Source organism: Cervus elaphus, chromosome 18, assembly GCF_910594005.1.
Source record: "Cervus elaphus chromosome 18, mCerEla1.1, whole genome shotgun sequence".
Classification (NCBI taxonomy): Eukaryota; Metazoa; Chordata; class Mammalia; order Artiodactyla; family Cervidae; genus Cervus; species Cervus elaphus.
This window is the reverse complement of record NC_057832.1, coordinates 124,456,350-124,599,896: the sequence shown is the minus strand read 5'-3', so window position 1 is coordinate 124,599,896 and position 143,547 is coordinate 124,456,350. Positions and strand designations below refer to the sequence as shown.

General features: G+C 48.9%; 1 protein-coding gene across 1 annotated transcript; it reads left to right on the top strand.

Moving 5' to 3' along the window:
• Window positions 1-71,367: 71,367 nt before the first annotated feature.
• VIPR2 (vasoactive intestinal peptide receptor 2) lies at window positions 71,368-138,325 on the top strand. Its single transcript, XM_043873035.1, has 13 exons — window positions 71,368-71,584; window positions 74,340-74,439; window positions 91,860-91,967; window positions 94,388-94,485; window positions 114,138-114,235; window positions 127,064-127,205; window positions 130,136-130,286; window positions 131,131-131,191; window positions 132,105-132,174; window positions 132,642-132,733; window positions 136,196-136,325; window positions 136,407-136,448; window positions 137,029-138,325. The coding sequence occupies exons 1-13, from the start codon at window positions 71,522-71,524 to the stop codon at window positions 137,200-137,202; spliced, it is 1,329 nt and encodes a 442-aa protein (XP_043728970.1). The 5' UTR covers window positions 71,368-71,521; the 3' UTR covers window positions 137,203-138,325.
• The last annotated feature ends 5,222 nt before the right edge of the window (window positions 138,326-143,547 follow it).

Below are 143,547 nucleotides of genomic sequence, written 5' to 3'. Positions count from 1 at the left end.
CAAACAGCATCAATGTTTTATGTTAATTAGCTTAAATTTATCCACTTTTTTCTTTAATCAGCCATGCTTTTGATATCATACCTAAGAACCTTAGATCAAACAAGATCTTTTGTTTATTTTTTTCTAGAAGTTATTTAGTTTAAAAGGTTTAAAATAATATTTCTTCCTGAAATATTTGATAGAAATCACCAAAAAAACAATCTGAGCTTGGTGGTTCCATTGTGAGAAGGTTTTGTTTGCTTGATCACTAAAAATTCAGTTTCATCAGTAGGTACATTATTCAGGATTGTTCAGGTAATCTACTTCTTTTTTGTCATCCAAAGAATTCACCCTTTGGGGGGAAATTTGTCCCTTTTATCTAAGATGTACAATTTATTGGCATAAAGTAATCCAAGATGCTCCCTTATTTTCCTTTTATTACCAGTACAATCCGTAGTAATGTCGCCTCTCTCATTCCCGATGCTGGTAGTTTGTATCTGCAGTCTTTTCTCTCGCTCCGTACGGCTAGTTTATCTACTCACTAAGGCGAGCAGTCAGCTCCATCTCCTGAACCCCGGGGGACGCCCTGCTTCTGCCTGGGTTTCCCCTCCCACCTCTCTGGTGGGTGAGCTGGGGCAACTTATGTTTGTTTCTCATCTTTCAGTGGTCACGGTCCTTCAGTGCTTGATTCCAGGGTCTTAAAATTATTGTTTCATACATTTTGGCTGCTTTTCAGTTGTTTCAGACTTAATGGTAAATATAATCTCTGTTATTTCATCTTGTCAAGAAGCAGGAGTCTCCTCTCATTTTTGAGACCCAGATAGGGTGAAAGGGCCTTTTGTAACCATTAATATTTAACTTGGTAAATTGTAGAAATCATATATTATATCTCTATTAATCAGGACAATTCCACTTGGGGAATGAAAGTCTCAGTGCCTATTATATATACATAAATATGATTAGGAAATAAGAGTTTTGTTCAACATGTGTAGTAAATTATTTTTTTTGAAACGTGACTACTGAAAAATAATTGTATGTCCAAAACACTGCAATTGTTGATACCCTGACTTTTACCACCTTGTCTAGTCCCTTTAAGAAATATAGGACAGTGGGAGGATCCACGTGGGTGCTGCTTGCTGCAGGGTTAGGGGAGTTGCCATGGTATCTTACCTGAAGAAGGAGAGCCGACAGCTGAAGCAGCAACTGGTAATATCAGTGATTCCATGGATTTTGTACTACTCAGCTTTGCAGAAATGAACAAGCTCTGGGTTTGAAAGCAGCATCAGTGACAGAACTGAGAAAAAGAAAAAAGAGAACAAGAAAGACAAGAACTGAGAATTTTAGCAGGAAGAAATTCGGTGTGCCTTAGTCAGCTGGAAGGTGTACATGTGGAATGTTACAGATTGTTTTGACCAGCATATTGGAGCAAGTGGTAAACTGCAGGGATGCTTTGGCTCAGGAATATCTTATGGAGTACATTATTCAGGTTTTTCCCTGAAGAATTCCACCTTCAAACTTTGAATCCTTTTCTTTGGGCTTGTGCTGAGTTACACCAATATGTAAATGTGAAAAAATAATCATTTCTTTAATTGCCAGATTAGCTTTATTTGCTCACCATGAAGATGGACCTGGAATCCCAACAGATATTAAACTTCTTGACATATATTCACAGTAGGTGGCTACAGTAACACAGTCTAGACAAGACATGCCTTCAGAGGATGTTGCATCTTTACAAGTCTCTCTCATTAATCTCAATATGAAGTGTTACCCTGATCTTGTGGACTATGTTGATAAAGTTCTAGAAGCAACAGTGGAAATATTTAATAAACTCAACCATGAATATATTGCTACCAGTAGTGCAGTTTCACCATAAACTCACCAGACTTTTGAAGATACCCGTTGACACAACAATATTTTAACAGTCTTGACGTTAAAATATTTTCACCCACTCTTTGCGAACTTTGACAATGAGTCCAGAAAGAGCATGAGTTGTTATGTGCTTAGTAATGTTCTGGATTATAACACCAAAATTGTCTCTCAAGAGCAGGTGGAATCTATAATGAATCTGACATCTACACTGATTCAGGATCAGCCAGATCAACCTGTAGAAGACCCTGACCCAGAGGGCTTTGCTGATGAGTAGAGCCTTGTAGAGAACATTTCATACAAAGTAGGGAATATTTCATGCAAAGATGAGCTCAATAAAGGACAGAAATGGTATGGACCTAACAGAAGCAGAAGATATCAAGAGGAGGTGGCAAGAATACACAGAAGAATTATACAAAAAAGATCTTCATGACCCAGATAATCACAATGGTGTGATCACTCACCTAGAGCCAGACATCCTGGAATGTGAAGTCAGGTGGGCCTTAGAAAGCATCACTGCGAGCAAAGCTAGTGGAGGTGATGGAATTCCAGCTGAGCTATTTCAAATCCTAAAAAACGATGCTGTGAAAGTGCTGCAGTCACTATGCCAGCAAATTTGGAAAACTTTGCAGTGGCCACAGGACTGGAAAAGGTCAGCTTTCATTCCAATCCCAAAGAAAGGCAATGCCAAAGAATGTCCAAACTACCACACAATTGTACTCATCTCACATGTTAGCAAAGTAATGCTCAAAATTCTCCAAGCCAGGCTTTAGCAATATATGAACCGTGAACTTCCAGATGTTCAAGCTGGATTTAGAAAAGGCAGAGGAACCAGAGATCAAATTCTCAACATCCACTGGATCATCGAAAAAGCACGAGAGTTCCACAAAAACATCTACTTTTGCTTTATTGACTACGCCAAAGGCTTTGACTGTGTGGATCACAACAAACTGGAAAATTCTTAAAGAAATTGGAATACCAGACCACCTGACCTTCCTCCTGAGAAATCTGTACACATAATGAGAAGCAGCAGTTAAAATCGGACATGGAACAACAAACTGTTTCCAAATTGGGAAAGGAGTACATCAAAGCTGTATATTGTCACCCTGCTTATTTAACTTATATGCAGAATACAACATGCGAAATGCCAGGCTGGATGAAGCACAAGCTGGAATCAAGATTTCTGGGAGAAATATCAGTAACCTCAGATATGCAAAACACCACCCTTAAAAGCTAAGAAGAGCTAAAGAGCCTCTTGATGAAAGTGAAAGAGGAGAGTGAAAAAGCTGGCTCAAAACTCAACATTCAAAAAACTAAGATCATGGCATCCAGTCCCATCATTTCATGGCAAATAGAGGGGAAAATAGTAGAAACAGTGACAGACTTTATTTTCCTGGGCTCCAAAATCACTGTGGATGGTGACTGCAGCCATGAAATTAGAAGACGCTTGCTCCTTGGAAGAAAAGTTATGACCAACCTAGACAGCATGTTAAAAAGCAGAGACATTACTTTGCCGATAAAGGTCAGTCTAGTCAAAGCTATGGTTTTTCCAGTGGTCATGTATGGATGTGAGAATTGGACCATAAAGAAAGCTGAGCGCTGAAGATTTGATGCTTTTGAACTGTGGTGTTGGAGAAGACTCTTGAGAGTCCCTGTACTTCAAGGAAATAAAACCAGTCAATCTTGAAAGAAATCAACCCTGAATATTCTTTGGAAGGACTGATGTTGGAGCTGAAATGCCAATACTTTTGCCACCTGATGCAAAGAGCCAACTCACTGGACAAGACCCTGATGCTGGAGAAGATAGACAGCAGGAGGAGAAAGGGGTGACAGAGGATGAGATGGTTGGATGGCATCACCGACTCGACGAACATGAGTTTGAGCAAGCTCCGGGACGTGGTGAAGGTCAGGGAAGCCTGGTGTGCTGCAGTCCACGGGGTCGCAAAGAGTTGGACAGGACTGAGACTGAACAACAATAGTTATGTTACTCACTGTTCTTTCAGGTGTGTAGTTAGTTTCATGTGTCAACTTGGCTCAGCCATCGTAACCACATATTTGGCCAAACATCAGCACAGATGTTGCTCTGAAGGTATTTTTAGATGAGATTAACATTTGAATCAGCAGACTTTAAGTAAAGTAGATTGCCCCCAGAATGTGGGTGGTCTCACTCACTCAGTTGAAAGTCTTAAGAGAAAGATACTCAGATTCTCCTGGGAAGAAATTCTGCCTCCAGACAGACTTGAGACTAACTGCAGCACCAGCTCGTCCCTGACCCTCCAGCCTGCTAGTGTGACCTGACCTGCAGAATCAGTCTTGACAGTACCACACTCTTGTCAGCCAGTTTCTTCCCTATCTGTCTGTCTATCACCTGTCTATCTTGGGTTTTTCCCTCTGGAGAACCCTGACTAATACAGGTGCTTTAGACTTTCTCTTCTCAGAATGTAAACTATTTAATTCAATGATCAGAATCATACCTTGTTAGTAGCATATTAGGTAATGTAAGCATGTGACAGTTCATTGAACGAAAGACTTTGGTCTATACACCTATGTGTTTAAGGTCTATCGCACTGTCTGACACTCTAAGTATTTGTTAAATGAATGAATATCTTATAATCAGATGGTTGATTAATAATGGTTGAGAGAAAATGTAAATTGAAATGTTTAAACCTGTTGAGAGATGACCAGATGAGCACAGCCATCCAGTCTATGTGCAACAAATTTAGTGTCGATGATCTATGAAGTTTTAAAAGAAACCCAACATGCATTTTGACTGAATATTCTTTCCAAAAATAAATATTTACATGAAGAAGATGAAGATATTAAAATTCAAAGTAGGTAGTTGTAAGGAAAATATTTTCTGTACACAAACTTAGTAAATCTATAATATTTCTTACTAATAAGAGATTTTAAATATAAAAATACAATTTCAATAAAGATATGAATAGATTTGTAAATTTTTTATTTCTTATTCAAAGTTATGACTATTTAGAACATACTATTAGCATTTTGAAACTGACGTGTAGAAAGTGTTCCCATTATTTTTCAGCAATAAAAAGTACAAGTAGAGACTGAATCCTAGGGGACTTTATTGTAGTTTAGTCACATATAGCACTCAGAATATAAAGAGTAAATCTCATAAGTGTATTCGTAAAAACCAAATGAACTCTTAAGTTGTATTTTGATGTGATACATTTTTTTACATTAACAGATTTTAACATGTAACTACAGCAAAGAGGAAACTCATCTCATTTGGTAGCTCAGGTACCCAACAGAAAGAGAAATAGGTTTTACAACTTACACCCATTACTGTGGAGAGAGAATTTGTTATGACTATCATATAAATTAAGATATATCAAGTTATGTTCAACTCTTACATAAAACTGGAAGTCTCTATATCATTTATATATGATTCTGTATCAGAAGTGCATAGAAAGCCCCTTGGAAGAAAAGCTGTGACAAACCTAGATGGTGTATTAAAAAGCAGAGACATTGCTTTGTCAACAAAGGTCCATATCAAAACTATGGTTTTTCCAGTAGTCATGTATGGATGTATGGAGTCACATATGGAGAAGGAAATGGCAACCCATTCCAGTATTCTTACCTGGAGAATCCCATGGACAGAGAAGCCTGGCTAACTACAGTCTATGGGGTTGCAAGAGTCAAACACGACTTAGCAACTAAACCACCACCACCACCATGTATGGACATGAGAGTCGAACCATACAGAAGGCTGAGCACCAAAGAATCGATGCTTTTGAACTGTGGTGCTGGAGAAGACTCTTCAGAGTCCCTTGGACTGCAAGGAGATCCAACCCGTCCATCCTAAAGGAGATTAGTTCTGAGTGTTCATTGAAAGGACTGATGCTAAAGCTGAAGCTCCAATACTTTGACCACCTGATGTGAAGAGCTGACTCATTGCAAAAGACCTCGATTCTGGGAAAGATTGAGGGCAGGAGGAGAAAGGGATGAGAGGATGAGATGGTTAGATGGCATCACCGACTCAATGGACATGAGTTTGAGCAAGCTCTGGGAGTTGGTGATGGACAGGGAAGCCTAGTGTGCTGCAGTTCATGGGGTCACAAAGAGTCGGACACGACTGAGTGACTGAACAGTAACAATAGTAAATGTGCTTCTTGAATCTCCATGGTTCTGGCTTATCTGCACATAAATTTACCTGATTATGTGCAAGCAACAATTCACTACATATTTGAATATTGTGCTAAAACTATTAAAGCTTATAAGAAGTAGCCTTTTTGTAGCTGTGACAACTTCTCTTTGATAGGATTTCTTTGTTTAAATTAAAAAATAGCAGGCATTGACTGTTATGCAGTTGTCAGTCTTAAAAACTGTCAGACTTAAAACTAAAATTACATATTGTGCATCAACTTAATTAGGAGGAAAAGCTGCCAGATATCTATAATTTCTCCATCCCTTACCAAGACTCATAATTCTGTAGTTCTTTCAGATTCAGAGGGAACAGGTAATTCTTAAATTCATAAATCTATAAAAGGAATGTAGAGGAGAATGTCTTACAATCTTTAAAAATGAAAAGTATAAATATTATACCAAGATCAAGTTATAATGGAAAAACTAATAAATATGACAAAGAAACTAGTGATTTGCACTTGATACAAGAAAAATATGAGAAAAAGTGCAGCCTAAATGACAGTCAAAGAGGTAAAATTAATAATTTAAGAAGAACCTTTACAAATGAGTAAAACAATATGATGAATAACATAAAAATGGCAGCAAATATGAATGAATAATTAGAAAAAGAAACACTGACCAGTGAACATGAAAAAATGTGCCACTTTATTTCAATCAAATAAGTTGCATTTGAGCTAATAATATATTATTTTATAACTTTCAGATTGGCAAAGACTAAAGAGTAAGACAATACCCAGAGCTGATGGTGATCTGATTAAATAGGTGCTCTATTAATGGGGTGTATATTTTACATTGATAGTCATTATGGAAGATATCAGTAACCTCAGATATGCAGATGACACCACACTAATGGCAGAAAGCGAAGGGGAACTAAAGAGCCTCTTGATGAAAGTGAAAGAGGAGAGTGAAAAAGTTGTCTTAAAGCTCAACATTCAAAAAACTAAGATCATGGTATCCGATCCCATCACTTCATGGCAAATAGATGGGGAAACAATGGAAACAGTGGCAGACTTTGTTTTCTTGGGCTCCAAAATCACTATGGACACTGATTCCAGGCATGAAATTAAAAAACACTTGCTCCTTGGAAGAAAGACTATGACAAACCTAGACAGTGTATTAAAAAGCAGAGACATTATTTTGCCAAAAAAGTTCAGTCTAGTCAAAGCTATAGCTTTTCCAGTAGTCATGTACAGATGTGAGACTTGGGCGATAAAGAAGGCTGAGCACCAAAGAACTGACACTTTCAAACTGTGGTGTTGCAGAAGACTCTTGAGAGTGCCTTGGACAGCAAAGAGATCAAACCAGTTAATCTTAAAGGAAATCAACCTTGTATATTCATTGAAATGACTGATGCTGAAGCCGAAGCTCCAATACTTTGGTCACCTGATGTGAAGAACTGACTCATTTGAAAAGACCCTGATGTTGGGAAAGATTGAAGGCAGGAGGAGAAGGGGATGACAGAGGATGAGATGGTTGGATGGACATGGGTCTGAACAAACTCCAGGAGATAGTGAAGGATAGGGAAGCCTGTCCTACTGCAGTCTGTGGGGTTGCAAAGAGTCAGACACAACTGAGCAACTGAATAACAATAGCATGGAAGATAAACTTGCAACATTCTTGTTTATCGAGATGTAATTATCATATAACGCTTACTATTTTATTTATTATCCTAAAATTTCTTATTGCTGGGAAACGAGATCCCCAGACTTGTTAAATGTTATGCAGAGTAGAAGTGAGGACTGCAAGCACACCTGATGAGCCAAGTCTGTGAGCTTGAGTGAGCATACTGAATGCTGTAGTTTGGCCTTTTTTCACTTGGCTCTCAGCTGTGTTCTGTATAGTTGAAGTTTTGGTCAAGAACTTAGATAAATTGTTCTTGATTTTCTACAGTTTATAGAGAAAGACAATATTTGTGTCTCCTTTGAATTATAGAATCTCAGGTCAGATATACTTTCCAGACTTAATTCTATTCTTAAAATCTAAAATTCACAATTTTAAAGTGTACAGTTCAATCAGCTTTGGTGTGTTTGCATGGTTTTCTAACCATCAGCACTTCTAATCAGGCAGGTCTTCATGCCCACCCTCAGAGAGATTCCTAACCCTCAGCACACACTCTCCACTCCCTCCCCACCCCCCAACTCCTGCAACCACTGTTCCGCTTTCTATCTCTGTGGATCTGCCTTTTCTGGACAAGGAAAATGGAATCACAGAATATGCGGTCCTTCCTGTCTGACTTCTCAGCATAAAGTTTTCACGGTTTGTCTGTGTAGTATGTCAGGACTTCCTTCTTTTGTCTAGCCCTATAAAAATTCCATTATATGAATAGACTGCATTTTGTTTATCCATTCATCTCTTGATGGAAATTTGAGTTGTTTTTACATTTTGGCAGTTGTGTAAGATCCCCTGGAGAAGGGAAAGGCTACCCACTCCAGTGTTCTGGCCTGGAGAATTCCAGTCCATGGGGTCACAAAGAGTCGGACACGACTGAGCAACTTTCACTTTCACTTCTGGAGCTATAAGGCTTCCCAGGTGACACTAGAGGTAAAGAACCTGCCTACTAACACGAGATGAAAGAGACCTGGTTCAGTCCCTGGGTCAGGAAGATTCCCTGGAGGAGGAAGTGGCAACCCACTCTGGTATTCTTGCCTGGAAGATTCCATGGGCAGAGGAGCCTGGTGGGCTACAGTCCATGATGTTGCAAACAGCTGGACACAACGGAAGCAGCTGAGCACAAAGAACTATAATGAACACACCTGCGCAAATCCTTGTCTGAATGCCTGTTTTTGACTCTTCAGAGTGTATCTTTCAGTGCTTTGAATATGTCGTCCCACCATTTTGTGATCAATGTGTTTTCTGATGAAAAATCAGCTTTACTATTATTGTAGATACATTGTTCACAATGAGTCTCTTCTCTCCTGCTGCTTCCAAGATTCTCTGTGACTTTTGATAGTTTTACGTTTTTAGGTGTAAATCACCTTGAATTTTTCTTTCTTGGAATTTGTGCTTTATAGATGTGTAGATTAATGTTTTTCATCAAATTTGGGAAGTTTGGGACATTACTTCCTTAAATTTTATCTCTACCTCTTTCTGTTTCTCCTCTCTTTGAGGCTTCTATCATGTGTATGTTGGGGTTTATTTTTCTTTCTTTCTGTTTCCTTTTTTTTCTCACTTGAGTAAATGAGACTAGATCGTCTCACTTGACTTATCTTCAAGTTCTCTGTCTCTTTCTTCCACCACCCCAAACTGTTGTTGTGCTCCTGCATGGAAGTTTTCCATTTTAGTCCTATTTCTCAACTTTAGAAGTTCTCTTTGGTACTATTTTAGAACTATCATCTGTTATTACATCTCTCTTATGCTCTTCCTTAGTTCTTTAGACTCCAAGCCAGGCATAATATTAGTTCCTAGACATAGTCACTATAACTAATTTAATGTCTTTGTCTGTTAAATTTAATGTCTCTGATTACTCACAGGGAATTTATATTGGCAATTCTTTTGTTGTGTGGGCCAAACTTTCCTGTTTTTGGATATCCCAAAATTTTTGTTGAAAACTGTTTTTGTTGCTTTTTTTCCTAACATAAAATATGGCAGTTCTGGAAGTGAGACCATTCCACTGCTCCAAAGGAGTCCTTGTTTTGTTTGTTGTTACTGCTGTTTTTGACTTTCCTAAATTCATCCATGTGGGCTTCCCCTGTGGCTCAGCTGGTGAAGAATCTGTCTGCAATATGAGTGACCTGAGTTCCATCCCTGAGTTGGGAAGATCCCCTGCTGAAGGGAACGGCTACCCTCTCTAGTATTCTGGCCTGGAGAATTCCCTGGACAAAGAAGCCTGGCAGGCTACAGTCCATGGGGTCGCAAAGAGTCAGACGCAACCAAGCGACTTTCACTTTCACTTTCAAATTCATCACATAAGTCTGTGTTCTCTGTTACATGTGTGCACTGACACCTCTGGTCACTTGCCTTGGTTGCTGCTAATGACAGAGCTGAAATCGCCCTGACAGCCTCGAGCAGCAGGTCTCCCGGCCTTTGCCATGGGCCTTGTGTGTGCTGTGTCGATGCTCTGGAGGGCGGATCACAACACGGGTTCACCCATCGCCTCCCGCTCTTGGAGGAGGAGGACATGCAGTGAGAGAACTGGGCCTTCCCGGGCCTTTCCTGGGCATTGTGTGGGTGACGTGCTTTAGTCCCAGGATGTGTTGAGCTTTCCAAAGCCCCTCTGGCCACATTACTCCTTAGACTTTCCTGCTGTTGTTTTGGTCATTTTCTTGTTTGCCCCAAATGCTATTGCTGCTCTGTGTGGCTGTTATATTAAGTAATTGCCACTGACTTTTTCCAACAAGCACCCCAAGGAAGGACTGTTTACACTGAGTAAGCTCTGAGTCAGGTCAAATAAAGACAAGTCCTTGAGTAGAGGTTTCCAGAGAACTGCCAGACTTGCCAAATAGTGCGCTGATCTGGGCACAGGGTCTGGGGAGCTTCAAAGACTTCTGGGCCCTCTGGTAGCTACACAGCTGCCCTCACTGTGAGGCTGGAGGTTTCAATGTCATGGCCAAGCTGGGGCAGGAGGGCCAGAACGGGGAAAGTTACAGCGCCACAAAGATTTCACCAAGACACAGCCATTGTTCTTGAAAAAACATTCCTTGTTGGTGCACTGGGATGACCCAGAGGGAGGGGATGGGGAGGGAGGTGTGGGAGGGGGTTCAGGATGGGGAACACATGGACACCCAAGGCTGACTCATGTCAATGTATGGCAAAAACCACTACAATATTGTAAAGTAATTCGCTTCCAATTAAAATAAATTTTTAATTTTAAAAAATTCCTTGCATTGTTGCAAGGCTCTGGTTAATTTCTAAACTATTGAAAAAGTTTATTTTGACAATTTTGCCAGTATTCTCATTGTTTTTATGGAAGAACAGATTTTCAAGGCCTTTACTCCATCGTTCTGGAAGCATTGTTTAATCCACACGTGTAAATTTTTAAATAATGCATACTTACCTAGTGAAAAGTGGTTAACTACTACAATGTGTGTAGTTAGGACCACTAAACTGGCAGAGAAGTAGCAAAAGCAGAAGTCCTGAAGAAGGAGGAAAGCAAAGAAGCTATCGACTAGTCAAACACCCGCTCCCCAAGCCGAGACTCATCACTCACATTGTAAGAGCATTTCCCAAGATGCGAACCAGGCGTGGACGACACACTGCCGAGGCCCACCTGCAACCGGCGCCAGAGGTGTGGGGAGCAGCACCTCCTGTTGGAAATGTTTACTAGCTTTGTTCGTGTGAGATATCATAGCTAAAGGTGCATTTAAAAGCAGAATTTGTTTTGGGAAAACATGAAAACTGAAATGCATTATCTCCCTATCAGGAGTCTGGTGATTTCAGAGGTGTGAAATTGTACCAACACTGGTATATTACCAGTCTCTTTGTCATCCTATTTTAATGTGGTTGCCTTTACCCTCCATCTAAAAATATGATGTGAGTTACTCTCTTCACTGAGGTGTAAGAGGGTAAAGTGATGTAAAAAGTGACTTTCTCATTGAGAAGTCACGGGCACAGCATCCCGCACTTCTCCCACGTGCAGAGGCCACTCGGCACCTCTGCATCTGCGGAAAGAGGGCTCAGTTTTGTTGGGGCTGGAGGTGAAGAGAAAGAGACGATTTAAAACTCCCACAGCTAACAGATGATCATGGGAAATGCACCTCTCTGTAGACTTCCAGGAGATTCTTTTCACCCTGGAAGTGGAATCAGAGACAGAGGCCCTGGTCACAGAGAAGCTGAAGCCCCAACCCCCTGAAACACGTGCTCACCTCAGAGGGGCCCCCACTTCTCGGGCTTTCCCAACCCCCAGGTGGCAGGGTTGGGCACATGGAGCACACTCTCTGTGAGGGCCTGCAGGCCCCCAACCAGCCTCCTGAGAGCGCAGATGATGGCTTGCTTGTGGTCCCTCCAGAACAATCAGCAGGCTTCCCAGTGCTGTTAGTCACCAGGAATATCACATGCCTGGCAGAGTGACTTCAAATGGGCCACGGATCATGAACTTTTTCTAAGGTTTAAAACCATTGATCTCCAGGAATGTCTTGATGATTAAATAGAAAATAGGATGTAGACGTCTATGGGCTTTCAGGTCCTCATCTTCTCCAAAGAAGGGTGAATCAGGGACAGGCCAAGGGTCCACACACAGCTATTCATGACTAAAGAAGCCTATTTGTCCCCCAGGACAGGACTATTCCAATAGCAACAGCCCAAACCAGTTTGGGGCTTCCAAGATAACACAGACCTGATACCACCTTGAGTGACAGAGCCTTCCTTCATCAACAGTTAGATTTCTGCAGACAGTGGGTCCACTCCTACCTTTGCATTTTGGACCAGGGACACTCTCTTAACTGCTGGTCCATCAGTACTGCTGCGCACGCAGACAGGAACCACTCCTCGGAAAGTGCAGGCTTGCAGGTTTGGAAAATGCAGCCTGCATTTCATCCCTGCTCACTTCAAAGATGAAAAGACCAGTGCAACACCTGGAGACCTTATGATGTTATATTTAGGTCTTTCATTTACATGGACATTCAAATCTCCATGGATAATAGTTCTGCAAAAAACCAATCTCCCCACTTAAAATTAGTCACGATGCAGGGATAATAGTTTTCCTTTTTTGTTCTTCAGAGAGAATAATTCTACCATTGGCCAGTTCAAGAGTAAAAATTTCCTCCAAAGATGTCAGCTATTAGCTTTTTGAGTCTAGATTGACTTTGAATTGAGCCTATCCTGAGACATACATCAACTTAGTATTAATAATAGAAAACACTTCTGAGTTCTTGTGCAATCATTGCTCCTGAGTTGTGTACCCAGGTCTACCTCACTAAGGACTACTGAATCCAAGGAAGATTACATCTTTTAAATCTCTGAAAAAGATTGTTAATGTCTTAACCATTGATAGTTACACTCAGCTTCCTTTGAAGCAAAGATACTGAATACAGAGAAGAAAAGTCGTACTTCAAGGTCAAACCATCTTTCTTGCTTTCTGTTAACTGGTTCAAGAAAGGGTCTCAAGGTCAACCTAATCTTTAGACTGAAAACAGACCCCTGGGGACAAAATGGCAATTTAAGTTGTATATTAAGTATTAAGCTTATGGTGGATCTGAGTCCCACATGGCACATGCCCTTGCGGATAGTAATTATGTCACAAACTGATACAAATCCTGTGTTGAAACCACTTTTTATCTGTACCCTGTCGATTCAAGGTCCCATGAAGTGTGGCCCGTTGCCACGTGGCTCCCTCTGGGCAGGTAAGTTCACTGGCTCCTGGAGGGTCCCCTCCAATCTTCCCGAGGAAGGGGGTCTCCAGCCCCACCATCTGGAGTCACTGCTTCTCCTTTCTGCACCCCTATTTCTAATTCTTAAAACTAGGCAATGGTGTTCAGCACAAGGATTTTAGGGTCTATTCTTCAAGGCTCATGTCGGTTCCAGCTTCATTTGAGTGAATGGGAAGAAAGCAGTTTTATCCAGTTTTCAAGGGTGTGGTTGGGGGTGAGAGGTGAAAATAGTGGGGGAGACCATTCAAAGAAAAACATGGAAACTGGGGATGGAGGCAGGTGTGAAGGACCTTCAAGTCCAGCAGGACCTCTGACCCCAGGCAGAACCTGTGAACCCAGGCATAACCTCCTAACTCAGCAGAACCTCAGCTCAATTTGGTCATTATTGGGCACATTCAGAGTTCTTGAGCAGGAGTGTGGCATGCAGATAGAATAATTCTTGATTTCTCAACTATGCAGCACGGATCCCTTACTTAACTAGACTGGAGCCGAGGGCCTGGGATGGCAAATTCAGAGGCCAGAACTAAGAAAGGCTAATGCACAACAAGAACATGGTCAGCGTGTTATGTTAGAAAACACTTGTTTAGAAAAGCTGCCTTTAACTGATGATTGCATGTCTCCATCCATGATTATTTTAGTTAAGAAATTAAGAACTTCTTTTGGTTCTGAGAGACATGAGAATACTTTGCTCAAAGCAGCTGTGAACTTTCTCTGTCTGCCTGTAGTTCCCTGGGTGACAGAGCAGTAACACCAGCTAAACTTGGATCATGTTGATCGTTACCCAGAGCAGCCGGAGTTAGACAGAGACCAACAGGGATACATGCTGTAGGCTGAGGAGTAGCCAAGGTTGACCTCAGAAGAGCATCGCCAGCCATCACGTCCAGGGGCCGCGGGACGTGTGAGTGGGGGAGCTTGGAGCCCAGACCCACGGCACGAGTGCAAAGCAGAACATACAGTCCAGACGCTTCTGCAGCAGATGATAGCGATCAAGCTAAATCCAGTTGACCAGAACTGAGCTTGGGAGGCACAGAGCTGACCAGTCTGGCAGCGTGAGAGATTGTGGGTGACGACGAAATCAAGACTCAGTCTCAGTTTGTCTCCCTTTCTCTTCTACTGTCTTAGCTCCGCCCTCAGCTCAGGCTCACATACGTTCTCTGAACACTTGTGGCAGAAACTAGGAGTGTCCCCTGGCCTGTGGGCTGCAACAGAGCCAGGAGGGAGGTCTCCCGGGTCCCCGAGCACCACATGCCCACAGCCAGGGGGATGCAACTCTTGAATGGCAAGAGATGGGTCCCCTCACTCCTGGAAAATGCAGAGAATAGATGTTTTCCCAAAGACAATCAGGGTCTGACACCCTTGAAAGGGATGGATGCTGGACAGTCAAAAATCAGAGAATGCCCACAACAGGAAAAGTGGTCCCTGTGGCGAATACAGTTACCAGTGGTGTCATCTCAGGCCTCAGGCAAAGAACCACATGCTCAAGGTCTAGAGGGTGTTGAGGATTTCAGAGAAGAGGGAGGTAATTGTTCTTCAGTGGTCTCCTGTAGACTGGAGGTAGAGGGCAAAGCCTCATGACAACCCGCCCCAGTCTCTTGTCCCTTCCAGCCCTCTGGTTTTTCCACCCAGGCCCATCTGTAAAAGAGATTTAAACCAAACTAGTCAAACTTTATCGGGGCCAAATTAATTAACCTTTTCTTCTGGAATTAACATCTGGAAACATGCAAACACTGGAAAGGTGGACTGTTAAAGTTCACTTGTAGCCCCTTTTGATGTCTTTTAAAACACATACTTAGAATAAAGTTTTTTCTATCAACAATGCTTTGCTGCCAAATCATAGTATACAGTTTATCTTAATATCACTTACATTCAGGATTATACACAAAGCTAATGACTTAATGACTTTTAATACTGGTTTATACAGTACTCTAATGTTTTTAAAATTTTTATTTGTACAACAAGCTATAGTATCTATGGGTATTTTTTCATAAATCTGAAAAAATAAGGAAACAAGCTTGGAAAATTTTTTCTGAGTGAGTCCAGAGTCACTGAGTTCTCTTAATACCATTCAAATTTTGGAGCGGAGGCCCTAATTTTCCTTCCTTTTGTTCATTATTTTATAGTAATCAAGTATTAAATGAGGAGCAGAGGCCCTAATTTTCCTTCCTTTTGTTCATTATTTTATAGTAATCAAATATTAAATGACATTTGGAGTTACACTTCCAGAAGCAGAAACAACACACATCTCCAGATAGAGGTTGGGAGTGTTAGCTTCGGGGTGAAGAAGCCAGTGAGACTCGGCAGGACATTGAGCTCTGGGTGCCCAGTGAGGGCACAGAATGGCCAGCAATAAAGGGAATTAGGGCATTAAAGGGAAGATGCAGGGAAATATGGTATTTGAATTTCCATAATGTGGAAGAAGGATTGTGTCTATTCTACAGGCCCCAGGGTTAAGTTAGGACCATGAAGAGAAAATGCAAGAAGGAATTTTGGCTCATTGAGAACTATCAAAGGTAGCCTGGGTTGCCTTTGGTTGAAATGCATCAGGTATTTCTCAGCACAGAAGTGTTCAAGAAGAACCTGGATGAGCACTGAGCAATTCTGATTCCTCTGCTGTGTGAAGCTGCTCTCCCCCTGTGCGGGGGATCCTGTCCTTCTAAAGGACTTACTTGGCCAACCAGCTCCAATCTGTTTCTCTATGAGCTCCCTCCCACCACGATTCAAGTTTCTCTCACCCTAAAAACAAACAGAAACCCAAACCCTGATGTTGCTCAGGCCTCGCATCTCCTCCAGCTGCTGATACTCCCACCAAGCATCACGGAACATCCTCCAGACTCAGTGTGCATTACAGCATCTTGAATGCACCTCCCGGACCAGTCGGCCTGGCCTGTGTTTGCACCCCTCCTTTGAGTCCGACCTCGCCAGGGTCGGGGAGGACGGTTTCACGCTGGCAAATCCAGTGGACACACTTCGGTCCCTGGGCTGAATGAACTCCTGACAGCTTCCACAGCCCCACACACTGCTGCTGGGCTCACCACTTGCCTGACCAGGACTCGGGGTCTTCACTGTCACCTCTTCCCCCTTTAGAGCAGAAAGACCAGCATCTTCACCAGCATAGATACTACCCATAGATACTATAGTTTGTTGTACAAACAAAAATTTTAAGGCATCAGGAATGCAGGACCCTCGGAGAAATGCCACCTCAAGCAGCACTGCCCGGCCTCTTTCCTGACCCCACTCCAGTGTCAGAGCGCCCTCACTGGTCCCCAGAATGGCAATTAGTCGCCACCTTCTGCTGTATGCAACCCCTGATGCTTCCCTCACCTAGCTGTTTCTTCCCACCCCTGATGGCACCATCTTCTCGCCAGGACGGCTGCGTGGTCCCATCTGGTACCCCTCCCCCAGGGCCCCTATTTCCTGCACAGAATCCACATTCTCGGTCTTGCCCACAGGCCCCTCCCGCCTTCTCCTCCTCACCCATGTCCCAGCATCATGGCTGCTTGCAGCTCTCAGATCCCCCTTCCTCCTCTGGGCTGCAGCAGGGTCCTTCTGCTGTCTGCAACAATCTTGTCTAAGTCCCTATCGTTGCTTGGGTCTCAACTTAATGCTGACTCTTCTAGAAGGCCTTCCCCAGACCCAGGTCCTGAGTTTGCTATTTATCCTCCTTGGTAAACTGCAAGCCCTTTGAGGATTTAGCTGGTGCCTGTATTCTCATGACAGAATTTGTAGTATAAATTCAAGTTTCAGAGGCTCTTTGGGGATCAAATATGGGAAAAACACAAATGTTTGTAATTGTCTGATGTGGCCTTGGGCAAGTGCATGTCTGTGTGGCTCCGTCCTTGTTCCACCCAGATACACAGACCATCAGATGACGTCTGGGTAGCCGGCAGCACCTGCAGGACTCCAGGCAACATTGAAAGGGCTGGGAGCACAAATCTCTTACTCTGGATTCCCTCAAGTCAGTGCATGTCAGAATTCCCGTAACCCTTAAAGAAAGAAATTAGTAAGAAAACAGACCTTAGAATTGAACCCAAAGTCTTTGGTAAAGTGGGCCCTCTGAGATGATGGTCTGGCTGGAAGTGCCTTAAAGACTCTCTTTAAGCAAGTCCCTTAAAGAGAGAAAATTTATCATAAACCCACAGGAGCAGTGGCCCGTGCCCAGCTCCCTGGAGCCTTCACTTTGCATCGTCTTTCTGTAAAACAGGCCAGGGATGCCAGCACCCCTAGCTGGACAGGCAAACCTCCGCAAGTGCCTTTGAGGTCTTTGTGTGCGAATGTGACCCGTCTGCTATCAGTGGAGCAGTCACACGAGACTCGCGGCCCTGAGAGCTGGGAGCCCCCGTGGCCTCCCCGTTAGCAGCTGTGAGCACAGCACACGTTTCCCAGCCTGTGGGCGGATGAGGACGCACACCACACACTTGTCCCCAGCCCTGGTTCCCAAGGACATCCAAGGAGAAGCATGCTGCTGGTCGAGCTCCTTACGAGAAGGGGCACTCAAAGAAGGGACATTCATAAACTTGCTGGAATGGGTGTGGGGGCTGCTTTCAAGCTGAAATTTTTAAAAACCAGACATCTAAACCAAAGCAGTTCAATGGAGAAAATGCTGGCCTGGCTGCTGGCCCCTGCTTTGACACAAGCTCTGTGACATTAGAAAGTTTCTTGGCCTCTCTGTGCCCCAAACCTGTGCAAGGAGGAGGCTTGCTCTCACCAGGGTGCCTCCCAGCTCTAAAAAAAGAGGCAGTTTTTCCCGCCTTCCATACACTGGAATTCTAGAACCATTCTTTTAAAACTTTTACATCAAATGTGCTTCTTTACCTTCCTTCTTGCCTGTCTCCTTCAAATACACATAAAAGCCAGATCCAAATCCTGACATTGCTGAAGGTCTAATTACAGATTCTTGTTCCAGTTTTGTAGTTCACTGCAAAACAAGCATTTAGGAGGGATAAAATAACCCTCAGATTGTCCCAGCTCCCTCCAGCCTCCCAGGCTTTCTTCCGGGGTGTGTTGGAAGGAGGATATGGAGCCAGTCTCCAGGGCACAACGAGGAGTTACAGGAGTTCTTAACCATGTGTTGCAACTGTAGCTGCCCCTGTCTTCAGCACAGATGCTTCTGTGTTTCCTTCTGTTGTATTTGATGAGCTTGTTTGCAGGACTAAATGATTGCCAGTTCTCTCAAAGGTCAGATTTATGAATAATATTACTTAATGCTTGTACGCAGATGACACCACCCTTATGGCAGAAAGTGAAGAAGAACTAAAGAGCCTCTTGATGAAAGTGAAAGAGGAGAGTGAAAAAGTTGGCTTAAAACTCAGCATTCAGAAAACTAAGATCATGGCATCCAGTCCCATCACTTCACGGTAAATAGATGGGGAAATAATGGAAACAGTGACAGACTTTATTTTCTTGGGCTCCAAAATCTCTGCAGATGGTGATTGCAGCCATGAAATTAAAAAATGGTTGCTCCTTGGAAGAAAAGCTATGACAAACTTAGACAGCATATTAAAAAGCAGAGACATCACTTTGCTGACAAAGGTCCGTCTAGTCAAGGCTGTGGTTTTTCCAGTAGTCATGAATGAATGTGAAAGATGGACTATAAAGAAAGCTGAGCATCAAAGAATTGATGCTTTTGAACTGTGGTGTTGGAGAAGACTCTTGAAGGTCCCTTGAACAGTAAGATCCAACCAGTCCATCCTAAAGGAAATCAGTCCTGACTATTCATTGGAAGGACTGATGCTGAAGCTGAAGCTCCAATACTTAGGTCACCTGATGTGAAGAGCCGACTCATTGGAAAAGACCCTGATACTGGGAAAGATTGAAGGTGGGAGGAGAAGGGGACGACAGAGGATGAGATGGTTGGAGGGCATCACCGACTCAACGGACATAAGTCTGGGTGATCTCCGGGAGTTTGTGATGGACAGGGAGGCCTGGCATGCTGCAGTCCATACGGTTGCAAAGACTTGACTTTGCGACATGACTGGGCGACTGAACTGACTGTATAATGTACACAGTGGTGTGAACTTGGAATTCACGTAGAATTTACGTCAATGGCGAAGGGGCTTCTCCCCCTCTCTCGCAGCCCTCTCTGGCCACCGGCATCCCTCCCGCCCCACCTGGCCCAGCCACTCCTCTGTGGCACAGGCTCTCTGCAGCCACTCTCGTCTGCCCCCTCTCCACCAGAGACCTGAGCGCTGCAACCTCGGCCCACATCCCCAGACAGGCCTCTCCTGCTGACCCTGAGGGGGCTGTGGCCACCCCAGCTGAGTCCTCTAGCCTCTGGCCTGTCAAGAAATATGCCGTGAAGTGTTTTAGCAAGGCTCCAGTCAGTCAATATAAGTCAGGTGCCTAAACTCTTCTTCTTACATCTCTGGTAATTCTCAGTGAGCAGTTTATTTCCATGTCATCTGCCTCTCTCTTAAAAGTCAGGTAAGCCCCATTCCTTTAAAAGAAAGTTCTGTGTGGTTGGACTCATAAGCTGAAGTTCCCTGAATTGTCTTATAGCTAAATTGCTAGATATTAGGCCTGGCTCCCTTATGGGCACCCAAAGGATATCTTCCAAGTCCTTAAGTCTTGCATCAAGAGGTCGATTGTGGACCTGCTCACCTCACAGGACTGTTGACCCAGATATGTGCTCAGGGCTCAGGGCTCACTGTGGGGACCCCAAAGTGCTTCCCAACCTACCTGTGGGAGACTTGATTATATTCCCAGTTTCCAAGCCATTCAGACCAACACTGTTATAAAAGACAATGAAAACAAATTATCAGAAAAAACAAAAGCAAGTCCAGGTTTTTAGTAGCTAGAAGAGGCAAAAAATAATACTTCAATCAATCTAATCAGAGAAAGTATAGTGTAGACAAGCTACCAAAAATACACAAGTAGTCCATTGCAAAGTGGACATACTTAAACACGTATAACTCGGTCATTCTGCAACCAGAGCTAAACAAAAATTTATGAAAAAGCAATTGTCCATGAGCATGCTTGGAAAGGATGCTGCAAACACCAACATTTAAAGCCTTTGACGTGAATAAAAAGGTTTCTTGCCTTGTTAATCTGACCTAAGCACGGAGGATGACAGGACACGAATGCGGGAAATGAACACCTAACTGCCGTCGAGCTTGGCCTTTGGAAACAGTTGAGCTGTCTGACAGGGGTGCTGGTGGTGCGGGAAGAGACACAGATCGTCCCAGCCGGCCTAGGCTGTTCCTTCTAACCTACCCGCAGCAAAGCAGGCCCCTCAGCAGCAGCAGCGGCCACACCCTCTGCAAACCTGCCACTCTCCACGCGGTCCAAACGAGGCTGAGAGGCCACGGGCTGGGGCGAGTTGAGGCCCTGCCGCTCAGAGCCGTGTGTCCCGGCCAGTCCCCACCTGGCCAAGGAGGCGGGCTGACTGAACCTGGGCAGAGACGGGGGGCCCGCGGCCGCGGGCTCTGAAGGCTTCGCCCCACTTCTGCCTTCCTCTGTCCACGCGACTTAGAGACTAAACCACCACCATTAGTGACAGAGGTCATTTCTCTGTAGAGTATTTGAGAGTGTCATGTTTAGACTAAAATTGTCACATGAAGTATTAATGGAAACCCATGTCTATATCAGAAGTGCTATGAGGGAGCAGGCTGTGTGAATTTTTCTACTGATTTTATGACCTTATGAAAGTTTCCAGAAAATACACTGTGAAAGTACCATTTCCTAGTCCCGTTAAAGGGAGTCCTGGGCAAGCAGCCAAGATGAAAACCTTAACCTCTTCAAGGATTTCATAGCCACCTGCACCCCAAGGTGCAAGGCAGAGAACACGTGTCTCTGCAGGGGAACCTGCAACTTTAAGTCCTCCCAAAAGGAGACAAAGTTGTTTAGAAAAACAGCTTCTCTGGAATTTGACCAGAGTGAGCATGTGTCTCAGGGCTGGTCCTCAGCAAAACATCATAGCCAAGTTTATACTCACCTCACACTGTCCTGCTTACACTTTTCTGTTTTTCACTGTTTTCCCACTTGTCAATGAACTTTCCCCTGCTTGACTACTTCAATCACATGGTCATCTTTTCCTGTTACTTTTTTTCCTTCTAATTGAAACTTCAATTTCTAACGTATTCTCATTATGGCTTATGCAATGCCTACTTTTTAAAATTAATCTACTTAAATAATTTAGCAAACATCCAGAAAAGTTTATTTATTTTCTGGTTGACATGAGTAAAGCAATGTGTGTGTTGTTTTTAGAATGGAAAGCTACCCAAAATAAAAATGAGGACCTTATAAAACTACTACCTCTGCCTTAACAGCCCCCAACCCACTCCTCCCCTTAGATATTATCTTGTGCTACTTGCCTTTCTGTCCATGTGTTTCTAGCCTATATGCATGTGGCTTTACTTGGAGAAGGAAATGGCAACCCACTCCAGTACTCTTGCCTGGAAAATCTCATGGACAGAAGAGCCTGGTAGGCTACAGTCCATGGGGTGGCAAAGAGTCAGACACGACTGAGCGACTTCACTTCACTTTGGTTTTACTTGTTTTTAATTCTTTGGGAATTTTCATTTAGCACTCAAAACCAAATTGCTGAAATTCATACATCTGCTTGCATAGATCTGTGGTTCCTAATTTCAGTTCAGTTCAATCACTCAGTTGTGTCCAACTCTGCAACCCCACGGACTGCAGCATGCCAGGCTTCTCTGTCCATCACCAACTCCCAAAGCTTGCTCAAACTCATATCCATCGAGTAGGTGATGCCATCCAACCATCTCATCCTCTGTCATCCCCTTCTCCTCCCACCTTCAATCTTTTCCAGCATCAGGGACTTTTCAAGTGAGTCAGTTCTTCATATCAGGGGGTCAAAAGATTGGAGCTTCAGCTTCAGCATCAGTCCTTCCAATGAATATTCAGGGTGGATTTTTAGAATTGACTGGCTTGATCTCCTTGCTGTCCCAGGGACTCTTAAGAGTCTTCTCCAACACCACAGCTCAAAAGCATCAATTCTTCAGCACTCAGCTTTTTTTATAGTCCAACTCTCATAACCATACATGAAAACTGGAAAAACCATAGCTTTGATCAGATGGACCTTTGTTGGCAAAGTAATGTCTCTGCTTTTTAATATGCTGTCCAGATTTGTCATAGCATTTCTTCCAAGGAGTAAGCACCTTTTAATTTCATGGTGGCAGTCACCATCTGCAGTGATTTTGGAGCCCAAGAAAACAAAGTCCGTCACTGTTTCCATTGTTTCCCCATCTATTTGTCATGAAGTGATAGGACCAGAGGCCATGATCTTTGTTTTTTGAATGTTGAGCTTTAAGCCAACTTTTTCTTTTTCACTCTCCTCCTTCACTTTCATCAAGAGGCTCTTCAGTTTCTCTTCACTTTCTGCCATTAGGGTGGTGTCATCTCTGTATCTGAGGTTATTGATATTTCTCCCCGCAATCTTGATTCCAGCTTGTGCTTCATCCAGCCCAGCATTTTGCCTAATTTGGGGTGCTAAAAATAATTCACTGTTTGGATGTATGACAATTTACCTTTTCTCCTGTTGGTGGTAATTCCAGATTTTTGCTATCACATTAAGCATTCCCCTTCATGTCTTTTGTGTACATTTCTGTGAAGTGCTGCTGCTTTTGGACATAACTAGTCCTTTTCTTATTGATTTAAAACAGTTCTTGGGGCCACTGGATTTCCATTTCTGAGAAAGGTCACTCCCTCTCTGGGTGTAGATGCAATTCCAAGGTATGGCTTCTCAGAGTTCTGCTCTTTGCTAGTGAGAAAACTCACAAGAGAAGGGAGAGGATAAAATGAAAAAAAAAAAAAAAAGTGGTTCTTGGAATTCTGCATACTAATCCTTTGCTGATTATATGATCCACATATCTGCTCCCATTCTGTGATGTTTTCAATTTCCTTAAGGTAACTTGAGTTGCTATTATCAACAACACCTTTGGGATTATTTAAGAACTCTTTTGCTGGATGTCCAGGATGACATTTCCAGATGTCCAGGTCTGGAAGATACTCATCTATATTTTCTGCTGGTGTCATCCTGCTTTTTCACTTCTTCTGTAGAACTGAACAGTACCATCACATGCACAATTTTCGTGATTTTTCAAGTTGTGCACAGAAGCAACTGCCATGTTAGCTTTGCCAAGTTCACTGGCTTTTAAAGCATTTTTCCTCAGTGTGGAATGAAAGGTCTGGATCAGATCATGTGGTTTGAGGTATCAAGTCTAGGGTGAGACTGTGTGTCAAGGGGCTCCTCACAACGCTCTTCTGCCTGCTTGGGGAATGAGACAGACCCTTAGAATGGACATCCTTGAAATGCACGGGAACTCAGGCTCCCTTGGTGTCTTGGGAACACTTGACATGGGCTTTGTTTCCCTTGTACTAGAAACCTTATTCTTAGAATTACCAAAACTGAATGATTTTGAACCATCCTACCCTCACTGCTAGTGTTCCAAAGTCAGTAAATTCCTTCCTGCTATGAAAAGCTTTCTAAAATATCAGAAACAAGGCATTATGTTGATTCATCCCAAGGCAAAATTACTCTACATAGATGCATACCCAAACTCTAATAATAAGTTTATTACAGCATGCAGGCAACTTGCCCTGTGATTTGAAAGGAATAATTTTGGTTTCAGTTAGCCAAAGCTTTCCATTCTAAAAACAACACACACATTGCTTTACTCATGTCAACCAGAAAATAAATAAATAAAGGAAGAGAGTCCAATTTAGCATCTGAATCACCCAAATTCAATGAGCGGAAAGTGAGAGCAGATGTGTTGCACCTGGGAAAAGTATTCCTCAACCAGCAACCCAGGAAATTCCAGGTTGTGTCTATATCCACAAGAGGTAAGCCGCAGTTCAAACAACCGTGCTTGCCAGATCTCAGAAACACTCCTCCTCTCCCAAATAATTTCACGTTGTTTGAAGTAGAACACAAATGGGAAAATGTACAAAACACAGATGTGCAGTCCAGGGAAGTCTCACCCACGTGGAAACCAGGCGGTTGCCTGATCCTTGCCCCCACGATGGCCCCAGCCCTGTTCCCGCAAGGCAGCTGCTCCCCGGTCCAAGAGCACCAGTCCAGCGTTGCCGGGCTTCTAACCTTGTGGGACGGACACCGTGCATTCCTTTGGGTCTGGCTTATTGGCTGGCTTGACGAGCGTCTGCTGTGATGATCCACTCAGATGTCTTTCCTGCTTTGATTCTCCCAGCCACTGGGAGTGCTGTTGGCAGAGGGCCCACAGCCATGATCTGTGCAGGGCTGGCCTGGCACACCCGGGGCACCTCACAACTCCTGATGGATCCAGATGGGGGTAAAAGTCTCTCACGAGGGGCCGCTGCAAACGGCCATCCCAGCCTCAGCATCTTCTGTGTGGTCAGCTGAGGCCTCTTGAGACTGTGTCCCAGCTCAGATTTGCCCTCTGCCCGCTTCTGCCGTAGGGGAGATGCAAACGCCGTAACTGCCTTAGAGATGGTGAAGGAGGGAGGGGTGGGCTCGGAGAGGTGGGCTTGCTCAACGGACAGGCGCCCAGAGGGCACCCCACCGACCAAAGGGCAGCAGAATTCGCCGGCAGAAGGAAGAGTGGTGGCCGTCTGAGCAGGCGGGGCTGACGGGAGCAGAGACACAACTGAACTGGGACAGAAGTGGGGTCACAGGACCCTGGACGGTGCAGGCCAGTGAAAGGTTGTTGCTGAACCAGGAAAGATGCCAGGATTCTTGGCCTCCAGAGGAGAAGAATTCAATCCGGGGCCAGAGACAAGGCTTATCACCCAGAGCTTTTGTGTAATAAAGTTTTACTAAAGTATAAAAGAGACAGAGAAAGCTTCTGACAAAGACATCAGAAGGAGGCAGAAAGCATGTCCCCCTGCTGGTGTTAGCGATGGAGTTATATACTTTTTAATTAGTTATTACAGTGAATCAAAAGAATGTCTGGAAGTTGTAAAGACCTCACTAGACCCACTCCCGTAATTTACATTTCAAGATAACAGGATTAGCCAGAAGGTTTTTTCCAGAAACTCCTCAAGCAGGATACATTATTGTTATATAATCCTAAGGAATGTAGAGGAAAAAAAAGTTTGTCCTCCCTCCTCCTTGAGAATTCCAGGCCCCTCTCTCCTTGGGGACCCCCGGACTTCTTATCAACCTGCCTAGGAATTGACTCTCTCACCAAGTGGCTTCACACCACCCCCAGGAGCGGAGGGCAGTGCTCGGGACCTGTGAGCTTGGGGGCAATCGTGGGGAGCCTGACTCACAGACGCTGCAGAGGGCGTGTGGCAGAGAAGGGTCCCCACGTACCAGATAGACGGACAGTCAACAAAAGCGCTAAGCAAGGGCACAGTGAGCTCAAATCAAGGATGTCCATGACCCCAGTGAACACTTATGAACCGCAGTTTGGGGACCCCAAACCCCACTATCTGAAGGAGTCACCAGTCCTCCAGCTGGACGGAATCAGATACATTGTCGCAAGAGAACATGGATCTGATTTCCTTAGTCCTGGCCTCAAAGGAGCTTCAGCCGGTTACGGAGGTAACCGTTCAGGAGGGAAGGATGAACAACACCAATACTTCGGACTGTTGAACGTGGCAGTCCAAGTTGACAGACTATCTGCTGTTTCTTGAATGAGCTTTGGTAGTTTGTACCTTTTAATAAACTGGTCTATTTAGCCTAATTGTCAAATTTATGGGCATAGAGATGTCTATAGTAGTCCCTTATTTTCCTTTTAATGTCTTTAGGTTCTTTAGTAATATCCTTTTATTAAGTTTTGATAATGATAATCTGTGTCTTTTCTTGTTATTTGTGGAACAGTCCAGCTAGAGGTTTATCTATTGCAATGACCTTTTGCAAAGTATAAGCTTTTTGAGTTCAGTGATTTTCTGTATTGTTTTTGTTTTCAATATTACTGATTTTTGCTTTCATATTTTTTCCTTTGTCTTCCTTTGTGTTTAAAGTTCTCTTTTCCTAGGTGAATTTTTTTCTATTTTTCTAATAAGATATTATATAGAGAGAGATATTTAATGCTAGAAATTTTCCCTCTAGCAATCAGTTTAGCCAGATCCCTTAAGTTTTTACATGTCTTATTTTTATTTTCATTTAGTCCAAAATATTTTCTAATTAACATATGTTAATTAGGCTTAGTTTATTAAACTATATTCTATTATTTTTAGGTTGCTTCTTCTATCAGGAACTGAGAGAGGTATTTGAGAACTTCCCAACATTATTACAGGTTTCAGGGCTTTTTCTTTTGTAGTTCTGTATAGTTTTCCCTTATATATTTTGAATCTATGTTATTTGGGGCATTCATATTTGTAATTACCAGAGTGAACCAGTGAACTGTACTTTTACTAAGATGTCTAGGGCTTCGCTGGTTGGCTCCGTGGTAAAGAGCCCACCTGCCAGCGCTGGAGACACGCGCTCCGTCCCAGATCCAGGAAGTCCCACACGGCACGGAGCAGCTGAGCCCATGGCCAGGGGTGCTGAACCTGCGCTCCGGAGCCCTGGGGCCGCAGCGGCTGAAACTCGTGGGCCCTGCAGCCCCGGTGCTCTGCTGCAAGGGAATCCACCAGACGCGAAGCCCGAGCACCGCGGTGAAGAGCAGCCCACCTCACTGCTACCGGAGAAAAGCCTGTGTAGCAACGAAGACCCAGCAGAGCCGCAAGTGAAGAAATGAATAAACAAATAAAATGATTAGAAAAAGAAGTCCATCTCTTTATCTCAAGTAACCCATTTTTCCATAAAGTCCGCTTTGATATACAGCTACATAATCTTTCTTTTGGTTTAGGCTTGCATCAAATTCTTTCCCGGCCTGTTACTTTCAACCTGCATTATCTTTACATTTTATATATGTCTCTTGGAAGAAGCATGTAAGTTTTGGATTTTAACTTTATTTTATAATTAAATATTTGTTCTATTTACATGTAATGTAATTATTGATATATTTTATTTGAAATCTACCAACTTATTAATTGCTTTCAACTTGTCACATATGATTTATATTCCTCTATTTCTCTATTCATGTTCCATAAGATTGATTATTTTTTTATTCTTTTCTTTTATCCTTTTAACTATTAGTAATTATAGATTCTATTACTATTCTCTTTCTGTAACTTGACACTACCACCAGCATCTTTTAGTTAGAAAATTCAAATTTAAATTAGTATATTTCCTCTTAAAATTTGAAGGAACTTTGAATAATTTTACTTCATTTGCCACCTCACAAATCAAATACTGTTCATATCATATATTTTTTTGAGATTCTCCATACATTATTGCTGTTGTTGTTATTTTTAAAATTATCTTCATACAGATTTACCATACATATACACTCTTTTTCACTATTCTTTATTCCTCCCTGAATTTCTGAGATGCTATTATCTAGTATCACTGCACTTCTACTTAAAATATTTAAGCAGACTGTATATATTTCCTTTAGAGAATTAGATCTTCTTGTAAAAAATCTCTCAAATTTGTTTGTCAAAGTTTTAATATTTAATTTTTATTTTAAATTAAATAAATTTAAAATTAGATTTATAATTTAACATTTAATTTTCTTTATTATTACATAATATTTTACTGAGTATAAAATTTCAGCTTTGTATTTTTATTTCTTTTTGCACTTAGCAATAGAATTCTATTTTGTTCTGGACTTTTTTTTTCCTGAGAGGTAGAGTATCTTCTAGCTATCATCCCATTTAATATTGTCTCAATAGTTTACTGCTTGAGAGACTTTCTGTTGTTGTCCTACCTCTGCTCATTGCTTCCAGCCCACCTCCCTTCATGTCCCTCATGCGTGTGTGCTCAGTCGTGTGACCCCAAGGACTGCGGCTGGCAGGCTCATCTGTCCATGAAATCTTCAAGGCAAGAATACTGGAGAGTTTCTTCTTAACATTAGTTTTGACAAGTTTTACTATAATATGTGTAAATGTGATTTTGTTTGGGATTTATAGTGAATCAAATTTAAGATTTCATGTCTTTTAACATATTTTGTTAAAATATGTTTAACATAGAGTTTTGCCAAGAGAACGCACTGGTCATAGCCAACACCCTCTTCCAACAACACAAGAGAAGACTCTGCACATGGACATCACCAGATGGTCAACACCGAAATCAGATTGATTATACTTTTTGCAGCCAAAAATGGAGAAGCTCTATACAGTCAGCAAAAACAAGACCGGGAGCTGACTCGCTCAAATCATGAACTCCTTATTGCCAAATTCATACTTAAATTGAAGAAAGTAGGGAAAACCACTAGAACATTCAGGTTTGACCTAAATCAAATCCTTTAGAATTACACAGTTGAAGTGACAAATACATTCAAGGGACTAGATCTGATAGACAGAGTGCCTGATGAACTATGGATGGAGGTTTGTGACATTCTACAGGAGACAGGAATCAAGACTATCCCCAAGAAAAAGGAATGCAAAAAAGCAAGATGGCTGTCTGAGGAGGCCTTACAAATAGCTGAGAAAAGAAGAGAAGTCAAAAGCAAAGCATAAAAGGAAAGATATACTCATTTGAATGCAGAGTTCCAAAGAATAGCAAGAAGAGATAAGAAAGCCTTCCTCAGAGATCAATGCAAAGAAATAGAGGAAAAAATAAAATGGAAAAGACTGGAGATCTCCTCAAGAAAATTAGAGATACCAAGGGAAAATTTCATGCAAAGATGGGCTCAATAAAGGACAGAAATGGTATGGGCCTAACAGAAGCAGAAGATATTAAGAAGAGGTGGCAAGAATATACAGAAGAACTGTACAAAAAGATCTTCACTATCCAGATAATCACAACGGTGTGATCACTCACCTAGAACCAGACATCCTGGAGTGTGAAGTCAAGTGGGCCTTAGGAAGCGTCACTATGAACAAAGCTAGTGGAGGTGATGGAATTCCAGCTGAGCTATTTCAAATCCTAAAAGATGATGCTGTGAAAGTGCTGCAATCACTATGCCAGCAAATTTGGAAAACTCAGCAGTGGCCACAGGACAGGAAAAGTTCCGCTTTCATTCCAATCCCAAAGAAAGACAATGCCAAAGAATGCTCAAACTACCACAAATTGCTCTCATCTCACATGCTAGTAAAGTAATGCTCAAAATTCTCCAAGCTAGGCTTCAACAATACATGAACCGTGAACTTCCATATGTTCAAGCTGGATTTAGAAAAGGCAGAGGAACCAGAGACCAAATTTTCAACATCCGTTGTATCACGATAAAGCAACAGAGTTCCAGAAAAACATCTATTTCTGCTTTATTGACTACGACAAAGCCTTTGACTGTGTGTATCACAACAACCTGTGGAAAATTCTGAAAGAGATGGGAATACCTGGCCACCCGACCTTCCTCCTAAGAAATCTGTATGCAGATCAGGAAGCAACAGTTAGAACTGGACATGGAACGACAGACTGGTTCCAAATAGGAAAAGGAATAAGTCAATGCTGTATATTGTCACCTTGCTTATTTAACTTATATGCAGAGTACATCATGAGAAACGCTGGGTTGGAGGAAGCACAAGCTGGAATCAAGATTGCCAGGAGATATATCAATGACCTCAGATGAGCAGATGACACCACCCTTATGGCAGAAAGTGAAGAACTAAAGAGCCTCTTGATGAAAATGAAAGAGGAGAGTTAAAAAGTTGGCTTAAAGCTCAACATTCAGAAGACTAAGATCATGACATCTGGTCTGATCACTTCATGGCAAATAGATGGGGAGACAGTGGAAACAGTGGCAGACTTTCTTTTTGGGGCTCCAAAATCACTGCAGATGGTGACTGCAGCCTTGAAATTAAAAGATGCTTGCTCCTTGGAAGAAAAGTTATGACCAACCTAGACAGCATATTAAAAAGCAGAGACATTACATTGCCAACAAATGTTCAACTAGTCAAAGCTATGGTTTTTCCAGTAGTCATGTATGGATGTGAGAGTTGGACCATAAAGAAAGCTGAGCACTGAAGAATTGATGATTTTGAACTGTGGTGTTGGAGAAGACTCTTGAGAGTCCCTTGGACTGCAAGGAGAGCCAACCAGTCCATCCTAAAGGAGATCAGACCTGGGTGTTCATTGGAAGGACTGATGCTGAAGCTAAAGCTCCAATACTTTGGGCACCTGATTTGAGGAACTGACTCATTTGAAAAGACCCTGATGCTGGGAAATATTGAAGACGGGAGGAGAAGGGGACGACAGAGGATGAGATGGTTGGATGGCATCACTGACTCAAGGGACATGAGTTTGAGTAAGCTCTGAGAGTTGGTGATGGACAGGGAGGCCTGGCATGCTGCAGTCCATGAGGTCACAAAGAGTTGGTCATGACTGAGAGACTGAACTAAATTGAACTGAACATATTTTGAAAATTCTTAGCAATATTTTTTAGGTTCTCTTTTTGCTTCATTCTCTCTCCACCCTCCTTCCACAATTACAATTGTAGCCATGCTAGATTTTTATTGTTGTTGTTATTTTCCTTATGACTCTTAATCTCTGTTTTCTATATTCCATATTTTTGTTTCTTCATTCTTTTATTTTTTCTAAATTAACTTTCAATTCCAGTAATTGTCTGTTTAGCTCAGTTTTGATTATTAATAATCTCATCCATTAATTTCTTAGTTTGGGTTGTAGTACTTTTTAATTCTAGAATTTCCATTTGGTTAAGTCTTATTTCCATTTCTCTGCCAAAATATCAACTTTGTCTTTAATTATCATTTTATTATGAGGTAGCTATTTTAAAGCCATGTGTCTCTAGTTATTGTGTATTACCTCTTTTATTTTTTCAATCACATTATTTGTCTCCTTGAGACAAGATTTTTTTTTTTTTTGAGACAAGTTTATTTTTTATGGATGTGTATTTTATATGGGAATAAAACAGAATGCTTAAGGCCTAGGATGAAATGTTTCTTGAGAGAATTTTTCTTTATTTTTAGCAATCAGCTAGACTAAGAGCTATAACAATTCCAGAGCACCTTAACTAAGGTATTTCTAAGGATTGAGAGGATTTGACTCTGTCTTCAGCCCTTTTTCTCTCATCTCCTTGGCAGACACTGTATTCCAATTTTCACCCCTCTTTCCCTTAAAGGCTCTGCTAAGCTTTGAAGTCTTTCATTTGCCTTTGCAGTCTCAGAATCAGGAAAGTGTTCCTATAGAAAAACATCACTGGATTACCTCCTTTTTCCCAGTCTTGGCTCCATATCTTTGGCTCTCTGAGGATTTCAAGCAAGTATTTTTTATCTTTGTCTGGCTTTTCTAGTTGTTGTCAGGAGGCTTTTTCTTATTACCTAGCCTACCACTAACAAAAGTGGAATTCCCCCAAAATAACTTTTAAATGTAACTTGGGAAACTTCCAAATGTATTGCATGGTGATTGTATTAGTTATAAGATTCTGCATTAGCCACATTGCAGTGCTGAAAAAATATAATTTTTGCCCTTTGGGACAGAGACAATAAATATTCACTTGCCCTTTAATTTCCATGAATAGAACATCTGTCTCTTTTGATGGGTATACGGCCACCTAAAATATAACCTAATTTTTCAAGTCTTTCTCAGAGGTAGGTGTGCTTGAGTAGTGTTTAGTCAATGGGATGTATGTGTGATTTCCAGGCAGTGTCCTGAATGGAAAGGACACACACTTTTCCATTTCTTCTCCCATGCTACTATCTAGAATGGAGACGCAATGGCTGGAGCTCTTTTCAGCCACCTTGGACACTAGAGTGACCTTGGCAGTGGAAGTCCTTCAGGACAACACAGCAGAATGAGAGGAGCCTGGCTCTGTGTCCCTGTAGACCATCATGCCAATGTTCAGTTGACCGCTTCTGGACTTCTGGGATGTTGCAGAGCAATAAAGACCTGTCTTACTTAAACCTCTCTTGCTTTCTGTAACTTGTGCCTAAAATGCCCCCAGGGAGGTTATCTACATGCATTAATTAAAAGAATACCTAACAAAAGATGGGACTTGGTGATTACCAAATAAGTGACATTAAATCGTAAGTAATATTAAAACTCACAGGAGGTAATTAGGGGGCCTATGAGTTACTTGAAGTTTTAGTGAGAGATGAAGAATTTCAGCTTCACCTTGAATGAGGGATAGGATTTACATATGCAAAAAAGAGGGAATGAAGCAATGAGCAGATTAAAGACATATTTATGACCAGGTAGCTGAACACACTGGTAGAACAAGCAGCAGGATTCTAGTTGAGGACCAGTGGGGGAATGTGGCTGGAAGACTTGGTTGGTGTGTGATTGAACAGGCCCTTGAAAACAAGGCAAAATGGCTGGATTCTATTTGCTGAAAACTTACAAAGAATGAACCTGATAAATACTTAATTATTCTGATAATTGAAGTCCGATAATTGAGTGGGTAGCCTTTCCCTTCTGCAAGGGATCTTCCTAACCCAGGAATCGAACCCAGGTCCCCCACATTGCAGGTGGATTCTTTACCAGCTGAGCCACAAGGGAATCCTGAGAATGCTGGAGTGGCTAGCCTATCCCTTCTCCAGTGGATCTTCCTGACCCAGGAATAGAACCAGGGTCTCCTGCATCGCAGGCAGATTCTTTACCAACTGAGCTATCAGAGAATACCCTACAAAGAATGATAAATATTTGATTATTCTGATAATTGAAGTCATCCAAGGACTGGTCCAAGCCATGAGTTGCCACCTGAGTCCCCTTATTCTGGCGTGCTCTGCATTAACACACTTGTCAAGAGTTTGAGAACTGAGATGGAGGATTTCCAGATCATGCTGTGGAAAACCACTCAAAAAATCCCTCAGAACTGGAAAACAACAAGGAAAGCAGTCAGTGGAATCTTTGCCATTGGGGAGTCAGAAACCAAACCAAAGTGTTTGATGCAGAGGAAAATTATGATGATTTAAACATTTTTTCTACCCTTCCAACAGGTTTTATCATTACATTGCCAGATGGGAAAAGTATTTGTTACAAAAGTTCACATTTTTTTCCAAGAAGGAAACTTCATGAAGGGAAACCTGGCTTGAGAGATGCAGGCAGAAAATGTTTTGCTTATAAATTTTACTTTGAAGCATAATCTCCCATTACTAGAGGTAACTGTGAAAACGGGGCCAGAAGAAAGCCAGCTCTCCATATAAAATATGCTGAAACTTATCCACAGAAAAGTTTCTTGCAGACACTTAAAAAAATTGAGTAGGAAAAAGTGGAATGTTTGTTGTCATAAAAAAATATGAAAAAAGGCTGGTATGTGTGAAATGGCCTATTTTGGGAATTATCACCACACAGACAATGCTATCATCTCAACTAATTAGCTTTTCCTCTTTCTCCTCCGTGACTGCCTTATGGTTGGTTATACACACAGACCTGCAGGGTTTGTGTGTCCTGGTATTTGTGTGAAGGAACAGAACAGACACAACAGTTATTTTCACGGAATTTTTGACAAGTATACAAAAATATGAAAATGCTCACTTGGGTGATGAAGTGAATGTAATTTTGAACTTTGTTATGGAAAGCACTGCATTTGTAGGTAAACATGAATACCCCATCTTAAATTGACTGTCAACTTCTTCAGTAACTCCAGCCAAAGTAACTTGAGACAGAGCCCATTTCCACCAGAACCCTCCCCTTCTCTTACTCCAGAGTTTAACTGAGCATGCAGCTGCCGAGTGAGCCTGCGCACTCAGCTGGGGCTGTTGGAGGGCCGCTGGCTGGTGCAAGTGAGCAGAGGTGATGCAGACACCTGGTCCTGGGGGGCTTCGTCCGCCCCGCCCCGCAGCCTGGGGCAGCTAGTCCAGCGGCTGCGGGAACAAAGGCTCCAGGCTTCCCCCTCTGAGCCCCTCCTCACTTAACTGCCATTTGCCTTCCAGGCTCTGGGGCCCTGGGAGCTTAGTGTGTGGGTGGGAGCAGGACTCCCCCACCCCTCATGGAAGGAGGCCCTGGGCTTAACCCAGAGCCCACCCTCCAGAAGCTGTAGCCTTTTCCCTAGATACATGGGAGTTTCCAGAGTTATAACAGGGGAGAGCCTGGAGACTGAAATGCAGAGGAGGGCTAAATCAGGCCTAACACAGTAGAAAATGGCTTCAGTTACTAAGAAGTGCTAATTTTAGTTATTTTCACAATCATTTTTCTCAATTGTAAGTACCTGCTATGCTCTAGGTCTGTGGTCCCCAACATTTTTGGCACCAGGAACTGGTTTTGAGGAAGACAATTTTTCCACAAACTGGGTTGGTAGGGGTGGCTGCAGGATGGTTTAAGGCCATTGCACTTACTATGCACTTTATTTCTGTTATTATTACATCAGCTCCAACTCAGATCATCGGGCATCAGGTCCCAGAGGTTGGGGGCTGCTGTTCTAGGTCTGATGTTGAACACTGAAGATAAAAAGATGATTTCTCTACAAATCTGACCTCAAAACAGTAACGAAGATGGTTCATTCCAAGGAAAGAACAGTTCAAGGAGAGGAGTGATCTAGTCTGTCTTGGGTGGGGTGAGCTCATGGACCCCTTCTCAGATTGTAGGCCTTAGTATATAGATTTCGAAGGATGAGGAGGTGTTTGCTTGGCAGGCGAGGAGCCCATTCCTGTTGTGTAAGTTGTGAATCCTGGGCTCGGCTAAGACTGGGGCTCAGAGAAAGGCAGGGTCCTCCCGTGTGGTGCTGAGTTTGGATTTTACCCTGCAGGTGATTAAAGCTGCTGTAGGATTTAAGCGGAGGAGAGGGAGGACAAGAGATTTGCTTTGGGAAGCACATCCAGAGTGGGGGTGGCTTAGAACCTGAAAACCAGGCAGGGAGCTCTGCTCTCAGAGTCCAGGGAGACAAGTCGAGGGTCCCTGTGGCAAGGCTGAGACCGTGAGGGCAGAGAGGTGGGACTGGCAACCCTCGTGCGTGATGGGAGACGGGCTGGGCAGGATGGGGTCCTGGTGCCCAGAGCGCAGGTGAGGACTCGGCCTTGGATGAGTTGGGGCTGAGACGCCCCAGGGAGAATCAGAGTAACACCAGGTGCCCAGCCAGCTGGTCCCTGCAGACTCCGCTCTGAGTGCTCCGCGTCCTTCAGCGGCACAGCCCTGCCCCACCCGCTGCTCTTACACCCCGATTTCAGCTCAGAACTGAGGTGGGGGGTGGGTCCTCACAGAACCGCAACCTGAATGTGGGCTCTGAGGTCGGTCTCGCCCTTGATCAGCACGCACATCACCTCTCTGTTGAGCAGCAGAGGGTTCAGTCTGCCGCCCCATGAGAAGTCTGAACTGCGGCGCAGAACTGGTGTGAAGAGCTGACTCATTGGAAAAGAACTTGATGTTGGGAAAGATTGAGGGAGGGAGGAGAAGGGGACAACAGAGGATGAGATGGATGGATGGCATCACAGACTCAATGGGCATGAGTTTGAACAAACTCTGAGAGATGGTGAAGGACAGGGAAGCCTGGTGTGCTGCAGGCCATGGAGTTGCAAAGACTCAGACATGATAACAACTGAACAACAATAACAATAGCCGATTAACATTGTTGTGGTAGCTTCAGGTGAACATCAAAGGGACTTAGCCATACACATATATGTATCCAGCCTCCCTCAAATCCCGCTCCCATCCACGCTGGCACATAACATTGAGTAGAGCTTCATGTGCTACACAATGGGTCCTTGTTGGTTATCCATTTTAAATATAGCAATGTGTACATGACCTTCCCAAACTTTCTAACTGTCTCTTCCCCTTGGCAATCATAAGTTCATTTTCTAAGTCTTCGCGACTTTCTGTTTTATAAGTAAGTTCATTTGTATCATTTTTTTTAGACTAGGTATACAAGGGATGTCAGATAATATTTCTCCTCTGTCTGACTTACTTCACTCAGTATGACACTCTCTAGGTCCATCCATGTTGCTGCAAATGAAATTATTTCGTCCTTGTTAATGGCTGACTAATATTCGATCATATATATACACCACATCTTCTTTATCCAGTCCTCTGTTGATGGACATCTAGGTGGCTTCCATGCCTTGGCTACTGTAAACAGTGCTGCAATGAACATTGGGGTTCAGGTATCCTTTCAGATCATGTTTTTCTCCAGATAGATGCCCAGGAGTTGAATTATAGCATCATATGGTAGCTCCACTTTTAACTTTTTAAGGAATCTCTATACTGTTCTGTAGCCATGTCACCCTGACTTAATTCTCACAAGCACACAGCATCATGAGAGACAGCGCAGGGAGAGCTCGTGAAAGACCAACTCCCTGGGAAATGCTGAGTGCAAACTCATTGAGAACTTATCTGGCATTCGGCAGCAGAGCTCAGCAAAGCAACAGGAAAGCTTTGAAGATAAGGGAGTTTGTTCTGTACGCAGAACATCTGCTGAGGCTAACGTGTCAGCCAAGGTATCTATCTTAAGAGCATGAGAAAGGGCAGATAAGGAAAGGGGAAGACAGAACAGTCCCCTTGAGAAAGTAGCAACTTTTATATTCCCACACCGTTCTCCAGAGTGGCTGTACCAATGTGCATTCTCACCAACCATGTGGGAGGGTTTCCTTCTCTCCATACCCTCTCCAGCATTTGCTGTTTGTGGATTTTTTTGATGATAGCCCTTCTGACAGGTGTGAGGTGATATCTCAGTGTAGTTTTGTTCTGCATTTCTCTAACAACTAGCAAGGTTGAACTTCTTTTCATGCGCCTATTGGCCATCTGTATGTTCTTTTGGAGAAAAGTCTTATTCAGGTCTTCTGCCTATTTTTCTTTTTCTACCAAGGTCTATATCCTGACTTCATTTTAAAGCTAGTTTTGCTGAACTATTTTTAGTTTACACACTTTGAATGTGTCATTTTGCCTCCTCTGGCCTCGACTGTTTCTGAAGAGATGTTAGCAGTATCTGAATGTTTTAGGGTGAGTAGACTTTCTCAGGCTGCTTTCAAGTTTGAGGCTGTCTTGGGCAACCCAACATTTTGGCTGTGATATAGCTACACGTGGATTTCTTGGTTTTTATCCTTTCTTTTCCTTTAATTTTTCTGATGGGTAGATCAATATTTTTGATCATGTTTGGGAAGTTGTCATTATCTCTCTGAACACTTATCTCACTTTCTTTCTCTTCTCCTCTGTTGGTTCCACTGCACATTTGCTATGCGCCTGATCAAGCCTCAATTCTCTCTTCATCCTCTCTCTGCGTGATTGCTCCTGGTCTTCCTTCTGCCAGTGCAGACCTACTGGTGAGCCTCTAGGGACATTCTTGTTTGGTTACTATCATTTTCATCACCAACATTTTCACTTTATTCTTTACAATGATTTCTCTTGAATCATATTCACTGTTTAATGAGACATTGTCATCCTGCTTGAGTTTCTTAGGCAGGGTTCCATTTGGTGCTTTGAACATCTTTACTGCAGCTGCATTGAAGTCTCTAAGTCTACACTCTGGGCCCCTCAGAGGCAGTTTCTCTTGCCTGCTTTTCTTCTCTTGCCCTGTGTATGGACCACACTTTCCCATTCGTTGCATATCTCAGAATTTTTGGTTGAAAACAGGATTTCAGATAATCTATTGTAGCAACTCTGAATACTGACTCACCTCTGGTGGTGTTTGCTTGGCTGTTTGCCTTGTTCTTGGCTGAACCAGTTCTCTAAAGTCTGTCTCCCCACCAGCTTGCCCCCGAACATCGAGTGCAACCACTAGTATCTCCAACCAGATTTCCTCCATCTTCTAGTCTGGCTACGGAAGTTTCACCTCTGGGTCAGCCCAGGTCACTTTTTGGTCGATGGCTGTGTTTAAGTCAGTGACATTTTTCACCCTTTAACACATTGCATGACTGGGGCTTGGAGGCAGCTAATGCAGTTCACTAAGTTCACCTTCTCTGCCTCCCGTTCATCCAGAGAGCAGCAGCCTGTGCTTTTCCTTGCTGACCTCTCCTGAGGGACACAGTGGGAGGCATGAATAGTCTTCCAGGCCACCAGGCCTGGCTTGCCATTCTTCACAGGCCCGGTTCCCTAGAAGTTCCCCTGGGTCAGAGCAACTTAGTCAGTTTTGGTCACAAGACCCTCATCCCAGTGTGACTCCTGCCCTGGTGATGGTCTATGTGTAGCCGGGAAACGCTTTCACGTCTGCTGCTCATGACACGTGCCAGGCTCAGCCACATCCAGCCTTGCTCCATTCCTCCGAGTCATCTGAGAAGCTTCTGGCAGCTCTGCCGCTTGCTCACACCGAGGAGCTACCAGCCCCGGGGTAGCTTCGCCCTGCCCAGACCCCCATAGTTACTGACTCCGCCTTTGACAAGGGGCCCTCCAGGCTCCTGTTCCCCGGGGGCGGGACTCCCCCACATCGTGACCTGCCTTCCTCCAGTCCCGCTGCACCAGCGCAGGGGTGGAGAGGGGACTTCTCTTCCTGCAGCAACACCCATGCTCTGCAAGTGGGAGCCTGGAGGGGAACGAGGGAGCTGGGGTGCGGACCCCGGGGTCAGCCTGACATGCCGGGGAAGGCTTCCCTCCTCCAGGTGGGAGCCGAGGGGGGAGAGGTTTCTGTGACGTGGAGCAGGAGGAGGATGCCGGGTGAGGGCAGCTCGTCCTCCCGGGGAGGAAAACACAGCCCTCCCTGAGAACTGGGGGAGGGCGCCTGTGTGCTCGGCTGCACCTGCCAAGGATGCAGCCTCTGCAAGACAGACCTGGGGGCCGAGAGTGATCTGCCTGGTCATGGTCCAAATGTCCTTCCGTCAACATGGTAAGAAGCGGGCAGAGAAACTGTAGGTCACTCTGCCCAGTGCCCACTGAGGCTCAATCAGAACCATGATAGTAAGTCACGACAGACACTTAAATCTCAACAGTGAGTGTTTTTGCAGGGCTTTAGTAGACTAGTCTGTTTCCTCAGTTTCCTCACCAGGAGCTTCCCTGGTGGCTCAGACGGTAAAATCATCTGCTTGCAATGCTGGAGACCGGAGTTCAATCCCTGGGTCAGGAAGATCCCCTGGAGAAGAAAACAGCAACCCACTTCAGCACTGTTGCCTGGAAAATTCCATGGATGGAGGAACCTCACAGGATATAGTCCCTGGGGCCACAGAGTCGGCCACGACTGAGCGGTTTTGCTTTCACTTTTTAGTAGTCTAGTAGTCCCAGTCTCCTCAATTTCCTAAGCAGGAGAGAGTTGTGATGGACCCCAAGAAATGAGAGGGCACATGCAGGGCAGGGTGGGCTTCTCCTGGGGACACCCTGAGGCCACAGGCAGTTCAGCCTGCACAGGGGTCCTGGGCAGCTCGGAGAAGAAAGGCTCAAGAGCCAGAAGTCATGATGACCTGCTCAGAATTGTGCCCATGACTGACTCCAATACATCAAGAGTCTCCTGCTTTCTTGGATGAAAAATCCGCAAATGTTGTGAAGCTAGAATTTCTTCTGTCTGGAAAATAAAATCATAAATCCTGGCTGTGTGTCAGTCCACCCAAAGGAAGTTCAGAAGCACTCTCTTTGGCTTGGTGTGTAGTGGTTTCTGGCTTAGACGAGGCTTCCAGCAATCCACTGCTTTTCAGGGAAGATGGAAACCAGCAGGGCCCAAGCCCCTTGCTCTGTTGGTGAGGCCTAAGGAGGTGAAATAATTTGCTGTGATCCTCCAGGCATGCGGGCCAGTTCCAGCTCTGTTCATTTTATCTGACAGACAAGGAGCCAGAGGGCACAGCGTCCCACAAGCACAACTGGGCCGACAGGCCTGAAAGCTGAGATAGCTGCCCTGCAGCAAAGACTGTGTCGAACTCAGCCGGGCTGGTAGGGAGGAAGTTTTCCAAGATCAGAGTGAAATCCTGAAGCTTAACACATGAGCAAGACTACCGTACTTTCCTCTTCTGGCTTTAAGATTTAAAACACACTGCTCTAGGTTATGGAGAAGGCAATGGCAATCCACTCCAGTACTCTTGCCTGGAAAATCCCATGGACAGAGAAGCCTGGTAGACTGCAGTCCATGGGGTAGCAAAGAGTCAGACACAACTCAGTGACTTCCCTTTCACTTCTCACTTTCATGCATTGGAGAAGGAAATGGCAACCCACTCCAGTGTTCCTGCCTGGAGAATCCCAGGGATGGGGGAGCCTGGTGGGCTGCCGTCTATGGGGTCGCACAGAGTTGGACACAACTGAAGCGACTTAGCAGCAGCAGCAGCGGCTCTAGGTTAAAGCCTTGGAAGCTGGTATTAAACTGTGACCACCATTAAGAGCTTGATGTTGAAGATTCTGTTGGATTGAAGCTTGCCCAGTTGAGGGATGTTTGGGAAAGGCTGAGCGTAAGGAAGATCCAGGCAGAAGTCCTGGAGCAGGTGGGGAGGATGCAGGTGGGGAAACAGAGCAGGTCTATTAGCAGAAGCTAGACCCCTGTCTGCAACTGCTGACTCCGCCGGTCCTTGCTCTGTGCCATTCTTACTTAGGCTTCATTTTATTTGACCTTCACAGCAGCCTATGTCAATGATATTATTACTGTCTTTCATTTTGCAGCCGAGGACCGCTGCCTTGTACATGGCAACACACAGGGACCAGATAGTATTGGATAAACTCAGGTTATGTTCTGGGTCAAAAGGCATGCTCCACTCCATTGCCAAAGCAGGCAAATGCAATGATTCTCCCCAATGCCAACTCCTCAGACTATTGTCTCCCAGGGGAAAATCTTTTAAATGACTCTCAATGACTCTGAAAGTCACAGCCAATGCCATAAGAAAGGCCATGTGCAAATCCATCTCCATCGCTAGAAAAATAGACTTAAGTACCAGGGTTAGCCTCAGATCCTTGGTTTCATTTTAGAGGATGGAAGGGAGCTTTATGTGCTGCCTCTAAGTTTACCCCAGGACGTGACAATGTCAGTTTGGGAACAGGCAGCAGTGCCAACAGCTGCATCACTGCAGTTTCCAGCCACGCAGACATCTTCTGGAAACTGGCCTGAGAGATAAACTTGAGCAGCAGCTTGTACTTCTGGCCATTGCCCTTGGTCCAGGTCCTGCCAGACTTCCTGCAGTGGGGGCCATGTTCTACACACGGCAGGTGCACGCAGCCTGAACTGAGTTCTGGTTGTAAGAGCAAACAGAAAAAAATTCTTTTTAATTTTCAAAATGTTTCCCTCTCCTGGAAGTAAATAAAACTTGAGCCTGGGAGAAGGTCTTCACTGAGTCCTAATGGTTTCACCTTGCTGGGCGAGGCACTGGGAACTCTGAGTGGAAGGGAGGCCCGGAGTGGGGAGAAGAGGCGGACACCCCACTGCCCCCAGTAAGTGAGATGTCCAGGAAAGGCCTGCATTTGCTCCAAACTCTCTTTCTTTTTTACATCAGGGGTAGAGAAATATTGCCTGAAATATCTGAGTAACTATCTCTACTTCATTTCAGTTTCAAACACCTAATCTGTGACTATAGAAAAAGTGATGAAGAGAAAGGGGTCAATCTGGATGATCAGCTGGTGTCTGAACACAGGTGCATCGGAAGTGCTCCTGTGACCTCAGCGCCTCTCCCCGGATACGCCGCCCCCTGCCCCCAGGCAACTCCAAGCCTCCACCTGGGACCTCAAGGCAGCCCCTGGCACAGGAGAACTGAAGGATGAAGGCCTTGGCGTTCATGCCCCTGGGACAGGGCAATTCTGGGGCACACCCCAGGTGTTCACCGCAATGATCTGCTTATTAATGACCTTCTCTTCCCCGTGTCTCCTCTGCATGACCCCATCAACTCCAGGGCCACCTCCTGAACAAACTAGCGGCTCAGTTAGCTGCAGTTATTTGTGACAGAGAGAAAAAGTTGTAATCTCCTCCTGATGGAACCAAGAAGGGTGTTGTTAAGAAACATTGCCTGCTATTTTCTTCAAGGACTGTTCTTTGGTTTGTTGTTTTTTTTTTAACCCAAAGCTTTTAATTTTTTAAAAACTTATTTTTAATTGGAGGATAATTGCTCTACAATACTGTGTTGGCTTCTGCCGTACAACAACGTGAATGACCGTGAGTATATATGTCCCCTCCCTTTTGAGCCTCCCCCACCTTCGCGCCTCTAGGCTGTCACAGAGCACTTGAGTTCTGTGTCCACAGAGCAGCCTCCCGCCGGCCGTGTATTTCACACGTGGGAGTGTGTAGATGTCAATGCTACGCTCACAGTGCGGCCCTCCCTCTCCTCCTGCCAGTCTGTGCTCTATGCCTGTGTCTCTATTCCTGCCCTACAAATAGCTTCATCAGTACCGACTATTTTTTGATTGGCTTTTGGAGCATTTTCACTGTCACTCAAAGCCATGTGAAGATATAAGAATATATAAAACATACACATATTTTAAAAATCCAATTAACTGACTGAAAAGTGTTCCAAAAGTTAAATGTTAGAGTTCTCAGTCCTTCTCCAGGTGGCCTTGAGCAGACCCCATGGCCTGGGAGATGAAGCCTCTTTTGTGTGGCAATAAAAAAAAAATCCCTGCTTCAAACTTATGGGGAAACACTGATGCACATAAGTTGAGCGAATCTTAAGTACATGACTCAATGAATTTTACACACACACATCCCCCTGGATCCAATTACCAGATCAACACACAGAACCTTTCTGACACCCCCGACCTTCAAAGGACCTGGACTCTGACCCCTGTCACCACAGTGAGCATCGTCTGTCTTCGCGCCTGGTGCCTCCAGGCTCATCCTTCGGGGACAGTCTTGGGTCTCCTTTCCTCCCCGTTTGTCTCATCACGTACGTCAGTTCTCTTTGTTGCTGTAGATTATCCCAGGGCACAGCAATAGCACAGGTTACCTATCTCTCCTATTACTGATGAATATGAGATTGCTTTTAATTTAGGGATGCTATTAAAAGACCACCAAGAGTATTGTACATGCGCTGCAGTGGACACACACACACACACACATTCATCTTGGGTGTCATCATGGATGGAGCCAGTGGGTTACCCACAGACATAGGTTTGGTCTTTGGTAGCTACTCCAAATGGTTTTCCAAAGGGCTTGTACCAACTTACACTCTTACCAACAAACAATGTGAGTTGCCTACCCCACCTCCTTGCTAAGACTCGGTTCTGTTGGTGTTTTTAATTTCAGCCATTTCTTTGAGTATATAGAACTTTTCTTTGATAATAATGATGAGTACGTAATTTAATCACACTTCCATATGCTCATTAGCCACTTAGGTATCCTCTTTTGAAAGCAAGTGAAGAACACATGGTTTTAATTCTAAATAAAATAGTATCATATAACATTAAGCTGTTGTTCAGTCACTAAGTCGTGTCTGACTCTTTGTGACCCCATGGACTGTGGCAGGCCAGGCTTGCATGTCCTTTACCATCTCCCAGATTTTGCTCAAACTCATGTCCATCTTGTCTCAGATCACATCACGAAATTAAAAGCTGCTTGTTTCTTGGAAGAAAAGCTACGACAAACTGCACAGTGCATTAAAAAGCAGAAGCATCACTTTGCCAACAAAGATATGGTTTTTCCAGTAGTCTAGGTTTGTCAAAGCTTTTCTTCTGAGGAGCAAGCATCTTTTAATTTCATGGCTGCAGTCACTGTCTGCATTGATTTTAAAGCCCAAGAAAATGAAATCTGACACCATTTTCACTTTTTCCCCATCTATTTGCCATGAAGTGATGGGACTGGATGGCATGGTCTTAGTTTTTTGGATGTTGAGTTTTAAGCCAGTTTTTCCACTCTCCTCTTTCACCTTCAACAGACTCTTTAGTTCCTCTTCACGTTCTGCCTTTAAAGTGGTATCATTATGCCTTCAACAAAAACGGTCTATGAAAAATAATAGATGTCAAGCACATCTCATTTTCAAAAATTACCTGAAAGTTTCGAAATGAATTTCCTTGCTCAAGAATGTCACCCTGAAAATTCTTAAGGTAAAAAGCTGACAATGAGCCGTCCTGTGTCCAAATGATCATAAATGCTGAACCGCTGAAACCCACCCTTGAGAGCTTGCTTGGAAACAGCCCGGCCTGGTCTGACAGCACAGAGCCTCTGCCCCGGTCATCTGCGGTCCTGTCGGCGTGTGACTGTGGCAGATCACGTGGGCGTGCTGGGCGCAGAGTCTCTCTGTGTAGGAGTTCACAGCTCGTGGCTACCGCACTTGACTTATAGACACGGGGCCTCTGCTTCCCTCCCACCTCACCTGTCTCTCAGAAAACAGCTTTTGTTCCAATTTCCAGAGCACCTTGCTGTCCAAACACAACCTCCCTGTGACCCAGCATATTCCCGCGGTGACCTCTGGGACTGGTGCCAAGCCTGACATGGATTATCCCCTTGGTGAAACAAAGAGATATGAAGAGCAGGCTCCTGGCCGACATGAACCTGAGGGGCATGCATCATGGGCTGTAGAAAGGGCCACGCAAATCTAACTCCAGCAGCTTCTGCGGGGGAAGCATCTTGGCCTCCCTCCTCTCTGCCCCAGGCAGCACCAGGTGGACCCATTCCTCCGGGCAAGACTCAGCACCGCCCACCCCCCAGCTCAGGGGCTTGAAGAGGCCATGGGCAGGAGAGGCCCCAAGAGAGACAGACCCCAAGAGAGACAGAGAGGCCAGACACTCGGGTGAGAAGCAGTGTTAGTGGTGGCTCCTCTGGCCTTAGCCAAGAGGGTCAGACAGCAGCCTTGTCCTCTCTGCACATCTGACCCGGAGCCATGTGCAAGAGAAAACAGCTGTGTTAATGCCCTAACTTTTGTGGTAGTTTGTTACAGAGCAGTAAATAACCAGAACACGCTCTGGTGGGGTGGGGCGCTGTCCACCCACGTGCTTTTCTGAGTGCAGAATATGGCAGGGAACAGACACCTAACCACTGGTTTCATCTCCGAAGAGGCATTAAGATCTCTGCCTGGGGCTCAGTGACATCCTGCCATCTGCACTCCTCCTGCGATAAGTGACATAAGCCTCAGGAGTGGGCATTGTGGGAGCTGAGCAGGGCCTCCAGTCAGACAGCTGTGGGCTCCGTCAGCTCCTCCAGCAAAGCGAAGACCGAGGTTCTCAGCTCCCCTCTTAGAGACCATGATACACGGGTGCAGTGAAGGCCTTGATCAATGACACCCTGGCAACCAATGGCTCTAGTTACAAGCGAGTCTTCTTTTTAACGACTTCTAGCTTGAGGCATGAGGGTGACATCTTCAGGGCTGCATCTGGACCAGAGGCTGACCCAGAGGCTGATCTGAAGAAGGTGCTGGTTTGCGCTCCCTGCTCCCCTGCAGGCTCTGTGTTTGTGGCCCTAGCAGGACTCCTCCCTGAAGGTCGGGGGAGGAAAGGCATCATCCGTCAAGTTTCTTTGCAGCTGCAAGATGTTCAACATCACTAAAATTTAGCTACTTTTGCAGAAGGAATTGCTTCAAACCTTAGGGGCTTCAAACAAGCACTTGATGTTGCTTTTACACAAAACTGAGGGGCAGGAATTTGGTAGGAACATGGCTGTGCACCTCTCCCTTAGGGTCTTTAATGTATTTATGCTCCATTGGCAGCTGAGGCCACAGTTGTTTGAGGGCCTGTCGCAATGAAAAGGAAAAAAGAGGAATGAGTTTTTCTTTTCCCTTTCCCGAGAACAAAGAATATAAAGAGAACAGTGAGTAGGCCTGAACTCTCCTACTTTTTTACTTTAACTGCTCCTAACTCTGCATGTCTATAACTAAATTTGCTTTTCTGCCGCCTAACTCTGCAGGAGCGACACTTCGCACCTATTTTCCTTTGACTCTATGCTAAGTACATCCCCTATCTGGTGTTTACCCTTACAACACTCTTCCCCTTGTAGTTCCACATCAGAAAGAAGGCTGCAGAGCCCCCAAACTGCCAGACTCAATTACTGGCTTCCTGGCTCAGTTACTGGGTTACTACTGACAGTTTATGACTGTCTTTGAAGCAATGCAAGAGGGAGAAATAAACATACAATCCCCTTTGTTCCTCATCTCTGACTTCTGCCTGCGAGCCCTGCCTTCTCTAAGCCCCTGGACTCCTCATGGCAGGGCACAGTTCTTGAGGCACGAGCCTGCTGGGTTCCCCTCTTAGTCCGCTGAGAACTAAAGCCACCTTTCTATTTCCTCCAAACTCGGTCTCCATATTTTTCATTCTCGTTCAGTGGGCAGAGAAGGCCAACTTTGGCCACCGACAGGCCCTGGAGCCAGATGCCCATGGTGGGAGCTTACTCCTGGGGTTTCTCTGGGTGTGGAACAGAGGCCCAAATCACTGCGGATGGCTCAGGATAACTCCTCACATGGCCTCCCTCGCTGGCTCCCCAGTGGAGTGTCCCAGGAGAACCAGGTGGAAACCATAGTAACCCAGATCTTAAACAGTAAAAAAAAAGTCACATTTGACTTTTAAGGACAAATTGGCAGACGATATAAAAATACAGTGAATAAAAATTTAAAGAGCAAAATTATTTCATGAACTTTCCATTCAGTTCAGTCACTCAGTTGTGTCTGACTTTTTGCGACCCCATGGACTGCAGCACACCAGACTTCCCTGCTGTCTGCGCTCCTTCTGTGATACGTGACATAAGCCTCAGGAGTGTCCATCGTCCACTCCCAGAGTTTACTCAAACTGATGTCCATTGAGTCGGTGATGCCCTCCAACCACCTCATCCTCTGTCATCCTCTTCTCCTCCCGCCTTCAATCTTTCCCAGCATCAGGGTCTTTTCACATGAGTCAGCTCTTCACATCATGTCGCCACATCAGTATTAGAACTTCAGCATTAGCATCAGTTCTTCCAATGAATATTCAGGACTGATTTCCTTTAGGATGGACTAGTTTGATCTCCTTGCAGTCCAAGGGACTCTCAAGAGTCTTCTCCAACAGCACAGCTCAAAAGCATCAATTCTTTGGCACTCAGTTTTCTTTATGGTCCAATTCTCACATCCATACATGACTATTGGAAAAAACATAGCTTTAAGTAGCCAGACCTTTGTTGGTAAAACAATGTCTCTGCTTTTTAACATGCTTTCTAGTTTGGTCATAGCTTTTCTTCCAAGGAGCAAGCAACTTTTAATTTCATGGCTACAACCACCATCTGCAGTGATTTTAGAGCCCCCAAAAATAAAGTCTGTCACTATTTTCATTGTTTCCCCATCTATTTGCCATGAAGTGATCGGACCAGATGCCATGATCTTAGTTTTTTTAATGTTGAGTTTTAAGCCTGCTTTTTCACTCTCTTCTTTCACTTTCACCAAGAGGCTCGTCAGTTCCTCTTTACTTTCTGACATAAGGGTGGTGTCATCTGCGTATCTGAGGTTATTGATATTTCCAGTCTTGATTCCAGCTTGTGCTTCACCCAGTCTGGGATTTCACATGATGTACTCTGCATAGAAGTTAAATAAGCAGGGTGACAATATACAGCCTTGACATACTCCTTTCCCAATGTGGAACCAGTCCGTTGTTCCATGTCCAGTTCTAACTGTTGCTTCTTGACCTGCATACAGATTTCTCAGGAGGCAGGTAAAGCAGTCTTGTATTCCCATCTCTTGAAAAATTTTCCACAGTTTGTTGTGATCCACACAGTTAAAGGGTTTAGTGTAGTCAATGAAGCAGAAGTAAATATTTTTCTGGAACACTCTTGCTTTTTCTATGCTCCAACAGATGTTGGTAATTTGATCTTTTGCTCCTCTGCCTTTTCTAAATCCAGCTTGAACATCTGGAAGTTCTCGGTTCACATACTGTTGAAGCCTAGCTTGGAGAATTTTCAGGATTATTTTGTTAGTGTGTGAGATGAGTGCAATTGTGTGGTAGTTTGAGCATTCTTTGGCATTGCCTTTTTTGGGGATTTGAAAAAAAACTGACCTTTTCCAGTCCTGTGGCCACTGCTGAATTTTCCAAATTTGCTGGCATATTGAGTGCAGCACTGTCACAGCATCATCTTTTAGGATTTAAAATAGCTCAGTGGGAATTCCATCACCTCCACTAGCTTTGTTCATAGTGATGCTTCCTAAGGCCCACTTGACTTAACATTCCAGGATGTCTGACTCTAGGTGACACCATTGTGGTTATCTGGGTCATGAAAAGCTTTTTTTTGTACAGTTCTTCTGTGTATTCTTGCCACCTCTTCTGCTTCTGTTAGGTTCATACCATTTCTGTCCTTCATTGTGCCCATATTTGCATGAAAAGTTCCCTTGGTATCTCTAATTTTCTTGAAGAGATCCCTAGTCTTTCCCATTCTATTATTTTCCTCTATTTCTTTGCATTGATCAGTTACAAAATCTATCTTATCTCTCCTTGCTATTCGTTGGAACTTGGTATTCAGATGGATGTGTATTTCCTTTTCTCCTTTGTCTTTCACTTCTCTTACTTTCTCAGCTATTTGTAAGGCCTCCTCAGGCAGCTATTTTGCCTTTTTGTGTTTCTTTTTCTCAGAGGTGGTTTTGATCATGGCCTCCTGTACAATGTTATGAACTTTCATTCATGGTTCTTCAGGCACTCTATTTATCAGATCTAATCCCTTGAGTCTATTTGTCACTTCCACTGTATAATCATAAGGGATTTGATTTAGGTCATGCCTGAATGGTCTAGTGGTTTTCTCTACTTTCTTCAATATAAGTCTGAATTTTGCAATAAGGAGTTCAAGATCTGAGCCAGAGTCAGCTCCTGGTCTTGTTTTGCTGACTGTGTAGAGCTTCTCCATCTTTGGCTGCAAAGAATACAATCAATCTGATTTTGGTGTTGATCATCTGATGATGTCCATGTGTAGAGTTGTCTCTGGTGTTGTTGGAAGAGGGTGTTAGCTATGACCAGTACATTCTCTTGGCAAAATTCTGTTAGCCTTTGCCCTGCTTCATTTTGTACTCCAAGGCCAAACTTGTTTGTTACTCTACGTATCTCGTCTTCCTACTTTTTCATTTCAGTCCCCTATGATGAAGAGGACATCTTTTTTTGGTGTTAGTTCTAGAAGGTGTTGTAGGTCTTCATAGAACCATTCAACTTCAACCTTTTCTGCATTAGTGGTTGGTTGGGGCATAGATTTGGATTACCGTGGTATTGAATGGTTTGCCTTGGAAACAAACAGAGATCATTCTGTCATTTTTGAGATTGCACAGAAGTACTGCATTTTGGACTCTTTTGTTGACTATGAAGGCTACTCCATTTCTTCTAAGGGATTCTTGCCCATAGTAGTAGATATAATGGTCATCCGATTTAAATTCGCCAATTCTGGTCCATTTTAGTTCACTGATTCCTAAAATGTCAATGTTCACTCTTGCCATCTCCTGCTTGAACACTTTCAATTTGCCTTGATTCATGGACCTACCTACCATTCCAGGTTCCTATGCAATATTGCTCTTTACAGCATCAGACTTTACTTCCATCACCAGTCATGTTCATGACTGGGCGTTGTTTTCTCTTTGGCTCTGTCTCTTCATTCTTTCTGGAGCTATTTCTCCACTCTTCTCCAGTAGCATATTGGCACCTACTGACCTGGGAAGTTCATCTTTCAGCGTCATATCTTGCCTTTTCATACTGTTCATAGTGTTCTCAAGGCAGGAATACTGAAGTGGTTTGCCATTCCCTTCTGCAGTGGACCAACATTTGGTAGAACTCTCCACAATGACCCGTCCACCTTGGGTGGCCCTACATGGCCTGGCTCATAGTTTCATTGAGTTAGACAAGGCTGTGATCCACATGATCAGTTTGGTTAGTTTTCTGTGACTGTGTTTTTCATTCTGTCTGCCCTCTGATGGATAAGAAAAAGAGGCTTCTGGAAACTTCCTGATGGGAGGGACTGGCTGTAGGGGAATCTGGGTCTTGCTCTGATGGGTGGGGCCATGCTTAGTAAATCTTTAATCCAATTTTCTGTTGAAGGGTGGGGCTGTGTTCCTTTGGCCTGAGGCCAAACTATGGTAGGGGTAATGGTGGTAATGGTGACATCCTTCAAAACGCCTTATGCCAGCATGCCCCGTGGCGCCCAGGACTGCTGTAGGCCACCGCAGCAGGTCACTGTTGGCCCACGCCTCTGCCAGAGTCTCCTGGACACTCACAGGCAAGTCTGGCTCAGTCTCTTCTGGGGTCATGGCGCCTTTCTCCTGGGTCTAGTTCACACATGGTTTTGTTTGTACCTCCAAGAGTCTGTTTCCCCAGTCCTATGGAAATTCTGTAATCAAATCCCACTGACCTTCAAAGTCAAATTCCCTGGGGAGTCTCAGCCCCTCTGCCAATCCCCAGGTTGGGGAATCTGTTGCCGGCCCTAGAAGTTTGCAACAGTGTAAGAATTTCTTCGATATCCTTGTTCTCCAGTTTGTGGGTTGTCTGCTCGGTTGTTCTATGGTGGGGCTAATGGCGACCTTCTCCAAGAGGGTTTATGCCATATGACACAGTTCCCAGGTCTGCTGCAGCCAGAGCCACTGTCCCTGCAGCAGACCACAGCTGATCTGTGCCTCCACAGGAGACACTCAAACACTCAAAGGCAGGTCTGGCATAGTCTCTTGTGGGGTCTCTGGGTCCTGGTGTGCACAAGGTTTTATTTGAGTCCTCCAAGTGTCTCTGGTGGGTATGCAGTTTGATCCTAAATGCAGTTTTGCCCCTCCTACTGTCTCCTTGGGGCTTCTCCTTTGCCCTTGGGTGTGGAGTACCTTTTTTTGGTGGGATCCAAGATTCTCCTGTCGATGCATGTTCAGCAGCTAGCTGCAGTTGTGGAGTTCTTGCAGAAGATGAGCACAAGTACTTCTACTCTGCCATCTTATAACTGTGTCATGAACTTTAACTTCAAAAATAAGTTACAATTTCATTGGTTTCTAAATTTACTGCTAAATTATTTCTTATTTCATGGAGCTTTACCAAGCTCATTCAGACCTGGCTTAATGGTCACTTCTCTGGGCTATAGGTGTCTGGGACAAGAGCAGAAGTGACTGCCAGGTGGGCTTGTTCATGATGGGGTGGTCTTGAGTATTACTAAGGAAGGGACAGTGAGGAAGGAATCCCAGTATGGGAAATGTCTCCAGAGAGTTGTGGGAATACACTACTTTTATTTGGACTGAGCAAAGTGTTTGAGTGGGAAGGCAACAAAAACGTGTAGTTTGGTGGAGAAGCTAGAAGAGAAAAGAAGGCAGCTCTTGGTGCTGAGGGACGCTGCCTTGAGTAAACACCTGAGGAAGAGCCAGCAGGGCTCCCCGGTCCCTGTTGCTTCGTCTTCACCACACCCATCTCCTGAGTCCCCAGTCTTGGTCTCCAACCGGAGATGCAGCACTTTATTTTTCTATCTTTTTAGGAATTAAATTCTAAGAAGATGGCATTAAAATTGCATTATCAAAAAAGCATTTCATAAACAGAACTGTAAGTAAAATGGGAAAATTAAAAGGAACATTTTTTATATTATTCAAAGGGAAGAAAATGTGAGCCCTGCCTGAGGTGCAGAGTGGGGCTGCAAGCAGCTGGTGGGGCAAGCACCTGGTGGAGCTGCAGATTCCCAGGGACCGTGCCCAGGTGAGGGCGTCAGACGTCATGACACCTGCCGGCCCACGTGTTCTGGCCACAGCCGCCCACATACAGCGCCGACCCCAACCCTGTGCGGAGGCCGGCAGGCTGACCACGCTGCCCAGGCCGAGCCTCCGTTTCCTCTTCCGGTTTCCTCTCCCACTCCTATTCCGGTTCCGGCTCCTCAGGTCTCGTGTTTTACAAGCTGCAGGGAGAGCTGCCCGCGCAGAGAATCCAAGCAGGAAGTGAGTGTTTGGGAGATGAACACCGTACAGGTATCAGCGAAGTGCTCTCGGTTACAACCAGGCACAGCCTCAGAATGCACGTGGGCCTGAGGGAGCTTCCTCTTCTGCAGTCACATCGCCTCCAACTCCACGTGTTTACTTTATGTTGACTCATAAAGGCGTTTGAGCTAAAGCTCACTGTTTATTTCATGTGTGTTTATTTCTGTGCGTTCTCTGTGATCAGCCGGCTGAGTTTACCAGAACAAAGCACTGATGACAACTCAGCTTTTCCTGTCATCGCCGAGGCGGTCTCCCTGCGGGCGGTGAACTCTGGAGGCCGGGGCAAGTCTCTGGTCCTCAAAGGTCCAGCACTGCCCCCCACACCCTGGATGTTGACTGGTGACTAACCGTGGTGGACCGCTGAACATGTGGTTTAAAACAGTTCTTTATTTTGTTTTACTTTAAACTTGTTCATTCTCTTCTCCCTAAAAAAAAAATAATAATATTGGGAACAAGACATTGAAAAGGCAGCACCTCTTTCAGAGCCTCTGCGTGTGGTGTCTGTCCATGCCACTGGTCAGGGCTGCCTTGTGAAAGAAACACCAGATGGGAGCCTTCTCAAAACCGGCAATGGGGCTCAGCAGATACTGTCCCTCCGCCCTGGGCCTTCCACATCAGTCCCCCATCCCTGCTCCATGCTCCACCAGGGGGTTCAGGCCCAGCCCCAGCCCCTAGGCCTCTGCATCTCTGTCCTCTGGCTCACTCCATTCTTCCCCCCTCCCCACCCCCGCTTCTCCTCCTCTCTGAACCGGTCACCCCCTCAGTGTCCTCTGGGCACCCCAGCCTGCCTCCCCCACCAGCCAGCTCTGAGGGAAGGACCCTGGTCTTGCAAGAATTGGGTGCATGACAACCGCAAGACTGGGTCTACTTTGGAGGAGGACCTGAGGGAGCAAGGAGCATCCTACCCCACCTCCCTCCTTCCCCACTGCCCCTCCCCCCCAGGCCCACCGCAGGGCACGCTCTGCCCAGGCTTTTCTCAAAGATGAAGGATCTGAGTTACCAGTTCGTGTTAAATGTGCATGATTTAACACCTGTCACCTGCACCCCAAAGCTGGGGCCTGGTTTAGAAGACCAGCTTGTCCTGCTGAGAGCTGCTGGCTTTGTTTCTGCTGGTTCCGCCTGGCCTGGAGAGGGAGCCCTAGCCCCCAGGCTGCTCTCCCCGGGGCCTCCTCAAGCCCAGCTCCTGGCTCTGTTGGGTGAGAACCCCTGCCTGGCCTGGCACTAAACTCTGCTTAGATGGGTGGAGGGGCTCCATGTTTCCCTCGGCAAGGAAAACAAGATGCTTCCCGAGGTGGGCTGAAGGTGAGAGTGTCCAGCCTGGGCTTGTAGAACCTCAAGCTGTCCAGTTGGGAGCGACAGCAAGTTTTGCTCACTGCAGACTCAGGCAAGTGGTGAGAGAAGGGATAGGAGGGGTCAGATCACCTGTGGCCTCAAGTGTAGGGTGACCATGGAATAGTTCCAAACCAGGACAGTTCTGAGAATGCAAGTGAAAGTGAAAGTTGCTCAGTCGTGTCTGACTCTTTGCCACCCCATGGACTATACAGTCCATGGAATTCTCCAGAATACTGGAGTGGGTATCCTTTCCCTTCTCCAGGAGATCTACCCAACCCAGGGATCAAACTCAGGTCTCCCACATTGCAGGCGGGTTCTTTACCAGCTGAGCCACCAGGAAAGCCCAAGAATACTGGAGTGGGTAGCCCATCCCTTCTCCAGGGAATCTTCCCGACCCAGGAATGGAACTGGGGTCACCTGCATTGCAGGTGGAATGCAAGGGGCACTGGTGATAGCCATGCTGGGGTGGTGGGTGAAGCAGATGGCGGACTCAGTGTGATGCTGAAAGGCGTATAAATGGCAGCTATAGGAGGGCTCTGGGCAGAGAGGTGTCATAGTCACTGCGTTTTAAAAGTGGGTTTGGTGTTTGTTCAGCAGAACCTGTATCTGTGACATCCCCCGACCCTCCACCTCTGTCACTGCAAGGAACTCATCATCAGGGCTGTCCTTGAGCTCTGCGGGGACTTTGGGCTCATCCCACACTCCTGTTCATGCCCCTGACCACTGGTGTACCCTGCATGATGCCTTCCTCAGGCCACAGCGTCAGTCCCCTACATCTCACAATGGTGTCGGGGAAAATCCTCATGTGACTAGATCTCACCTTTCTAAGCTGATTGTGAGGTTGCACCTAAGGCTGTGCCTCTCCGGTGGCTTTGTTGAGAGGTCTGGAGGGCAGATCTTTATGGTGAGGAACAGCTGCCTACATCTCGGGATGCTGTGCAGCTGGCCTCACTGATGCTCACAAGCCCCTTCCCCTGCTCCACAAACCCCGGGAGGGCTGGCTCCACCTGAGACAGCTGGTGGTCTGGGGCCTGTTTCACGCCCCCCACACTCAGTCAGTTGGTGATGGAGGCAGCCAGTAGGAAGCAGAGTCTGCCTCCCAGGGTGAACCCTTGAGCTGGAGGTGTCCGGGAAGGGTAGGTGTGCAGGAGAAGCTCCGCCTGTAAGGACATCAGCATCCCAAAGGCTGGTCCTGCCCCCTGGACCCAGCATCCTGAGCAGAAGCAGCCCTGAATCCTGGCTGGCTGCTTTTGTACCTTTGTGTGTGTGTGTGTGTGTGTGTGTGTGTGTGTGTGTGTGTGTGTGTGTGTGTGCGCACGCGTGCTCAGTCCCAGAGACAGAAATACCTGTGACTTGGGCATCAAAAACACTCGGTGTTACTGGTGAGGTTTTTGAAAGAAAAGCTGAGGAGATTCTAGCTCAGTGGGGAAGCAGCTGCGTTGTGTGGCCAGGACCTGGGAGGCAGGAGCAGGAAAGGCCTTCTGAGCTCCCAGGCTCCTGCTCGAGGCTCCCCAGCCTGATGTCAGCTCAGGCCATGCAGGCGTCTGCAGCGGGCAGTCACAGCACCCACCGTGCAGGGATGGTTTCAAAGAGGCAAGTAGAGCATGTCAGATTGCAGAGCACAGGTCAGGGAGCCAACAGAGTTAGGTGTGTTGGAAGGTTTGCTCTGTTCTCCCCCTTCCCCTCTTTTGGGAATGAGGATTCAACCCATTCCATCAAGGTCATTACACTCTCCAGGCTGATAATCTCCAGCTTTTTGCTTCGAGTATATCAACTCTGGAAAGTCAGCCTGCCATGTGAAACATTAAAGCTACAACTACAAGGCTTTCCTGATCTTCAAAAAGTACAGAAAATCCTGTTTTATCACTTATCTGCTGATCGGTTAATCATTTGATCTGTTTTCCCTGGACTTTACCAAAAAACGTTGAGTAAATGTTGGCGTCTATCTGATTTATACTCTGACAAGTCCTTTAAAAAGTAATCCAGTATATTTACAGAAGTATCATGTTATTCTACCCCACCCTTGACTTCCCTTAGGCATCCAGTTACTAATTCAGGACATGGGGAGCTTGGAAGCCATCAGTCTTGTCTTCACAGCAAGAAAAAGCTGAACAACCTGGAGATCAAAAACTCACTTAGACATATCAGAAAATTGAGCTCAGAGGGCAAACCATTGCCCCCAAACTGGAGAGACAGACAATTGTTCCAGAGAACCACAGCTTTCCAGACAAAAGACCAGGAGCCGAGACCATTTTGGGAACCAGGCCTAGGGCTAAAAAACCTAATTTGTAATTATTAATTGATGGAGGTTCATTGTGGACAAATTCAAGAGTTAAAAACTCCGAGGGGGACCCAGAGGTCTTCATATTTTCATGACTTTTACCTCCAGTAGTGACCAGGTTCTCATAGTGAAAATCCCTTTGTACTTCCAGCAGGGGTGGAGAGAAAAAAATCATTTTTAAATACTCCAGAGTGCTCTGTTCCTATTAAGGCCTGCCTCTGGGGGATCTGATTAACAGTCGCCTGACCTACTGGGGGCAGGGAAATACTCAACTCCAGCACCCCCAGCCATCCGTCTGCTTAAGGGGAAGAAGAAACTGGGAAGCACTTGTAAAGTTCAGTCCAAGGACACAGGCCTCAAGGCTGAGGCCTCTTACAGCTTATAAAACCCCCTCCCCTCACCCCCTCTGCCACATCAGTAGGGCTCTTGGACACAACAGGAAAATAAACTGAAAGGCCTGCACACCTCAAAGCTTTAAAGAAGAAAAGAGGTCATCTCTAGAGAAAACCAGAGACAATAGAGGAGGGAAAACCAAGAACATGAGAAATTTTAGCTTCCAATATCCAAGGCTTTCTCAGACAAGTAAAACTGGGGGCATTTGTTGCAAATAGTTCTGCCTTGCAAGAAATGTTAAAATAAATTCTTCAGAAAAGAGAAATATGCATAGGTTAGAAATTTGAATCTCTATAAAGAAGAGTGTTAAAGAAGGTATAACTGAAGGTAAAATAAAGTTTTTTATTTTTATTTCTAACTGATCTAACACATGACACTTTGTTCAAAATAGTAAAAGAAATGGTACATTTTTTATAGCTGATGGATGAATAAATTGAATGGCATAAAGAACATTAGGATTTATTTAGGGTACTCTGTTATAAGGTACTTGTGTTACTAGTCGTTTAGTGTTGGTTTTGTTATTTTTTTTTAACTTTGCAAAATAAAACTTACTCAGAAGGACACTTTTATACTTCAACATATTCCCCTAAAGACTTGTTAAAATTTCAGTGTTAGAAAAAGAGTCAGGCTTGAGAGACTGTCTCAGCCAGCTTTCCCATTTTACAGATTAAGATGCCAAGGCCTGAGCAGAAGGGACCCGAATGCCAGTCTTCCATTTGGATGCAAGCCCAGAGCTCTTGACTTCATTGCTTTCTTTTTCCTTGTGTCCTGCCTGTCTTGTGGTTACATCTATGCAGGGAGGTGTCCTTTGAAAGTGGACATGAATTGGTCTTAAATGTATATTACAAACTCAAGGGCTACCACTAAAAAAAGTCATTTTAAATAAGTACAATTAATATGCTTAGAGATGATAAAATTAATCACATAAAAAGATAAACTAAAACCAGAGAAAAAAGACGAGCTTGGAAGATGAAAAAATCAAACAAATAAGAAAAAAATACCCATAAAGGGCAATGAATAGAAAACAGTAACAAAAATTGTAGACTAATCCAATTATATCAGTAACCACTTTAAATATCAATGATCTTAATATACACCAGGTATAAGCCGAAGACTGTCAGAGTTGATCAGGAACGAGGCCTAGCTATATGATGTCTACAAGAAACTCACCTTATAAAGACACGGCTAGATTAAAGGTGAAGGAAAGAAGAAAGATATGTCAGCCTAACAGGAATCAAGAGAAATTTTGAGTACTTAGTTTAATTTCAGACAATGCAGACTTTATAACATGGAAAATTATCAAGAATAAAGAGGTGCACTGCATAATCATTAAATGGTACATTCTCAAAACTATATAACAGTCATGACTATGTATGTGCATAGCAGCAACGCCCCAAAATGCATCAGGCAAAAGCTGACAGAACTGCGAGGAGAAATAGCCTGAATCTGCTATTTCTGTTGGACTTCAGCACTCCTCAATGAGCAGTTGGCAGATCTACCAGGCAGGTAATTAGCAGAGACACCTGAGCTGAATAGCACCATCCATCAACTGGATCTAATTGACATTTATAGACTGTGCCATTCAACAACAGCAGAATACACATCCTTCTCAGGCTTACCAGGAACATTCACCAAGACAGATCACATTCTGGGCCATGAAGCACACTCTAACAGATTTAAAATAATGGAAATCATACATAGTGTGCTCTCAACTCACAGGGAAAGCAAACTAGAGATCTGTAACAAGAAGGTAGTTGGAAAACCCCCAAATCCTGGGAGACTAAACAACATGATTCTAAATAACGTGTGGGTCTAACAGAAGTCTTGTGAGAAATGTAAAAATATTTTTACCTAAATCAACATAAAATCCAACTAAACAAATTTTCAAGATACAGGGAAAATGGTACTTAAGTGAAATTTATAGCATTGAATGCATACATTAGAAAAGAAGAAAAATCTGAAACCAGTCATCCAAGCTTCCACTTAGGAAACAGGAAAAAGAAGAGCAGATTAAATCCAAAATAAGACCAAGAAAAAAATATAAAAATTAGAGCAAAAATCTTCTGTGTACAGTTCTTTTGTCTCCTTAGGTAAGTTTATTCCTAGATATTTAATTCTTTTTGTTGCAATGGTGAATGGGATTGATTCCTTAATTTCTCTTTCTGATTTTTCATTGTTAGTATGTAGAAATGCAAGTGATTTCTGTGTATTGATTTTGTATCCTGCAACTTTGCTAAATTCACTGATTAGCTCTAGTAATTTTCTGATACTATCTTTAGGATTTTCTATGTACAGTATCTTGTCATCTGCAAACAGTGAGAACTTTACTTCTTCTTTTCTGATCTGGATTCCTTTTATTTCTTTTTCTTCTCTGATTGCTGTAGCTAGGACTTCCAGAACTATGTTGACTAATAAGAGTGAAAGTGGACACCCTTGTCTTGTTCCTGATCTTAGGGGGAATGCTTTCAGGTTTTTGCCATTGAGAACAATGTTTGCTGAAGGCTTATCATATAAGGTCTTTACTATGTTGAGGCAGGTTCCTTCTATGCTCATTTTTTTGAAGAGTTTTAATCATAAATGGGTGTTGAATTTTGTCAATGGCTTTTTCTGCTTCTATTATTATATGGTTTTTGTCTTTCAATGTGTTAATATAGTGTATCATATTGATTGATTTGTGTACATTGAAGAATCCTTGCATCCCTGGAATAAACCCAGTGTGATCATGGTGTGTGAGCTTTTTGATGTGTTGCTGAATTCTGTTTGCTAAAATTTTGTTGAGGATTTTTGCATCTATGTTCATCAGTGATATTGGCCTGTAGCTTTCTTTTTTTTGTGTTTTCTCTGTCTGGTTTTGATATCAGGGTGATGGTGGCCTTGTAGAATGAATTTGGAAGTGTTCCTTCCTCTGCAATTTTTTGGAAGAGTTTTAGAAGGATAGGCATTAGCTCTCCTCTAAATGTTTGATAGAATTCTCCTGTGAAGCCATCTGGTCCTGGGCTTTTGTTTTTGGGGGGAGATTTTTCTTATCACAGCTTCCATTTCAGTGCTTGTAATTGGGTTGTTCATAATTTCTATTTCTTCCTGGTTCAGTCTTGGAAGATTGAGCTTTTCTAAAAATCTGTCCATTTCTTCCAGGTTATCTATTTGATTGCCATATAGCTGTTCATGATAGTCTCTTATAATCCTTTGTATTTCTGCATTGTCTGTGGTAATCTGTCCTTTTTCATTTCTAATTTTGTTGATTTGATTCTTCTCTCTTTTTTTCTTGACGAGTCTGGCTAAAGCTTTGTCAATTTTGTTTATCTTCTCAAAGAACCAACTTTTAGTTTTATTAATCTTTACTATTGTTTCTTTCATTTCTTTTTCATTAATTTCTGCTTGGATCATTATGATTTCTTTCCTTCTACTAATTTGCGGGGGGGGGGGGGGGGTTGTTCTTTATCCAGTTGTGTTAGGTGCAAAGTTAGGTTGTCTATTCAATGTTTTTATTGTTTTTTGAGGTAGGATTGTATTGCTATAAACTTCCCTCTTAGAACTGCTTTTGCTGCATCCCATAGGTTTTGAGTTGTCATGTGTTCATTTTCATTTGTTTCTAGAAATTTTTCGATTTTCCTTTTGATTTTTTCAGTAACCTGTTGGTTATTTAGAAACAGCTTGTTTGTTTGGTCTCCATGTGTTTGTGTTTCTTACAGTTTTTTCCTTGTAATTGATACCTAGTCTCATAGCATTGTGATCAGAGAAGATGCTTGATATGATTTCAATTTTCTTAAATTTTCTGAGGTTTGATTTGTGACCCAAGATGTGGTCTATCGTGGAGAATGTTCCTTGTGCACTTGAGAAGAAGGTGTATTCTTCTGCATTTGGATGGAATGTCCTGAAGATATCAATGAGATCCATCTCATCTAAGGTATCATTTAAGACATGTGTTTCCTTACTAAGTTTCCATCTTGATGGTCTGTCCATTGGTGTGAGTGGGGTGTTAAAGTCTCCTACTATTATTGTGTTACTATCAATTTCTCCTTATATGTCTGCTGTGAAAGAAGTCAAAACATAAACAGATGGAGAGATATTCCATATTCCTGGGTAGGAAGAATCAATACTGTGAAAATGACTATACTACCAAGTGCAATCTACAGATTTAATGTGATCCCTATCAAATTACCAATGGCATTTTTCACAAACTAGAACAATAAATTTCACAATTCATATGAAAACACAAAAGACCCCAAATAGTCAAAGCTATGAGAAAAGAAGAATGGAGCTGGAGGAATCAACCTTCCTGACTTTAGGTTATACCACAAAGCTACAGTCACCAAGACAGTATGGTACCGGCACAAAACCAGAAATATAGACCAATGGAACAAGATAGAAAGCCCAGAAATAAACCCATGCACCTATGGCTATCTTATTTTTGACAAAGGAGGCAAAAATATACAATGGGGCAAAGACAGCCTCTTCAATAAATGGTGCTAGGAAAACTGGATAGCTACATGTAAAAGAATGAAATTAGAACACTTTCTAACACCATTCACAAAGATAAATTCAAAGTGGTTTAAAGACCTAAATGTAAGACCAGAAACTATAAAACTCTTAAAGGAAAACATAGGCAGAACACTTGATGACATAAATCAAAGCAAGATCCTCTATAATCCACCTCCTAGAGTAATGAAAATAAGAACAAAAGTAAACAAGTGGGACTTGATTAAACTTAAAAGCTTTTGCACAGCAAAGGAAACTATAAGCAAGGTGTAAAGACAACCCTCAGAATGGGAGAAAATAACAGCAAATGAAACAACTGACAAAGGATTAATTTCCAAAATATACAAGCAACTCATACAACTCAATACCAGAAAAACAAACAACCCAATCAGAAAGTGGGGGAAAGACCTAAACAGACATTTCTCCAAAGAAGACATACATTAAAAATAATACATTTGAATCAGTTCTAATGAGATGGATAAAACTGGAGCCCATTATACAGAGTGAAGTAAGCCAGAAAGATAAACACCAATACAGTATACTAACACATATATATGAAATTTAGAAAGATGGTAATGATAACCCTATATGCAAGACAGAAAAAGAGACACATAGGTATAGAACAGACTTTTGTACTCTATAGGAGAAGGTGAGGGTGGGATGAGCTGAGAGAATAGCATCAAAAAATGTATATTATAAAGTGTGGAACAGATCACCAGTACAGGTTGGATGCATGAGATAAGTGCTCAGGGCTGGTGCACTAGGATGACCTAGAGGGATGGGATGGGGAGGGAGGTGGGAGGGGGATTCAGGATGGGGAACACATGTAAATCCATGGCTGGTTAATGTCAATGTATGGCAAAAACCACTACAATATTATAAAGTAGTTAGCCTCCAACTAATAAAAATAAATTTAAAAAAAAAACAAAGAAGACATACAGATGGCTAACAAACACATGAAAAGATGCTCAACATCACTCATTATTAGAGAAATTCAAATCAAAACTATAATGAGATATCACTTCACACCAGTCAGAATGGCCCCCATCAAAAAGTCTACAAATAATAAACGCTGGAGAGGGTATGGAGAAAAGGGAACACTCTTGCGCTGTTGGTGGGAATGTAAATTGATACAGCCACTATGGAAGACAGTATGGAGATTCCTTTAAAAACTAGGAATAAAACCAACATATGACCCAGCAATCCCACTCCTAGACATATACCCTGAGGAAACCAAATTTGAAAGAGACACATGGATCCCATCGTTCATTGCAGCATTATTTACAATGGCTAGAACATGGAAGCAACCTAGATGTCCATCAACAGATGAATGGATAAAGAAGTGGTGGTACATATACACAATGGAATATTACTCAGCCACAAAAAGGAACACATTTGAGTCAGTTCTAATGAGGTGGATGAACCTAGAACCTATTCTGCAGAGTGAAGTGAGTCAGAAAGAGAAAGATAAATCCTGTATTCTAATGCATATATACAGAATCTAGAAAAATGGTACTGAAGAATTTATTTCCAGGGCAACAATGAAGAAACAGACATAGAGAATAGACTTATGGAAATAGGGAGAGGGGAGGAGAGGGTGAGATGTATGGAAAGAATACCATGGAAACTTACATTACTGTATGTAAAATAGATAGCTAATGGGAATTTGTCATGTGGCTCAGGAAACTAAAACAGGGGCTCTGTATCAGCTGAGAGGGGTGGGATGGGAGGGAGACGAAAGGGAGGTTCAGAAGGGAGGGGACGTATGTATACCTAAATGGCTGATTCACGTTGAGGTGTGACAGAAAACAGCAAAATTCTGTAAAGCAATTATCCTTCAATAAAAATTAATTTTTAAAAATCAGAGCAAAAATCAATGAAATGGAAAACAAAAAATTAATAAAAAAAAGAAAAATCAAAGAACCCCCAAAGCTGTTTTTTTTTTTTTGCAAAAGTCAATAAAATTGATAAACTTCAGGGCAAGTTAACTCTCAGACTTAACTAAAGAGAAAAAACACAAATGACTAATATCAGAAGTGAAAGAGGGGACATCACTATTAATTTCATGGACATTAAAAGGATAACAAATACGAGGAGCAATTCTGTGCCCACAAGTCTGATAGTTTAGATGAGATGAACCAATTTCTTGAAACACACAATCTATCAAAACTCACATAAAGGGAAACATATAATCTAAATAGGCCTATATCTGTTAAATAAACTGAATCAATAATTAATACTCTTCTAATACAAAAAAGTGCCAGGTCCAAATGGGTTGCCCACTAAATTCTATCATTTGAGAAAGAAAGTGTACAAATTCTCTACAATCTCTTCCAGAAAATAGAAGTAAATATTCCTAACTCATTTATTTCCTTAATACCAAAACTAGATAAAGACACTGTAAGTAAAGAAAATTAGACTAAGATCACTCATGAACACAGATGTAGAAATATTCAACAAAATATTAGCAAATGAAAGTCAACAGTATATAAAAAGATTATGCACTTCAAAAAAGTGAGATTTATTCCAGGTATACAAAGCTTGTTCAACATTTGAAAATCAGTTAATATAACTTATCACATCAAGGGGCTTCCCCGGTGACTCAGCGGCAAAAGTCCACCTGTTGTGCAGGAGACGTGGGTTCAGCCCCTGGGTTGGGAAGATCCCCTGGAGAAGGAAATGGCAACCCACTCTAGTACTCTTGCCTGGGAAACCCTATGGGTGGAGGAGCCTGGCAGCCTACAGCCCACGGAGTCACAAAAGATTTGGACACAACTTAGCAACTAAACAATAACAACAAATCACATCAACAGGCTGAAGAAGAAAAATTACATTCTCACATAGAGTAGATGCAGAAAAAGTATTTAATAAAACCCAACTCCCATTCATGATAAAAACTCTCAACAAAGTAGGAATGCAGGAGACCTTCCTAATTTAATAAAGAAAACCTAGGGGGGAAGAAACCTACAGCCAGTATTATACTTAATGGTCAGAAACTAGATGCTATCCTGCTAAGATCAGAAACAAGGTAAGGATGCCAGCTCTCACCACTCCTATCTAACATCATACTGGAAGTCCTAGCTAATGCAACAAGATGAGGAACGAAAAGGAACACAGACTCAGAATGAAAAAATGAAGCTTTTTCACAAGTGACATCATTGCCTATGTAGAAAACCCCAAAGAATCAACAACAACAAAAGATCTCTTGAAAGCAATAAGCGATTATAACCAAGTTACAGGAAGCAAGCTTAGTATACAAAACTCAATTGTTTTTTTATACACCAGTAACAAACAATTGAGACTGAAAAATGAAAACACAAAATACCACTAACATTAGCACAAAAAAACCATGAACTACTAGATGTAAATCTATAAATCAAAACAAAATATGTACAAGATCTGTATGAGGAAAGCTACTGAATTCTGATGAATGAAACCAAAGGAGAACTAAATAAATGGAGAGATCTCCTATGTCCATGGATAGGAAAACTTGATAAAGTCAAGATGTCAGTTCTTTCCCAATTAATCTATGGATTCACTGCAATCCCAATTTAAATCCCAGCAAGTTATTATCTGGATGTGGACAAATTGATTCTAAGATCTATATATGGAGAAACAAAAGACTCAGAATAGCCAACACAATATTGAAAAAGAAGAACCAGATTAGAGAACTAATACCACCAGACTTCACAACTTACTAGAGATCTATAGTAATCAAGACCACATAATATTGGCAAAGAAACAGACTAATAGATCAGTGAAACAAAATAGAGAACACAGAAATAAACTCTTATATAGTCAACTGATCTTTGACAGTTGAGGAGCAAAAGCAAATCATATTAGTCTTTTCAACAAATGTTGCTGAGACAACTGAATATCCACAGGCAAAAAAGTGAGTCTGGACACTAATCTTACACCTTTCACAAAAATTAACTCAAAATGGATCATAGACGTAAATGAAAAATGCAAAACTATAAAACTCCTAAGAAATAAATAGGAGAAAATCTTGGTAACCTTCAGTTTAGACATAACACCAAAAGCATAAGTCAAGAAAGGAAAATTTTGATAAGTGAGTCTTTATTAAAATTAAAAACTTCTGCTCTGAGAAAGACACTGTTAAGAAAATGAGAAGATAGGAAAATGAGAAGACTGGGAGACAATATTTGCAAACCACTTATCTGATAAAAGACTAGAATCTAAAATTTACAAAAGATTCTTAAAGTTCACCATAAGAAAACAAATGAAGCAATTTTTAAAAAGCAATAAAAGGTCAGAATAAGCATGTCAGCAAGTTTAATTAGACAGATAACAAATAAGCATGTGAAAAAATATTTCACCTCTTATGTCATCAGGGAAATGCAAATTAAAAGAACAAGATTATTGCTGTTCAGTCTCTAAGTCATGTCAGACCTTTTGTGACCCCATGGATTGCAGTACACCAGGCTCCCCTGTCCTCCACTATCTCCCAGAGTTTGCTCAGATTCATGTCCATTGAGTTAGTAATGCTATGTCACCATCTCATACTCTCCTACCCCTTTCTCCTCCTGCCCTCAAACTTTCCCAGTATCAAGGTCTTTCCCAATAAGTCATCTCTTCACACCAGGTGGCCAAAGTATTGGAGCTTCAGCTTCAGCATCAGTCCTTCCAATGAATATTCAGGGTTGATTTTCTGTAGGATTGACTGGTTTGATCTCCTTGCAGTCCAAGGGACTCTCAAGAGTCTTATCCAGCACCACAATTTGAAAGTATCAATTATTCGGTACTCAGCCTTCTTTATGGTCCAACTCTCATATCCATAGCTCAAACCACAGCTTTGACGATATGGACCTTTGTCAGCAAAGTGATGTCCCTGCTTTTTAATGCACTGTCTAGGTTTGTCATAGCTTTTCTTCCAGGAGCAAGCGTCTTTTAATTTTGTGGCTGCAGTCACCACCTGCAGTGATTTTGAAGCCCAAGAAGATAAAATCTGCCACTGTTTCCACTTTTTCTCCTTCCATTTGCCAGGAAGTGATGGGACCAGATGTCATGATCTTAGTTTTTTTTAAAGTTGAGTTTCAAGCCAATTTTTTCATTCTCCTTTTTCACCCTGATTTAATCAAGAGGCTCTTTAGTTCCTCTTCACTTTCTGCCATTAGAGTCGTATCATCTGCATATCTGAAGCTGTTGATAGTTCTCCTGGCAATCTTGATTCCAGCTTGTGATTCATCCAGCCCAGCATGTCACATGGTGTACCCTGTATAGAAGTTAAATAAGCAGGGTGACAATATACAGCTTTGTTTTATTTCTTTCCCAATTTTGAACCAGTCAGTTGTTCCATGTTCTAATTGTTGCTTCTTGACCTGCATATAGATTTCTCAGGAGGCAGGTAACATGGTCTGGTATTTGCATCTCTTTGAGAATTTTCCACAGTTTGTTGTGATCTACACAGTCAAAGGCTTTAGCATAGTCAATGAAGCAGAAGTAGATGTTTCCCTGGAATTACCTTGCTTTCTCTATGATCCACGAATGTTGGCAATTTGATATCTGGTTCTTCTTCTGCCTTTTTAAATCCAATTTGTACATCTGGAAGTTCTCAGTTCACATACTGCTAAAACCTAGCTTGAAGGATTTTGAGCATAACCTTATGAGCATGTCAAATGAGTGCAATCATATGGTAGTTTCAACATTCTTTAATATTGCTCTTCTTTGGGACTGGAATGAAAACTGACCTTTTCCTGTCCTGTGGCCACTGCTGAGCTTTCCAAATTTGCTGGCATGTTGAGTGCAGCACTTCAACAGCACCATCTTTTAGGATTTTAAATAGCTCAGCTGAAAATCCATCACCTCCACTAGCTTTGTTCATTTAAAAAAAATGAGATACTACTATATAAACATTGTTGTTGTTTAATCACTGTGTCTGACTCTAGTGACCTGATAGACTGTAGCCCACCACGCTCCTCTGTCCACAGGGTTTTTTTTTTCCATTTATTTTTATTTGTTGGAGGCTAATTACTTTACAATATTGTAGTGGTTTTTGCCATACATTGACATGAATCAGCCATGGATTTACATGTGTTCCCCATCCCGATCCCCCCTCCTGCCTCCCTCCCCATCCCATCCCTCTGGGTCTTCCCAGTGCACCAGCCCTGAGCACCCATCTCATGCATCCAACCTGGGTTGGTGATCTGTTTCACCCTTGATAGTATACTTGTTTCAATGCTGTTCTCTCTGAACATCCCACCCTCGCCTTCTCCCACAGAGTCTAAAAGTCTGTTCTGTACATCTGTGTCTCTTTTTTGTCCACAGGGTTTTCCAGGCAAGAATACTGGAGTGGGTAGCCATTTCCTTCTCCAGGGGATCTTCCCAACCCAGGCATCAAACCTACATCTTCTGCATAAGCAGGCAGATTCTTTACCTCTGAGCCATTTGGGAAGCCCATTCAATTGTTCGAATGTTCAATATCCAGAGCACTGGCCTCACTGAATGTTGGCGAGGACGTGAAGCAGCGGAAACTCTGGTTCACTGATGGCAAGAATGCAGCGTGGTGCAGCCACTTCTTATAGAAGCAAATATAGAGTTACCATACAATTCAGCAGCCACCCCTCTCAGAAGTTATCCAAATCAGGGGAAAACTTATGTCCACATAAAAACATGCTCAGCAACGTTTTTAGCAGTTTTACTCTATTTTTTATTGCAGTATAGTTAATTACATTGTTGTATTAGTTTCTGGTGTTCAGCAAAATGATTCAGTTATACATACATATATATATCCTTCTTCATATCTTTCTCGTTATAATTTATTACAAGATATTGATTATAGTTTCCTGTGCTACACAGTTGGACTGTGTTGTTTTAGCAGCTTTATTCACCATGGGAAGAAACTTGGATGTCCTTCAGTAGGTAAGTGGAGAAATAAACTGTGGTACATACAGATGCTGGGAAATTATTCAGCTCTAAAAATAAATGAGTTGTCAAGCCTCCAAAAGACAGGGAGGAACCTTACGTGCCTGTTTTTAAGTGAAAGTAGCCAATCTGAAGAGGCTGAAAACTATTTGAGTCAACTTCATGCCATTCTGGGAAAGGCGAAACTATGGTGACAGTGAGCCATGAAGCTCAGCGAGTAATAACATTGGCTCATCGGTGTTAACAATGTGCCCCTGGGGAACAAGATGTTAATACAGGGAAGTGTGTGTGGAGGGGTGATGGATAGGGCAACTCTGTATGTCCCACTCAGCTTTCCTATGAACACGCACTGCTCTGAAAAATAAAGTCTGTTTACAAGACCACAACCTTGCAGGGGGTCCTGCACAGCGCGCCTCCCTTCCTCTCCCCTTGGGAAGCCCTGAGGGCAGGTCTCTCCCCAGACGTTTCTGAAGGCCCCCTGGCGGCAGGACTGAGAGCGATGTCAGACAACGGAGGCAGCTCAGCTCATCGTGTCAGTGTCTGAGCCCAAAGACCAACACAGCTGTGATCAAGTCCCCTTGTTTAAATTGAGGGGCTGGACCATCCACAGAGTGTGTGACCCCGGGGCCCCTAAGTCCCAGCTCCGGGCCCACCTGCGGGCTGAGCCGCAGTAGGGCCCGAGGGAGGCATTCTCAGGGGCGAGGGGCCCGGGTCTCCGCACTCACTTCTCCAGGACGGAGCGGGGAGCGCTTCCGCACCGCAAACCCAGTGGAGCTCAGCCCGCGTCCTCCGCAGGGGCAGGCCGGCTCTGAGTCTGGCCGCCCGCCCGCCCGCAGAGTCCCGGGAGGACGCTGTCCTGGCAGCCGCTGCTTCCCCGTTTGGCAAAGCGCAGGATGGGCTTGTGTCCTCATTAGCCTGAGGAGGACCATCTGAGAGTCTCCTCCCCGAGAGGACCGTCTGGGGAGGGAGGCTGATCCCATCCAAAGGACCGCCTCTGGGAGCAGCAGGAGTCCTGAGAGGCTCCTTCCGTGCCCGTGCCGAGGGGGGCGCCGGTCAGGAGGGGCTTCAGCTCTGCCAGGAAGTGGGACTGCCTGACCCTCCTCCCGCCCTCTGAGCCTGGGGGACCCCCAAGCCTCGAAAAGGGCAGAGGTGAAGCCGGAAAGGAAAGACGCCCCGGCCCTACCCGCTGCTGCCCAGCGCTCTGTCTGCAGTCGGGCCCTCCTCGGACTCATCCTCCCTGCCGCCCGACCTTAGGCTCAGAGCTGCCGGAGAGACCTTTGAACCTGAGGGAAGTGGGGCGCTTTGCCATCCGAGTGCTGGGCTTCTTCATGGCTGGAAAGGAGAGCATCACCAGCAGAAGGCCCAGGACTGCTGGCCGCGTGCAGGGCTGCAGTTAAGGGAGCTTTGCCCTAATTCATCCCCCTCATGGGGCAGGTCACTTATGGTTGAAAATAGGAGAGGCTGGAAACCACCCGGGGCAAATGAGCAGGTCAAGCAGGTCCCTGACCTGTCCTGAGGCCCAAGCGCAGACTGCCCACATTGGCCTGGGCGGCACAGAGCCCAGAGTGGGGTCGCAGGGGCACTCCCCCAGGGCAGCACGTCTCGTCTGTATACTTGAAAAATGTCTGTGAAAGCTTTCCAGGGCTGGTATTTGGTTTTATCTTCACCATCATTTTCAGAAGTAGGCTGAGCACATCTTAGGAATTCCACCACAAAGTCTGGGAATCTAACTCAATCTGACGTTAGAAGCACTTGTGGGGCACCCACTCTGTGCCGCATGGCAGCCAGGGTGCTATGGCACCCAGGGGCCAGGATGCTCTGCGCCTACAGGAACCTGCTTCCAGGAAACCAGGAGGCATGCGCCAGGGTCCAAGCTTCGGAGGGTGCTCCCTGCCACCTCAATCCCCCAGTCACAGAGACTTCCAGTGACAGCATCTTTGACTCCCCCGGCTTTTTTAGCAGGAGGAAGAAGTAAACTTTTTACTGAAGTCTAGTCTCCCAGCTTTCAAAGGACGCAAAAAGAGGGACACAGGTGACCGCTACGTTTCTTTGTAGGTTCGAGTTAAACGTGCACCTGGGGGTGGGGGCATGTCCCCTCCCCCCATGCAGATCTAGAGGGAACAGAAGGACCGGGCGGCCTCAGAGTCACGTGGTTGCGAAGCTTCTATCCCCCTTTGAACACAGTGTAAGGTAACAGCATGGCATGTATTTCTGAAACAATTTCACTTGCTCCTGATTGCAAAGGCCTGCAGCTTCCCTCACTGAATAAATAGGTTTCCAGGCTTCTGGCATGCGGGGCCAGCACACCAGGAGCCAGCCAGCTTCCACCAACGGACAAAGCTCAGCCTGGACACCCAGGGATGCAGCAGAGTGGGAGTGGTGACAGGCAGGGAGGCAGGAGGGCAGGGAAGGCAACTGAAAAGTGTCTCACCAGCTCGGCTCCTCCTGGGGCCTCGGAACTCAGGTGAGCAGGTGCCAGGGCGCACGTGGTCCCGGTCAGGAGAAGCCCAGGAGCGGGAGGCATGGGTTAGGTCCTGGAGACCAGGGCTGGAGCAGGGACCCAGGCTTCTGCAGGCATCAACACAACTGTGCCAGGGGGCTGCCACGCCTTGGGGCGCCAGTGCCAGGGCTCTAGAGCCGGGACCACCCACCCCACCGCATCAGACACCCACAGAGGAGCCCCTCTCCCCACCAGCCGCCAGGACACACAGATCCTCCCTGCAAGGGGAAGTGGAAAAATTCCTGAAAGAAGGGACATTCACCCAGAAGAAACAGAGTAACCTTCAACTGACACATATAAGTACCACCCATCCCAACATCAATTTTGAATAACAGCCAGTCAGAATATAAAGAAACTTGTGCTGTGCATTCGCAATGTGTTAACATTTTCAGTCCTGTATGAATCAGGAGTGAAGACTGTTCTTCAGGCCCTCAGGCCTCCCACGGTGACCCTCTTCCTTACACAACCCTGGCCCTCAGGCTTCTGCCCAGGCGCTCCAGTGGAGATGCCTGCCCCACCATCCTGTCTCTCACTCTCTTTCATTTACACATTCACTTCTCTGGGCCCCTCCTCCTCCCATTTGTCTGCATCTTGTGCTTATCACAGCTTTTCTCCACATCACATTCCCCCGTCTCTGGACCACAAACTCCTACAGAGGGAGACGCTGTCTTGCCTGCACCTGAGGCAGCTAATGTTTACAGCATGGTATTTACATTCGGATAAATGGTCTACATTCTCGGCAACCCTCCAGGTGAGGGGCTGGTGTCAGCTTTCTCATTTACAAGGGCACTTGGCCCAAAGTTCACGGCTTGTCCAGCTTCAAATAGTGAGTAAAAGAAATGTCTGTCAAATTGGATCCAGAATGGTTAAGTTTCCAGATCCCAAGCTGCATACCCCGAGTCCAGAGCCTGTCTCTACTACTGATCCCCCCAGACAGAAGAACAGATGGTAGGTGATAATGACCAACAGACGACAGACTGAGAGATCCATAGATGATAGGCCGAGGACAGAAATACAGATGAAAATTCCCGGCTTCATTTTTCATTTCTAGCGCTTTTCCATTTGCTGAGTAACAACCAGCTCTTAGTCTCGGCTGCTCCTTGCAAAGTTCTGAGGCAGGTGCGGGGTCTCAGGCCCGGGCAGCCCCTGCCCAGCGCCCAGCTCTGCTGCCCGGAGCAGCTGCGCGGTGTGGGGGGAGACAATGACCTGCCCAGCTTGACGCGGGTCTGCCCCCATCGGGATGCCCTCCAAGTGCCTTCGGATTTTTCAGTTGCCCCAACCGACCCACTTGCCCTTTCTGCCAATTTCTCGGGGGTCTTTAGTTTAACACGGAGGACACAGTAGGTGCAAAGGCCGGGAGCCCGGGTCTCCGATAAGGTGGGTCGCTCCAGAGTCGCTCTCCCCTGGCGTTCCCGCTGGCAGCTGGGCCGCGCAGGGAGCCCACTTGTGCGCACCCGTCACCCGCGGCTTGAAGGCGGGGGAGGGAGCGAAGGATGGGGGTCGCCAGGGAGGGACCAGGGGCGCGGGGAAGGGGGTACAAGCGGCTGGAGGCGGACCGCCGAAGGGAGTGATGGTGGCGGGGGGCAGTTGCGGGACGTGGGGCGGAGACCCAGGCGGCGAAGCCAGCGCGAGGGGAGGGAAGAGACGGAGAGGCGGGGGCGGGGGGCGCGGGGTGGGGACGGAGTCGGGGGAGGGCGCGGGGGCGGAGCCGGGGCGCAGTGCTCAACCTCCGCCGACCGCCGACCCGGAGACGGCTGCCGGGCTCCGCGCACCGACCTCGGAGCTGGGAGCCGACCCCGGGGCCGCGTCGCTGCGCACGGGCGGCCCGGCCCATGTCCGCGCAGCGGAGCCGGGATGAGGGCGCCCGCGCTGCTGCCGCCCGCGCTGCTGACCTGCTGCGGCTGGCTGCTCGCCCCGGTGAGTGCGCTCGGACCCGCGCCCTCACGACCTGCGGCGCCGACCCTCCCTGGAGGGAGCGCCCCGGGCTCCCGGCTTGACTGCGCCTCCGGGTCCCGCGCGGGGCTGGGCCGAGGCGCGGGGATCTGGGCTGGTCCCGGGGCGCGGGGATCGGGGCTGGTCCCGGGGCTCCACCCGCCCTCCGAGCTCGCTGGACGGAGCAGGCCTGCCGGGGACTCTGGACTCACCCGCAGAGCGCGAAGAACCGAAGCCCCACCCCGGCCCGGTGTAAGACCCGGCCGGGAAGGTGCGTTCGCTCGGTCTGCCCCGCCGTCCCGGGTTTGCTGGGAACAGACCCCAGTGCCTTGCTCGACGTCCTTCCTGGCGGAGCAGGCACGGGGCCGTGGCGCCCCCTCTGGAGTTGGGGACTGGGCTGCGGTCACCTGCGCAGGCTTCTCCCTTCAGAGGGAAATTGGAGTTTGCCTTATTAAATACTTCCCTTTCCACCTGCTAGTTCCGGTTACGTTTTTTGTTTGTTTTAGTGTGTGTCAGGGAGACGTGATGTGGCTAAACAAAGTTTCCTTTTGGAAATAGCCTGCTTTGATTTTGTTACCATTATTTAAGCGCACCGGAGGAGGTCATATGCTGAGTGGAAGTTTGTTGAATGAATGCATTTATAGATTATTTAACTCTCGACAATTCTTCCTCTTATGTGAAGACCCTTAAACCGTAAGCCCGGTTTCCTGCTTCCCTCCCGCAGCCTGGAGCCAGTTTGGGTGTGCGCCCTTACGCACTTTACACCGCGGCCAGATCACCGTCTCTATTGACTCATAGCCCCTCTTAAGGTTGCGAAGCCAGGGATGGAGCTATTTAGGGAAAGTCGTCCGTGCTGAGGGTGTTTCCCCTATGCACCTAGCCCACACCTCAGCGGCGCCAACCCCTCCTCAGAGTGAAGGCGAACTGTGCTTTCCTCCCTCAGAGGAATGCTGTGGGGATGAGAGCCTGCCTGCTAATTTCAGTGCGTGAAAGACCTACAGGAATTGTTAAGCTTAATGCTGCTTTAACTTATAGGGTATCCCAAAATAAGGCATCACTGTGCATATTCCAAGAATGTCTGGTATTATGATGTCTTTTAGTACTTTATCAAAAATCCATTTTTTAAGTCAATACAATTTTCCTAATTCTGACATTTAAGTTATTGACTTGTTAATGTATGAAAAATACAACCTGGTTGAAACCAGGAGCTTGTACAGTGGTGGTTGCCCTGTGATGAGCCATGGGAGAAAAAAAAAAAAGACCAAACTTCACATCTTTTTTTTTTAATGAGGGTAAATGTGGCAAAAGCATTCAGCATTAAGTTTCTGCTCTTAACACTGTTGTGTACATGCTCAGCTGTGTCCCACTCTTTGTGGCTCTGTGGACTCTAGACCACCAGGCTCCTCTGTCCCTGGGGTTTCCCAGGCATTCTTGGAAACCTGGGATGGGAGTGGGTTGCCGCTTCCTCCTTCAGGGGATCTTCCAAACCCAGGGATGGAACCCGAGTCTCCTGCATCTCCTGCCTTGGCAGGCAGATTCTTTGCCACTGAGCCACCTGGGAAGCCCCTTAACACTGTTGGGAAATGTTATTTCTGGTTAGAATTCTATTGACTTATTTCAGTGGTAGGATAACTAAACATGTGAGCATGTATGCTAAGTCGTTCAGTCATGTCTGACTCTGCAGCCCTATTGACTGCAGCCCGCCAGGCTCCTCTGTCCATGGGGATTCTCCAGGCAAGAATACTGGAGTGGGTTGCCATACCCTCCTCCAGAGGATCTTCCTGACCCAGAGACCAAACCTGTCTCCTGCATTGCAGGCAGAGTCTTTACTCCTCAGCCACCAGGGAAGCCCAATTAAATATAGATGGCCATAATATATGCAAGAGCATGATTCTTTTCAGTAAAAACAAAGTTTTGTTCAGACATGAGAGTGGGGGACACAGCTCCAGCCTACCATGTGAGTACTTATCAGGGGTTGGAGATGGTAATAAAGAAAAGAGAATGCTCGGCCTTTGTGAAAATATAGACCAGAGAATATTACCTTCCAAGACTCAAGCGTATTCAGCTTTGTCTTTTGCACACATTGACAGACAGTGTTAATCATATCTTCGTTTCCATCATCAAGCCTGACGCGAAGTCCCCGCTGCCTCGGGGCTGTGACTGCCCCAGGCCTCTCCCTGCTCACCACTCGTCTTTTTGAAAAGTTCGTTCATACCAGATTCCAAAGTTCAGTTTTAAATGTGACCTGCAGCCTCTAAAAATAAAGTTATTTTATTAGGGCTTTCCAGTGAATGCGGAGGCTGGCCTTAGATGAAGCATGCTGGCGTCTGGGGTTGTGTGCAGCCATTAAGAATGGGCTGATGAGTAAACATGTATTTACTTTGATTAAATCAAGGGCTATGAAATGGAGGACTCGAATATTGAAAGATTATTGGATTAAAGAGCTTTATTGCCGCCAAATTAGTACTGACAACATATGATGTATTGTGTTAGTCAGTTTGCTTTCCTGCCCAGAAAAAAAATTATATCAAGTTTCTTATTTGTTTATTAATTCCTTTACAAAGTAAATAGTGAAGCTTTTAAAAAAAAATAACCATGCCAAAATATGAAGGCTATTGCTTTTAAATAAGTGTTAGTTTGGAAGCAGTTTAGAACTGTGAGGTTTAGGGGCTTTTATGTAGAGTTTTTGCTTGCCTTTCCTATTACAGTGGAATTTTCCCTTTCTTTTAACCATGACCAGGTGAGCAGTATTCACCCAGAATGCCGATTTCATCTGGAAATTCAGGAGGAAGAAATGAGATGTGCAGAGCTTGTAAGGACTCAAACAGAAAAACACAAAGGTAAGGCAGATAGATGCTTGGTGACACTCTCCCTGGGATGGACAGTCAGACTTGCAAGCAGCTTGCACCTCGCTCAGAAAACTGCTGTTTACAGTCACTTGTGTCTTTTTTTTTTTTTTTTTTAAGTCTGCTTCCACTGTTTTTCAGTGAATTGCTGGCAAAACTCCTATAGCATTGTGCATGATGGGCAATGGGGTATGTGCGTTGGGAAGGGCAGAGGGGAAGGGGTCCTTCACATAAACCTTTTACCATAATAGTTTCCATGATTTGAGACAATAGCAACAGTTATAAAATAGTTTATGACGGTTGTTACGCTTTGCAAAGGCAACTCCTTTTCCTGTGGAATGACTATCTGATTTCTTGCATTTTAAATCCTTAGTTACATCACAGATGATTTAGATCCAGTTAAGAATGGTGGGAATTTATCAGAAATCGAACAGGGAATTGAAACTTTTGCTTTCTTGAAGAACAGACCAGTTATGAGTACAGTGAGCTTACTGACTTTATTTCTCCCAGAAGCAAAGCTGGGATGATGCACTCCGGCCCTGGGTACCGTCTCCTATTTGTAAACTCTGCAGGTTCTGGGATAACACCCAGATCATAAACAGTGGCAAAAACCTCTTGTCCTTCAGCTTTCTTTTTCTTTGATCTGTGTCATCATTTTATTCTCTTCAAGAAAGAAGTTAAAATCAAAGTACAGCCATGTGTTAAGAGTCTGGTGTCTTGCAGAGGACCACCAGTGGGAAGTCCCAGGTGTGGGTGTTATTCTAGACCAGTACTGCCCAGCAGAAGCAGGATGCAAGCCTTATGGGCAGCTTGAGTTTTCTAGTGGCCATGTTAAAATAAGTGACAAGAAACTTAGGACTTTGACAATGGTTTTATTTATCCAAATATATCCAAATCATTATTTTTCCAACTTGTAATCAATATAAAATATTGATGAGAGATTCTGCTCTTTTTGTATATTGTCTTGGAAACCCAATATGCATTTCTCACTTAAGAGTATATCACAATTTGGACCATACATTTCAGGTATTCACAGGTGGTCTGCACCCAGAGGGGTTCTAAACCGGTTCTAAAATAGCTCTCCGGGGCCCCTTCCTGTCTCCCTGGACCCTGCCCTTCCTCAGCTGAAAAAACGAGGACTCTGGCCCAAGGGCTCCTTCCAGCCTTTGAGATCTGTGGCTGTGTAGTGCACACAGCATCCTGAAAGCCATTCTTCCAAAAGGTCTGGTTGTACTGTCCAGAGGAAGGCAAAACCGGTGGCTCAAACACGGACTCAGGAGCTGTCCTGTAAAAGCCTCGTGTGATCACTAGCCAGCTACCAGAATCCGTGAAGCTGGGTCTTGCCAGTCAGGTCAGCTTCAGGACAAGACAGCTGCCACAGCCACTGGGGTCTGTTCTTTCGGTGAAAATTAAGAGACTCAGGGGAGCTAAACACTGAGAGGAGACATGCCGAAACCCTAGAAGCATCTAGTCAGGGCGGGGAGCAGGTCTGGTCAGCGCAGCACACGGTCCAGGCCTCCCTCGTGGAGAGCGTGGGTGGGTTCCGTCCACTGCATCTGCAGGGGTGACCCTCGGCCTCTGCCCCCTCACGCCGTCATCACTGGACTGTCAGGTTGCTGGACTCCGAGGCTGCTCACATCTGGCGTCCACCCCCTGGCATTGACTGGGGGCAGCTGTGAACAGAACCCCTTCTTCTCATGGGGCATCGGCCAGCATTCAGAGGGCAGGCCGAATGCCTCCAGGTCCCACAGCCCTCACCGTTTCGCTGCCAGGCCCCGACCACAGGCTCTCAATGTGGTCACCAGCAGGTGCTCCCGGCGCGGGAACCGGGGGGGACGCGACCCCTGACTCAGGGGCAGACTGAATTGGAGCCGGTTTATCACCGCAGATAAACCCTCGGCCCCTCCCACCTCGCAGTCACCAGGGCGGCCCCCCTTCCCGCCCCTCGCCGTCCGCTCTGTTTGGGGGTGGCTCCTGAAACACCGGCTAGTGTTTCCTCCTAAACACTCCTCATCTCCCACACTCACCAAGAGCGTGCTGCTAACTAGACGGAGCTGGCCCAGCAGGAGGCAGGGAGCATTCACTCCTGGGAGACGGGCTTTGGCCATGGCTTTCCCTCATGGAGACCCCGCCCAGCTGGCCAGGGTTATTGGGCGTCGGGAGGGGTGCCTGCAGGCCTGTGCCCACGACTCACCCTGCCGGGCGCGGGCCCAGGAGAGCAGGGTGAGGCAGGAGGCGTGGTCCTCAGCCAGCTCTCTTTCATAAAAAGACTTCACCTCTGGTTGGCCCAGGTGGATGGAGCGTGGCCTTAAGCAGTGCGAAGCCTTGTCCTTTAGCGCTTCTCGTTCCAAAGGCTCGAGCCTGTCCCTGGTCCCTGGCCGACAGCTCACGAGTGTGAGCCGGGGCTGTGCAGCTGAGTGGGGTAACATTTGGCCACGGGGCCTTGGGAATGTCCCTCACCCCCTGCTTGTTGCTGTGAAGAAACACGGGCACCAAACCTCAGAAATGCAAACTTGAGGTCCCTGTCGTTCAGTCACTCAGTGGTGTCCGACTCTTTGAGACCCCATGGACTGCAGCGCACCAGGCCTCCCTGTACTTCACCATCTCCCGGAATTTGCTCAAACTCACATCCATTGAGTCGGTGAAAATATTCCAATTCTTAAAAGTTTGCAAGAGTGCTTTTTAAAACATTCTGTGGCAGCAGGCGGACCTGCTGTGCGGATGCTGCCTGAGCTGCCAGGCTGCTCTGCAGGGACCACGGGCCAGGTCGGCCCTGCTCGGAGAGCTGCTCATGGTGCGGAGATGGGCCAGGGTGTTTAACGCACTCCTCGGGGCTCAGCCCTCGCAGGCTCTGCTGTCTGGCTCAGCATTCCTCAGAGGGACCTCACGGGGCCCACTGGATGTGCTGCTGGGAACGTGGACGGCTCGGCCTGTGCAGACTTGGTGTCGGCTCGAGCAGAGAGGACGTGGGCGAGTTAGAGGAGGGCCCTCCCGTTTGGCGTCGGGGGAAGGTGTCACTCGGTCTTTCTGCAATGACAAGCGTTAGTCCTTCTGTGTTTTCTTTATCGAAGGCTCTCATTTCACTGTTAGCTCGAGAGCAAAAACACCTGCCAGAGCGCTCTCACCCTGACTCACGGGAAGAGCCTGCGGGCGGCGCTCTGCCCCCAGAGGAGGGAGGCCGGCCAGGTAGCCTGCCTGGCACCCCCGCTTTCTGCAGAGAGAGGCAGCTTGTGTTCTGAATTCCCATCTTTTCCTTGTTGCTCTTTGAAATGTGTGTGGCTCGAATACCAAGGATATAAATAGTAATGAGTTACCAGAATAAAGATACTACAGATGAGGTAAACCGGGAGCTGAGCGAAGGCCTCCTCTCCGAGTGGGATGAGACGGACTCCAGTATCCACAGTGAACGTCATAGCAGACACAGGGTCTGTAGAAGCTGCGAGAAAGTGGCGTGAGACAGCACCCGGAATGGCAAAAAAAAAAAAAAAACTAGTTTTCAATTCTGGTGAGGTAATTTGTGTAAGTCTAAGAAGGAATCCCTTTTATTACATGTTGGATCTAAAACAAACACAAACAAACCAACACAGAAATGTAGACAAAAACCAATTTCAGTTCTAAACCTCTTTAACGGATTCACTTTGTAAAAAAGAAAAGTTTAGGAGGTATTTAGAGCTTTGTGACTTAATACTGATTCAGCATGAAGACTGACCTAGTCCTGCCCGTGAGGCTCAGGCCACAGACGCCTGGAAAAAAGCTCACAGCCGCTCTGTCCCCGCCCGCACCGCCATCCATGGGGGGCGGCCCTGAGTCAACACTCCTCTCTGCCCGCATCCCCGCCTGTGCCCGCGTCTCCTGGGACCTTCCCTGTGACTTTGCATCATTTTTGCCCTCATTTTGGGAGGGGGGACGGGGCAACTCCACGGTCTGAGCCGTCTCTTGAAGGTTCATGGCTGTGGAGGCTTTGAGGACTAGCAGTAGCTTAAACCAGGGCCCCAGGAGGGGCTGGACTAGCAAACTTCCTGCTTTTGACTTCTCTAAACAAAGGATACTGGGCTGATTTTGATTCACTCATTGAGAGCCATGGCGGGTTTGGGTTTGCGCCCCTTTGAGCTCACGGGCGGTCCTGGCCCATCCTGGGCACCTGCAGAGGGCGCAGGCCCTGGCAGGTTGGCTGTCGGAGGCGGCTGCTCCAGGCAGAGTGGGCTGTGGGTGACATGCTCTCACTCTCATGGGTGCCCTGTATCCTGAGCCCCACGAGCTGCAGAGGAAGGCCCGGGGCGGTGTGTCCTGCCTGAGGAGCATGAGCTGGGGGACCCCGGGGTCACAAGAGATGCGGGTGAGCCCGCCCGTCCTCCGCCCCACAGAAGACGCCCTCTGGTTACGGTGATCAGCCCCAGGGCCCCGCACCGTCTGCCAAGCCCGCTGCCCCGCACTCGTCCTCAGGGAGGGTCTGGAGCAAGGCTGTCCGCGCCCCTCCCGAGGTGCATCCACGCTGTGTGCCCAGCTCAGGGGCGAGTCCCTGCAGGGTGGCCATCCGCGGCCTCAGGCAGCGGCTCCCGCGTGTGCTGCTGGCCCCTCTGCCGCGCGGTCCGCTGTCCCTGCGGCCACAGGTCCTGCCCGGCACGTGGTGTTGCCGCCCTCCTGGGGATGGCCAGGCGCGCCCTGTGGTGTTCCAGGCCGGGCCCCCTCTGCGCTCGCCAGCCTCCCAGCACCAAGGCGCCTGCCACGGGGCCGTCCCATCTGCTGACCCAGAAGCAGTTGTGCAGACCCCAGCTGGTGGGCAGACAGAAGGCCCTAAGAGTCCTCTCTCTGGACAAGGGAGGGAGACATCCACCCAGCAGGCACAGGGCGTCCCGGTCTTGATGCTTGCAGGGGCCCTCAGCCACCTCCCTGAAGTGGGGACATAGGAGAGGACCCCCAGTCTCTCGCCCAAGCTGGCAGCAGAGCCCGGCTCCCTGGACCCTGAGCCCAGCGCTATGTAAAACTGTACTTGGCACCTCAGTGAGAGAGGTGTGCTTCAGACCAGGGTTTTCTTCCCTCCCAAGCCTGCTTCAAAGCTGACGGGCCTTCCCCTGAACCCCCACAGCTGCCTCTGTTCATCTATTATCTGCACCTCTGTTCAGGTGCCCCCTTGGGATGAGGACCCTCCCTGGCCACTCACGGTGACATCTCCCTGCTGGGGTTTGGGGGCAGCGTGTGGCTTTGGTGAGTCCTTCCTGGCTGGCTGTCCTCACTGCGCGCCCGGTTCTCTGCGTGTCCACAGGGGCCATCGGAGGCCGCTGGGGTTCAGCTGCAGGCAGAGACCCACAGTGCAGCCGCTGAACCGGGGCCCAGAGCGCCCCAGACACCTGCCCCTGGACGCCACCCTGGCTGTGAACTGTGAGGGGCTCCCGCAGCCCGAGAACTGACCCTGACAAGTCGCCTCTTCTCCACCCCAGGGAAGGGCTGCTCCCACTTCTCAAGTCATCTGTGGCTTCTCACAGCTCCTTCCTTCCCTTCGAGGAAAGGACTGAGGCTGCTCTGAGCAGACGCAGAGGGTGAGGCCAGGCTGCCCGGGCCTGCTGCCCCGGTGACAAGGACAGCACGCGCCCCCTGCTGTCCCTCTGCTCATGACCCACCCTGCGCAAAGCACCAAAGGTCGCCGGGCAGGTGGCGGGCAGGTGGGGGGGAGGGGTGTCAGGCTTGTTCCCGAGCTTGGAGAGCTGGGCATGCCACAGAAGAGGCCACTTGGCTGGGGACACGGCTGGCCGTGGAGCAAGTGGAGTGAGCGGGTGGAGGGGGGAGGGCAGAGGCGCCCCAAGGCCTGAAGCTGCAGACAGGCGGGGTGAGAGTATCCAGTCCCTCCCTGGGGGGCAGTGGGGACCCCAGAGGCCGGGCAGAGCGAGAGGAAGGGCCGGGAGGAAGGCAGGAGGCCGCCTGCCAGGTGGGGCCGTGCGGGGCCGTGGGCCCCGGAGGCTGGAGGAGTGACCGAGGGCCGGCCCTAAGGGTGTGGCCCAGAGGAGGAGGGCAGGGAGAGGAGGGTCCTGGGCTGCGAGGTCAACAGGATGTGTCCCTGGGCAGCGGCCTGCGGATGTGCGCGAGGCGCCCCCGGCCCCGGCCACGCCCGCAGCCATGCCCGCCTCCCGGGAGGGCGGCCCCCCGGGAGGCTGGTCTGAGTAGCCCGGCGTCCAGCCCCGGGGGCGCGCTCGGCTGAGCGGCTGCCGGCCGTGTGAGGATGTCTTGTCATAACACTGTGAGATGGATGTCCCGGGACCATCCCGGGATGGCGCCCAAGTGCTGCTCGTAAATCCACGGAAGATCGCCCTGGGAGTAACATGGCAGGACTCCCCACGCTCCAGCCGCAGCCCATCAGCTGAGACCGGCCTCCCATGGGACTCGGCTTGGCTCTGCCCACCCGGGAGCTTGTGCGGCACCAATAACACCCCAAGGGCTCAGACATCGGAGGGAAGGTTGTTGAGGATTTGTACAGAGGACGTCGGGTGAAGGTGCGGCGTCTGCACAAGCTTAGCTCTCTACCAGTTCTCCTGGGCTGACCTGCTGCGGGGCCTCGCCAGTCTCCTGATGGTCCGGTCCTGGTGCTGTGGAAGGAGACGCCGGCTCAGGCGGATTTCCACTCAGCCCTCAGGCAGGCAGACCTGCCGGGACACCCACCACAAGCACCACATTTGCTCAGCTCAGCGTGGGGGACATTCTGATGTTTGGGGTTGATTAGATTCAGCATATTTGTTAAATAGCTTCAAAGTGGACTCCTGTACATTTCTTTTAAAAAAAAATCCTTTTGTTCAGTTAACAGCTTTGGTTAGTTCTGCATTTAGAGTCTTTGTTTAGCATTAGTTCAGGTCCCAGAATATGACTCCCAACTGTGGAATTCACCTGAACTGAAATGAAACTTTGCCACTTCCATATTTGAAATTCCAAAGTGATGCGATCAAGACACCGTCTGGTGGCATTGTCCCCCAAAATGGCATTTCCCAGACCTTGGTTCACAGACCTTGCCTCCAACTTACCAAGGTCATTGTAGCACCCTAATTAGACTGAATATTGGGATATCCAGGAGGTGTCTGAAGAATTAGGTCCCCGTAAAACATTCCTTGTAGCCCTCCAAACGCATTTAGAGCTGGAGCATTGTTGTGGAGCCTGGCTTCGCTCCTGTATAAAGTCCAGGCTTCTGCACAGGTGTCCTAGGAAGCAGTGTGGCTCTGGATCATGGTCCACACCCACCGGGTTGTCATCTCACCTCGCCCTGAGCCTGTTCTGTGAGTGCCTACCAAGTCCTGATTGGAGCAGCCCGCTCCCAGCACATGGCTGATTTCACCTGCACTGACATCTCTAGAAGTGCACCTCCCGACATGGGCTGTTATTAGTTCTGGGGGGCTGTCCCCTCAGAAGTCTCCTTTCCTCTCTGCTTCTGCTCTTGGCAAGTGCTATTGTCATCGCCGATCACAGCATTTCTAAAAAGACATTTGGCTCCATGTCCAGCTGAGGGAATGCCTGGAAATAGCGCTCCTTACACCACTGCAAGTATTTGATAACAAAGGGTGTAAATATGTATCCTTAGAACAACAGAAGGAGGCCTCCATCTGGGAGAGTTAGATCATCATTGTTAGTGTTCAGGTTAACTGGGTTCTCTGCAGGACGTTGGGAAACAGGGCATTTGTAGTTGGACACCTGGACAGGCCGCACCGAAGATGCCCAAGGGCGAATCCAAATCTGAAGGAGGGGCTGGCAGGCTGGTGTCTCAGAGTCTCCAGGTCCAGTGCAGGGGTCCCCGGGGATCACGTCACCATCTGCGGGGCTGGGGGTCTGAACCCACTCAGCATCACATCCACTCCCTTGGTGCACGCTAAGACCGCCAGGCGCAGGGGCTGAAACGTGGGGCATTCTGGGCTGCTTCTCCAGGGGTACCTTCTGCGTCTCAGCCTTGCAAACCCCGGGGTGGGAGGCAGACTCTGGGATCCTTCCTGTGCTGTGTGGCCTGAGAGTCCAGGGTGGGAGCGTTCTGAGAGGTGGTCTCAGCAGCAGTCAAGGTGAGGTGGCAGTGAGGATGTGGGGAAGTTTCCGCTGACCATGAGCACAGCCGCCCGGTGAAGGGGCCGGGCTCGATGGGGCTGAGGATGGAGCCTCCGCGGAGCCCCGCTTTGGCCGCAGGCACACAGCAAGTTTGACCGGAGACAGAGGCCCTGCAGATGGCCACTTCTGGCCACACTGTTCTCCGCACCATGGGAGAGGTGGGAGGGTCTGGGCCGCCCCAGCTGCCTCTGTGGCCTCTTTTGAATCCCAGGTGCCTGTTGGCCTGGGGAAGCCTTTTGGGCAGAGTTGTCCCAACCCCGGGGGTCTCAAAGGCTGGCCTGGATTTACCTGCAGAAAGTAGCAAATCACGTGCTCACCGTGCACCCGGAGCAGGGCCCTCGGGTGGCAGGCAGGTGGGAAGCGGCCTGTTCGGTGAATCCGGTCAGAACAGGTGAGCAGGTTCACAGAGAAGCACAAACCCTTTTACTTGGGTTGACCAAGAGTTTCGTTCGAGTTAAAGCTGGCGGTGGGGGCAGGGGGCGGGCAGCTGAATGAACTTTTTGGCCAACCCAATTTAAAAAGGCTTTTTCCCAACTTCAGTTGGTGAGACAGTCCATCAACTTTCAGTTATTTACATTGATAGTAGATGGGGGTCACTGGGAGCCCGAAGCAGATCAGTGGCTCTGAGGGCTAAAATGAAGATAACTCCTTTCTTTAAAACTGTTCAATCAGAGTTTCAGAGCATGGAGGGCCCCCGGCAAACCTCCTGGGTCGGCACAGCCCCCTGCATGGGGGGCTGCCAAGCTGCGTCTGCACAGGGCGGCTGGGGTCCTCCTGTAATGAGGGTGGTTTCACCATCGGCCCAGCCGGCGGTGACCGTATCTGTGCTGCCGCCCCAGCAGTGTTCATCTGGCAGTTTCTCTTTTCCTGCGGGAATGCAGAGTCCTCACCTTCAAGGAATAAAAATAAGTAAGCTACACAAGAGCGGGCCGCACTTTCAGGCTCTGAGACGGGTCTCTGCTCGTGGGCTCAGCGGCAGGTGCACGAGGCCTGGGGCATGGCCTCGCCCCCCGGGGACCCTGGCCGCCTCTCCCCAGCCGGGGCCCAGGATCCCACATTGCCCCGGCTACTCCAGAGCCAGAGCGGGCTCTGCAGGCCAAGGGACTGTGACTTTCCCTACTGTCTTCGTGAGCAGTTTTCCAGCAGCGAGGCTGCCCCTTCTGTGTGACTGAACACCCGTGTAGTCGGGTGTTGCAAAGGAGGCGTTAGGTGGCCAGCACGTGTCAGCACTTCTGCACTTGCTGCGCCGGCTTGTAAAGGACACGTTCCGTGGACGTGTCCACAGAGCCACGGGCCCTGACCCTGGGGCCCTTCTGCCTGCGCCCCCAGACATGAAGCAGCAGATCAGTCTGCTCACAGCGTCCCACATTCCGGTGCGTTTCAGTGCGTCCTTCCAACCCCTGTCTCCTTACAGCAGCTTGGACATGAAGGCTTGAGGAGACTCAGATCAGACCCTCTGGGAAGAGCGGATGCATGTGACGTGTGTGCTCGTGGGGTCCCCACACTGGTGACCGATATGTCCCTCAGTATCCCATTACGCTGTCTAGCCACTTGGGTTTAAGTGGCTTCCAGATCTTGAATGCCAAGTTCTTTTTCCCTGCAGTTGGCTGGTGGTCTTTGGAGCTGCTCATCTTTCCCAGCCTTTCCCCCATCCTGTTCCTGATTCACACTTGAACCAGTCTGTCTCAGGGTCCAAAATGTCAGCTTTTAATGTTCTAAACAATCTTTGCACATATCAATTAGCATTCTCTGTAAAGAAGAGCTTCTCCTCATCATTCGGGAAAGAAGTGCAGTTCCTTCTAGAAGAACAGGAAACAAGTCCAATCACCTGGGGGGCACCTACTAAGGACTTAGTAACTAGAGCTAATCAGACAGTTATGTCATCACTCCTTGTTTGTATCACAAGTAAGTGGATGTTGGAATATTAGGTAGCCATTATAAGTGTGGCACACTGCAGAAAATACAGGAAAAATATGAGACGTATATTGTTGAGAAAGCAAAGAACACAGCACACAGGACATCCTGTTCTTCTGAAAGGAAAGCACATCACGTCTCTGTGTGCATGGCCCACAGAGTATAGGACAATGTGTAGGGTGTTGTAGACGGTGTTTTATAGGGTGTTGTATAGAATGCGATATAAGATGTTGTGTAAGATGTATAGGGTGTTGTATAGGATCTATAGGATGTTGTATAGGACGTTGTAGATGTTGTATAGGACGTTGTATAGGATGATGTGTAGGGTGTTGTATACGATGTTTTATAGGATGTTGTATAGGATATTGTGTAGGATATTGTGTAGGACGATGTATAGGATGTTCTCAGGCCCTGAAGAGAGCAGGAACCAGGTGCCCATGAGCAGCCAGGAAGAGGCCACTCAGAGGGGTGTTTCCCCAACACTCACAGCATGGAAGCAAAGGCGCAGCACCGTTTGGGGAGCAGGTGTCTTTGGGGAGAGTCCGTGGAATACCCTGTGATTTCTGCCCCCCTGTGGAGGGAAGGGAGGCCCCCCCTCCCCGTCCCAGGGGATGCAGGGATGAGAGGTGGCTGGCAGGGAGGTCTGCTGGGTCTGTAACTGTCCTTCGTCTGGGAGGACGGCCACCAGAGCAGGGCCCAGGAGGGTCAGGGCCAATGCTTGGGGTGAGGAGCCCCTGGGCCATGGGAAGTGGAGGTGCCAGATTCTGTGAGGAGCCTAGAAGACCACCACCAGCAGAGCAGCCCCAGTCTGCCCTCGGCTCCCCACCAGCCTGAAATAAACCGGGGTCAGGGAGGCGCGTTCACTAGGAACCAGGCTGCACCTTGGAGCAGGGGCCATGGGGGCCCACTGCACCTGCGGCATGATGTGCTGTCAGACAGGACTAAACGGAGCAGGCACGGGCTCCCAGCGCCGCGCATATCTCCCCGCATCTGGACTAACATCCGTGCAAACACACACCCAGGGTGTGTATAGCGTTCGTAGTTTAAGATCTCACACCTGGAAGGTTTTGTAGGATTGTAAGGGCATCTCCACGAAGGGCTGAGACATTCTGAGTGGACAGAGGCTGGTGTCGCAGGAAGTGGCCTGCATCCCAGGGGCCTTAAGGCTCCTGAGGCTCTCTAGGTGTGGACCCCCGTGTATGAGGCAGAGTGCCTCGAGGGGTCAGCGGGTCCTCCCGGCTCTGACATTCTCCGGTCCTTTTAGTGAGCCCCACCTGGCCCTGCCCCACAGTCCTTGTTCTCCAGCCAGAGCCCTGGCACTTGTTTTCAAAGGCTCACGAGGAGAAGGACAGACACAGCGAGGAAACGTGACCATCATTCTTAACGTGCTCTGTGCCCACTGGGGGGGAGATGTCTAGTAACTAGTGTGGTCTGAATCACCCCAGACCGGAACTCAGGGGACGAGAGTGGCCCCGGCATCAGAGCTGTCCCGCAGTTCCAACCAGCCAGCGGGTATCCCATCCTCGGCCCAGAGGTGGGCTTGCGGCCCTCACAGGGGTGGCCCCGCAGGAATGCCAGGGTCGGGGGCCCTGGGGGCCACTCACCACCCAGGAGGCCCAGGTGGGTCAGCAACACTCCATCTGGCCCAGGCCAAGTCTACCAGCCTCACGCTGCCACTGGTAGCCAGGGCAAAAGCAGCCTTGCCGGGCTGGGCACCCGCTGGGTGTCTACCCTGCCCCGCCCCAGACAGGTCATGCAGAGGCGCTGCAGGCGGGGCCGGGGGGGCTCCAGCAGTGCGGGCCCCGCCATGTCGCTCACTCAGTCCAGTCACTCAGTCGTGTCCAAATCTCTGCACCTATGGACCGCAGCACGCCAGGCCTCCCTGTCCATCACCAACTCCCAGAGCTTACTCAAACCCATGTCCATTGAGTCGGTGATGCCATCCAACCATCTCATCCTCTGTCGTCCCCTTCTCCTCCTGCCCTCAATCTTTCCCAGCATCAGCGTCTTTTCAGTTGAGTCAGCTCTTCACATCAGGTGGCCAAAGTATTGGAGTTTCAGCTTTAACATCAGTCCTTCCAATGAACACCCAGGACTGATCTCCTTTAGGATGGACTGGTTGGATCTCCTTGCAGTCCAAGGGACTCCCAAGAGTCTTCTCCAACACCACAGTTCAAAAGCATCAATTCTTTGATGCTCAGCTTTTTTTATAGTCCAATTCTCATATCCATACATGATTACTGGGAAAACCAAACTTTTGATTAGACGGACCTTTGTTGGCAAAGTAATGCCTCTGCTTTTTAATATGCTGTCTAGATTGGTCATAACTTTTCTTCCAAGGAGCAAACGTCTTTTAATTTTGTGGCTGCAATCACCATCCACAGTGATTCTGGAGCCCTGCAGGGTAACAATATACAGCCTTGATGTACTCCTTTCCTGATTTGGAACCAGTCTGTTGTTCCATGTTCAGTTCTAACTGTTGCTTCCTGACCTGCATACAGGTTTCTCAGGAGGCAGGTGAGGTATTTCCATCTTTTGAAGAATTTTTCCACAATTTGTTGTGATCCACACAGTCAAAGGCTTTGGCATAGTCAGTAAAGTAGAAGTACATGTTTTTCTGGAATTCTCTCACTTTTTCGATGATCCAGCAGATGTTGGCCTCCACATACACATCCATGAGCTGAGACTGGGGAGCCACCCCCACCCAGCTCCCTGGGTCTGGGGATGAGATGAGCTTCTGAGGGCAGAGCCGGCCCCCCGGGCATGGCATGCTGCCTCCTGTTGCTCTCAGAACTCCTCCTGGGCAGCCCTTTCCCCAGCGGGCTCTCGTGATGGGGTGGTCATCGGGCACAGCCCCCAGGTCTGCGGAGGTGTTGGGAGTCCGTGTGGCTATCACACCAGGAGGTGCCCCACGGCCACTCTGGGCTCCCTGGGCCACGCGGACCCTGGTACCTGCCACATAGGCCTCTGGCGCTCCCCCACCCCCCATTTACAGGGCAAACCAGGCTTGCTGAGCTGCAGGAGTTCCACGCCCACCTCCCTTCCTGTGCTGGGCGGGGGTGGGGCTGCATCAGCCCCTGAACTGCTCAGCACCATCTCGGGGCTGTGGGGCCACCCTGGGTCTCTGGCTTGGTGCCTGGGATGGGACCCAGGAACTTTCTGGCAAGTTCCCAGGGGCAGCAGTCCCGGGACCCTCGTCAGCACCTGCACTCGTGAACTCAAGGTCCCTTCTGGCGCCTGCCCTGCAAGACAGTGGGTCTGAGCCCTGGGTGCACGTGATAACCTCCAGGAACCTTAAAAATTGAGCCGTGCCAGAGGGAGAATCAAAGCAGGACTCTGGGTGTGGGCATTAATAGCGGGTCCCGGGGTGGGGGGTGGGAAGGGCCTGGCACGCTGTCCACTGCCCCTTGGCCACCCCACCACCAGCCTGGACTGAGGGGAGACCTGCCCTCTGATGGTGTCATCCACGGGCAGACGCAGGGCAGTCCCAGAGCTCCAGCCTCCTCCCTGGTCAGTCAGGCCAGCCTTAGAGGCCTTGTCATTCTGACCACAGTACATTCCACGCAAGGCGTGTGTACATTCCACGCAAGGTCTGCCCAGAGAGCAAGAAGTGCTGTTTCTCTGGCTTCTCCTGAGCAAGACCAGCCCATCGAGGGGAGCCCCGGGCCTCATGGGCCCTGCCATCCGTGGGCTGGGTTCAGTTCAGTTCGTCTCAGAGCCCAGGGGCACTTCTAGCACGTGCTTGCAGCGTCTGATTCCGGCCGCTGGTGACTTCAACTTTAAACTAAACCTATGAATGGAGGGTGGTACTGGTGGCCCTAGCTGCTGCCAGACCTCGCACCTTAGTGCTGGAAGCAGGCGTATTTCGTTTTCCCTTCCCACATCCCTGGTGCTGCAGCCCCTTCCCCACACCCCGTCTGGAGCGAGGTGACCGGGGATGCTGGTCCCTCTGCCCCCTGCGGGTCTGCCAGGCTGTGGAGTGGAGTCCCTCCCTGGCTCTCCTGGTGGGGGTGGGACCCTCCTCCATCACCCCGTGCCTGCTGGGCACCTCCCTGCTGCATAGGTACCTCCAGTCTGCCGGGGTCCCTGGGTACCCGCGGTCCCGCTGCTGTGCTGTCTCTCTCTGCCTTGGTGTTGGCTGGGGACTGGATTCCTCTCCCAGTGACAAGGATGGAGCAGAGCCCGGCCTCTGCTGGGGAGGCCCCAGGAGCCTCACCCACAGAGGGTAGGCAGCCGTGTCCGTGCAGTCAGAGCCTGCCTTAGACTTCAGCCCTCAGCCCCCCGGGTCAGTGTCCAGTGCGGTCCTCTGTCCACACACACTCACCCGGGCTCAGACGCGCCTCTGGCTCTGTGTCCAGGGCCCCCACCACAAACCACCAGTGGGAACGTGGCCTTCAGGGGTCAGGGCGGTGGTGGTCAGACGGGGTTCTGGCCCTGACCTCCCTGTGTGCACCCGGGAGCAGGAAACACAGTGCCTGTGAAAGCTCTGCTGAGAGAAACTGCGAGACCTGAGTAGTGACACTCACATGGTTTTCTGGAAAGTGATGTTTATGTCATTGAAATAATGAGAAGATAAATCCAGGACTCAAAACAACACAGATACCCTCATCTGTGGTAGTGTGACTTGCCCACAGAGAGCCTGGGAGAAAGTTGGTTTTGGGGAACAAGGGGATTAGGGTTCTCTCCATGATGGTGGGTCCCCCTGCTTAAGATTCTTGTCTGGCGGGTGAATTGCCACTGTCCCCTTGGAGCTCCGGCATAATTATAGGCACGTGTTCTGACCGCAGCCATTCCAATGCGATTCATCACTGTCTCACGTATTTTCTGTATGAGATGCTGTGAAGTTTCGGGGATGTCTGGATGCTGCACCCTGCATAAGGTCAGTTTTCCTGAACCGCTTGGTCATAGAAGGTTGTTTTCAGGGCACTAAGCTGCCCTCCCAAGAGGAGCTTAGGAAGCCCCCAGCACCAGGGTCTGCTAGGCTCCTATGCTTTCTTTTCCAGTGACCCTGGCGGGAGGCTCTTTGTTCACAACTCCCCGCCACCTCCTCCCTGCAACCACTGGGACCACTTTGCCGAGCTTACAATGTACCGTCACCACCCACATCTGCTACTCAACCAAGTGCTTAGTTAAACAGTATGTAAGCTGACAGATACCAAAAGGCACTTGTTTCTGGGAAAACCAATTCATGTGCTTTGGAAAAACTAGGAAAGTGAGTTGCTAAGCAGCCACAGAGTTAGAGGTGAGAATGACGGCTGGGAATGTCTGGAAATCTGGCTTTGCCAGGCTCCTCTGTCCATGGGGTTCTCCAGGCAAGAATACTGCAGGGGGTTGCCATGGCCTTCTCCAGGGGATCTTCCCAACCCAGGGTGCAAACCCGCATCTCTTACGTCTCCTGTGTCTCCTGCATCGGCAGGCGGGCTCTTTACCACTAGCGCCACCTGGGAAGCCCTATATCTCTCAACAATTAGCATCAGACTTTGCACCAGAACAAGAGAAGCTTCTCTTAGGACAAGCTAACACCGGGTGGTCCCCAACTGCAGTTCTCAGAGCGACTCCACCCGTCTCAGGTGGCCTGGTTGCCTGGGGCCTCCCCTGGGCGCTGCTCCAGCAGGTGGCCTAAGCAGCGCTTCCAGAAACACTTGGCAGGCTGCGGGAGGCTGGGCTCCCAGAGTTCAGAATTCACACTCAATGTGATTCTTCCAAATTTAGTCCGCCGAGCCCCGGGTCCTGGGGCCCAGGGCCCTTCAAGGGCACTGCCCACTTTCCTCCTCCTGCGGGCTCTTCTGCGCCCCCTTGGCTCTGCCTGAGTCTTTAAGACACACGTGCTGTCTGTCTTCAAAGTTTTATGGGCTCTAGGAACTGCCCTTTCTGATCTCTCGACTGTCGTTTTCATGAGGTTTGGAAGGTGGAGAGAGCGGCGCGTATGTTCCCCGTTATCTGTCACCTGTGCTCAGACTCACTGCCAGGTAAACCCCCACCACTGTCCCCTGCTCACCCACACTGCCCCAGGCCCGCAGGCCGCACTGTCCACCCAGCTGGGCGAGGGCTTCTACTGACATCTTTGTCCTTGATGACTTGTTCTAAGTAATTTTTCAGAAAGCAACATTTTCTTTAAACATGTAAGCTACTGTAGTATGAATTTATGTACTCAATCTTTGGTGTGTACTTCAGTTTGTAGGATGAGTGTGTTTTCATTTTGTGGCTTCCCTGGTGGCTCAGATGGTAAAGAATCGTCTGCAATGCAGGAGACCCGGGGTCAATCCCAGGGTCAAGAAGATCCCCTGGGGAAGGAAATGGCGACCCACTCCAGTATTCTTGCCTGGAGAATCTCACAAATAGAGGAGCCTGGTGAGCTACAGTCCATCAGGTTGCAAAGAATCGGACAAGACTGAGTGACTAAGCACACACATTTTCATTTTATTTGTAAAAACCTTTAGAAGGATATTTTCAACTTTTTTGCAAAACTTGGTTTGCAGCCAACTTTTCATTATCTGTTTTCATAGAAGTAAAACATTCTTGTGGTCAAACCAAAACTACATCACAGTTATCGTACAGGTATGGATGGCATGTCAGAGAGCAGAACTGTTATTTCTTTGTTTGAACTGAAGCCGGCACACTGCTCCTTCAATACTGAAGTTTAACTAAAATGTAAAATTTTAGAGGTCACAAAATATAGTAGAAATACCTTCAACTTGTAGTAAAAAATCCCTGGGTTGAGGGATTCATTTTCTGTTTGTTTGACATTGAGAGGTCCTTACAGTGTTTGAACCTCAGCGCTGTTTGTTGGTGAGATGATTAATGCAATGCTTGTATGAATTACCCTCATGGGGTGGTTATTACGCAAAATAAGAGATCTGAAAAATGTTTTAGGCTTTAACATTGTGCTAATTAAGTTATTAGATAACTCCACGAAGGTAGCCTAAAATTTCATCACCAATAATACATCATCTTGACTGCTGCAATCAACTAAATATTATCAAATATTTACATTTGCAAATTGTCCTTGAAGTCAGAGTCCATAAAAGCACAAGTGTGTGTGCCTCGGGGGACCCTCACCTCCGAGACTTACACAGATGCCGGGTGGTGCCCACTTGTCACAGGAACGAGCACATCATCGGGAAAAAGTGCCGATTCTGCTGAAATTCAAAAGTGCACGGCACACGCCGGGTGCCTCAGATTCTTCCCTTCACACTCACTCACGTCTGCAAAGCTGATCACAGTGAACCCGTGCCAAGCGTGTTCTCAATAACATCGTGGTGCGAGTTTGTTTCACAGGAGAATGACTTGCAGTACAATTATCTAATTGATAGGCTTTCTATTTGCAAAGCTTCAGGGCAGATCTGGCCCCACCGCTCAGGGGCGCATGCGGCCCGAGGGAGCTGCCCGAGGTGGGCAGCGGGCCTCGCTCACCCCTGTCTCCCCTCCAGCCTGCAGCGGCGTCTGGGACAACATTACTTGCTGGCGCCCCGCGGATGTTGGCGAGACCGTCACGGTGCCCTGTCCAAAACTGTTCAGCAATATTTACAGCAAACCAGGTACTGTCCGTGCTGCCATCTTTGAGCTTTTTGGGGGGTTTGATCGCAGGGACCGACTTCTCCATGGAGGCACAAGAAGCAGGGCGTTGGTGTCCATGACCCAGTGGGTCAGGAAGCAGCTGTGCTGACCTTGCCTTATAGCTTGGGAGGACAGAATGCCTGCCACCAGGCCGTCCACCCACAGCACACGCAGAGGGCTCAGACAGGAGACCCCGAGCAGGAGCCCGACACACGGGTGCCCAGGGCAGATGAGGGGCCACGGGCAGCAGGCAGGAGAACAGGAACACCTGTCTCACCTGGGGACCTGTGGCCCTCAGAGCGTGTCCTCCAGGGTGTCCCTTGCTGGCCTGGAACACACTCTCTCTCTCACAGGAAGCATCTCCCTTCCTGGACCGACTCTGGGTTCTCAGCCCCTGAACACCTGCAGGAGGTGCTCATGGGGCTGGGGGCTGCCTCCTCCCGGGGCTTGCTCTGCACACAGACCCTGAAAACCCAGATGTTTGAGAAATACACCTGTTTTTTATTTTAAAAAACAAGTTGTAGGTGGGAAATTGGGGGGTCTCTCCAGACATTGGTGCACGTTGTCATGGCAAGCAGCACATTGCTGGCTGTCCCCAAGCCAGTGGGCCCTGGGGCCCGTGGGAGGTCCCCCCAAGCAGGGCTAGGATGGGGGTGGGAATGGGCCACGAGAGACTCTGCCTCTGGGCGGGGAGCCGGGCTGGGTGTCGCTCCAAGGCAGGTCTTTGAAAGGGGCGGTGTCAAACCTCCAGGTGCAGGAGGGCCAGGTTCAAGGACTCTGAGATCTGTTCTGATGAATGGACGAAGGCCCTCGGGGGTCTCCCCGTGGGGGGAAGGTGCTTCGCTGTGCGTCCAGCAGCAAGAGGGCCCAGCCCTGCGTTCTGCCCACTTCTCTCTAGAAGCTGCGGGGCTGGTCCTCAGAGGGCTGCAGGGCTCTGACCTGCCCCTGACTCCAAGCCTGAACAGGACCGGGGTTGGGAGCTCTTCCCAGGGGCTGGTGCCTCATGGAGCCCGCCACCGTTCCAGCCTAAGCCCTGAGCCAGGACCCTCCAGAGCAGGGTCTGAGCCCAGCTGTCAGTGCTCAGGACCAGACGCTGTCACCACAGCCCCTACGGGACGGTCATGCTCAACCCTGCAACCAGCGGCAAGGAGAAGTGTGGGGAAAGTGCTAGCCGCTCGGTCATGTCTGACTCCTTGAGACCCTAAGGACTGTACTGACCCCCAGGCTCCCCTGTCCACGGGATTCTCCAGGCAAGAATGCTGGAGCGGGCTGCCATGCCCTCCTCCCGAGGATCATCCTGACCCAGGGACCGAACCCGTGTCTCTTGCACAGCAGGCGGACTCTTTGCCCTCTGAGCCATGAAGGGTGTGCAGTCAGCTTTGCGGGGGCTGAGTGGGGGTACCTGTCACCACTGTGTTGAGACCGCCATGAACCGCAACTCAGCACGACCAGAGTAGGGAGCAGCCTAGAGATATGGGGCCTCGCAGCGGTGGGAGGTCCCACAGCGAGTGAGGCCCCTGGAGAGCAAGGTTCTCATAGACCCCCGTGGGGAGACGCTCTAACTGTGCGCCCGCTTCGCTTCACCCAGCCCCGCCCCTCCACTCACGGCCCCGCCCCCACTCACGGCCCCGCCCCCAGTCATGGCCCCGCCCCTCGTTGCCCCGCCCCCCTCAATGCCCCGCCCTCCCCTCAATGCCCCGCCCTCCCCTCACTGCCCCGCCCCTCCTCACTGCCCCGCCCTCCCCTCACTGCCCCGCCCCCCGGCCGTCCAGAGCTCAGGGTACGGTCCCAAGGGCGTGTGGGCCACAAGCGTGCTGTGCACTTGAGGAGGTGACTGCCCAGGCCTGAAAAGGGTCGCTTGCTGTCGGCTGTGGAGCTTTGGGCCAGTGGGCCACCTTCGTTAAGCGTCAGGTTTCTCGTCCACAATGGGGGATCGTCGCAGAGCCTCCTCATGAGACATCAGGGTTGCAGGAGTTACAAAGGGCCCCACGCCCTGCTCTGCCAACGCTCTTCTCTGTTCCCGACTCCAGCCAGCAGGACGGGGTGGTCGAGGTCTGGAGAGCAGGACAGGGTGATCGGGGTCTGGCTGCAGACACTTCTCACTCGACAGGATGCAAGCCATTTACTTCCACTCTGCTCTGTGGCCATCAGAGCACACTGTTAACTTCATCCCACGGGAACGCCATCACGTGCCCGTGCTTTGTCAGAGAGCCTGCTCCCTCCAGCCAGTGAGGCCCCCGAACTGCAGGACCACTGCCCGGGTTCCAGGGCTCAGGAGGCCCTGAGCAGCGGGCGCCCTGGTCCAGGCCCCGACCCTCACCGGCCTGAGGCAGAGAGAGGCCCCGAGGCGCAGGTGCAGGCCCTGGACACGCAAATCAGACCCGTGGCGTTCACTTTCCAGGAAACATAAGCAAGAACTGCACCAGTGACGGGTGGTCAGAGACATTCCCGGATTTCATGGACGCGTGTGGCTACAGCGACCCTGAGGATGAGAGCAAGGTAAGCGCCCGGCCTCCCCTCCTGCTGGCTCCCCGCGGGCAGCTTGTTCACGTCTCCTTCCACTTCCTGTCAAATCCAGCCAGGCCCCTATTTCAGCTCAGCTGCCTGGGCTTAGGAATCGTGATGGTTCTGTAAGGTTGGGGTGGGGAGGCCTCGCCAGCCTGCTGTGTCTGGAAGGTGAACCCAGAGTGGCGGTGCCTGCTGAGCCCAGCTGTAACGCGTGTCCTTTCTGACGCTAGGGTTTCTGTTCCCTTGGAGATGTCGCCACAATACAGGCTCTCGAGAAGCTGTGAGGAGGTTTTCTAAGCCTTGAGCCAACAGCAGGGATGAGACCAAGCTTGGAGCATCTCTGCAGATGTAGAGCCGGTGTGCCTGGCTGGGGCTGCCCCGGCTCAGCACCTGCTGTGATGCTCTCAGGCCAGGTCCAGACTTGGCCCGGGGAAGGCGAGGGGCGAGAAGAGCCCCTCCTTCAGGAACGACTGCAGCTCCGCTAAAGCCTGCCCTGGGCCTTCTGTGAACTCCCCAGCGCCGGCAAGCTCACCCGGCTGTGGCCCATGATGGGGGGATATTTTCTTTACCACCAGAAAACCAGCCCACTGTTTCCCCTTGGGCCCCATCACTAGTGCTATGACCTTGTGTGGATAGGGAAGAGCCTTGGGAGCCCCAGGTCGGGGCTGGTTCAAACATGTGCTTCCTGCCAGCTTCGGGTATTCTGTTCAAATCAGTCACTCAGTCGTGTACGACTCTTTGTGACCCCATGGACCGCAGCATGCCAGGCCTCCCTGTCCATCACCAACTCCCAGAGTTTACACAAACTCATGTCCGTCGGATCAGTGATGCCATCCAACCATCTCATCCTCTGTCATCTCCTTCTCCTCTCGCCTTCAATCTTTCCCAGCATCAGGATCTTCTCCAGTGAGGCAGTTCTTTGCATCAGGTGGCCAAAGGATTGGAGTTTCAGCTTCAGCATCAGTCCTTCCAATGAACACCCAGGACTGATCTCCTTTAGGATGGACTGGTTGGATCTCCTTGCAGTCCAAGGGACTCTCAAGAGTGTTGTCCAACACCACAGTTTAAAAGCATCATTTCTTCAGTGCTCAGCTTTCTTTATAGTCCAACTCTCAGATCCATACATGACTACTGGAAAAACCATACCCTTGACTAGAGGGACCTTTGTTGGTAAAGTAATGTCTCTGCTTTTTAATATGCCATCTAGGTTGGTCATAGGTTTTCTTCCAAAGAGCAAATGTCTTTTAATTTCATGGCTGCAGTCACCATCTGGAGTGATTTTGGAGCCCCAAAAAATAAAGTCTGACACTGTTTCCACTGCTTCCCCATCTATTTGCCATGAAGTGATGGGACCAGATGCCATGATCTTAGTTTTCTGAATGTTGAGCTTTAAGCCAACTTTTCCACTCTCCTCTTTCACTTTCATCAAGAGGCTCTTTAGTTCCTCTTCACTTTCTGCCATAAGGGTGGTGTCATCTGCATATCTGAGGTTACTGATATTTCTCCCAGTAATCTTGATTCCAGCTTGTGCTTCATCCAGGCCAGCATTTCTCATGATGTTCTCTGCACATAAGTTAAATAAGCAGGGTGACAATATACAGCCTTGACATACTCCTTTCCCAGTTTGGAACCAGTCTGTTGTTCCATGTCCAGTTCTAACTGTTGCTTCTTGACCTGCATACAGAGTTCTCAGGAGGCAGGTCAGGTGGTCTGGTATCCCCATCTCTTGAAGAATTTTCCACAGTTTGTTGTGATCCACACAGTCCATGCGTTGGCTGTGGGGCTCATTTAAAGAGCTTGGGGGCTGTCTGCCGCCCAAGCAGGAGCCCAGAGAACCTTGGCAGAAGCCTGTCTGTGGGGCTGAGGCTCACCTCCCGCCAGCCGCCCCTCAGCCCGCAGCCCCCCATGTCAGTCTCACCCCTGCTGCCCCTCAAGTGAGACCCACAGGGACCTTGCTGCCCGTCACTTTCCTGGATGGCCGAGGGGCTTCCTTTGCGCGCCTCACCAAGATCTGTAATCTGAAGCCGGTTCCTCTCCTGTGGGATCAGGGAACCTGGAAAAGAAGCACCTTGTACTTTCCTGTGTACCCCTCTAACTGGGAGGTCAGCCTGGTGAGCCGTGACTGGCAGCTGGGGAGGGTGACTGGGGTGCGGCTGGGCGCCCATGCCGTGAGCGCCTCGCTGACATATGTGAGGTTCTCCTGCTTGCGCCGGGCGCGGGGGCTCAGCAGCCCCTCACAGGCTCCATCCGCCTTGGGGAGGCCCCGAGCCTACCCCTCTGACCACTGCAGGTTTGTGCTCAGTGACCCCTTGCCCACCCCTCACCTCATTTACCAGGGGATGGCCCACTTTATAGACGGAGAAACTGAGGTTTGGAGGAACGATGTGGTGTGGCCAGGGCCCCCAGCATTCTGACGAGAGTCAGTCCATCTGAGCCCTCCTCAGGGGCAGTTCCCAAGCCCCCCGCTCCCCGCATGGGGGGCAGCCGCCCAGATGCGCTGGGACCCACCTGGACAGCCAGGCCAGGGCTGCTGACCCGTCCACAGACCCCACCTGGACCTGCGCCCTGGGGCGCTCTGCAGGGACCCCACAGAGAAGGGGCGGCCGGGAGGCCCCCCGCAGCCCCCATGGCTGCAGCACAGAGAAGGTGGGGCCCCGGTGCTGAGCCTGAGGCTTGAGTGGTGTTCACCACCTCCACCGTCGGCCCCATCCCCCAGGACAGGCTGAGTGCCATGGCCCGCGGGCTCGCTGGTGGCCTGGCCCCCCGGCAGGTCAGAGACCGCAGATGGAATCGGAGCCAGCCACATCTCACGGGCCTGTGAGCCGTCTCAGGTTCCAAACTGCTGTTCCACGATATAAGGGTGTCCAAACCGGGAACCATCCCGTCGGCGTTCTACGAGTGAGCCTTAAACTGTGTAGCATTAACCCCAGTTTGAGGACTGTCCCTGTAGAGACGAGTGTCCCAGCCCTGTTCTGATGACCCTGTTCTGACCAGGAGCAAGGACAGCCCCATGACAGCCCGGCCCCTGTCACCTCACACGTCCTCCCAGGCGGGCCCGGGGCACAGCGAGAGAGCGCCTGGCCTCCTGGGCGTGGAGGGCAGGTGGGGCTCCGACACCCACCTACCATTGCCCACAGCTCCTGCCCGCTGTCGCAGCCAGCCCAGCATGTGGACCTCCCAGGCCTCGACACCCCGTCGGGGGGAGGAGAGTGTCCAAGGGCCCCCGTGCTCACGTCACACGTGAACGTTCCGGGAAGCCCGGCGTTCCCCTCTGTCTTCAGGCAACAAAGCACCGACACGGCTGTAAAAGACACCCTGTGGGAACCGTGTCTGCTCAGACCCCTTGAGGATGGAGCGCCTGTGACTTCCCGATGCTTTTCTATCCAGCGAGAAGAGCTATTTTTGTTCTCAGTTAAACATTTCAGAGACTCTGCAAGTATCACGAGTGCATATCTCCTGCTAATGGATTAGAAACTCAAAATATTTTAATATGAGAAAGGGAAGGAAATAATGGCACGAAGCCAAGATGAGTAACTCTCTGCCTGGTTGCAGCTCCCACGCTCACATGCTTTGGATGCCTGCTTGTGTAGGGAGTCCGTGTCGATGAGAGCCTTAGGGCGTGGGGCTGCCTGAGCCAGGCCAGGACGAGCCCTCCCGGGTGGGGAGCGAGAGCCTCAGCCCACCGACCCTCCGGGGGCTCCTGCCAATGCATCACTCCGCGTCTCATCAGCCCATCTTTCTCCCCAGTTCTACAATTATAATTGGATTTCCTGCTGTCACGCAGCCAAACTCCACCCCGGGTGCCGTGCGTGCAACCTTTGTTGGTTTCAAAGTTAATTAAATTCAAGGGGAAAAACAGCCTCCACATAAGCCACATATGGTGAGGGAATCAGGAGGTAAAGTAACAGGGAGTGGGAGCCCTGAGAAGGAGACACGGGCTTGAAGACCCCAGAGGACCCCTCGGATGACGGCGGGAGCTGTGACTGTGAAGCTGCGAGGGGCTGGGGGCACTCAGTGGTCTAAGCCTGCATTCCTGGTGCCGTGAAACCCTGACCCAGCCCCGCTCAGCTTGGGATGCCCTATCACCGCACCCCAGCTTCCACAGACAAGGTCTTCTCCGTCTGTGTTCCTCTCCCAGCAAAAGCTGCCTCTGGCCTGCCTATCTTCATCTTAAGCCTCTTCTCTTTTAACCCTTGGATAAAGGGCTTAATACCACTAAGAAGGTTTAAGGAGTTCGGTTCAGTTCAGTCGCTCAGTCGTGTCCAACTCTTTGCGACCCCATGAATCACAGCACGCCAGGCCTCCCTGTCCATCACCAACTTCCGGAGCTTACTCAAACCCATGTCCATCGAGTCGGTGATGCCATCAGCCATCTCATCCTCTGTCGTCCCCTTCTCCTCTGGCCCCCAATCCCTCCCAGCATCAGGGTCTTTTCCAATGAGTCAACTCTTCACATCAGGTGGCCAAAGTATTGGAGTTTCAGCTTCAGCATCAGTCCTTCCAATGAACACCCAGGACTGATCTCTTTTAGGATGGACTGGTTGGATCTCCTTGCAGTCCAAGGGACTATCAAGAGTCTTGTCCAACACCACAGTTCAAAAGCATCAATTCTTCGGCGTTCAGCTTTCTTCACAGTCCAACTCTCACATCCATATATGACCACTGGAAAAACCATAGCCTTGACCAGACGGACCTTTGTGGGCAAAGTAATGTCTGCTTTTTAATATGCCATCTAGGTTGGTCATAACTTTCCTTCCAAGGAGTAAGCATCTTTTAATTTCATGGCTGCAGTCACCATCTGCAGTGAATTTGGAGCCCCCAAAAATAAAGTCTGACACTGTTTCCACTGTCTCCCCATCTATTTGCCATGAAGTGATGGGACCAGATGCCATGATCTTAGTTTTCTGAATGTTGAGCTTTAAGCCAACTTTTCCACTCTCCTCTTTCATTTTCATCAAGAGGCTCTTTAGTTCCTCTTCACTTTCTGCCATAAGGGTGGTGTCATCTGCATATCTGAGGTTATTGATATTTCTCCCGGCAATCTTGATTCCAGCTTGTGCTTCTTCCAGCCCAGTGTTTCTCATGATGTACTCTGCATATAAGTTAAATAATCAGGGTGACAATGTACAGCCTTGACGTAGTCCTTTTCCTACTTGGAACCAGTCTGTTGTTCCATGTCCAGTCCTAACTGTTGCTTCCTGACCTGCATACAGGTTTCTCAAGAGGCAGGTCAGGTGGTCTCATATTCCCATCTCTTTCAGAATTTTCCACAGTTTATTGTGATCCACACAGTCAAAGGCTTTGGCGTAGTCAATAAAGCAGAAATAGATGTTTTTCTGGAACTCTCTTGCTTTTTCGATGAGCCAGCATGTTTAAGGAAGCCCCACCCTTATCATGGGAGCCCAGGGTTTCTCCGCTGAGAGCTGAGGGTCTCCAGAGTCAAGGAGCTCGTCCTGCATGACGGCCTCAGCCTCAGGTGGAATCAGCCAGGAACAGGTGCTCCACCCCATGTCATCTGCCTGCCAACCCACCCCCCAGGCCCCCGACCCGTCCTGTCCCAGGCCCGGGGGTTCTCCTGGCCCAGGGGCTCCCCCACAGCACGTCAGGCAGACCCTGTCCTCCTGACTTCCCTCCTCCGCTGACGGCCATCTGGAGGCTCCTGGTCAGAGTGTCCTGGCCAGCCTCCCTGCCTCCAGTTCTCACCTCCTGCCCAGCGGCCCCAGCCAAGAGCTGGCAAAACATCCAACAGCTCGAAGTCAGCAGCCGTGATGAGTCTCTGTGGGCCCAGGAGGTCTCCTTTCCCCTGTTATCGAGAGCCGCCCAGGTGAAGGACCCCAGGACTGTACCCCGCTTGGCCACCAGGCGTGACTCAGTCACTGCCCATGGCTCCACGCCTGGCCCACAGCCCCTCCCAAGGACAGCGGTCCCAGCGACAGGCTGGCGTCCTGCGCTGGGTGGACACGCCAGGCCAGGCACTCCATACATCTCCCACATTGTATATTTGCTAACATAGGTCTTAAATAAAGAGTACTTCTGCTAAATTTAGCCAAGAGAATTGTTTGGCATTTCAACCTTCCCATGCTTCAAGCAGACACATTTCTTCCATGTTATGCCATATTCCTAAAAATATTTCTGCAGCCTCCTCTCAGCTTTCAGACCACTGCAGGAACTCTCACACTGACCGCTAGTGCCGCCTCCCCCAGGGTCCCCGTCCCTAATGTGTGCGGTCCTTCTGCGTCAGATGCCTTCCACCTCTCACCCCCAGGTCCCGCAGGACCACGATGTCCCCGAGTCGGGTTGGGGCTGGGGGTTCCACAGGGATGGCCCGCGGCCGGCGGAGGCCAGGATTGGAGCCCCAAGGGTGCAGGAGGGCCCACACTCAGCTCTGTTACAGTGGCCGGCCCCATTCTGCCTCCAAACAAGCACCAAGGGCGGTGTCTTTGCCTCACTTTGCATCAAGTGGCGGGAGGAAGCGTCCCGGGGTTTCTTCAGGGCACGCGAGGGCACGCTCAGAGCGTGGACTGCTCATCAGGTGACAGGGCGGCACTGCGTCCGGGAGGTGAGGCAGGCGGGGTAACACCTGGGGGTTCAGGACGGGGAGCCCTGCCAGCAGAGCTGGGTGCCAACCAGCCCCAGCCACACCCCCCAGGCCGTCAGGAAGGGAGGCGCTGCTCCAGGGTAGGATGGGGGCAACCAGGATATTCGCTGGATAATCCTGTCCATTTCTCCGTGTGACATGCACATTTCAGGACTGAAAGTCTGTAGTCCAAAGAGATAACTGAAGAAAATATGGAAATTAGCAATGTTTGTTTTACTGGGTGTTTGCGATCTGTTACAGACCTAGAAAGAGAGGACAGGCTTTGGGAGAGGCTCCCCTCCCCACTGTTAGGGTGGTACCACCCGTCACGGGGGTGGGAGGTGGGCATTTCAGGGCCGGACAAGGACAGCGAGAGACTGCACGCCTGGAAACATGCAGATGAAGGACAGGAAACAGTGAAGCTGCATGTTCCCTTTAGTGGTTTGGTTATACTTTCTACTTCAAAAGTCAGCAAATACATTATTTCTATATTCAAATAGTTTTAAGTCCCCCCAGAACAAATTTCTGCTGTTTGACAAATCATCTCTCAGGGACATTTGCGTCCACCCAGACTCTGTCAGGACAACGGAGAGACTCAACCGTCAAATGTCCTGCTCTCGAGCATTTCCTGAAGCCTGTTTGGAGGCGACTTTCACACACACACACACACACACACACGCCGCCTCGGGTGTGAGCAGCCCTGGTGTAACCCAGCTCCGGACGTCTTGCGAAGCTGCTCTCTGACTGCTGTCTGGGCCCCTGCCCAGGGCGCGTCCCTCCGAGGAGCCAGGGCGGCTCTGGTGGAGTGGCCCAGCCTCTCCCGCCCCCAGCCTTTCTCTGTCCTTCCCTCGCCCCAAAGCCCGGCTCCCTGTGGGCTTTGCCTGGTGTTTCCAGGATCAGGATGCTCGGTGGCAAAGCACAGGCTCCGACCTCTTTTTCTGTCGCCTTTTCTTTATCATAAACCCTGTGCTCGAAATAGGTCTCAGTGGGAGAAAACATTCCAAAATATCTGCTGCTTTCTTTTTATCTCAGAAATGTCACCTTTGGGTTTTAAAAGAAAATCCATTTTCCTCTAACCCGTCCATACCAACAAATGGCGCAGTCCCTGCGGTGACTGAAAACAGGGGGCCGTGCAGACTGGGGCGGGGCCCCTGGACCCCAGGACCCCCGCCTCTGGAGGGTCGCCCGCGGCTTGCAGCCAGGCTGCCCGCCACTCAGGGGTGCAGTCTCCACGGGGAGTCAGCCTGTGCTGAGGGGGCGTCAGTCGTGGGGACTGTCTGGACCCCCGTCTCCTGTTCCTTCTTGAAGCCTCAGCTCGTCCTCGGGAGGACAGTGACCTCGGGGTCCCGTGAGTGACGTCCCCAGGTGACACCGACTTGCCGCGCGGGGGCCTGGTCACCTCCCCCCGGGACAGTGCTGTCCGGGCGCCCAGCTGGGCTCAGGTTCAGTTCCTCAGAGGCCCCGAAGGCTGCAGCAGAGACCGCAGGGGCCCAGCGCAAAGCCTGCGTTTCCCCTTCGGCTCCGGGGCACCTCTGAGCCCCCCAGTTGGGAGGAGGAGCTGTGGTCAGCAGGAGCGCGCCCGTCACCCCGTCCCCCCAGCACGATGCTGGCGGCCGTGCGGGAGGCGGGACCACGCTGCCCATGGGGAGGCGGCGGCTGAGACTCGAGGCGCTCGGTGAAGCAGAGCGAGCGCAGACGGAGCCTGACCGAGGAGGACTCGGGGCGCAGATTAACAACCTCGAGGACCTCTTTCTTCATAAAAACGATCTTCATTATAAAATCAAACCAAGCGCCATAAATCATGCCTCGGGCATTTACTGAGAGTGTTTACAGCTCTCGCATGGATTGGCTCATTGAATCCCCCGACAAGCCCACGAGGGAGAGCTCTGCCTTTAATCACCGCTTCACAGCGAAGGGATGCTCACCCCCGGGGTCCCCAGTGAGTGCAGGGTCCGCACGCGCTTGCTCGCCGTGGACGCTGCTCTCGGGGCGTCTGTCCGCCCGGACGCCCTGACCTGTGCTTTCTGGGGGCATCTTGTCATTTGCCTGTTTGCCACCTGGATCCCTTCTTTGGAGAGGCACCTGTTAAGGTCTCTGTCCCATTTTTTATTGGGTTGTGTGTTTTCTCACTATTGAGTATTAAGACTTCTTTATATGTCTTGAATAACAATCCTTATCAGATGCTTTTGCAAATATTTTCTCCCTGTCTGTGGCCGGTCTTCTCATTCTCTGAAATTCTTTCACAGGGTAGAATTTTTAAATTTTATTTAAGTCCAGCATATCAATGATTTCTTTCATGAAGGGTGCCTTTGGCATTGTATTTATTTTATTTTTTATTGAAAGATAATTGCTTTACAGAATTTTGTTGTTTTCTGTCAAACCTCAACATGAATCAGCCATAGGTATACATATAGGCATTGTATTTTAAAAAGCATCACAACCCAAGGTGATCTAGGTTTTCTCCTATGTTATTTTCTAACAGTTATAGTTCTGCACTTTACATCTATAGGAGCTTCCCTGATAGCTCAGATAGTAAAGAATCTGTCTGCAATGCAGTAGACCCGGGTTTGATCCCTGGGTCAGGAAGATCCCCTGGAGGAGGAAATAGCAACCCTCTCCAGTATTCTTACCTGGAGAATTCCATGGACAGAGGAGCCAGGTGGACTATGGCCCATGGGGTCACAAAGACTCAGACACGACTGAGCAACTTCCTACTTTCTTTAGAGCTATAGCCCGTTTTGAGTTAATTTTTGTGAAAGTATAAGGGTGTGTCTAGGTTCATTTTTTTGCATGTAGATGTCCAGCTGTCCCAGCAACATTTGTTGGAAAGGCTGTCTTTGCCCCACTGTATTGCCTGTAGTTTTTTGTCAAAGATGAGTTACTATCACGTGGGTCTGTTTCTAGACTGTTTTGTCCTGCTGGCTGACATCCTTTTCTGTCCTTTACGCTGCACCAGTGTCTGATTCCTGCAGCTTAACGGGCAGTCTCGCGGTTCTGTTCGGGGAAGCCCCAGCTCCTGCCGCTGCCTGGTCTCCCCAGTCTTGGGACAGCTGTCTGTCCTATGTCCTCCTTTCTCTTGTGGACCAAGGAGAGCTGTTAACTTCCAATGTACTCTGTTCGGATAGAGTGGTGACGTCCACGTCCTCATTTGCAGAACTGACCAATTCCTCTTAAAGGAAAAAGCTGAAACAGATGGGTAACTTGCCCTCAGGGAGGGGCCTCTGGAAGGAGAAGACACTAGGGTCTGGGTGGAGTCTCAACCCTGCACCTCGGTGGCCCCGCGTTTTAGGACTGTTCCCCGGACTCAGGTCCCATCTGTATAAGAGAAGTGTGGCAAGAATATGTCTGCTCCTTCATAGGCCACTGGAAGAAGAAAATGAATTAACTTTTGTGTTACATTCTGTAAATTGCAAAGCACCATCAAGATTAGGTCATAGTTAGAATCTTCCAATCAGAATGGGTGGGTCTTAAAAAATACTTGCCAACGATCTTCAGGAAGAAAAACTCAACGGTAAGACTGTTACCAGCGTGACAGTGAGCCTCACCGCGAACCTGAGCCTGGCCCAGAGGCCCTGAAGACGGGCGGGGCTGTCGTTTCTGGCGGCCCCTAAAATGAAGAGGCCCCCAACTTCCATCTTTGAGGTGAGAACAGGAGCCTCCTTGCACGGGAGGCAGAGGCTGCCTCCTGGCCCTGCTGCTGGTCCATAGGCTCCAAGATTGTGCCCCACGCCAAAGCTGCCACGAGGAAAGGCCCCGGGCTGGCCAGCCCACTCGGCGTCCTGCCGTGGGCAGCAAACCATGCCCGCTGCACCCTCCGCCTGCCGCCCCACAGGACAGCGTGCGTGGGTCCCTGCGGTGCCTTCTCGGAGTAGCTGGGAGACCCAGCAGGACCGGTGGAGCCGGGACGGCCCCGCCCCCCGCCCAGAGACATCCCGGTGTCCCCAGCGCCCCCACGCGCCCCCCAGTCCCCCACCAATCCTTGCCACCACCAGCCACGGGCTCTGAGTTTGCAGTTAGAAGCGCAGGTCAGCGCTTACTCGTCCATTTTTCAGAGTTTGTGTTAGTCTTGTTCACCCAACAGGACGTTGTATGTGCCCCAGAGACAGGGGCCTGCCTTTTAATCAAGTGGTTCCCATCGGAGAGAGACACTGCGTATCAACGGTGGTTTCCTTTGCATTCCCAGGGCCCCAGGTACTCAGGTTAATCATTACCAAAAGGTCTGGGAGAATGAATTAGCTTTTGTGTTACAAAGCATGGGGCTTCCGCGGGTTCAAAAGAGAATAAGTCAGGGTGTTTGTGCCTCAGCTGCGGGGTGAGGCGATGGGCCGGGCCAGGCTGTAATCAGAGGTTTCCCGGATCAAGTCTCTGGTCCAGCCAAGGGGCTTTCAACTCCTGATTGAAACCCACAGTTAGAAATGCGTTTCACAGTGTGAGCCAACACAAACACTTCATAAAGCCACATTTTCCGTGCTACCTTCTTTTAAGTGTTGGTTGTCACCTTCGGAATTGATTGCATAACCCACTACTGGGTTATAAATAGGGTGGCTGTATGAAATACCGGCCAAACCTGGCCTCTCCGGAGAGAACGGGAGCTATTAATAGTCCCGGGGAAGGCAGACGCGCAGGAGGCCTGGCAGGCCGCGCCGAGGCTCCGTCGCTTAGTTATGACTCGGCGTTCGCACACACAGGCCAGGCCGCGGGGCGCCTTGGGGAGGCTCTGCCGGCAGCTCCGGGCGGCGGAGGCGCGTGGACGGCTGGGTCTGCGGGGGACGCGCTCGCCGCGGGGCCCCACACACTTGGCGAGCAGGGGCGGGGGGAGGGCAGGCGTCTCCTCCCGGCAGCCTCAGCGGCTCAGTGCACGGGGTCCCATGCCGGCGTCCACCGCCGCGCCCCGCCCCCAGGCTCCGAAGCTTCGAGAAGGGGAAGCTCCGCGGCGTGTTTCCCCGCTGCCTGATCACGCGATGACGGGGACAACCTGTAGAGCGTTTTCCCAAGTAAATCGAAGTCTCAAACCCGTGACGGTGACACGTGACCGTCACATCCTCTCCCCTGGTGGAGTCGTGCAGTGACGTGTGTATTGCTGGGCGGCTCCTGCTGAGGCCCTGGAAACGGGCCCCACCCCCGCCCTTGGGTGTCCCATTGGGGGGCACCTCGGCCACACCTGGACACCCTTCTGTCCCCTGATAGTCACCATTGCAGCGTCAGCCGCTCAAGAGCAGGCGCCCCCAGCAAAGTTCCCCCGCCCCCACCCCCAGGAATCATCCTGTAGGCCTCAAGCTTAGAGAATCTGAGGACTCTCTGGGAGAGCAAGAATACAGCATTGAATATGAATGGGATATGTTGAGGCCTCGCAGACGTCTGTGCACTCGGAGATGGAGACGCAAGGACCGGGACCCTGCCTTGCGAGGGGCCCTGGCTCTGACCCAGCAGGGACCCGCCTGCCCTGCTGGGCTCCCTGGGCTGAGTCACGTCGCTGGCGGAGACGCCGGGGTACCCGGCCCCTGGCGCCCGCTCTGTGCCAGGCGAGGTCGCTTTGTTCCGGGACGGTACTGGCAGCCAGAACTCCGGCCTCCCCTTGTTTCAGAAGAGCACGTGCGCGCCATCCATTCAGCGTCGGGAAAGCAAAGCGGAGCGGCCGCTTGACCCAGGGCTGCGGCTGAATGAGCCGCCTGACTGGGTTTTTAGTTTGCGCCCTTGTTTCGGAAGGAAGGGTTTTTAACAGTTCAGAGTAAAGTGGCCTCTGACCCACATGCTGGCCGACAGCAGTCCCGCCTCGCTCGGGGGCCCCGCGCTGGACACCGTCAGTAGCAGAACCACAGCCAGGCCAGCCCGACCCCTCACCGGCCCCGGAGAGACGCCCAGGGGCAGTGCAGACGTCTACCCACAGGGGGGAACAGAGCGGTCGCTTCAGAGGACGGCTCAGGCCATGGCTCTTATGTGCGAGGCTCCTCTGCTGTTTTTAATCAGTTTTCTCCATTCACCCCAATGTAATCTTCTGACACCCCTCGGTGAAGCCTCAGGGAAAGTCCCAGAGGTCACCTTCCACCCTAAGATGCCCCGGTCAGGATTTGGGGGTGTGATGTCAAGTCTGAAACCCAATTACATAAACCTGAGACCACACCATTGCAGGGCACACGTAAAGGTTTTCTGGTAAATGACAGTGAAAAACTTAACTGGGACTGCCGGGAAAACAGCAAAATCTGCAACAGATATCCTCTGTAACTTTTTTGCCCATGACACCACAGGGGTCCAAACATGTGCAGCACACAAGTTAGGGTGATGGACAATTCCGAACACTTGCAAGGGTCTGCAAAGGCCGTGTGTGCAGACAGAGGCTGGCAGAGACTGTCAGGGTCTGCAAAGGCCGTGTGTGCAGACAGAGGCTGGCAGAGACTGTCAGGCTCATCAACAGTGTAGCCAGACACAGCCTATCTGACTCCAAACTCCATGCAATCAAACATCAGCTAAGTAGTGTATTCTCTGACCTAACTTTTCACAGACCACAGCTTAGTGGGTGCCCAAAGGGCTTACAAAGAAAGGAGTTAAGAACTGCAGAGTATCCTACATGTTCTCTGATCACCTTTCGCTGGCTTCAGGAAAACAAGTCCTTACTGACAATATATTTTAAAATATTAAAAACATCCTTTTCATACGTCACTAGACTAGATGTCTAGTTCTAAGACTTCTATACATTCGTAAGTTCATAAGAATGAGTTTGGGGATGTCATCCTATTATCCTGACTGGGTCACAAATGAATATTAAATTCAGCCAGTCATGTGGAATGAATCTTTTGTGTATCAAGAAATTATTACAAAGGAGCGTTAAGGTAAATCCATCACCCTGAGGGGGAGCAATGCCTTCTAATTTCAGAGGAGTTAGAAGGGGGGTGAGCACTGGACTCGTTGCATTTCCCGGAAGTATTTGCGCCTTCAGCTCTGTTTCGTGAGGTTTGTGGTGCAGATTATGGGTGTTACAGATGACAGAAAATGGGTGTTTTCTCCCTTAGGAACTTAACAGTAGCTTTGCTGGGAACTGAAGACTGAAGGGCCATCACCGACGTCTGTGCAGCCTGTTCTTGCGTGGTTTCTGGGTAACCGGTTCCTCTTTCTGCTCCTCTGACTACACGTGCAGCAGTGTGATCAGGGTGGGACCCTCCAGGAGGAAGGCGTGGGCAGTACCCACCTGGTCCCTCCCCTGCGCTCATGTGTTTACTTCAAACCATTGTTCGTAATGTACACCCTGCTTCTTCTGTTTTACAAAGTATCATATATCATGAACATTTTCTGAAGTCAGTCAACATCCTTCAAAAACAGCATTGTTAAGGGAGTGTGATGTTCTGTTTATAAATGTGCTGAGTTCACTCAGCCGTTCATAGCTTAGGTTGTTTCTAATATCTTCTTATTTTAACCAAACAAATCTGTGTGCCAATCTCGGATTCCTGGTTAAAGGACATGAAGCATGAAGAGGGTGTTTTTAGTGTTCTTAATTCTGTTGTCAAGCAGCTTTCCCTGAAATGTGCTGGCATGTATTTTCACTGGGAACGGATGTGATTTAGTTAACACCCCAGCAGTTTCGTATTCTTTCAATTATCACCAATTTTGTAAACAAAAAACGTTATGGTATTATTTTCACTGTACTTGGTCGATCCCAGTGGACTCGGGCTACCCATAGGATTCCTTTGCCAGCTTCCCTGCTGGGCTGTCCTCCTTCCCGGCCGCCTCTTCCCCGGGATCTGTCACTCCAGCTGTGTCTTCCTGTGAATCGGTTTCTTGTTATGCTGCTCACTACGGAGACTCTGAGCTGAGACATGCAGGCAGAGCACTCTTGACTGGGCAGCACTGGGGGGCCTGGCAGATGCAAACACAGGTTCTCCCGGAAGGAAATCCTTGCCCAGGCCTCCCAAATTCCCGTAAACCAACCCCAAAGGTGAGCTCAGGCCTAAATGTACAAACCACACAAAGAACCCACCTGCCAATGCAGGAGACAAGAGACGCAGGTCCGATCCCTGGATTGGCAAGATCCCCTTGAAGAGAGCATGACAGCCCACCCCCATATTCTCGCCGGGGAAGCCCCATGGACAGAGGAGTTGGCAGCTACAGTCCATAGGGTTGCACAGAGGCGGACACAGCTGGGTGACTTAGCACGCACACAAGAAAGCACTGTGAACCAGTCAGCAGATCACAGACAGTGAAACCATATCCCCACAACTGGAGACAATGGACTCATCAAGCACAGAATACAAATAAGTGCATTTAAAATGTTTTTTTTAAAGGAGGAAATTGAAAATAACCAAAGACAAGATATTCCAAAAAGGACCTGCTCTGAGGGGGAAAAAATAGACCTAAAATAATGAAAAGCAAAATATACAGATCTGTTGCATTTCTTTATGCTAACAATGAAATATTGATATCAGAAAGAGAAATTTTTTAAATGATCTCTTTAAAAATTGAATCAAAAAAACAAAATATTGAGGAATAAGACTGACCAGCAGTATGTAAACTGCTTCCAGATGTACTAACTGGATTTAGAAAAGGCAGAGGAACCAAAGATCAAATTGCGAACATATGCTGGATCATAGAAAAAGCAAGGGAATTCTTTTTAAAAATCTGCTTCATTGACTACACTAAAGCCTTTGACTCTGAGGATCACAGCAAACTGTGGAGTATTCTTAAAGAGATGGGAATACCAGACCACGTTACCTACCTCTTGAGAAACCTGTATGCAGGTCAAGAAGCAACAGTTAGAACTGGACATGGAACGACTGACTGGTTCAAAATTGGGAAAGGAGTATGTCCAAGGTTGTGTATTGTCACCCTGATTATTTAACTTCTCTGCAGAGTACATCATGCAAAATGCTGTGCTGGATAAATCACAAGCTGGAATCAAGATTTCCAGGAGAAATATCAACAACTCAGGTATGCAGATAACACCACTCTAACGTCAGAAAGTGAAGAGGAACTAAAGAGCCTCCTGAGGAGGGTAAAAGAGGAGAGTGAGGAAGCTGGCTTAAAGCTCAGCATTAAAACTCAGACCATGGCGTCCGGTCCCATCGCGTCATCGCAAATAGATGGGAAACAATGGAAACAGTGACAGATTTTCTTTTCTTGGGCTCCAGAATCACTGCAGGAATTGACTGCGGCCATGAAATGAAAAGACGCTTGCTCCTTGGAAGAAAAGCTATGGCAAACCTACACAGTGCATTAAAGGCCCATACGGTCAAAGCCATGGTTTTTCCAGTAGTTGTGTATGAATGTGAGAGTTGGACTACAAAGAAGGTGGAACACGAAAGAATTGATGCTTTCAAACTGTGGTGTTGGAGAAGACTCTTGAGAATCCCTTGGACTGCAAGGAGTTAAAACCATCAATACTAAAGGAAATCAACCCTGAATATTCACTGGAAGGACTGGTTGTAAAGCTGAAGCTCCAGTACTTTGGCCACCTGATACAAAGAGCTGACTCATTGGAAAAGGCCCTGATGCTGGGAAAGATGGAAGGCAGTAGGAGAAGGGGAGGACAGAAGATGAGATGGTTGGATGGCATCACTGACTTAGTGGACATGACTTTGAACAAACTCTGGGAGATGGTGAAGGACAGGGAGGCCTGGCGAGCTGTGGCCCATGGGGTGGCAGAGAGTCATTCATGACTTAGAGCCTGAACAACAACCGCAAAACTGACCAAGAAGGTGAAAGACTTATATGCCGAAAACTATGGGATACTGATAAAGGAAACTGAAAACTATTTTAAAAATGGAAAGAAACCACATGCTCTTGGACTGGAAAAATTATCATTAAGCGACCATACTGCCCAAAGCAATATACAGATTCAATGCAATCCGTATTAAATTACCCATGACATTTTCCACAGAACTAGAACAAATAACCCTAATAACTATGTAGAACCGTGAGTTGGCCAGAATTGCCAAAGCAATACGGAAGAAAAAGAACAAAGCTTGAGGCATAACCATCCCAGACTTCAGACAATACCACAAAGTTACAGTAATCAAAACAGCATGGTATGGGCACAAAAACAGAACTATGGATCAATGAAACAGAGCAGAGAGTTTAAAAATAAACCCACACATCTATGACCAATTAATCTTCAACAAAGGAGACAAGAATATACAATAGAGAAAAAACAGTCTCTTCAGCAAGTGGTATTGGGAAAATTGGACAGCTGCATATAAATCAATTAAGTTAGAACACTGCCTCACACTATATACAAGAATAAACTCAAAATGACTTAAAGACTTAAATATGAGGCAGGATGCTATGAAACTCCTAGAGGTGAACATAGGCAAAACATTCTGACATAAATCATTGCAGTGTTTTCTTAGATCAGTCTTCCAAGGCAATAGAAGTAAAAGCAAAAATAAACAAGTGGGACTTAAGCTTATAAGCTTTTGCACAGTGAATGAAAGCATAAATAAAATGAAAAGACAACCTACGGACTGGGAGAAAATATTTGCAAATGATGAGACTGACATAGGCTTACTTTCCAAAATATACAAATACTTCATGCAACCCCAAAACAGTAAGACAAACAACCCAATAAAAAAATGAGCAGGAGACCTAGACATTTCTGCAAAGAAGACATACAGATGGTCAACAAGCACGTGAAAACACACTCAACATCACTAATTAGTAAGGAAATGGAAATCAAAAGTACAAAGAGGTATCACTTCACCCTGCTGAGAATGGCCATCATTAAAAAGTCTACAAATAGTAAGTGCTGGAGAGAGTGTGGAGAAAAATGAGCCCTCCCGCCCTGTTGGTGGGAGTGTTAAGTTGGTGCAGCCATGGTAGAGAACAGAATGGAGCTCCCATAGGATCCAGCAACCCCACCCCAGGCATGTATCTGGAGAAAATTCTGATTAGGAGAGAAACATTCATCCCAATGTCCATCACAGCACTGTTTGCAGTAACCAGGGCATGGAAACAGGGTTTGTCCATCACTAGGTGAACGGATAAAGAGGTGGAGCATTCATACAATAGAATGCCACTCAGCCTTAGAAAGAGTGAAATAATGCCATTTGTAGCAACATCGATGCACCTAGAGATTATCATACTAAGTGAACTAAGAAAAGACAAATGTCATATGGTATTAATTGTATGTGAAATGTAAAATATGATATAGATGAAGTTATTTACAAAACAGAAACAGACTTATAGACACAGAAGACAAACTTATGGTTAAAAAAAGCAGATGGGGGAAGGTATAAATTAGGAGTTTGGAACTAAGATCCACACGCTACTATCTGTAAAACAGATAAACAACAAGGGGAAGTATGCCCCATATTTTGTAATAACCTATAAAGGAAACGAATATGTGTATGTAACTGAATCACTGTGCTGTCCATCTGAAACTAACACAACATAGTGAATCAATTACACTTCGCTTTTAAAATGAAAGTCAAGTAGATTCATCAAAAAGCAAAATCAGATACAGATGAAAAGAAATTTCTGGAAAGGGGAAGATAAGTCCAAAGAAACTGCCGGGACAGCAGAGGGGTGAGGGGGCAGGCCGTGGAGGGTCCCCGGGATGAGGGGGCAGTGTCACTGTGAGCACAGCCCCGGCAGGAGGGTCAGACCCCGGCCGCCCAGACACCGTGAACAGAGGGCCAGCCCCAGCCAGGCGGCTGCGGTGAGCCCAGAAAGCACCCAGCCGCTGAGAGTCTGAGACAGGCTGCCCCCCGCAGACCGCACGGACGCGGGCTCCTCCCCTGCCTGGGACTCTCGGGATCCAGCACAGAGTACGCTCAGAAACACAGGGGGAAGAGGTGGTCCAGAAAACAAGCCTGATGGGTCCACGGCCGCAGACCCATCAGACGAGCCTGAGGAGTGTGCTTCCGAGGGATGCAGAAAGCAGAGGGGGCCCTGAGAATCAGGAAACGTGAGGAAAAAGGTCGAGAAGGGAAAACGCAGCAGACCGTTTGAACAATAATAAAGGAGGCGGGTAACTACAAACAGGTGACGGGCACCGGAGGGCGAGCAGCACGGCCGGCAGGCAGGCAGTTTCAGGAGAGGAGACCACCCACGGCCCCGCCAAGACCCGGGAGCGGACCCGTGTGTTAAAGGTGCACCGCGGGCATCAGGCCTGGGCAGGGTCCGCAGGCATCAGGCCTGGGCAGGGTCCCCAGGCGCCCCCCGTTTACTCAGCTGTGGCTTCGCTCCTGGGGTCTGTTTGCAGGCGTGTGTGCTCATCACATCGTTTCCTGTGCTTTCCGTGGGTGTGAAATACGTCATTTCCCAACTGTCCAACCTGAACTCTACTGCGGGTGCCACGGTGGCAGCTGCTCCAAACATGCCCGTCCTGCCTGTGACCCCGCATCAGGGCGACAATGCGGGACAGACCCTCCAATCCGGGTTTCCAAGGATGCTGCCGAGCCCCAGTGCGTCCCTGCTTCCTCCCTCGCAGGCTCGAGGCCACAGAAAGCGACACGTCCCACACATGCTGACCTGGTGAGCCTCGGGGTCACCGGAGGCAGGATCTGCTGTTTCTCTCAGTCTTAGCTCTGCCGTCTCCATACACTTAAGACCCCGATCACGCCAGGGGTCCGCAGAGGGAGCCGGGAGCCATGTGCCACGGAAGGCAGGATCCTGCCTCAGCCTGGTCTTCCCGGGTCAGATCTGCGTGGTTCTGCTTGAAAGTGGCCATTTCCGTGGGCAGGGTGACCTGAGGGAAGACCACGAGCTGGGCCCAGCACCCACCTGGGTGCGCTTCTCCCCCAGAGGCGAGGACGAGCTGCAGAGATGGGTCCCTGCGTCTGGAGGGCTGACTGCATCCGGTCCCCCGGTTCTGGGCAGGCCTGGAGGCCCCTCCAAAGGTGCCACCCACCGTCCTGGCTTCCTGAGGTTCCCCAACTCACACCCTCCAGACAGGTTTGCCTTATGGAGACCAGGCCAAGTCATTCACGGTGCCTTGGAAGGGAGCAGGTGGGCATTGAGGGTTGTTTCTGGCTCAGGGCAGAGATGGAACTCCAGGACCCAGCAGCAGCAGCAGCCCCCCAGCCCACCCCGAGGAGGAGGGCCCCACTGTGGCTCACAGACGCGTCCCCTTCTCTTTCAGATCACGTTCTACATTCGGGTGAAGGCCATTTACACCCTGGGCTACAGCGTCTCTCTGATCTCCCTTACAACAGGAAGCATAATTCTTTGCCTCTTCAGGTAAGTAGCAGAAATGAGTGATTCTGCCAAAAACAGGAGATGGGAAATCACCCATTTAAGCTGTCTCAGCCCGTGAGGGGGGCAGAGACCACTCCCCGGCCCTCCTCTGTGCCGACCCAGCCAGACTCCCTCAGAAGGTACAGTACAATGCCGACGCTGAAGTTTGCATGTCTCATTTGAGGAGACAATGCTGACGGGGGATAAGAATGCAGTTCAAGTGCTGGAATTTTCCAGGCAAGAAAATCAGAGTGAGTAACCATGCCCTTCTCCAGGGCAATGTTCCTGACCCAGAGGTGGAAGCTGGGTCACCTGCATTGCAGGCAGAATTTTTTACCAGCTGAGCCGCCAGGGAAGCCCCATAGTGATGTCATGCTTTGAAAACACAGACGCAGCCTGGCCCTCCCCTCCCCGCTCAGAAACGCCCCGGTGGAAGCCTCCCAACGGCACTCTGCTGAGAGACGGTGCCCCATGTTCAGGAGCACGAGAACAGGCTCAAATCCGGGGCTGTCTCGTAGTGGCTGTGTGCCGCGGAGCAGACTGCCTTCTCTCTGTGCGTCTGTGAAGCGCACCGGTGGCCGGGGCCACGTGTAGGAGGCGCTCCGTCAACACAGCCTGCTCCTCCCCGGCGCCCGGACCCTCGCTGCCTCTGGAGCTAACACCAGACGCTTTACGGCTGGTGGTGGGGTCTGAAGGGGTTATAGATGCTTCCACCTGAGGAAAGCTTTTACTTTTAGGTTAAATCCATGTCTTATGCATCACTAGCCTTAGTAAAATGGGTGATATCCAGCTTATTTTAACGGGTTTTGATCACCTGTCAAAAAATAATCTGTAGACAACAGAGAGCTTTATTTGGGGGTCTTAGGAATTGCAACTTGGGAGACACAGATTCGGGTAAAACTGAGAGGGTTCCAGGGAAGAGAAGCAGTCAGAGGCTAGTAAAGGCACAAGCCACAGGTTGTTAAAGACATCTGGCAGGAATTGGGACTGGCCCTGATGCAGAGGGAAATATTGTCCTCAAGGCGCAGACTATGACGAGTAGTTCAGGGTTGGGGTCCTACATGTACCTGAGTTTCGGGGACACTGTGCAGACTGTCTGGGCACCTTTGTCAGGACAGCAGGTGGTCAGAGCTGATTCCATCGGCTGAGACGCGGGCAGCCCACCTTCTCCAGGCCTCCAGTCCCGCGTGGGGGGCGGGCACTCTCTTGGCAAGAGTCCCTCCATTTCCTTTTCCTCCAGGCACTACATATCCTCTTTCTCTTTGCTAAAATGTAGTTTGCATGTTGGTCAGTGTTCAGATAACATCAGTGACATAGCAAATGGAGTGTTTTAAAACATTAGGAGAGCCATTCTTGGAAGAAAAATGAGTGAGTAAAGGCAATGGAATGTGTAGACGAGATCCTAGCAGCTGTTAGGATGTGCTTCTCTTGGTTCAGGCATGTCAGATGTGACAGGCGGCTGATAATTCTCAGGAAGAATGAGGCAGTGCCTTTAATCTAGAACTGCACTTTGAAAAATGTAGGAGAGACCTGTCATTTTATATGATTAAAAAACTCTTTTAAAAACTGATATAATATTATTACTATTTGCTCTGCATCTTCTATATTTTACTGTACATTTTAAAATCTTGAAATTGTTAATACAGGAAAAAAAACAATTTAAGGAGGTAAGCTGGCACAGGGTAATTTGAATGAGAAAACACTCGCCTTGTTTTTGAAGAGCTCCTATCTCAAACAGTCCATATAGTTGACATCAGTGTAGGGCTTCCCCGGTAGCTCAGCTGGTAAAAAATTCTGCCTGCAATGCAGGCGACCCAGGTTCGATCCCTGGGTCAGGAACATTGCCCTGGAGAAGGGCATGGTTACCCACTCTTATTCTCTTGCCTGGAGAATTCCATGGACAGAGGAGCCTGGCAGTCTACAGTCCATGGGGTCGCAAAGAGTCCGACACAACTGAGCAACCAACATTGACAACAATTTCCCTCCGACTTGTACTTCATGGCCTATTTAACTATTGCAAGTACGGTCGTGGCCCACGAGGAGACTCTCAGGGGTTTTATGCATATCAAACACTGTCACCGTTCGTCCCCTGAAGGTGACACTTCTTGGTCACGGGCAGCACACACCTGCAGTGGCGGTCACTGCACCGCTGGCTCTGCGTGTAACGGCTGCAGGCTGGGCTCCACCTTCCGCCTGCTCACGCCACCCCCGGAGAGCTGTGAGACTGAGCTGATTCTAAAATCCACGTTATAAAAACAACACGCCCCATTGTCTTGGTCATTACACCCAAGAAACAGACTTCTTTGCAGTCACCAAACATTTATTCTCCCAAACAGCCCAGAGGCTAAGAAAGGACCGAGCCACCACGACCTTACTTTACAGACAGAGAGGGAGCATCTCGTTTCGTCCAAGGGTGTGCAGACTTGGGTGCCGGCGCAGGGCCTAGCTCTGCGCCCCGTAGTGGGCGGTCAGTCGCTGTGCTCCGGACCGCGTCCCGGGGTTCAGGCATGTGCTCACAGGCCCAGGAGTAGCTGCAGTGATTGCTCCAGCCTGTGCTGTGCATTTCGTCGGGGTCATTATTAAGAATTTGGTCCTTAGAACACCTCCACCAGGAGAGCACTCTTGGTCCCAGTTGTAGCAACTCAAAAAGGAGGCCCTGCTGCTGAACGAGGGACGGCAAGGTCTGATCCACAAGCACACTCACCCCATTCACCTTCAGGAATCCGTTCACGCAGTCATGGGGCGTGTTAAACACACGGAACAAACTTTGTGACTGAGGCCCTGCGGGCCTGTTACACACGGAACCCACTTCACTACTGAGACCCTGCGGGCGTGTTACACAAACGGAACAGACTTCACTACTGAGGCCCTGCGGGCGTGTTACACACACGGAACACACTTCACTGCTGAGGCCCTGTGGGCGTGTTACACACAGAACAGACTTCACTGCTGAGGCCCTGCGGATGTGTTACACACGGAACAGACTTCACTGCTGAGGCCCTGCGGGCGTGTTACACACACAGAACACACTTCACTGCTGAGGCCCTGCGGGCGTGTTACACAAACGAAACAGACTTCACTGCTGAGGCCCTGCAGGCGTGTTACACACATGGAACAGACTTCACTGCTGAGGCCCTGCGGGTGTGTTACACATGTGGAACAGACTTCACTTCTGAGGCCCCGCGGGCGTGTTACACATGTGGAACAGACTTCACTGCTGAGACCCTGCGGGCGTGTTACACACAGAACAGACTTCACTGCTGAGGCCCTGCGGGCGTGTTACACACAGAACAGACTTCACTGCTGAGGCCCTGCGGGCGTGTTACACATGTGGAACAGACTTCACTGCTGAGGGCTTGTAGGTGTGTTACACTCATGAAACAGACTTCACGACTGAGGCCCCGTGGGTCTGTTGCACACGCGGAGCGCATCTCACTGCTGAGGCCCTGTGGTCTGTTACAGAGAACGGCCTTCCCTGAGTGAAGCTTCCAGCAGGGGCCTGGGTAGGGCTCCCCGCACTGAGATCCGTCTCCCCGTGAGCACAGCGCCCAGGCCGCGGTCCAGCAGGGGCAGCGCCAGGAGCCGGGCTCGGGACATGCACAGCCATCAGCTCCCACTTCCCAGCAGGTGACTGCTAGTCAGAGCTCTGACTGCACATGCTGATTTTGCCTCTTTTAGCCCTTAGGGAAGGAATGCCCAGTCTCTGGGCTCCTCACTCAGCGTTTGCAGGGAGCTTGGCCCACGTCGTTGCTGTGGTTGTCCTGTGTGAAGATAACACAGCTGACTTATTCATTCAGTGTCCGTGGAGCCGGGGTAACTGTTTGACAATAGGCAGTGCTGCTGTGAGCATTCATGTGTCATCTCCCGCACACGTGTACACACTTCTTCAGATGTGTGTGTGTGCACGCCTCCCCTGGTATTCCCATCTCTTTTATAGTTATACATCTTTCCTGATCATAGCCATGCACACACTGTGTCTCTCTGGGTGCTGCACACTCATACCTGCTGCGTGAAGATTCCTTCTACTCCATCTCCCACCACCATTTGTTATCCCAGTTTTAAAAGATGTTGCCATGTAGTTGGGTCTGTATAATATAGAATTGTGTTTTTAATTTGCATTTCCTTGGTGGATCATGATATAATATGTTTGGAAACTTTTCTTTTTTTTTTTTTTTTTGCAGTACCATTTCAAGTGTCTGCTCATTTTTCTGTTCAGCTGTCTCTCTTTTTTTTAAAGTTAATTTTTAGGGGTTCTGAAGTGCAGCCTTTTGTCAGCTCTGGGGATTACAGATTTTATCTCCAGCACTGTGGTTCAACTTTATACTACCCTGATGAGGTTTTTGATCAGTGAAAGTTCTTCATTTTAATGAAGTCTGTTGACTGTTTGTCTTTATGGTCAGAGCTTCCTGAGCCTGTTACAATGTAGAAATTTTATTATTTTAACTTCTTGTGTTTGGGTTTATGATCCATGGGAGGTTTATTTTTGTGGATGGTGTGAGATAGGGGTTGAGATCCATGTGTTTTCTCCGTGAGTGTATTCAGTTTCTCCAAGACCATTAGCTGGAAAGCCAGCCTGTGCCCGCGCACCGCAGAGGCGTCTTTAGGACTGTGCACTGAGGGGCTGGGTTCTCTCTTGTGTCCCGTCTGCCCCTTCATCTGTCACCTGCCATTTTTGCGTTGTTGTAGCCTCTGTGCCTTTGTAATAAGTCCTGATTTCCAGCAATGTAAGCCTGTCAACTCTTCTTTCTCCTTACGAAGAGATTGGTCATCTGCATGTTCATGTGAATCTTAATCAGTTTGTCAGTAGCCATTAAAAACAAAAGAACTGATGGGATTGCATTTTGGATCATATTGAATGTGTAGATCAGCTTGGATAGACTGGACATCTTCACCATTTGAAATCACCCAACCAGTGATTTTAGTAGCTCCTTCCATTGGTTTGGACTTTCTTTATTTCTTTCAATACTGTTCTGTGGTCTTAAGAGTAAATATCTTGGACATCTTTTGATAGTCATGCCAAAGTCCTTGTTTATGCTATTGTATATATTTGTGTATTAACTTTCTAGAAAATGAATTGATTTCTGTATATTAATCTTGCTTCAGCAGCCTTGCTTAATTTATAAATTTTATAATTATTCTGTAAATTCACCTGGATTCTTCTATGTGCAACTCATGTTTTGGTGAAGTACAGTGACTAGAAGTGATGGTAGCAGACCACCTTTCCTTATTTCTGAGCTCAGAGTGGAGGTTTTAGATATTTCACTGTAAAGCATGAAACTCACTCCAGATATATTTGATGATACTCTTTATCAGATTAAGAACACTCCTTTCAATTTCCAGTTTTCTGAGTTTTTAATCATGAATAGGTCATGAATTTTGTGATAATTTTTCTGCATATAAGGACATAAGTAGGTGATTTTTCTCATAAGTTCATTTAATATGAAAAATTATATAGGGAGATTTTCTGATATTAAATCTCCCTTTCATTCCTAAAATAAACCCTATCTGGTTGTTCTATGTACTATCCTTTTACTATGTAGCTGGGTTTAATTTACTAATATCTTAAGATTTTTATGTCTACATTCATGAATTTATCTATAATTTCCTTTTTTATAAAATCAGGCTTTGCTATGACAGTTATGCTGGTCCACAAGTGAATGAGCAAGTGGCCCTATTTCCTATTCTGTGAAATACTGAAGGTTGAATAAGGCCCTGCTTCCTCTGTAGTGTTTGTGGAATTCACCAGGAAAGCCATCTGGGTGGAGAATTGTCATGTGGGAAGGTTTTATTTTTAGGTTCAAGTTTTTAAAAACAGACACAGGATAATTCAAATTCTGTTTCTCTTTATGTTAATTATAAGCTGTATTTTTCAAGGAATCTGTTCATTTCATCTATATCTTTATATCTCTTATCATATTTTCATGTGTGTAAGAGCTATACTTATATCTCCTTTTTCATTCCTGGTATTGGTCATCTTAGTTTGTAGTAATGCTTCCCAAGGCCCACTCGATTTTATACTCCAGGATGTCTGGCTGTAGGTGAGTAACCGCACCATCATGGTTATCTGGGTCATTAAGACCTTTTTGTATAGTTCTGTGTGTTCTTGCCATCTCTTCTTAATCCCGTCTGCTTCTGTTAGCTCCTTGCCGTTTCTGTCCTATATTGTGCCCATCTTTGCATGAAATGTTCCCTTGGTATCTCCAGTTTTCTTGAAGAGATCTCTAGTCCTTCCAATTCTATTGTTTTCCTCTATTTCTTTGCATTGCTCACTTAAGAAGGCTTTAACTCTGCATTCAGTTGGGTATTTCATTCCCTTTCTCCCTTGCCTTTCACTTCTCTTATTCTTTCAGCTATTTGTAAGGCCTCGTCAGATGACCATTTTGCCTTCTTGCATTTCTGTTTCTTAGGGATGGTTTTGATCACCCCCTCCTGTACAGTGTCACAAACCTCCATCCATAGTTCTTCAGGCACTCTCTCTACCAGATCTAATCCCTTGAATCTATTTGTCACCTCCACTGTATAATCATAAGGGATTTGATTTAGGTCATACCTGAATGGCCTAGTGGTTTTCCCTACTTTCTTCAATTTAAGCATGAATTTTGCAATAAAGAGCTCATGCTCTGAGCCAGAGTCAACTCCAGGTCTTGTTTTTGCTGACTGTATAGAGCTTTTCCATCTTCAGCTGCAAAGATTATAATCAATCTGATTTTGGTGTTGACAATCTGATGATGTCCATGTGTAGAGTCGTTTCCTGGAATGTGAAGTCGAGTGAGCCATGGGAGGCAATACTACAAACAAAGCTAGTGGAGGTGATGGAATTCCAGTGGAACTATTTAAAATCATAAAAGATGATACTTTTAAAGTGCTGCAATCAACATGCCAGCAAATTTGGAAAATTCAGTAATGGCCATAAGATTGGAAAAGATCAGTTTTCATTCCAATCCCAAAGAATGTTCAAACTACTGCACAATTGTGCTCATTTCACATGCTAGCAAGGTAATGTTCAAAATCCTTCAAATGAGGCTTCAACAGTACATGAACCAAGAACTTCCAGATGTATAAGCTGGATTTAGAAAAGGCAGAGGAACTAGAGATCAAATTGCCAACATCTGTTGGATCATAGAAAAAGCAAGAGAATTCCAGAAAAACATCTGCTTCATTGACTATGATAAAGCTTTTGACTATGTGGACCACAACAAACTGTGCAATATTCTTAAAGAGACAGGAATACCAGACCACCTTACCTGCCTCCTGAGAAACCTGTATGCAGGTCAAGAAGCAACAGTTAAAACTGCACATGGAATGACAGGCTGGTTCAAAATTGGGAAAGGAGTACATCAAGGCTGTATATTGTCACCCTGCTTATTTAACTTATATGCAGAGTACATCATGCAAAATGCTGGGCTGAATGAATCACAAGCTGGAATCAAGATTGCCAGGAGAAGTATCAACAACCTTAGATATGCAGATGAAACCACTCTAATGGCAGAAAGTGAAGAGAAACTAAAGAGCCTCTTGATGAAGGTGAAAGAGGAAAGTGAAAAAGCTGGCTTAAAACTCAACATTCAAAAAACTAAGATCATGGCATCTGGTCCCATCACTTCATGGCAAATAGATGGGGAAATAATGGAAATAGTGACAGGTTCTCTTTTCTTGGACTCCAGAATCACTGTGGTCAGTGACTGCAAATCATGAAATTAAAAGACGTTTGCTGCTTGAAAGAAAAGCTATGACAAACCTAAACAGCACATTAAAAAGCAGAGACGTTATTTTGCTGACAAAGGTCTGTATAGTCAAAGCTAGGGTTTTTCCAGTAGTCATGTATGGATACGAGAGTTGGACTATAGAGAAAGCTGAGCACCAAAGAATTGATGCTTTTGAGCTGTGGTGTTGGACAAGACTCTTGAGAGTCCCTTGGACTGCAAGGAGATCAAACCAGTCAACCCTAAAGGAAATAACACTGAATATTCTTTGGAAGGACTGATGCTGAAGCTGATGCTCCAATACTTTGGCCACTTGATGAGAACAGCTGACTCATTATAAAACACCCTGATGCTCAGAAAGATTGAGGGCAGGAGGAGAAGAGGTGAAGAGGATGAGATGGTTGGATGGCATCATCGTCTCAACAGACATGAGTTTGAGCAAACTCCAGGAGATAGTGAAGAACAGGGCAGCATGGTGTTCTGCAGTTCATGGGGTCGCAAAGAGTCAGACATCACTTAGCAACTGAACAACATCGGTCATTTTTATTTTCCTTCTTTGTATCTTGATGAATCATACTGTATAAAGTTTTATCAGTTTTATCAGTATTTTCCAAGAACCAGCTTTTGACTTTTTTCTCTTGTATGCTTATCTATTAAGTTACTGACATGCCTTCTTACCTTTATTATTTCCTTCCTTTTGTGTTCTCTGGTTTCGATTTGGTATTCTTTTTCTAGCTTGTTAAGTTAGATGTTCAGCCTTCCTTTGTTTAAACTGCTTTTATTTATATCTACAAATTTCCCTCTCAGACCTGCTTCATTCCCATCTTTCAAGTTTAAAGATGTGTTTTTCATTATCATTTAGTCCTAGTTTTTCTAAACTCTTCTTTTTTGATTATCTTTTAACTATAAAAGTTTATAGTTTAATTTCCAATCTGTTATTAGTTTTCTATTCAGCTTGCTAATGATTTCTGGCTTAACTCGTAATCAGAGAGCGTACCACATGAATTAAATCCTCTGAAATTAGTCAAAGTTTCATTTTCATTTTAAGACAATGCAAATTCTACAGTTATTGGTTTGTGTGCTACATATATCATTTACATCATTTATCAATCATGTTATTTAAATATTCTAAATTTTACTATTTTGCATAACTACTTCCCCGGTGGCTATGGGTCCATGGAGTCACAAAGTGTCTGACACAACTGAACAACTAACACTTTCACTTGTTCTACCAGTTACTGAGAGACGTGTATTAAAATCTTCAACTATAATTGTGGACTTAACTATATCTCCATCTATTTATTTCACTATTTTGCTTTATATATTTCAAGGTTATGTTATTAGGGGCACACCCATTTCATATTTTATCTTCCTATAAGCTGTCTGTGTTTAGTAATGTGCCTTGCCTTAAAAATAAATCTACTTTTATATTAGTGTAGTTATGTCCGCTTTCTTTTATTTGATATCTGCAAGATATATCCCTGTTTTACATTTGAGTGTTCTATAAGCTCCATGTAACTGAGACTTGCTGTTTAATTCCGTCTGTTTTTAGTCGCACACACAGCATCTTACACTCACATTCCAACCACTTGCCGACAAGCTGGAGTTTCAGTCTGCTTCCATCTCTTCGCTGTTGTCTCGGCTGTTTCGTGGCCCCTGTACTCTGTTCGTGTTTGTTTTTAAGTTGTCAGGTATTTTTATTATTCCAGTGTTTCCCTTTTGGATTGTTAGTCGTATATTCAGTGATTCTACCTCTGATTTTCACCTCATGTTAACAAAGTGCATCCGTGTCTCACGGGCACTAGCCTCCAGTTACTATTTCCATCTCTTCCCAGCAGCTCAAGCCTTCCCTTTGCCCTCATGACTTCTGTGCCATTGTTATGTATTCTAATTGGGCACATATTTTAAATGCCACATGCATGATCACTATTTTTGTTATTTTCAAAGGCAGAATTTGTTTAGAATTGCCCATCTGTCTGTCTTTCCTTCCTGCATCTTCATGTTTCCATCTAGGTCATCTTCCTCCTCCCTGAAGATCTCCGTTTAGGAGACCAGGCCTCCCAGCAATGAATTCTCATGGTTGTTGATTGCCTGAAATCATCTTAATTTTGCCTTCACTTTTGAGGATATTTTTGAGAGTACTGAATTCTTTGTTGGCAGTTACTTTCTTTCATCACATTAAAGATGTACATCATTATTTCTTTTGAAAAAGTCAGCTGCCAGTCCCACCATAATGCTGCTGAAGGATGAGTCTTTTTCTCTGGGTCCTTCGAAGATTTTTTTCTTTGTCTTTGGTTTTTAGCAGTTTTGCTGTCATGGGCTTTAGTGTGGTTTTCTTTGTAATCCTCCTTCTTGGGGTTAGTGGAATTCCTTTAATCTGTTATTATACTTTATCAGTTTCAAAAATTCTTGGCCAGCAGCTCTTCAAATATTTCTTCTACCTTGTTCTCTCTCTCTTTTCCTTCTGAAACACCATTTTCACATGATAAATATTTTCAACATTTCCTGTACATTTCCTCTTGTTTCTTTATATTTTCCATTAATTTGTTTCTCTCTACTTTAGACATGGGTTTCCCAGGTGGCTCAGTGGTAAAGAATCCTGTCGGTGCAGGAGACACAAGAAACACAGGTTTGATCCCTGGGTTGGAAAGATCTGTTGGTGGAGGAAATGGCAACCTGCTCAGTATTCCTACCTGGAAAATCCCATCGACAGACGAGCGTGGCAAGCTGCAGTCCATAGGGTTGCAAAGAGTCAGACACGATTGAGCACAAGTGCATGCAGGACTTGAGACATAGTCTACCAATCTGTTTTCCAACTTATAATAATATTCTATTATTTTACTGTGTCTAATATAGTATTTAAACCCAGCTATTTAATTCTTAATTTCATGGGTTTTTTTAAATTTTGAATTTTCCATTTGATTTTTACAATTAATTCCATCCTCTAATCAGTATCATTTCAGTCACTTAGTTGTGTCTGACTCTTTGCAGCACACGAGGCTTCCCTGTCCATCACCAACTTCGGGAGCTTGCTCAAACTCATGTCCATCAAGTTGGTGATGCCGTCCAACCATCTCATCCTCTGTCTTTCCCTTCTCCTGACTTCAATCTTTCCCAGCATCAGGGTCTTTTCCAGTGAGTTAGTTCTTCACATCAGGTAGCCAATGTATTGGAGTTTCAGGTCCAGCATCAGTCCTTCCAATGAATATTCAGGACTGATATTCTTTAGGATTGATTGGTTTGATCATGCAGTGCAAGGGACTCTCAAGGGTCTTCTCTAACACCACAGTTCAAAAGCATCAGTTCTTTGGCACTAAGTCAGAAGTAAAGGGAAATATTTATTAGGTCACCATCCTCTAATTTTCTTGGAAATATTTATCAGAGCCATTTTATAGTCATGTCTTAAAATGCCAGTATCTGGATCTCTTTCTAGTCTCTGGTTTATTTTTTTTTTCCATTTTTAACTGCATTTGATCATTTGGTACTATTTCTGGCATATTTATTAATTGATTATTGAAGTTACATATAATTAAATCATAGAGGCTTTAGATGGTATCTTACCATAGAGAGGATTTACTATTTCTAGCAAGATGGGCAGACAAGCCTGAGCCAGGCAGGGACTGAGTCAATCTAAGGCCGCATTTTAGGCTCTCTGAAGGCTGGTTTGTCATTATTCCTAAGTCACAGCCCTTTAGGGGTTTAAGATGAAAACCTAGGAATCCTTCTACCCATCCAACACATGAACACCTTGGGAAATGGAAGAAAGAGAAGGAAAACCTCATACTGCCTGCAGAATCTGAGGCTCCCTGTGGCTTCCTTCTCTCCACTCTGTTGCCTTGAACGCCCTTAACGTCTTTTGCTGTCTGTTCCATCCAGTGACACTGTCACAAGCTCTGGGCCTCTGCTCGCTAATCAGCGCTGTGCCCTGAAACCTGGATTAACCCTCAGCCAGGAGGTGAGAGGAGGCTACATTGCCCGTGCTCCCTCCTCGCCGGGTCCCCAGTCCTTTAGGTCCCAGCCGCCGCAGCTGCCCTCCAGAGCTCCATAGACAACTTTTTAAATCACAGCTGACATGCGAGGGAGGTCAGATAAGTTTCTCTTTGGAGCCACAGGTGGAAGTCTGCTTAGAATATATTTATTAATATCCTTGAAATTTGTAAACTCTACTTCAACTTAAGGAGTTAATGGTTTAATGATCTTGGAAGTATGTTTGTGAGGAACAGCTTGTCTCCAAACAATTAAAAGTCAGAGTTAAATCAAATATCTAATTAAGTCTTCTCCAAAGCAGAATTTAAGTGTTGTAAAATGATTATAAACAAAATGTTCTTAACATGTTTTAGAGAAGCAAATATCACATAAAGTTAAGTTCAAAGACAGGTTGTTTGAGGTGGGTCTTGCAGGAAGTTTGCTGCGGAGATGCATGGTGTTCACATCTGTGAAGTGGGGTGTCCTTCTGCAGGCTCAGACGCACCGTGGCTGTGCTGTATACATTTATCCCCAAATCCTGTTTCTAGGACTTTGCTCTAAGGCACAAAGTCAGAAATAAAGGGCAATATTGATACACAAAAATGTGTACCATAAGGCAAAGCTGGAATACTTAAATATGCAAAGAATACTTAAATTGTTCAGTTCAGTCTCTCAGTCGTGTCCGACTCTTTGCAACCCCATGAACTGCAGCACGCCAGGCCTCCCTGCCCATCACCAACTCCCAGAGTCCACCCAAACTCATGTCTATTGAGTCAGTGATACCATCCAACCATCTCATCCTCTGTTGTCCCTTTCTCCTCCTGCCCTCAATCTTTCCCAGCATCAGGGTCTTTTCTAACGAGTCAGCTCTTCGCATGAGGTGGCCAAAGTATTGGAGCTTCAGCTTCAGCATCAGTCCTTCCAGTGAACACCCAGGACTGATTTCCTTTAGGATGTACTGGTTGGATCTCCTTGCAGTCCAAGGGACTCTCAAGAGTCTTCTCCAACATTGTTCACTTCCGTTAAAAAGAAGCTTTAAGATGAAAGCCACGCGGGCGTCTGTCGCAGTGTTTAACTCTCCACCTCTCCCTCTCCCATGACCCCCCTTCCCCCGTCCCCATCCTCCCTCCCCCTCGCCCTCCCCCCCGCCCCCCCTCGGCAGGAAGCTGCACTGCACCCGGAACTACATCCACCTGAACCTGTTCCTGTCCTTCATCCTGCGGGCCGTCTCGGTGCTGGTCAAGGACGACGTGCTGTACTCCAGCTCCGGGAGGCTGCACTGCCCGGACCTGCCGTTCTCCTGGGTAAGGCTTACGGGCTGGGGCCCCTAGGCGGCCTTGTGAGCTCCCGCCCCGCCACCAACCTCCGTCTGGGATGAGGTTCAGAGCCGGCTTCACTGTGGCCCCGGTTGGGGTGGGGGGCGGGGGGTGTCCGGCCTGCGCTCAGAGCATCTCAGGGCGGCGGGCGCCGTGAATGGGGGCACAGGCGCTGCCCGCTGGCAGCTCACGGTCCGAGCGCTGACCGGGGCAAAGCCGAACTCGCTGCTGGGGACCAGCAGCAGCTGGGGGCTGGAAGAAGGGGGCACAGGTGGGCACGCGCGATGCCGTGTCCAGGGTTCTGAGCGGTGGGTGCTTCCAGCTGGCCGGACAGGTACCACCTGGGGGAGCGCGGCCCCGGCCCCTGCCCGGGCCGCAGTGCGGTGACCCGGCCGCGAGGGGATCGCCCGGTAGCTTCTGCGGTGGACCTAGCGGGCCTTTAGGACGAAACTCAGTTTGGCGCGTTCATTAAGCGCGCCTCGGGCCAGTGCTCCTCTCCTCTGGGGTTCGTCAAGGCACCCGGTCAGATCGGATATCAGCTCTTCCACGCGGAGCCAGACCTGGCTCTCCGCCCACATCCCACGTGGATGGACCCATCTGCTGACTCCGTTCCTCTGGACTGAAGAGGTCTGAGTCAGGGTCTCTCTAAGACTATAAAGCCTTTCGCACGCTAGCTTCAGCCGCTTCCCAGCCACAGGTTAATATACCCCTGGGGACAGTCCCGCTGTGAGGCGTGGGGACTGAATGCAACAGTAAAATCAGCAGCATGGCCCTCCACCCGGACGTCTCACCCAGGTGGAAGGGGAGCCCACAACCTGGCACACACACTCTTCACACTCTGTCCCATCGAGGAAGTTTGGCTCCAACCCTGGAAGGACAGCTCTGAAGACAGGGGCTTTGAGCGGCACTGGGGGAGCCCACGTCCGCGAGTGTGGAGCAGCTGGCACACAGGACACTGGAAACCACACAAGTGGCCGCGGCCCTCACCTCTGCCGCTCGCTAAGCAGTGAGGGCTCCGGGCTCCAGGCCCACAGAAGTGACAAAGCCTCCTTCCCCAGCCTTGCAGCCATCACTTCCACACGTTTAAGTAAGATCTCCTGTTTGCTTGCTCTTAGCACCTGTGGACGCTGTGAGTCTCCCCAGCACCGTAGGGAAATGCCTTCTGTCCCCATAGGGCCCGAGAGGCAGGCGTTTCCAGGTGTGACCCCTGAGAGTGGCTTTGACAGTCATGGATGTGGGTGCAGTTTTCTCATCCTTTTCGAGGGGGTGGGCCTCAAAGAAGCCAGCTTTATTGGCTCGTAAAGTGGGCCTAGAGACAGAGCGTGGCTCCCATCCCTACCAAGGCCAGCCCACACTCACACGGACGCCTCCTTCTCCGCACTTCTTGGTTTGGGTTTCATCTAAACTGTGGAAACTGCGCTGCACTGAACAAGCGACCCGAGGGCCACCTGAAGCTGACCTTCAGCAGGACCTCCTGCGGACCCTGGGGCTCAGCGCCCTGCACGCCTGGCTGCTGTGGGTGGTAGAGGCTCCCAGACGGGACAGGACTGGCTGAGGACCCGCTGGGCACCAGGCAGGGTGCAGTCCTGGCCACTGGCCTCTCAGCCTTCCCACGACTGAAGGTCAGCAGACAGCCCCTCACCCCGGAGCCTCTGCCCTTGGAGTGTGTTGATGGCAGATGAGCCGCGGGGAAGAAGTGCAGACATGGCATTTTAAACATTTTACCAAGAAGAAGGAATTGGAATCATCTTAAACACACTTTGTGCTTTTTCCTCCTTCTACAGTTTATCTTGGAAACTCTGAGTCTACCAGTGTCCCAGGGTGTCCTTTGAATCTGGAAGGTGTGATGTAGTCTGTGTGACCGTTCCGCCAGTAACAGACACACCTTGGTTTATGTTTTCTGCCACCACTCGGTCAGGGGAGACTGGAGAGAGTCTGGAGGCAGCGAAGGGCACGTGTATTTAAGTTGCAACAAGCAGAGCTGGTCGCCGTGGGCGCCGCATGTGCAGGACGCTCCTGCTCCAGCCAGCAGGGCTCACTGTGGGCTCCTCCACCCACGGGTGTGGGGTCCTGCTCCCCGACACCCGGACCTGCCTGTGTCACTGTTCCAACAAGGGGCGCCAGTCCCAGGGTCTCATCGCTGGGTTTTTACGTGCCTCTTTCCACTTACCGGGCCCAGCCCTGGTGTCCTACACATGCCGGACCCCCTCCCCACACTCGGCATCCGTAAACCTCAACCGCCTTAGAAGGAAACAGCAGGAGAAGCCTGGTGCCAGGAAACGGGAGCCGCGGGGTCAGAGCTCCCCACAGCCCGGCGCCCGCCTGAAAGGCCACCATGCCTTTCTTGCCTGGCCACCAGTGCACGCGTGTGGGTCTATCCACACGGTATTAGTGTATCCACCCTGTCTGTCCACAAATGTGCATTTGGGGAGCAGGCTGTAAAGATACAGAATGATAGCAATAAAGTCCTGGGGGGTTGTTTACAGTGCATTTATATAACCTTAGTGATCTGAAGCCTACATTTCCCTTTTCTGAACGCGGGAGGAAATAATGTGTTTGGTGGGTTTCTCTTCTGTTTTCCTTTACTTCTCCTCTCTTGTCAAGAGTACACAGTGAGGACGGAGAGAGGACAGAGTGGGACTGAGCGGAGGGTTAGTGGAGACGACACGGCAGGAGGAGGGGGGCTGGGCCCCACGCGGCCACTCAGGGCGACTGTCCCCTCGGGCGTGGTGTGTGTCTGCTCAGCCCGTGTCGCCCTCCGCGCACGCTCGCGCCGCCCCTCGCCTGGTCCAGGTGGGCTGCAAGCTGAACCTGGTCTCAGGCAGGACCTCTGAGCTCCTCGCGCGCACGGGCCACCTGGGGACCCGGAGCGGCGGCCTGTGACGGCGCGTGCGCTCACGCGGCCCCTTCCCATGCAGGTGGGCTGCAAGCTGAGCCTGGTCTTCTTCCAGTACTGCATCATGGCCAACTTCTACTGGCTGCTGGTGGAGGGGCTTTACCTCCACACCCTGCTCGTGGTCATCTTTGCCCCCGGCCGGCGCTTCCTGGCCTACCTCCTAATCGGATGGGGTAAGGACTCCCCCTGCCTGCCAGGTGCCTGATTCCCGGCCCCTCGAACCTTCCCACGGAGACTCTCTCCGCTCAGAAAAACGCTGGGCTGCCCCTGGAGGAAGAGAGTCAACACCTTAATGTTTTGGGAGCCAGAAATTGCAAGTGAAAGTCGCTCAGTTGTGTCCGACTCATTGCAGCCCCATGGACTACACAGTCCTTGGAATTCTAAGTATTCTTACTGGAGTGGGCAGCCTTTCCCTTCTCCAGGGGATCTTCCCGACCCAGGGATTGAACCCAGGCCTCCCGCACTGCAGATGTGCGGATTCTTTACCAGCTGAGCCACCAGGGAAGCCCTGAAACCTGGTTAAAACCACTGTGACTCTCGTTCCTGGGGTGAGCCCCAACCGGGACATGGTGGGGCAGAATCAGAAAGAAGGGGCCTGGGAGAAGGAGCAGGGAGACCGTCCCCAGTGAGGTCCCGCTAACGTGCTCATCAGCGGGGCTCTGCCTAAGCTGGAATCAGAAAAGGGGTGAAGCTGCAGACCCCCACCTTCTCAGTGAGGGGCGCCCCTTCGGGTCTCTGCCAAGTTGGGACACAGCGTCTCCAGCACGTTGGTACCAACAGCCAGAAACACATGCGTTTCAGGCCTATGAAGCCTTCAAACACGTATTTAATGATATTCACTGCTTAGTAAGGCGTGAGGGTAAGCCTGTGTGTATTTATGAAGAGTTTCCATTAATCTGTCCATCAGAAAGCCATCGTCCCCGCTGGCGGGGGCTCACGAAGGCTTCCGTGTGCTTCCCCGTCGGGCTGGTCCAGGTGGCCAGTGCCGGGCTGGAGTGACCGGGCATCTCTCTGCAGGCATCCCCACCGTCAGCACGGGTGCGTGGGTTGCGGCCCGGCTCTTGCTGGAGGACACGGGGTGAGTGCTGTGCCTGTGGCTGAGGGGGAGCGCCGCTGACAGAGGCCCTGGGGAGCTGGAGGGCACCTTTGTTTCTGGGTAGAAGGCAGCCTCTGGACGCTCGGGGGTGGGGGGAGGACTCAGGGTGGGGGAGCTCAGAGAGGGGCCGCGGAGCAGGTGGGGCTGAACCAGGGCTGGCCGCAGAGCGGGGCCTGGGGTCCACCAGGCAGAGATGGAGCTGCATCTTAGGGAGACCGCTGTGGCCCAGAGCCCAGCGGGAAGGCATCCAGGCTCAGCCCTCTGAGGCCCTGCGGCTGGGCCAGGCCCAGAGGCTTCTGCCGCGCCCAGCCTGAGGCAGCCCCAGCTCCCACCGTGGAGCCCAGCCCCTGCTGTGCTTCGTGCAGACCCAGCTCCGCCAGCCACCCTGTAAGCGGTCCTGTCAGTAACAAACGCCCCAAGCTTGGCGCTGAAACAGGTCCAGTCCATCGGTGCGCCTCTGTGCCTGGCTCTGGGCAGCTTTCCCACTCGGTCTCGCTCACTCACTCGCCGTGGGTACCTCCCTGCAGGGGAGGCCGGGGCTGTGGGTCTAGATGGGCCACACTGAGTTCCACGGACTGCACACCCTCCTGTCGGAACCAGCCAGGCTCCAGGACGAGGGTGGGTCCGCTCTGCTGGGAGGGGTGTGGGTCACAGGGAATCGGGGGGGCATTGTACCAGCCTGCTGTCCCAGCTTCCTCCTGGAGACAGCACATGGCAGTCAGGAGCAACCACCTAGCAAACCTGTGAGTCGGGGGCTCGTCGTGGGCGGTGGGGGGCGGCTTGTTTGGCAAAAGCCCCTCGTAAGGGGTGAGGCCACAGGCGTGTGCTATCCTCCTGTGCTTGGTTTGTAGATGGAATCCGTGATAATGTGATTTTCCTTCTCTTTCTTCAATAGTTGCTGGGACACCAGTGACCACAGTGTTCCTTGGTGGGTTATACGAACACCGATTTTAATTTCTATTATAGTAAGTGACTTCTGCTTGGAAACCTGAGTTACCACCAGGTTGCCCTTGGGCAGAGAGCCCTGTGGTGAATGCAGATGGCCCCGTTCTACTCGGTCTTCCGAGACAAGAATCCCAGGCCAAGCTCTTCCACGAGGGGCTCGGCCACCGTCAGGAGGAAGGGGAGGGCTAGAGGGAGACGACGGGGGTCACGGTCAGCTCCCCCAAGTGTGCAGCCTTCTATCTGAACTGGATTTCCATCTGTGGACTGCACGCCTTAAAATGAGTGTTCTCAACTTAACTGCCGCAGCCTGGTGTCAACACATCGGTGACGCCACAGAGCAGACCCCAGCTGGGCAGGGCGCTGGTGCTCCTGAGCCGGCAGGGCCCGGAGCCCCGTTTCAGGCGGGGCTGAGCCGCAGACATCCGGGCCTTGCCGCCTCCCTTGCAGGGGGACTTCATACCCTGAAATGTCATCTCCTTTTGTGCAGGTCAATTTCATCTTTTTCGTTAGTATTATACGAATTTTACGGCAGAAGTTGACATCCCCAGATGTCGGCGGCAACGACCAATCACAGTACAAGTGAGTATGTGTTTAGAGCCAGCTCGGAATCACCCTCCCCAGCCTCACGCAGCCTGATAACTTGGAGTACCTGTGTGGAGAGCAGAGAAACTGGGGCTCGGGGACCCGCACATGATACCACATCTTCTCCTTTAGTCACAGGAGCGTGCCCTTGGCCAATTTACAGGGATCCCTGGACATGGAGTGACTGTCCAAGGGCTAGCAACACCATGGCAATTATTCAGGCTGAGTCCTTCCCTTCCCTCCAGTGTGGACCTCCTCTAGAGAGCTGGGAATTGAAGTGTTCTATTCACTCTCCTGTTTTGTATCCTGACCTTTTCTCCTTGGCCATACGTCATTTGCATTTTATATTTGGTTCTGTCTTCCCTATCGGACGACATGGTCCAGGCAACACCTCTTGTGGGCCTTGTACTTAATAATGACTCAGTTGATGTTTGTTGCCTGAATAATAACAGGAAGGTGGTTATCATAGTCTCCCTCATGGGAAAGAGAGTAGGGTTTAAGTAATCATCCACCATCATCCAGCTAATTAACAAGGACTGAGAACTCTGTAAAGGAACTGGAAGATTCTGTAAATCTCTATCAAGAATTCATAAAGAACAAATAGAGCCTGCGACTCGGGTGTAAACTAAAACTAGCCCAGTGTGGAGGCACTGGTCCAGCTGGTCCAGCCTTGGGTTCAGGCAAACGGGAGCTGGAATTGCAGCCCCCGAAGCTGCGTGGCCCCAGGAGGCTACCCACCCACCCCAGGACAGTGGGCCCTTCACTGCCTCCGTCCCGTCCCTCCTTGAGACGCAGGGTGGCCTGGGGGGACATTCAGGTGGCCTCCCCCAAGGCGGGCAGCCCAGTGCATATTCTGCACCAGTTGGAGGCCCGGGGGAGGTGCCTGCCCTGCAGCCCGCCTGCCTCCTCTCCTGTGGAGATGCTGGCAGTAAGAACAGCCACTGAGGCTGTAAGCGCTGATAGAGGGGGTCTTCAGATGATGCTTAGTGCCCGGCCCCAGTAAGTGCCATGATGGGGTGTGTAAGCACACACGTGACCAGCCTGGCCCCAGTAAGTGCCGTGATGGGGTGTGTAAGCACACACGTGACCAGCCTGGCCCCAGTAAGTGCCGTGATGGGGTGTGTAAGCACACACACGTGACCAGGCCCCAGTAAGTGCCATGATGGGGTGTGTAAGCACACACACGTGACCAGCGTGGCCCCAGTAAGTACCATGATGGGGTGTGTAAGCACACACACGTGACCAGCCTGGCCCCAGTAAGTGCCATGATGGGGTGTGTAAGCACACACACGTGACCAGCCTGGCCCCAGTAAGTGCCATGATGGGGTGTGTAAGCACACACACGTGACCGGGCCCCAGTAAGTGCCATGATGGGGTGTGTAAGCACACACATGTGACCGGGCCCCAGTAAGTGCTGTGATGGGGTGTGTACGGACACACATGACCCGGCCCCAGGCTGCGGCAGGCTCTGCTCGGCCCTCGGTGGGGGTCAGGCCACAGATAGCAGGCATCCCCCCGCGCTGTCCCTGCCTGGCTGCCCCCAGACCCACCCAAGCTGCAGCTGCAGCTCCGGCCGCCCCTCACCAGCACTCCCAGGTTCTGCAGGTCTCGCTCACTGCCACCTTGACCTTTCCTTTGGACTCTGGGGAGCGATCGTAAGTGGATTATAGAGAGGGATGCTTTTGTTTTGGAAACAAAATTAAGTGGGGATAATAGAATCTACTCTTTTTCCAGAATAACAAAGGCAGAGCACATCTGTGATGCTCGCCTGCCTGTATTTTGGCATGCTTTCTGTCTCCATCTCATAACAGAAGTGACAGATCCCCAGACACAGGGCCCCAGGGGTCCCACCTCTAAGCCCCCTTTCTAGAGACCAGCAGAGTCTGAACCACAGGACTCCAGGCAAGTCTCTCTGACGTCTGCCTAACGGGCCACTCCCTGCAGAACTCCAGCCTCACTCACTGGGCAGACACCGGCCTCGGTGCTGAAGGCCGTGAGACCGCTGTGCGCTGCGGTCAGACGGTCAGGCCTGCACGTGACGGCGGGGGTCCTGAGGCCTCCCCTGCCCAGCAATGCCCCAGTCACGCACGCAGGTGGGGCAGAGTTCATGCAGATCACCCAATACAGAGGAAGCCCCTTCTTGTGAACTCTGCGGGTGTCTCAAAATATGTAAGCAAAGTGGTGACTTCTAAGTATTCAGTTCAGTCCAGTCGCTCAGTCGTGTCCGATTCTTTGCGACCCCATGGACTGCGGCACGCCAGGCCTCCCTGTCCATCACCAACTCCCGAAGCTTGCTCAAACTCATGTCCATTGAGTCGGGGATGCCATCCAACCATCTCATCCTCCATCCTCCGCTTTCTCCTCCCGCCTTCAGTCTCTCCCAGCATCAGGGTCTTTCCCAAGTGCTGGGTGGCGCCAACCTAGCAGAGCAGGTGGGGAGGATCCGGAGGCGCCCCTCCCTCGGCTCCCTCCACGTTGCCAGGATGAGGCTGCTCATCGGGGCGGTGGCTGGTAGCTGGGGTTGCGGGGGGCCCAGCCCCTGCCTGCCCGCCCGGCCTCCAGGTGACCCCGGGGCTCCTGACCATCAGACATGGTGGGGTCGCTGCATCAGATACAGCCACGGGGACTCCCCCGAGAAGAGGCCAGTCCACCCGCAGAGACCTTATGTAACTGGGGGGGGAGGTGCAGCTTGGATTCCAAGTCTGAAGAGCCCCCCAGTGACACTCGTGTGCAGCTGTGAGAGGCCCTGGCTCATCGCAGGTTCTCCAAGGGGTTTCCGCTCAGCAGCTGCAGGCCTCTGTGCATCTGAAGCAGCTTCTTGGGCTAAGGCCCAGACGCTGAGTCAGAGTGGCCTGCTTCAGCGTGGCCTCGGGTGGTGCCGGGGCCGGTGCTGGGGCCTGGGGAGCGCTGACCTAGCGGAGATGACAGGTACCTGCTTGGGGCGTGGGACGGGCTTGGGGGCAGGTAGGACTGAGTTCAGCTGTCTTGCTTTCAACACCACTGCAGTGAGAAGAAAGTCTGCTCTTTGGTTAGGAGGGTAAGAGCTTCCCAGCAGGGAAATGAGATCCGGTGCAGGCTCTCCCGCTCCTGAGACTTCTGAGCCCCCCAGCAGGGTCGCCTGTAGGACCTGTCCACGACCGTCAGGGGAACACCCTCTCGCTTTTGCCCAGGGGCAGCCCTGCAGCACCTGCTCTTTGCACCTGAAACTAAAACTCACCCCATCCTCCGGATGCTGGGGATGGTCTCCGCTGCTAAAACCAGGGACACACAGGGCTGTCTGACCTGCTCAGACCAGTGCTGCCCTTTCCGACTGGCCACGATTCCCGTGAGGGCTTTGCTGCTCTGCAGGGCAGAGTGGGGCTCGCCCCTGCGTTTACACGCTCTCCCGGGACGGGCGGAGGTGTGGCTGCGTAGGGAGGCCCTCGGCTGGCCAGAGCGTGACCCCTCTCTCCGCTGCAGGAGGCTGGCCAAGTCCACCTTGCTGCTCATCCCGCTGTTTGGCGTCCACTACATGGTGTTCGCAGTGTTTCCCATCGGCATCTCCTCCAAATACCAGATTCTGTTTGAACTGTGCCTCGGATCCTTTCAGGTGCGGCGGGCCGGGCCGCGCGTCCCGGGCGTGGGGGTCGGGGTGCAGGGGGGCCTCTGACCAGCATCGTCTCCCTTTCAGGGCCTGGTGGTGGCGGTTCTCTACTGCTTCCTGAACAGCGAGGTGAGTCCTCTGGCCTCCCGGGGGAGTGCAGGCTCCCGGCTCGTGGGGGCTTCCTTAAAACACCCCTGAAGGACCTGCTTCCCTGGGGACTCAGACAGTAAAGAATCCACCTGCAATGCGGGAGACTTGGGTTCAATCCTTGGGTTAGGAAGATCCCCTGGAGAAGGACATGGCAACCCACTCCAGTATTCTTGCCTGGGAAATCCATGGACGGAGGAGCCTGGTGGGCTACAGTCCATGGGGTCACAAAAGAGTTGGACACAGCTGAGCAACTTCACTTCAAAAGATCTGGAGCAGGTCTACCTTCTGGGGGTCACTCGGCTGGGGTCACCGCCAATGCCAGCTCCCACAGGTCTCAGCTCAGCCCTCCTGTGTGTCTCAGCCGCCTCCTGGCTCCTGGGTGGAGCCCTCTTCCCTTGGTGCCTCCTACGTCCCCGTCCTCTCCTGGTTCCCAAGCCTGCCTGACCACGGATATCATAGCTTCCACACCCAGAAGGGGGCCACGGGGGGAGATTTGCTCTGGGGCCGGGGGCCCCCCAGCTCCCGCCCGCTGAGCCCGTGCGGCCATGCCCCGCTCCAGGTACAGAGCGAGCTGAGACGCACGTGGCGTGGCCTGTGGCCCAGCCGGCCCTCCGCCCGGGACCGCCGGCTGCACAGCCTGTCCATCTCCAGGACCGGCTCGGACGGTGCCCTGCAGGGCCCCCGCGGCTCCCGCGCCCCATCCCTCCTGCAGACGGAGACCTCAGTCATCTAGGGGCCCCAGTGTGGCCCTGGCCCCCGCAAGGGGGGCCCAAGCGGACTCGGCCCTGGCCACCCAGAGCTGGGCCTGGCTGACCCTCCGGGGGACTGGGTGACCTCGAGACCGCCTGGGACTTAAAGCTCATGATTGTCAAAGTCCAGCAGTCAGGCGCTTTGTTGTTCATATTATTTGGCCATGCAGACGAACCCATTTTCAAAGAGACTAGGAAAGACCGAGGTGGTAGAACCCAGGACTTGGTGTCAGCGACTGTGGAAGAAAGAAGGGGTTTTCTGATCTCAGCACCAGTTCTCAGGGGGCGCAGGCCTGGGCTGGGGCGCTGGCCTTCAGGGATGTGGTCACCGCTTCTGAATGACCTGCACCACTGCTCTCCCAGCCTCAGTCACGGGGCGGTCCGGCCCGTGGTGCGCAGGACACGTGGACCTCCCCCGAGGGCCTCCACGGAGCCTCCCGTACGCCCAGCAGGGCCCCTCGCCTCCGCACCCCCGGGCGCCCAGGGCCCCGCCTGCTCACACCACATCCGGACTCTCGCCTCTGCTGCTGCGCTCAGTTCTCCTGCCGCTCCGTGACACCGGCCCCCCCTTACCAACAAGGCCACGGAGCCTTCGTCTCGGGGCATCACGGAGCTGAGCGTGGGTGCCTGTCGTCAGGACGGCCGGCGCTGGGCAGCGGGGCCAGGGGGCAGGGCTGGGCTGAGGAGTGGGCCGGACAGCCGGGGCATGACTAGGAGGCTTGTCACCGGCATGGTCCCTCTGGGGGGTGTGCCCGGCCCCCGGTGAGGGGAGCCTGGCCCAAGAGCGTGGGACAGCCACAGGGGCCCGGCAGCGGAGCCCCAGCTCAGTGAGCGAGCGCACGCCCGGCACGCCTGGAGAGCCGGCCCAGTGCTTCGGGCCGCCGTCTGGCGTGGGTGCTGGCTGCGCACCTAGGGATCTGTCAGCTGCCGGCGCCTGGTGGTCCGGCCCTACGGGAGCAGAGGGGAGACTGCCTGTCACTCCCCGACAGCAGGACAGAGGTGACCGAAGCGCCCGACATGTCACTGCAAAGCGCTGTAAACGTGTGCGCGTGGAATGTGCCCCAGCCGCCGCGCGAGACCACTTGAATAAAACCCATTTTGTGTCTGTTTGCTGGCTGACTCTGACAGCATCAGCGTCCTGAGGACGTTCACAGGAAGCTGCCCGCCTGTGAAGAGGAACTCGGGCAGAGGGTGGGCCATTGGGGGCGGGCGGGCGGCAGCTCGGGGCCTCTGGACGCCGTCGCCTCCCGGGCACTGGCACCAGTCGGGACTGCTCCTTAGAGGCCTGGTCAGTGGGGGGTCCATGCAGGGGCTCCCAGCACTCCTGGAGGTCCCAACACACACACCCCACTCCACGGAGCCTGGGGACCTGCTCACCAGGGCAGGGCTAAGCGCACATGGGCTCTCGTGTGTATGTGTGTGTGCACGGCTTCTGGGGGCAAACTCCTAACCGTGGCATTTGTGCCACCGACAGATAAAATCTATTTCTGGTGAACCCCATGCTCAGTCAGACTGCCCGATTCCAAGGGGCATATCGCACACTGCCAAGGCATTGCACCGTACGTTCTCCAGAGGCTGAGCTAGAGATGACTTAGAAAAGAGCGGAGACCAGCCTCTGGTGGTTTCTCAGAGCCCCAGGCTCCGGGTGACAGGACTCTGTCAGCTGTCTGCTGGTGGAAAGAGCTTCGTGAGGACTTGGATCAGGTCTGTTCCAGACTTGGGGAAGAGAAGTGAACACATGATGTGGTGATGGGTGTGTGCCCAGGGGCTGCTTTGCAGAAGACGCCACCTCTACAGACGGAAATAGCCAGAGCATTCCTTTCTTACCAAGAACGGCAGTTTTTTCCAGTGGTGCCGTTTTCAGGCTAGAGAAGCTATTCAGAGGAGTTACCAAAGCTCAAACATTAGAGGCAGATATTAGCTAAAAAGTGAAAAAGCTCTGAATTCCATCCGCCACCTGCCTCTCACCCGCTTGGGAAGTCAATATTACCATCATGAGTGCGTGGTATTTCCCTAACATTTTCTTCTGGGTCCATGCAAGCTTCTCTCCTCTCCCAGTCTGCCTTCATGGAGAGTAGGTCATATTGTACAGACATTTCTGCAACTGGCCTTTCCGTTGGGATAGACGTATGTGGGTCTGGCCTGTCTGCACACAGACCTGGTTTACCCCTAACAGCTGCGTGATTCTCCGTGGCACACGTGCTGGGTTTATTCCACCACCCCCATTCACTGACGAGCGTCTGAGCGCTTCTGTGTCTGCGCAAGCAGTCCCGCAGACCCGGCCCAGAAGTGGGGGGCCCTGGGCGTGCGCGCTGGGCTCTGAGCAGGCCTGGCCCGGAAAGAGGCAGCCAGTGCCCCTCTGGCCGAGCTGCGGTTGACACATCACTGGGGCTCCCTTCTCTCTTCACCCCAATCTGCCTGTCTTCAGTCTTGAGGACGGTGAGCGTCTCCTCTTTATGGAAAGCTTTTCCTTTGGTCCTGAGCCTCAGCCCGACCCACTGACACAGGCGTCAGGGAGGCGGCCACTGCTCCAGGCGGCCGTCCTACCTGACGGAGGCCCTGCTGAAAGTTTACAGATTAACGCGTTTATTCTTGGAAACGGGGGAGAGACTCGGCAGAGGCCAAGGACAGTGTGCGTCTCCGTCACTTGTTTGCATCACCGGCCTTCGAGCTCTCGGAGAGGCGCACTCGGCTTGTGGACCTCACAAAGGATTTAGGGCATCTTTTATACAGAAGTGTGCTCTTTGGTAGATGGAAGGAAAAGAGCTTGTCACTTCTTCTCCTCTCTAAAGCTTTACTGAGGACAGGGGAGCAGGCAGAGGTGGCGGGAGGTCCCCTTGTTCCTGACAACAGTCCCACCTCCCAGGGCATCCTGGTGGGAGCAGGCCTCAGCCCCAACACTGACCCAAAGCTGTCGCTGGGATCGATGTTAAAGCTGCTTGTATTCAACCACTGACACTGCACCTCAGGGGACACAAACTATTGAAATACAATCAGAAAAAATGAGGCCGAGTAGCTCCAGTCTCTCCTTTGGAGATTTAGGGTTTTACAAATCCTTGTGTGCTGGATGTTATAGGTGACAAAGTATGAGAAGCAGCGGTAAATTCACGACACCTGAAGGATACAAGCCCGTGGCTTTAATCGTCACAATCATGCCCCCAGAATATGCAAAATTTGTGATTTTCTGATCTTCATACACTCACAACCCTGTCAGGTTTAAATCACACAATATACCGAGACCCCGTGATAAGGTGACTCGTCACCCTGCAGACTTCCCCGTGCTCGGGTCGGTGCGTTTTCCCAAAACTGTCAGCCCTCTCTGAAACCCCGTACTCTGTTCTTAGCACTGTAGGAAGCACATCTCTGGAAGCATAGTTCCAGGTTCTGTGTGTGTGTGCACAAAACACAGTTCTGAATGCTGGACCGGGGGTATTTCCGGCAGGCACCCCCAGCCGCCTCCCCGGGGCCTTGGCTAAGCATCTTCCTCTCCTGTCCCTCTGAGGAGGGTCGCTCCTCATCAGACAGGCTGAGGGCTTTGTGCTGGAGGAGCCGGAGGAAGGCGGGGGCCGCCCCCAGTCCTGCTCTGTGACCTCGTTTTGTGGGTGTCAATCAACCAACAGCTTCTTAGCTGGGCTCTTGTGCTGCTGCTCCCCCAAGTTCTCCCCAAATCATCCACAGGATGACCTTTCTGATGTGCCCTTCAGGTCACACTGCTCTGGGGGACCCTCACTACCGTGACCCCAGGTTCTCAGCCAACTCCACAAAACGGTCACACTCCCTGCCGGCAGGCTGGACTAATCAAAAATGCACAGTTGCGGGTTAAGTTTTACTGGGGCAAAATGAGGACTATAGCCCAGAGACAGCATTTCTGATAGTTCTGAGAAAGTGCTCGTAAGAAGCATGAGGGAAGGTCAGTATACATATGATTTCAGTGAAGGGGGCATACATACAATCAGGCACAGAGTTTTTGCAGAAGGTTTCTGCTAGTCAAGAGGGGCAGTCAGCACCATGAAGGATTTTAGTGTTCTAGATATGGAGGAGGAGATAGAAGAACTGGGCTCGTAAAATCAGCTCCTAAAATACCTACCTGACGACCTGTTCTGCCAGTTTTTCCTGGAGTGCAGAGTGCCTCGTTCCTGTCTCCACCCTGAGCTCAACACCTTTCAGGGGGTGTTGAGGGTCGGTGGCTACAGTGGCGCCTGGTTCAGTCCTCACCGAGGACTCACCAAGGTGGGTGGCAGGTGGCCGTCTGTAACTGAGGTGAGGACTACCCCAGGGGTCTGAGGCACTGCCTTCCCTTGGCACCAGCCTCACTGTGAACACTCTCGTCCCTCTTCTCACCTGGACTCTAAGTCTCCTGGGACAAAGGGTGTCTTGGTCGCCTCTGCCCCCGGGACTGAGGCGTCTTGCAGAAAGCAGGTCCTGTTCACTCGCTCCGCATTAATGGTGGTGGCCGAGGCAGGCATGCTGCCTACAGAAGTGTTCCTTGCAGGGATCTGGCCCAGGGTAGAAGTCGTTCCTCTGGCCCACATCCTTGGGACTTATGAACTCAGGAGGCAGATTTTCTAGACACAAAGAATCAAATGGGCAGAGTGTCTCCTCTGCTTCCAAAGGAGAACAACGTCCAAAGGCTGCTTAGACGTTGCCCTGATGACTTTCCTCCATGCTTGGAAGCAGAAAACCTCAACTGAGAAACGGAATTCCTGGAGAGCTACTGCATTAGGTCTCTCCAGGGAGGAAAGATCCAGGTAACTCTCAAGCCAGCTCCTTACGGATCCGTCAAGCCGAGGCGCACCCGGCACTTCTTGTCTGCACACGGCGGTGAGTAGAGGAGGCAGCTGAAGACGCGCGCCCGGGGCCGCGGGACATGGTCCCAGCACCTGTAATCAGGCGCTGGGCAGCAGCCCCTGAAACAGAGAACGCCCTCCACTCGGGCCCCGAGGCCCCTGCCCCAGGCCCCGGGGACCCTCGTGAAGCACGGTCCTTCCTCCAGGCAGGCAGCTGGGGAGCTGCAGAAAGAGCGTGGAGCCCTCGGGCACGCCTTAGGCGTGGTGACTACACATGTATCAACCCAAGAAGAAATAGGTCTCTGAGCAATTCAAGTCTTCCTTAAGATTTACCCTGGTGATAGGATAGGTCGCAGGTGGCCCCAGGAGGGCTGGAGGGTGTGCCTGTGGGGCTGAGGCGCCTGGGAGAACACGGCCGTCCCAGCAACCAACCCACCCACGGCCTGGCCTGGTCAGCAGCGGGGAGCCCACACCTGATGGGACCAGGACTGTGTAAGCCTTGGCTTTATTCTCCTGGGACTACATTTGACAGCATTTATTTCTCTGAGGAAAAAAAGAAATTTAAAATAAAGTAACTCATTTTCTCAAGTAGTGGCTTTGGCTCCGGCTATCTGCCTTAGCAAAAGATACTTGTTGTCATAGCAACGAGCGCAGAATGAGAAATAACCAATCCAGAAATTTCAGACTTCTTCCTCAGAAAATTTTTGGTTTTGTTTAGATAGGATCTTTTCATTAAGACGGTTCTGTTCTCAAATAGCAGATGGACCTGGTTTGGCGCCAAGGTCAATGAAGCAAAGGTTTCCCAGCCTCACGGTCGGACCATGTCTCCTTGCAGCAGCCCGGCCGCCCTGTGCTGAGAACATGCTTGCTCTCCCCGGGGTCACAAGCAGGGCCCGGGCTGGAGACCTGGGCTGGCATTGTGCTGGCCGGGGTCTGGGCCAGGCCCACCAACAGCCCTGCCCATCCGCAGTTCTGTGAGGGCAAGTCTGAGTGACCCAGGAGGCCCAGGTGCCCGTGGGTTCCTCGTGAGCCACACACGTCCCACCAAAACCCCAGGAGCTAGAGACGCCTCACCTGACCAGGGGTTCTCAAGGGCCCCTTCAGAAAAAAAAAATCAAAGCTCATTTTAAAACCAGAAAAGACAGACACATGCTAGTACTTCGCATTATGGATGAATATGAACCTTGGATAGATAAAACAGTTAATAATATATTAAAAATCAAAACCAAAAGATAGTACAAGAATATATAGGTTCACAAAAAAAGAATATATGGGTGAATTTTTTTATCACTTTTTGAGAAAACTCTTCCTAAATTCAAAGAAATGTGCTCCATTTTACCACATAAACATTTTAAAGTTCTGCACATCAAAAAAAAAAAGCCAAAAACTAAATTAAAAAACAAATGAAAACATTTATAAGAACTATGAAAAGGAGTTAGCATTCCTAAGGTTCAATCAGTAAGAAACCTGCCAAGACTCCAAGAAATATGTAGGCAGGTTACATAAAAAGCCAAGTATGAATGAAAATGACTAATAAATGTA

What these genes read in the sequence shown, in the direction of transcription:
- VIPR2 (XM_043873035.1), top strand. Translation starts at nt 71,522, where the DNA reads ATGAGGGCGCCCGCGCTGCTGCCGCCCGCGCTGCTGACCTGCTGCGGC. An exon ending in GCGGCTGGCTGCTCGCCCCG is followed by an intron (nt 71,585 to 74,339) that starts GTGAGTGCGCTC and finishes AACCATGACCAG; the next exon opens with GTGAGCAGTATTCACCCAGA. An exon ending in CGATTTTAATTTCTATTATA is followed by an intron (nt 132,175 to 132,641) that starts GTAAGTGACTTC and finishes CCTTTTGTGCAG; the next exon opens with GTCAATTTCATCTTTTTCGT.